At 44.5% G+C, this 144,179-nt stretch overlaps 3 protein-coding genes across 15 annotated transcripts in view; all 3 read left to right on the top strand.

Moving 5' to 3' along the window:
* LOC137421178 (centrosomal protein of 152 kDa) overlaps positions 1 to 27,613 on the top strand; it is a 163,728-nt gene extending 136,115 nt beyond the window's left edge. For 6 of the 8 annotated variants that reach the window (XM_078771816.1, XM_078771815.1, XM_078771814.1 and 3 more), the window contains 3 exons: positions 17,437 to 17,581; positions 25,312 to 25,391; positions 25,510 to 26,804. In XM_078771816.1, coding sequence (XP_078627942.1) covers positions 17,437 to 17,581; positions 25,312 to 25,391; positions 25,510 to 25,820 — 536 coding nt within the window. In that variant the 3' untranslated portion in view covers positions 25,821 to 26,804. Of the gene's footprint in view, positions 1 to 17,436; positions 17,582 to 25,311; positions 25,392 to 25,509; positions 26,805 to 27,533 lie in introns of those variants that run through there. The other 2 variants (XM_078771817.1, XM_078771819.1) reach the window with 1 other exon arrangement.
* Positions 27,614 to 47,135: 19,522 nt separating this feature from the next.
* On the top strand, positions 47,136 to 133,801 carry LOC137421177 (myotubularin-related protein 10). Of its 5 annotated transcripts, none has more exons than XM_068106964.2 (16): positions 47,136 to 47,497; positions 52,525 to 52,564; positions 75,355 to 75,494; positions 75,968 to 76,040; positions 79,313 to 79,449; positions 81,160 to 81,340; positions 86,104 to 86,251; positions 97,973 to 98,060; positions 101,752 to 101,840; positions 107,635 to 107,759; positions 108,064 to 108,142; positions 109,444 to 109,511; positions 121,841 to 122,013; positions 124,086 to 124,256; positions 126,512 to 126,694; positions 132,396 to 133,801. In XM_068106964.2, exons 1-16 carry the CDS (start codon positions 47,354 to 47,356, stop codon positions 132,978 to 132,980), a joined length of 2,424 nt encoding a protein of 807 aa, XP_067963065.2. In that variant the 5' UTR covers positions 47,136 to 47,353; the 3' UTR covers positions 132,981 to 133,801. The 5 variants fall into 5 exon arrangements, 3 of the variants coding, with proteins under 3 accessions (XP_067963065.2, XP_078627936.1, XP_067963066.2); XR_013622399.1 differs by having other exon boundaries at positions 47,252 to 47,497; positions 126,496 to 126,694; XR_013622400.1 differs by lacking the exon at positions 132,396 to 133,801 and adding an exon at positions 130,577 to 130,686 and having other exon boundaries at positions 47,252 to 47,497; positions 126,496 to 126,694.
* Positions 133,802 to 140,887: 7,086 nt separating this feature from the next.
* Positions 140,888 to 144,179, top strand: part of LOC137421180 (aldehyde dehydrogenase X, mitochondrial) — a 15,959-nt gene continuing 12,667 nt past the window's right edge. The window contains exon 1 of one of the 2 annotated variants that reach the window (XM_068106974.2): positions 140,888 to 141,305. The gene's annotated coding sequence lies outside the window, so the exon portion shown is untranslated. Of the gene's footprint in view, positions 141,954 to 144,179 lie in introns of both variants that reach the window. The other variant, XM_078771811.1, reaches the window with a different exon arrangement.

Genomic DNA, 144,179 nt, shown 5'->3' with positions numbered 1-144,179 from the left:
CCCAGCCATTTCCACAACACTAATGCACCCATCCAAAGGCCATTCTTTCACCCGCACCACAGATGCCAATATCCAACCACAATTTACCTGTACCCTCTACCTAACACTTACACTACCCGCCCCGGGTATCCGTGATGGGGGTCCACTCTTCCCCCATTCACACCTTCGCACCATCCACTCCACTCCACAATTTCCACCATACTCACTCCACGACCATCCATTCCAATACTCCATACCATTTATTCCATACAGCCACATACACCTGTTTGTTGCACACCTGTGCAATCACCTGGTGCCACCTGCACCCTCCTCCTCTTCCTGGACCAGTTGGTCAACACAACACACATCACCACTACTCACTCATACACTGCTCCACACACCTGTTCAGTTGCACACCTGTGCAATCTCACCTGTTCAATCACACCTGTTCAATCCTCACACACACGGCATCATCTCAGCTAACTACTCCCTTCTGAAACTTGCGCTTCCCAGTCGTCCCTTTAAACTATTGCGCTCCCACGTCATTATCATCCACACTAAACTACCTGCGTCCCCACTACAGGTATCAGTCACTAATTAACCTTAACGTCACCTAATGTCCTCTTCGCTAGATCCCTAACAATATAACCTAACCCACCCGGGCTAGTTTTCACTGCCATACACCCCATAAACTATAGCGCATTTGCCCCCCGTCTGTGAGGGATGGTGGATTTGCCATCCCACCACATCGGGGGTCTCTCACTATCAATTTTGTTCGTCCAGATTCCAACCAATTCAAAAATTTTCCATTTACTGCCAATTCTACCCACTATTATAATTTTCGTATCAAATCACTACCATCATCATCCGTCTACTTATTACATCCTCTCGGTGCGCCAATTCACGTCTAAAGCTCGGCTTCGTACAGCCGAGCCATGAACGCGGGTCGTTTTGTGCCAGCGGCTGGATACGTCCCGCATTCGGGGCAGGGACGGGGGCTTACCCGTGCCGAGATCCCACGCACCACCTCGGCGCGTAGCCATCCAATTGCCCGATCTCGACCTGCCGGCACGTGTCAATAGAAAGTGGTCGCCATGACGACCCTTCCTATCGGCCTGCCCGCTCCGCCTAGTGGAGCCCGGACGCGGCCGTTCCAAGCGAGGCACAGCGTGGATCGCGTACGGCGGTTCTTTCGAAACCGTCGTGGTTCGGATCCCCGCTGGTTCTCGCGGCACGCGAAGCTGCCCGACGCGCACCGAGGGCCCGATTCGGCTATACGTCGTTCTAACCTCTAAACCGGTTACCGTCGATGCTTCACCTGGACGCTTACATGCATACGCTACCCCTTTCTTGCTCATACATGCAGCCGTTTCCATGCTCCTCGTCGTACCTCTTCTTACACACCTCGGTACACTCATTCCGCTCACCGACTTGGTCACACACCTGACCACCGAACACCTTGGCACACATTCGTCGCTCGCACACCTCACCAACACACCTCTTCGCGCCCCTTTCTCGGTCACCTCCTTTGTGACAATCACAGGTGTGCTCTCACCCGCACACCCAACCACGTGCCTCACTACCAATTCCAGCGTGCATTCCCACTCACGCTCTACCATTCCAGGTGTGCATCCTTCCATTCCAGGTGTACATCCTCGCTCACCTGCCACAACCAACTCACGCTCCGTGTCACTCCCACTACTCTCACCTCCACTCTCGGTCGCGCACTCACCCTTACTCTCGACAGCGCACTCTTTCCTCATGCACCTGTCCGTTACACACCTTTCTCGCGCACTCTCTCACGCACACTCTTTCGTTACATCCTCTGTAACACTCACCACAGGTGTACACTCTCTCGTTACTTCCTCCGTAACACTCACCACACCGCGCTTCCATGTACCCCCTCGCACACGCGCTACGACCGACTCACTCCTGACGGCACACTCACTCCTCGGCGTGCACTTTTTCCTCACACACCCCATGGTCGGACATTCTCGCACACCTCTTTTTTCGCACACCAGACCTGTCGCACACTTCACCAACGGCCTCTCACGAACACCCGGATCCAAACCAATCCCCAAGCCGACTGAAGCTTTCCTCACATCATATACACTAGGACGTAACCGTACCCGGAACCGTACCCGGAACCGTACCCGGAACCGTACCCGTACCGTACCCGTACCGTACCCGTACCCGTGACGTGCCCGTAATGAATATGTACAAAATATAAATATGTATGTACTACAATCGATCGTACCTTACAACAATCAACACAGATTGCAACGTCAAATAAATGAATACGCTCTCAAATGTGCCGTCCGAGGCAGCGTCTGCTCGCCACGTTCAGCGTCACTATGACTATCCGTAAGTCCGGAAGTGACGTCCTCATTTGACTGTCCGGAAGGTCGCATATCGCAGTTACGATGAATCGCAAATTAGTTTTAATTAGTTTTAAAACATAGTTTAACGCCAACATAGTTTGCCAACGTGAAATAAATGAATACGCTCTCAAATGTGCCGTCCGAGGCAGAGTCTGTTCGCCACGTTCGGCACACGTGATAGCTCGCTGCTCTCTGATTGGTTGAATCGTTTTTTGGACATAGCTCGGTAACTACTTGTCCGATTAATATGAAACCTTGAAAAGGCACATCCTCAGGTCCCCAGCAATATACCTGGCAAGTTTCAAGTATATCGGACCCGTGGTCGTCGAGAAACAGCGGTCACAGACAAACACACAGACATACACACATACACACACACACACACACACACACACACACACACACACACACACACACACACAGAGATTACTGGAATTATAGATAGATTGCCACTCACCTCCGTACCTCGTCTCCGCACCTCTTTTGCCACCTGCAAACTCTTTATTTGGTTAGTGAGCATCACATCATGAGTTGAGCACCGACCTTGCACATATTCCATCACCTCCTCCTGGATTTCTCTTTTAGTTTCTGTCCGTCCCTTCTTAATTTCACTCACCTCTTCTTCCACTTCCTCTAATTTTTGTTTAACCTCTTTTATTTCTCGGTGCGTCTCTTCAAGTTCGTCCTCTAAGGCTACCGTGACCGTCTCTATGTGCATCCTCACCTGCCGGTCCTTTGTCTCCATTATCCCCGTCACCTCGTCCACCCTCATTGTCAGTTCCTCCCGTACCATCTGACATTGCCTCTGCGTCGCTATTAATTCGTTTTTAATTTCTTTTTGTGTCGCCTTTAACCCTCCGAGTACTGCAGTGTTCCTTTGAACCTGCTCCACTAACTTCGTTTGTCCCTCTGTCAGCTGTTCCACCTCCTCCGTCAGATCTTCTATTCCCCCTTGTAACTTTGCCGTATTATTTCTCACTTCTTTCTCCATACGCTTCTCACCTCGCTTTACCTCCTCGCGTAGCCCTGAAACCTCCTCACCCACACCTCGTCGTATCTCCTCCTTCATCTCCTCCCTTTCTTTTGTAGATGCCGCCCTCATCTGTCCCAATTCATCCCTCTGAGCATCCAGTTTGGTTTCTACCCCGATTTTTACCTCCTCTATCTGCTCTCCCATTTGTTTAATTTCTCTGGCGGATTGCTCCCCTATCTCCCGCAATTTGTCTTCCATCCTATTTTCTAGCCCCTTTTTTTTTTTTTTTTTTTTTTTTTTTTTTTTTTTGGATACAAGATCGAGGCTCGTGAAAGAGCGAACATTAATCACACAGAAAGACAAACCGACACATAAAACATATAACATAGGGAGCGGTAGACAAGATGGGGAGAGAGGGGGAAGGACACAAACACAACATTTGAGAGCAGGGACCGAGAGACATGGAGACATCGAGAGATCTGAGAGAGGGCGAGGGCTTTGGGGGGGGGGGGGGGCGTGGGAAGGGGGCGGTGGGAGAGGTATAAAACATATGGACACTGCCAGGACTTCCAGGAAAGAAGTTGGAATTTCAAACAAGGTGGATCTGGGGTGAATTAGCGGGGGTAGAAAAGATCAAGGTTTTGGATGGGGGAAGATAAGAGATGGTGGTGAACAGCTGTTTTAAAGACCTGGAGGGAGGAGTGGGATTGAAGGGAGTGAGGGAGTTTGTTCCAGAGGCGGGAGAAAAGAGGAATGAAAGAGTGAAGGTGAGCAGAGAGCCGAGATTTCGGCAGTTTAACCATCAGAGGGTTGCTGGCAGATCTTGTGCGACCTGTAGGAATATTTGGGGGACAGAGCACAGAGAGAGCTGGGGGTGCAAGGCCGGAGAGGAGTCGGTAGAAGACAGAAAGACCACCTACCTGCCTGCGGTGAGTGAGTGAAAGGCCCTCAGAGATAGCTTCATCGCGGGAGATTCCAATAATTCTGAAAGCTTTGGTTTCAACAGCGTGAAGCCGAGCTAGGTGTGAGGCAGGAGTACCGGCCCATAGGGGAGAACAGTATTCCATTGAGCTGCGGATGAAAGCCTTGTATGTGGTGAGGAGCTCAGGTGTGCCGAGGAAGGACTTCGCACGACGGAGGATGCCCAGTCGGCGACTGGCTTTGGAGGCCAGCTTGGAAATGTGGTTTTCCCAAGAAAGATCATGGCAGATAGTGAGACCCAAAATCTTGAGCGACAGAACTTCTTGGAGAGGATTGTTGAGAAAGTAGATGGGAGGGTTGTCCAGTCGATCTTTTCGGAGAGACATAGTAAGAGTGTGAGATTTGTCAGGATTGAAAGACATGTTCCACTTGTTTGACCAGTCTGTGATTTTGTCCAGGTCTTCAGAGAGTGAGGAGGCAGCAGACTGCCGATCTGAGGGAAGAGGAATGGAGCGGCAGAGAGTGGAGTCATCAGCAAAGAGATAGAGAGGATTTTCGAGAGAGTCAGAGAGATCATTGATGAAGACCAGAAAAAGCACGGGGCCCAGAACACTGCCTTGGGGAACTCCAGCCTGAACAGGAAGAGGAGATGAGAGAAACCCATTCAGGGCCACACGTTGACGACGACTAGAGAGGAAGTCCGCCAGCCATGCGTGGAGATTTCCATGGATACCAAAGGAGGAGAGTTTGGTGAGCAGAGCGGGGTGCCAGACCGTGTCGAAGGCACGTGATATGTCGAGGGAGACAGCTCTAATTTCCTGTTTGGCATTGAGGACCTCCATCCATTGTTGAGACAGCAGAAGCAGCATGTCCAGAGTAGAGTGACCTGGTCTGAAACCAAATTGATGATCAGAGATCAAGCCATTGGAGAAGAGGAAAGATTTCATATCCGAAGCAATGATGGATTCCATGACTTTGCTGATAATTGGGAGAAGGCTGATTGGTCTGTAGTTGCTAGGATCTGTTTTTGCACCTTTTTTGTGCAAAGCGGTGATGTTGGCTGATTTCCAAGCAGATGGCAGTTGACCTTGAGCAAAAGAGAGGGTGAAGAGAACAGAGAGAGGGTGAGATAGAGCAGCAGAGCAGGATTTTAAGACCCGTGGGCTGATGCCGTCGGGTCCAGTTGCAGAATCAGAGTCGAGGGTTGACAGAAACTTTTCCACCTTGTCAGGAGGAAAGGACACGGAGTCCAGGAGCAGCAGGGTACGACTGGGTATGGTGGGTACAGAGAGGGATGGGTTTGGGACACAAGATTTAGAGGCAAACACAGAGTTGAGGCATTCAGCTTTTTCACGTGCGGAGTCAGCTGTGTAGCCGTTTGAGGTAAGGGAGGGGATGGAGGGGGAACAAACACCAGAAACGGATTTGACCAGACGCCACCAGGATTTGGAAGAGGGAGACAGATAAGAGAGTTCGGTCTTGAGAATGGAGAGATATTGTTTCCTGGCTCTCCTGAGGGTGGACACACACTTGTTTCGGGCTTTGTGAAAGGAAATGAGATTTCCTTCCGTTGGATTTGCTTTCCAGGAGACGAAGGCAAGTTGTTTCTGGGCAACAGCCTCACCACAAGATTCCGTGTACCATGGACGGGAGGAAGGGTATGACAACTGAAGACGAGATGGGATAAATCTGTGCATGAGAGAGAGCAATTTACTTTGGAAGAATTCCCAGGATGAGTTGATGTCAGAGGTGGTAGAGATGGGAGACCAGTCCAGATGATTGATGGCTGCTTGAAGACCGTGCCAGTTGGCCTGAGTGAAATGCCAGACTCGTCGACGCTGAGCAGGCTCCCTGAGGATGGTCAGAGAGATGTCCACTTTAACAAGGACATGATCAGATGATCCGATCGGAGCAGAAGAAGAGCAGCAGACATTTTCAGGGAAGTTAGTCATAACCAAGTCCAGAAGAGAAGATGTTCCGTTGACTGAGATCCGGGTCGGGAAATTGACAGATTGTGTCAGTCCCAGTGAGTCGCAGAAGTCCTTTGCTGAGGAGCCATGGCTGGTGAGAGAGGTACCCACACCCAGCCAACTGGCATGATGACAGTTGAAATCACCACATATGAGGAAGAGAGAGTTGGGATGAGTAGATAGAAGTTGGTCCATATCATCAGACAGCGAGATGTAGATGGAGTCATCACTGTTTGGTGGACGGTACAACACACATATGAACAAGAGGTGGGAGCGAAGGGGAAGCCGTAGCCAGAGGTATTCCTGGGGGTGAGGTGGAGAGAGTGCAGTGCAGGGCGAGTGAGGAAGAGAGTTTTTGATAAAGATAGCAACCCCGCCTCCAGGACGAGGCTCAGGTCTATCATACCGGAGGAGGGAGTAGCCCGGGAGAGATACTATGGAATCAGAGACATCATAAAGGAGGAAAGTTTCTGTTAAGCAGATCACGTCTGGTTTGACAGAAGCAACCTGTATGGAGAGATCAGTTAAGTTTGAACGAAGGCCCCGGATGTTTGAGGTCCATACCGTTAATGAAGAGGAAGGGGGAGCATCAGATACAGAACAGGGGGGAGGAGGGGTAGGGTAAGATGTGGAAGAGGTGGAAGAGGTAGGGAGAGCTGTTGAAGGTGTGTCAGAGATTTCAGAATAGCTCGGAGAAAGGGAAGGATGGGGCGGACAAAAGGTTTGATGGTGATTGGGTGAGCCACAATGAGGTGTTATTTGAGGAGGGGGAAGAGCGAGGCAGAAGTTTGGGGGAGATGGAGGTGAGAGTTTGAAGGGGGAAGAAGCGGGGAGGACGCTTTGAGGAGGGGGAGTGAGAGGGGGGAAATTGAGAAGCAATGAGGATGGGGAGATTTGAAGGGGAGGGGTGAGCGGGGAGTTTGGGAGGGAAGGGACAAGGGGAGGGATTTGAAAGGGATGGGATATGGGGGAGATTTGGAGGGGAGGGGTGAGGCAGGAGTCTAGGAGGGGAGGGGCGAGGGGGCGTCTTGGCGGGGAGGGGTGAGGGGGTAGTTTAGGAGGGAGGGGGCAAGGGGGGAGATTTGAAAGGGATGGGTGATGGGGAAGATTTGGAGGGGAGGGGTGATGGGGAAGATTTGGAGGGGAGGGGTTATGGGGAAGATTTGGAGGGGAGGGGTGAGATTGGATTTTTGAAAGTGTACGATTTATGGGAAACGAACATTTATTGCAAAATGAGTTTCTTGTGACCTTCGAGTTAAAAATACGTTTAAGGACGCTGGATGGAGGATGGAGTGCAGGAGAGTTTAGGGAATGTAGAAAAAAGGCACTATAGGAGATGGATATTTTTTTGGGGATGAATTGATTTGGTGAGCAAGTCGAAAGCAGCCTTTTAAAGAAGAAGAAGAAAAAGGTGTTATAAAATATGACGGAATACATAACTTGAGGGGAAAGTGTAAACATTGAAGGTTAATGAGTGAAAACTATCTGGGGAAATGGGGGAGAAACACGTGGTCGAAGAACGAACGAACGAATAAGAATGAATAAACGAATGAGAACAGAGAAGGAAATGTTTTTTTTTTTTTTTTTTTTTTTTTTTTTTGAGTTGAGATTTACACAAGGAAGTAGGCTATGGGTGAAAAGACTGGGAATACAGAGAACGAAAGTTATTGGATCACAAACGACGGACCACTGAGAGAAAAACAAAGCCTCAAGGTTGTACAGTGCACACTGTACAAGGCCTCAAGACACGACACGAATTAACACGATTTTCAATACAGGTATGAAAGATTTGCACCGAAAAATCTTCGTCGGGACACAATATACGTACAACACCATAAATAAATAGTTTTAACGAAAATACAAATGGGAACAATCACTTAACTTCGATTTCAAATCGTTCGCGACGCGGCAAAGGCCTTGCTCGCGACACGGCAAACAGACGATCAATTTATGAAAGATAAACACCGAGAAACAACCAAAGTTGCACACAATAACTTCACACACCGAAAGATAAATACAGTTTCGACAAAATACAATTGTGAACAGACTTAACTTCGAAAAACGTGGAGACCGTGTGGAGCTTCGAAAATCCCTGCCGCCGTCTCCAAGATCTCGCGAGATCTCAACCATTTGAGATTCATTAACCCATTTTTCACCCCCTCTAACTGATTCTCCTGGGCAGCCATTCTATTTTCCACCCCCGTTAACCCATGTTTTAATCCCTCACCGGTACCCCTCGCTTCGTCCCTCATTACTCCCAATTGCTCACTCTGAGCATCCATCCGGTTCCCCATTACCCCCATTTGGTTTCCCAAGTCATTCCTCAGGTCTTCACTTGTCTGGACCATGAGCGCCTTTATTTGTTCCATAAATAGGCCCCAATCCATCGGCGGCGCTGCTACGGTCACGGGCGCGGCTAAATTTGGCGCCACAATAATCATGTGCGCGAGGCCGCCATTTTGTGCGTCTGATACTCCCTCAACCGCCTCCTCATTGCTCCCCTCCATTTGATCCTGGGTTACTCCTAACCCCTCTATCTCTCCCACCGGCATCCCGTCGCCTTGACCAGCCATGGCGCAATTTCAAAATTCGGGTTTTTCTTCAGAAAAAAAACAAATTTCGGCAGCTCGTAATTTTGACCAAATTTTTTTTTTTCCTCTATTCGTTTTTTAAAAAAATTTGGTTCGGGCCTCGAATCCCACTCCCAGACACCAATTGTTACAGATCGCGGATTAAGATGTTAGTTACCGAGCGGTTTGGTATTGCCGCGACCGTTACAGGATCCCTGACTCACCCGATTCACCCAGAACTTTGGCCGTATCGCACCACAGCTGCTCAATGAGGGAAAAGACAAAAACGACGCAATGCAAGAGGAAAAGGAGTAAAACGAGAAGACGTACAGACGAGTAATGGGGTTTATTATTTACACACACAAGCAAAAAGAAAGCAGTCACGTTTATTTACAAGCACATAAGACGCAGGTGACACAGGGAAAATACTAGCTTACCTACAGACTTAATTAAATACCCAGGGACAGAACAAACAAAACAAACTCACGTATACAAGAAGGATGGAATGGAATGAATGTTGGAAGGAGGAATGGGAAGGTTCAGCTGGGGCAGATGGTTCGGGCTTGATCCTGCACGGGACGTCGGCTGGACCTCGACGGCCACCGATGCCACCGCTATTTGGTCCCCGCGGGGTAACGGGTTGAAGCTGCCTGGTGGAGTCAACGCTGCCTCTCTGGCTCAGCTCAGGGCGCGTCTGCCGTCTCTGGCGCAACTGCTGGTAATGGCCCTTGGCACCTTCTCTCTCTTGGCCCTGGTGTCTCCTCACCATTGACAACTCAACGCAACCAACGCAACCACTGACCCCTCGACGCCACCACTTCTCACCACCGACTTCTTACCACCGCAACCAACGCAACCACTGACCCTCCTCTGGCAACCGACTCAGACCAACTCACTACTCACTTCCGTTTGCGCCTTTTATAGCGCCTCCAGCGATTACGCCGCCGGCGTTTTGGACACGCCCATCGGGGTGCTCACCTCGGCCCTGGTTGGTCACGCGACCCTCGGGCTCCGCCCTGGATGACGACGGGCGGGCACGCCCCTCCTCCCCGCTATGACGAGGTGGAGACCCGCCTTCCTTCCCCCAACCCTGCCTCGTGGTCAATGGCGGATGAAGGGAAAACCGCCCAACATGCAGTTGGCAATGCGAATTGCAATTGACGGAAAGGGGGGGAATGGAAGTGTTGGGAGTGGGAATGAAGGGAATCTATCTCTTTCACTGGTGCAATGGAGTATTTCAATTAATGGAAGACACAGCCTTACACTAATACACATAATAAGGATATAACTGTCAAAAAAGATATATCGTGTCCTGCATGTATGTTTTATGGACTAACTACGGGAACGCCCTTTGACCTTTATACAACCACAAACGGAGGGAGGAGGGGTGATATTTTACAACAACCTTTTACAACAACATTTTACCACAACAATAAAATAAAAAAACATTCTCATATCCACAACAATATATATATATATATATATATTGTGTGTGTGTGTGTGTGTGTGTGTGTGTGTGTGTGTGTGTGTGTGTGTGTGTGTGTGTGTGTGTGTGTGTGTGTGTGTGTGTGTGTGTGTGTGTGTGTGTGTGTGTGTGTGTGTGTGTTGTTAATGTCTGGGTTCCTTCTTGTGACTACATACAGTGCAGTAATTGGTCTTTACTTTGATTGCACGCTTGCAACAAGATCACTTGTCGGGCGGGTACTCTTCTTATCTATCTATAATGGAGCAGATGTGTATACATTGTGATAGCAACAGAGTTCACGGTTTCGACGATGGGGTTCCTCGGACATGCGCCCTGGCCTCTGATCGTGAGAGCACCAGGCCACGGATAACTCTGTGACCCGATGCGTTGTTAGCAACTGCGGATTTCGGTTGGGATAATTCGGTCTAACAGGGTCTTCTCGCCAAAATATGTTGTTACCTGTTGGTGACCCAATGACCTCAGCTATGGACCGCATCCTCGGCGTTCACCAATTTTCCAAGTCGTATTACCACCATTGCCGAATGACCCATGAAGTGAATGCTGAATATCCACTACCGAAGCAAAACAGTTGTGCAGAACTCCCGGCTATCCACAACATACACACTGTGTTGGATCAATGAAAGAAAGGATGAGAATGATGCAGATGGAAAATGCACAACGATCATTTATTTGCAAAGAAATGGTGAAAATCACTTTATCTACAACAAAAACGAGCAAAGTTAAAAGATACAAAAGGGCAGACTTATCCAAAGTGAGTATTCTTATACATCTTAACACGTATGAGACAAGGTATCTGCATTCATTCCCGAATAAGTGTAAAAAGGAAAGGAAGAGTAAGAGAACGAAACAGGCAGTTTGGAGAATGGGAACGACTCCAGTCTCACCTCGTTCCACCAGGGGGCTGGATCAGACCAAATAATATACGAGGGAGTTATAATGAGGAGGGAGCGATGTTGTGTTAATGTAGAAGTGGCATCACTCCATTCACCTCGCACAGCTCATCCTGCTCCTAGCGTGGTTCGTTCCGTTCGGCGAACCTTCGAGCACGCACGACCGTATGTGTACTGAGGCTTCCACATGAGCAGCTCCTACTGAGACGTCTCACAACAGCAGCTCACCACCACTGCATCTCACCACCACTGCATCTCACCACCATTGCATCTCACCACCACTGCATCTCACCACCACTGCATCTCACCACCACTGCATCTCACCACCACCGCATCTCACCACCACCGCATCTCACCACCACCGCATCTCACCACCACTGCATCTCACCACCACCGCAGCCACTCCTCCAATGCTACAACCACAACAGCTCCTCCAATTCCACAACCACAACAGCTCCTCCAATGCCACAACCACAACAGCTCCTCCAATGCCACAACTACAACAGCTCCTTCAATGCTACAACCGCAATCACCCCTGCAATGCTATTACTGCAACCTCCAATGCTACAACTGCAACCTCCAATGCCACAACTGCAACCTCCAATGCTACAACTGCAACCTCCAATGCTACAACTGCAACCTCCAATGCTACAACTGCAACCTCCAATGCTACAACTGCAACCTCCAATGCTACAACTGCAACCTCCAATGCTACAACTGCAACCTCCAATGCTACAACTGCAACCTCCAATGCTACAACTGCAACCGCCCCTCCAATGCTACAACTGCAACCTCCGCTCCAATGCTACAACTGCAACCTCCGCTCCAATGCTACAACTGCAACCTCCAATGCTACAACTGCAACATCCAATGCTACAACTGCAACCTCCAATGCTACAACTGCAACCTCCAATGCTACAACTGCAACCGCCCCTCCAATGCTACAACTGCAACCTCCCCTCCAATGCTACAACTGCAACCTCCCCTCCAATGCTACAACTGCAAGCTTCCCTCCAATGCTGCAATTGCAACCGCCCCTCCAATGCTACAACTGCAACCGCCCCTCCAATGCTACAACTGCAACCGCCCCTCCAATTCTACAACTGCAACCGCCCCTCCAATGCTACAACTGCACTCGCCCCTCCAATGCTACAACTGCACCTGCCCCTCCAATGCTACAACTGCACCTGCCCCTCCAATGCTACAACTGCAACCGTCCCTCCAATGCTACAACTGCAACCGCCCCTCCAATGCTACAACTGCAACCGCCCCTCCAATGCTACAACTCCAACCGCCCCTCCAATGCTAGAACTGCAACCGCTCCTCCAATGCTACAACTGCAACCGCCCCCCAATGCTACAACTGCAACCACCCCCCCCCCCTCCAATGCTACAACTGCAACCACCCCTTCAATTCTAAGCTACAACTGCAACCGCCCCTCCACTGCTACAACTGCAACCGCTTCTCCAATGCTACAATTGCAACCTTTCCTCTAATGCTATAACTGCAACCACGCCTCCAATGCTACAACTGCAACCTCCCCTCCAATGCTACAACTGCAACTGCCCCTCAAATGCTACAACTGCCACCGCCCTTCCAATGCTACAACTGCCACCGCCCCGCCAATGCTACAACTGCAAACTCCCCTCCAATGCTACAACTGCAACCGCCCCGCCAATGCTGCAACTGCAACTTCCCCTCTAATGCTGCAATTGCAACCTCCCCTCCAATGCTACAACTGCAACCTTCCCTCCAATGCTACAACTGTAACCTCCCATCCAATGCTGCAACTGCAATCGCCCTTTCAAATCCGTGCTGTATTATTGCCACGCAGGGCATGGCTTCCATCCAGTTTGTCCAGCCTTTCTCCGTTGGTGGGCACTTGACGAAGGCGGTTCCCACATTGCAGCTCTGGAAATTCTCTGTCACTGAGGAGAACTTCATGGCCGCCCCGGCTTCTCTGCTTCCACGCAAATCGGCAAAGGTGAGGTTTCTCTGTACTGTACGTATATCGAGCGACTCAGCTTTCTGGACAGTACATGTGCCAAATGATTTGGCATTCAGGCTTCTGGTGCAGCACTTGGCATGCCTGAAAGATCCAGCCATCATGCTTCCAGCATGCAACCCAGCATCCACGTGCTGCATTCTAACCTGTCTCTGTCTAACCCCAACCTAATCCCCCCTAGAGTCCCTGTATATAGAGAGTTGTGTCAACTCAAATTTGGACGCCATTTTGTGTCTAAGTGTGTCGGATTAGATATACATGTACATTCGCGATATGGGGTGATATATTCTAAACCTGCTAAAAAAAAATTTACTACACATATTTAGTCTTATTATTACATACAGGTGATATTTGTTTTGTCAAAAACTCAGCTATTGCCGTGAAAAAGAGCTGTGTGGTGATATTAAAAGTGGTATGGCAATGCATATTACAAGCCAACACTGCATATAAGAGCTAACATTATAAGTAAGACAAACCAATGCTGTCGTTCTCTGAATTTTAATAACCTTTAGAAAGGAGTGTGGGCATATCCAATATTTTTTAAAGGGTGCCGAGAGCAATTCCGGTGTAGGACTTCCAGCCGACATATAGTCTAACACACTTAAAACAAATTCTGTATGTGGTATTGCCATATTTCTATAGTGTACAACTTTAGTTTTATCGACATTTATATTCAATTTCCTTGAAGCTCCTTGAAGATTATAAACAAACACAAATCACTTCCCTTTAAAAGGGTTTTCAACGGACAGACAACCAAAAAAAAACCGAGCAGATAGAATTGCTTTTGAACATCGATCATCAAGCGGCGTAGGCCTACCTGGCAGAGTCTCGAGGAGTCGATCACTTTCCAGCTCTTTCGTCTGACTTTCGCTTCCCAAATTTGTCTTCTGACTTTATCACTTGGAAATCTATACATCTTATATTTCCCAGATTGGTTTGAACAACCAAAAGCAGAACAACCAGTCATTTTGTTTGGCAATAAACAACATTCCCGTACCAAGCTGACGTTCACGCACGGTGAAGTTAGACACAAAATGGCGCCACTAAATCACGTGACCAGAAATCTCGGGTCAGCGCATGGCGCAACTCTCTTTATACAGGGACTCTAATCCCCCCATTATTACTACTCCCCCTATCCTAATGTTACTCTCCCTATCCTAATGTTACTCTCCCTATCCTAATGTTACTCTCCCTATCCTAATGTTACTCTCCCTATCCTAATGTTACTCTCCCTGTCCTAATGTTACTCTCCCTATCCTAATGTTACTCTCCTTATACTAATGTTACTCTCCTTATCCTAATGTTACTCTCCTTATCCTAATGTTACTCTCCTTATCCTAATGTTACTCTCCTTATCCTAATGTTACTCACCCTATCCTAATGTTACTCTCCTTATGCTAATGTTACTCTACTTATCCTAATGTTACTCTCCTTATCCTAATGTTACTCTCCCTATCCTAATGTTACTCACCCTATCCTAATGTTACTCTCCTTATCCTAATGTTACTCTCCTTATCCTAATGTTACTCTCCTTATCCTAATGTTACTCACCCTATCCTAATGTTACTCTCCTTATGCTAATGTTACTCTACTTATCCTAATGTTACTCTCCTTATCCTAATGTTACTCACCCTATCCTAATGTTACTCTCCTTATCATAATGTTACTCACCCTATCCTAATGTTACTCACCCTATCCTAATGTTACTCTCCTTATCCTAATGTTACTCTCCTTATCTTAATGTTACTCTCCTTATCCGAATGTTACTCACCCTATCCTAATGTTACTCTCCTTATCCTAATATTACTCTCCCTATCCTAATGTTACTCTCCTTATCCTAATGTTACTCACCCTATCCTAATGTGACTCACCCTATCCTAATGTTACTTTCCTTATCCTAATGTTACTCTCCTTATCCTAATGTTACTCACCCTATCCTAATGTTACTCTCCTTATCCTAATGTTACTTTCCTTATCCTAATGTTACTCTCCTTATCCTAATGTTACTCTCCTTATCCTAATGTTACTCTCCTTATCCTAATGTTACTCTCCTTATCCTAATGTTACTCTCCCTATCCTAATGTTACTCAGCCTATCCTAATGTTACTCACCCTATCCTAATGTTACTCGCCTTATCCTAATGTTACTCTCCTTATCCTAATGTTACTCACCCTATCCTAATGTTACTCACCCTATCCTAATGTTACTCTCCCTATCCTAATGTTACTCACCCTATCCTAATGTTACTCACCCTATCCTAATGTTACTCACCCTATCCTAATGTTACTCACCCTATCCTAATGTTACTCACCCTATCCTAATGTTACTCACCCTATCCTAATGTTACTCACCTTATCCTAATGTTACTCACCCTATCCTAATGTTACTCACCCTATCCTAATGTTACTCACCCTATCCTAATGTTACTCACCCTATCCTAATGTTACTCTCCCTATCCTAATGTTACTCACCCTATCCTAATATTACTCACCCTATCCTAATATTACTCACCCTATCCTAATGTTACTCACCCTATCCTAATATTACTCTCCCTATCCTAATATTACTCACACTATCCCAATGCTACTCTCCCTATCCTAATATTACTCACACAATCCTAATGTTACTCTCCCGATCCTAATATTACTCTCCTTATCCTAATGTTACTCACCCGATCCTAATGTTACTCACTCTATCCTAATGTTACTCACCCTATCCTAATGTTACTCACACTATCCTAATGTTACTCTCCCTATCCTAATGTTACTCACCCTATCCTAATGTTACTCACCCTATCCTAATGTTACTCTCCCTATCCTAATATTACTCACACTGTCCTAATGGTACTCTCCCTATCCTAATATTACTCACACTATCCTAATGTTACTCACCCAATCCTAATATTGCTCACACTATCCTAATGTTACTCACCCTATCCTAATATTACTCACATTATCCTAATGTTACTCTCCCTATCCTAATGTTACTCTCCCTATCCTAATGTTACTCTCCCTATCCTAATGTTACTCACCCTATCCTAATGTTACTCTCCCTATCCTAATGTAACTCACCCTATCCTAATGTTACTCACCCTATCCTAATGTTACTCTCCCTATCCTAATGTTACTCTCCCTATCCTAATGTTACTCTCCCTATCCTAATGTTACTCTCCCTATCCTAATGTAACACCCTATCCTAATGTTACTCTCCCTATCCTAATGTTACTCTCCCTATCCTAATGTTACTCACCCTATCCTAATGTTACTCACCCTATCCTAATGTTACTCTCCCTATCCTAATGTTACTCTCCCTATCCTAATGTTACTCTCCCTATCCTAATGTTACTCTCCCTATCCTAATGTTACTCTCCCTATCCTAATGTTACTCTCCCGATCCTAATGTTACTCTCCCTATCCTAATGTTACTCTCCCTATCCTAATGTTACTCTCCCTATCCTAATGTTACTCTCCCTATCCTAATGTTACTCTCCCTATCCTAATGTTACTCTCCCTATCCTAATGTTACTCTCCTTATCCTAATGTTACTCTCCCTATCCTAATGTTACTCACCTTATCCTAATGTTACTCACCCTATCCTAATGTTACTCACCTTATCCTAATGTTACTCTCCTGATCCTAATGTTACTCACCTTATCCTAATGTTACTCACCTTATCCTAATGTTACTCACCTTATCCTAATGTTACTCCCCCTATCCTCATGCTACTCCCCCTATCCAAATTCTCCTGTGCCCCCATGTGGGGGCAGCCTTGCCCATGTGCTCCCACATGGGTTCCAACATTCTCCGAATCAATTTTGCTCTAATGAGCACCCCGCATCCACGAAGGTACTCTGCCTAGCCTCTGCCTCGAAGGTTGGAGTGATCCATGTGGGCGTCTCGTCGCCTCTGCAAGGTTGTCGTCAGTCAAATCATGACAAATGATGAAAGCATTGCTGCTTTTTCACTAGATCTTTCCCCTTGTTTTCTTTCCTCAGTTTAAAGTTGGTGGAAATGCATTTGCAGCAAATTAACATTTTATTTTGAGAGCAGTTAAACAATATATTTGTTAATTTTATTTGGGTCACAAGAATCAAAAACGCTATTTGTGTGAATAATAATGTGGCTTCTCTTCTGTCATCTTCTGAAGCAGCTGTTCAACTTTCCACCACATCAAAGATTGGGGAGGCACTTATGTAAATATAAAATACCTGTTTTTGTTGTTTTGTTTGACCAATCAACTGTCATCGGCTTTGTTCCTCCAGATGAGGTGATGAAACACATTCGGGAAAGCCGAGGACGGGTCGTTCGGGCGATGCGACAGGATATGCAGGAAATCGTGCTCAGCGTTATTGCACATTATCGATCTCTGCTGGATGGATATTATGTTGTCGCTTTTCAGTCACACAGGTATGTAGTACTTACATCGTATATGCAGAGTTGCAAATTGGAATTTTAAGAAAGAAAAAAATACTCTTCAAAGCTGATTTAGACTTTTTATATGAATCTGTTAAGAAAATTACGTGGCAGTTCAAATCAAAAAGTATAGCAAGTTATTGAAACTTCACCTTTTTTTTAAAGGCGCTACCCAGTTACATGTACACACTCATCCCATCAATATTGTTACAGCCAGCAGACCCATCCCAGTGACCTGGTTTAAATCCGGTGTCGCATCAAAGGGATCACGGTCGACAGTTTTGAGACATCCCTGTCGGATCTGCATCTGAGGGCCGCGTTACCGTACATGTACGGATTGGGAGTCCCAAAGCAGCCCAGTGTTGCGTCGATAGGTGTCACGTGACTATCTACTTTAGGCCGAGCAACCTAACTTACGTGACGTGGTCTTATGAGCAGTGTGGACACCACCGCCAATTATTTCCCTTGATGGGGAAAGGGGAAAGGTGACCCTCTGGACTGTGGCTCGTTTCGAGCGATAAAGTTATTGGAGCATGGAATGAAGGTATTGGAAAGGGTGTTGGAGAGGAGGATAAGGAAGAAAGTGAAGATCGACGAAATGCAGTTTGGATTTATGCCAGGAAGAGGAACGACAGACGTGCTCTTTATTGTGAGGCAGTTGCAGGAGAAGTACATGGAGAAGAGGAAGAAGTTATTTCTTGGGTTTGTTGATCTGGAGAAAGCATTCGATAGGGTTCCACGCGAAGTAGTGACATGGGCATTGAGGAAGTTAGGAGTGGAGGAATGGTTGATCAGAGTAGTGATGGCAATGTACAAAAGAGCGCGCACAGCTGTAAGGACGAAGGACGGGAACAGTGGTGAGTTTGAGGTGAAGGTGGGAGTGCATCAGGGGTCGGTACTAAGTCCACTACTACTTGTAGCTGTGATGGAGGTGCTGGCTCAGAACGTAAAGGAGGGTTTACCGTGGGAGTTGTTGTATGCAGATGATCTGGTGTTGATTGCAGAAAGTATGGATGGACTGAAGGAGAAGATGAACAAGTGGAAGGAATGTATGGAGACAAAAGGTCTGAAGGTGAATATCGGAAAAACGAAGGTGATGGCAAGTGGTAAAGCATGTGGTGATGTGGAAAGAACTGGGAAGTGGCCGTGTGCTGTGTACAGGAAGGGTGTCGGAGTGAACTCCATTCAATGTACAATGTGCGCTGATTGGGTTTATCAAAAATGTAGTGGTCTGAGAGGGTCATTAACCAGTGTGGCAGCTACATTCAAATGTAAGGTGTGCACAGAGGGAGCTGCAGATGGAGGAAATGTTGAGTTGGATCTTGGAGACGGCGTGAAGCTGGAAGGTGTGAAAACATTTTGCTACCTCGGAGACATGCTGAATGGAGAAGGTGGATCAGACTCGTCAACGGTTGCTAGAGTGAGATGTGCATGGAAGAAGTTTCGGGAACTGAGTGGCGTGCTGACGCGGAGGGGAGTGTCATTGAGGCTGAAGGGAAAGGTGTATGCTGCATGTGTGAGAAGTGAGACATGGGTAATGAACGTAGAGCAGCAACGAAGGCTGGAAAGGGTGGAAATGCGAATGGTTCGGTGGATGTGTGGGGTATCGTTGAGAGAGAGGAAGACAAATGATGAATTGCGAAAGATGATGGGAATAGAGCCTGTGATTGATGCTGTGAAGAGAAACAGGTTGAGATGGTTTGGTCATGTGTTGAGAAAGGATGAAAGTGACTGGTTGAGAAGAATGATGGAAATGAATGTAGAAGGAAGTAGAGGACGTGGAAGACCGAGAAAGACTTGGCTAAAGGTGGTGGAAGAAGAAATGCGGGCGAGGGGGTTAACAAGGGGAGATGCAGAAAATAGGGCAAAATGGAGAAGATTGTCATGGGGACCGCAAGGCTAACCCCCGCTCTAGCAGGGAAAATGGCCTTAAAATGCCTGTTGTTGTTGTTGTTTATGGGTCTGTAAAACCGCCAAATTTAGCTGCCACTACAGCGGGAATTCACCCGAGACTACGTCATGTTTATTTAATAGGCAAGGAAGATCGCATAGGTGAAGGAAACAAAAGAAGCAAACTAGAGTAATGTGTGTATGTAATAAAATCAACAAAATCCTTACCTACTAACTGATCATACGTGCCCATGTTACCAACGAATGGACAGAATGCCTTAATTATCTAATGTCCTTAACTGGGCCCATATTTGTACCATGATAGAGAAGACAGAGGGGTTTTGACAAGACAGAAAAAGGTTGGTGGACAAACCTGGTGAGTTCTGAAGTGCGAAGTCCTTGCCACTCCTGAGCCACTGCAGGCATAACTCTGGCTGGGTGAAGGGTGGCTTTCCCCTCAAACCTCGGTCTGGCACAGTCTTTGGCTTGGTGTCTCCCCGTTTATCCTCCCAGATCTTTCTTGCCCTCACCTTTTATAAGCTTGGCCACACACATCAGTGACGCCCCTCCCCTCTCACTCACCATTGGCTGCTGTTCAGCCCTGGTGGGTGGAGCGACCCCTCCTTAGCATCATGGCCCGGTTACCTACGATCGGTCTTGCTGCCACAACTTGGTGTCATCCTCACCTAGCAGAATGCTAAAAGCACATATATGACAGAATACAGAGGGCAGAATGGTAAAAATGGCACCAAAGAGGTTGATAATTTTAGATATACACAATAGGGAAGGTGGATGTCATCTAACTATTACGTGAACAACGCATCTATATAATAATACCGTAATGACTCGACTTTGTTATCCCTTTTATGCTGCACACAGTGACCCGATGCCCACGGCACTAATGCATTTACGATCTACGAACCGCGCTCTTTGTTTATCATGTACAGCCACACTCGAAAAATCTGAATTAGTCGACTTTGGGGCCAAAAAGCATACGATTAACGGCCGATACGACGCCATCTTACGACGCCATCGTATTGGCGTCTGCTGGGCGAAGGCGATGCGAGCCGTCCGCTGATTGGACAGTCAAGTGGTGTGAACATGGCTGGTGTGAACCAAATGGTCTTTTTTATTCCCTTGAACATTTTAAATTAGGATATATAAGGAAACGTCTTTATCGTCATTTTAATAAAGTTAAATGGAGTGACGTTGCGATACTCGGGGTGCGTTGCATAAATCCTCGTAACTCAGAGAGGTGTAGCAGGTGGCGAGACGTAACACTCCCAGAATGGCGCTATGCCGATTCCTATTACGAATCCATTCATTTTTCAAAAGTATATCGTAGCGTTGTCATTTAAGTAGATTGCAATAAATACGTTGTTCATATACGCACTCTTCATTCTCATCTTTCTTCCTAACTCTTACTCGGACAAGGAAAGCCCCTATGCCATCCATAATGGTACACTCTATCCATACACCACATCCTCCCTTCCGTGGATGTTCCACGGGCATGGCCATGAACAGGCTAACAGTGAGTGCTGCAGTGTGCGTGCCGGAGTGCCAGGTAACGGCTGTGCCAAGGGATGGAGTGTCGGAGATTATAAAAAGGATCTTTCATTTTAGGGCGTGTATTTTAGGGTAAACTGTGACGGAGGATCAAAGGGGTGAGAAGGAAACAGAGTAGGGTAAGGGTGGGGGTTCGGAGCGGATCGATCATTAGAGAGCCACAAAAAGGAGTTCTATAAAAGGTTTACCATTTGGCGTGCTTTCTTTCCCTCCACCACCAAAGGTGGATGGAGGTTGTGTTTTCACCCCGGCCTGTCTGTTTGTCTATGAACAGGATATCTCAAAAAGTTGTGGATGGATTCGGACGAAACTTGGTGACCAGGTTAGGTATATGACGAGGATGAATTGATTCAATTTTGGTGAAGATTCGAATCCGGATCCGGATACGGGAATTTTTAATTTATTAAGCGATTCATGACCATTGAGAGATGGGGCCCTAAAACGATATATAGCATATTTCAAAAAGTTGTGTACGAGTTGGTTAAATGAGTTGTTTAGATGACAAGAACAAGCTGATTCGATTTTGGTTCATGTCGGATCCAGATCCAGCCTATCAGTGGATACGAATCATAAAATGTCCACCTGGCGGAGGTATGCGCTCTACTGAGTGCCACCACTGAGTGGACAATCCAGAGCATGCATTTGTGCCGGTGTCGGCGATCGTTGTTCATATACGCACTCTTCATTCTCATCTTTCTTCCTAACTCTTACTCGGACAAGCAAATCCCCTATGCCATCCATAATGGTACACTCTATCCATACACCACATCCTCCCTTCCGTGGATGTTCCACGGGTTTCGGCTAGTATATAATATTACAATTACTTTGCACTTCTGCTAAACATTCACTTTTGAGGAAATATCTTTGCTATAGTAAGCATCTTTAACCCACTAGGAGTCAATTCCACAACAATTTGATAGGCATCTGTGTGGAAGTCTTGGGGATGGCATATGCAGTACTTTCAGGAAGTCTTCATCATGCTATATCTTCATCATTCGTAAACGTGACATCATTCAGATATTTTTGAGGGGTCAAAGAGGTTCTAATCATCATGCCATCACCATTTCGTATGCAGCACGTGGATGCGGGGTTGCATCATTTTCTGGGGATGTGATGCAGTGCCCCTTGTAGGTTAGGGGAGGAATTTGGTATTTGTTTAGGGTGCTGGAGATGAAGAAGGACATGGTGGGATTTTTGACATCCATCAACAAATTATAGCAGATAAGACACCCACTTTAATGTTCATCGTGCGTGCGAAACACCAGGAGAACAGTTTATAGCTGGGATGAGATTCAAACCCAGGCTAGACAGCTTAGAGTATGCATACCCCCAGGCCCACAGTCAGGATATGGCCCATTACATGTGTGGAATTATGCAGACTTGCTTCCTAGTTGTCGAGCCTGGGTTCAAATCTCGACCCAGCTATAAACTGCCATCCTGTTATTTTGCATCCAGATCGATTCATCAATGCATGCTCGGTCTTTTGGATGAACATTAAACTGGGTGTCTCGTTTGCTAGCATTAGTTGATGGACGTTAAAAACCCCCATGGTGTGCTTCGCGCAGACTAGGGGAGCTATCGGCGGCACCGTAAACAAATTACAAAGGCCTGCTCTTGCAGTCGAGTATCCTACGTCAGAGTGGTGACCCGTCCAGGTTGTAACCCCTGCCTCGGCAATGAAACTGCCTCGGCAGCCCTGTGCTCATAATGTGCAAGGAGGAAAAGAAGATGATGAAAAATGATGTAGGAATATTAAATCACACAAAATTTATTTCCCAAGAAATGTTAGAATTTATTTAAACCGCCTTTAGAGGCCATTTTTCTCGTAGAGCAGGGGTTGGTCTTTTTCGAGCACCGTGGTCCCCTTTTTGAAGCAATGTTTTATGGCCGGATGCCCTTCCTGCCACCAACCCTGTTAGTCGCCTCTTGCGACACACAGGGAATTACCAGTGAACTGGTACTCAATTTGCCGACCTCGGAAGGATGACAGGCTGAGTCAACCCCCCTGGCGTTAATTCAGCGATTGACCGGGATTCGAACCCAGGATCCTTGGGTCCCAAGCCGGCACCCTAACCACTTAGCCAACACCAGGCCTTGAATGTTAGAATTTATTTAATCCTCATAATTTGTATACAGTGTAACCATGTATTCACAGCTACAAGCAATAGCATCAGTCTTGGCAGCAAGTGTACAGGAAGAACTAGCTTCACAACCACACATGTGCTCTGTATCTTTGTACATATTGTTGCCAGTGGACAACGTTATGGTTTGAGGTAAAAGCAAATACGAATACCAATTATTTTGCATTACCATGGCCTTTAAAAATATGAAAGTCTAAACTGTTTGAGACACAGTGGTAAAACAAGTGGATTTTCTGATATGGTATATATTCTACCGACTTCTCTCTGGCCTTGCTCCCCCAGCTCTCTCTGGGCTCTGTCCCCCAAGTACTCCTGCAGGTCACACAAGACCCGCCAGCAACCCTCTTATGGTTAAACTGCCAGAATCAAGACTCTCTGCTCACCTTCACTCTTCCATTCCTCTTTTCTCCCGCCTCTGGAACAAACTCCCTCACTCTATTCAATCCCACTCCTCCCTCCAGGTCTTTAAAACAGCTGTTCACCACCATCTCTTATTGTCCCCCATCCAAAACCTTGACCTTTTCGACCCCCGTTAATTCACTCCAGATCCACTTTTTTGAAATTCCGACTTCTTTCCTGGAAGTCCGAGCAGTGTCCATGCGTTTTATACCTCTCCCACCCCCACCCCCTTCCCGTGTGCTCCTCCTCCCCAAGCCCTCTCCCTCCCACAGATCTCCCGATGTCCCTGCCCTCAAATGTTGTTTCAAAAATGTTGCTCTCAAAAAGTGTGCTTCCCTCTCTCTCCCCATCTTGTCTCCCGCTCCCTTTATCTTGTGTTTTATGTGTCAGCATGTCTTTTGTGATTAATGTTAGCTCTTACACGAGCCTCGATCTTGTATAGAAAAAAAAAGAAAAAAAGAAGTATTATTGGCTGTGATTGATAGATTGGTGAATGTTAAGAAGCAGAAAGTTGACTTAGTGCTGTGCTTTTCAGTCAGAAGTCAGAATTAGTTGAACGATTTACTTGCATATGTACAGTACCGTAAAATTATGAACAAATCACGAAGCATTTAACCGGCCACACCAATTTTAACAATAGCTGTTATGGCCCTCGGACTAAGAAAGGTTCCCCACCTCTGCTCAAATCCCTCCTGCAAGCCCACACAATCACCAGATGACGAGTCTGAACAGTATTGGGGAATATTTAAAACAACCCAACCCATCTTTGCCAGGGCAGTCATGGTCACATTTGCTGTGTGAGTGCAAAACATCATGTTGCAGTAAAGTAACACCTTGGAAACTACATGCCCGGAAACAAAAAAGGGGGCAATTGTATTCTGGCCTTTAACCACCATCTTTAACCACCATACAATTTGCTGCTGTTTTGAGTTGCTGCATGTTTGCTTCTTGCACACAACCAGGTTGGCTTCTCACAGGGGGTTGCAGCATATGAAACATGTTTATGAGCAGCGTACCTGGGGTCATGTATTGGCTGTTTGAACACACGGTAAACGTGAAATTATTGCCCTGCGGAACCAAATCACATCAGTTGAAGAATCAAACCAGCACCAGTAAGCAAAATCACCTGGATCAGAATATGCAACAAAACATGCTGAAATTGTGAAAACACTATTGCTTAAGAGACTTCCTTTACTCAAATAATTCCATTGCGATCAATGGGATGATTAAACACCTGGAACATGTCATCAACATCAATTGTTTGAGTGCTGAATTTTTCCAGTATGTAATACGAAAATGTGATTTTATTTTTTATTTTTCAGAAAAACAATAAAACGTCTGTACTGTTTATCACGTAACCATAGGAACAAACACTTAAATAGGAACAACCAATGCGGATTGTTGAAAAATGACGTGGGCCACAATCGTGGCCAACAGCACGTTCCAGCGAGGCGACAATCATGGCCAACAGTACTGAAATAGTTAAGGGCCGAGATTTACGCACAAACCATTTGTTTTCGCAAGTTCGGGGCCCATTTGAGTACGCTGTCTCAACAGGGATGATAAAATGCCGGGTCACCAGGTAGACTTTGCTGCTGGGGAGGGGGGGGGGGGGGGGTGGGGGAGGGAGCTAATCCAAGTGTGCATCTGGAATTTTAAAAATAATTGTCATCTATTTTTTAAGCCTCAATAAATGTGAGCATGGGCTAACTGGTGTTGTCTTTCTAGGGTCACAGACTGTCAGCAGATACCATCTCACAGCGATTCCTCCACTGTATCGACAAATTGTGGAACGAATAACTGTTCTCGTAAGTAACCTCTGAAAGAGCGAAATATGTTTAGGTTGCATCGTAGTAAAGTAATACTGCTTACCCACCTTCACTTCAATTTCTGTCCTCTTTCTGGTTTCCTTTCCCGTGCACTTAGGTGCTGCGGAGCTGAGGACGGAGTGGGTGCCTATTTTCAGCCGAGAGCAGGTGGCCGTTTTGGCGAAGCATAACAATCTTGCAGAGGAGCAGCATGGGGATGGGCCAGGAAGGAAAGTTGCAGAGAGGGGTAAGGGTGTGCTAAGCCAAATGGAAGGAGCATTGCCGACCTGTCCAGGAGAAAAGCAATCGGTCAGGAGCTTGAGTTTCCAGTTTGAACACCCAGCCGATAGTAAGTGGAGGCAGCCTGTGGTTTCAGAAACGCAAACTCCATTGTTTGGCAGCCCAATTGTCGAACCAGCGGTGGAATAAATGAATAAACAAACGTGTATACACGTGGTGCACCCAAATATAAAACTATTCAGGTGCACAGAAATCATTTTACAAACACCGAGTGGGCCATGAACCATTTGATGTATCAGGCCGTGTGCACTTTTTCTTGTGTATCCAGTTTTACTCACCAGATTCCAAACATTAATCACTGAACATGGCAAATGTTAGTTATTAAATGTCAATCTCCAGTTACGTTATCGAATCAGCTCGATGGAAAAGTGTGTCCATGTTCTATTCAGAATCCAAAGAGTGTGATGAAAAATCACCAAATGACTGTCCCTGCAACTTTCTGAGGATGCAACAGGGCTTGGACCACACAGTTTAGTGCGTGGATTTCTTCTTCACTCACCCTGCAACCCACCATAGTTTGATGGCCTTGTCAGGATTGTTAGCTGAAACTCATGCTCATGAACATCGGAGAGTTGAGGCTGCACCAGATTTGATGATCTTGGTGATCTTCATCATGGAGAAGCCCCTTTCACACTCGGCAGAGTTTGTTGGCAATAGTAATCAACAGAATGATATTTGGCAATCGATGGCTTCTGCATTTGATGATCTCTGTTCAGAAATCTGAATTGAAGACTTCTCGGGGACACTTTTTTGATCAGGGTTTTCAATTCCTCCAACTCAATATGCACATCTGATAGATCAGCAGCAGACTTGGCGTCCATGGAGGTGGAGCAGTAACTGCCTCATTTCCGTATTCCTCGATGTCCTTTACTACGCCAGGCAAAAGAGCAGGGTCGAATACACCAAGCGTCCATTATCTTGCCACTGGCACCATCCAATGAAGAGCTTAATCCTTCCATGTGTTTACCAATGTGGTGTTTTCATGTTGGTGGTTAACTATGCCGCACATCTCGATGTTAAACACATTTTAAACTCGTATTAAATACATATGCATTTTGTAATGAGCGATTTTCAACTTGCAATCTTGTTAATAAACTGAAAGCGTACAACCTGGCACGCCTCGTGCTATATTATAATTTATTTCCGCAAGGTACGAGTCCGATTGGCCTTGGTGAAATGGCCAATGAAATTAGCCATTTTCTTCAGTGCTACTCGATAGCTGAGCGAAAAATCCGACCGGCTCCATGGCATGACTCCGAATTGCGAGTGGGGGACACGAAGTGTGTCCGTTGGATTATTGGTGATTATGGACATTCGCGCATCAATCAGAGTGGTAAATAAGGAAGTCATTGGGTTACATATCAACAAAATCGGAGTATCGTTTCACGTGCACACGGTTATGAAGTTACTAGCAGAAGTACCCGGCGTTGCCGAGCAGGGGAGGGGGTGAGGGGGAGGGGGGGGAAGGGTACGGGAGGGGAGGAGAGGAAGGGGCGGGAGGGGGGAGGGGATGGTGGGAAGGGGAAGGCAGGAGGGGAAGGGGAGTGGCTCACGTTTCTGAGTGAATGTGGCTCACGTTTCTGAGTCGAGTGTGATGCCGATCAGGAAGAAGAAGAAGCCGTACTACCAAATTCATACAGTTCCGGAATTGTTTGATTTATTTGTATTCCAATGTCTGGTAATTGTTATGTATTTATTTATTCGAATGTGTACTTGTGTATAACTGTCATTAATTTAAAATGGCTTCGGCACTATCGAGCGGTTTTTTTTTTGTTGTTTTTTTTTAACCAAAAAAACCGAACTTTTTTTTTTCAATTTTTTTCTTTTTTTTGGTTTGCCTAGAACACTCCCATGCACTCACTGATGAACCTCTGAAAGTTTGATGAAGATCCGTTCAGCCATCTCTGAATAAAACGTGGACACACCCAGACAACTCGCGTTTATCTATACTAGGGCATGCCCGTACTATATATATATCTAAAAGTATATCCCCCCCCCCTCTATTTACATGCAATGGTTTGGTCCAAAGCTAACGGCTTGCGAGTACGGTGACAATCCCCCCCCTCTATTTACATGAAATGGTTTGGTCCAAAGCTAACGGCTAGCGGAGTTTGGTAAAGAAATCGCCATAGCGTGCACAAATGCGCAGGAAAGCGAAAGAATCGCAAATTAGTTTTAATTAGTTGTAAAACATAGTTTAACGCCAACATAGCGGCAACATAGTTTGCCAACGTGAAATAAATGAATACGCTCTCAAATGTGCCAAAAAAAAAAAAAAACGCTACCCGTACGCTCTACCCCGCCCGTACGCCCGTAAACAAAAAAAAACAACGCTCTTCGCTTCCGCCCTTCGCTCTGACTGAATTGGGAGAAATAATGCGCATAAGAAATCGAGAAATTATTATTTTCTCCGGAAGAAATCGAATTACGTACCGTAATGGCGCACGCGCTGGGCTCAGCATCAGCTCGCTCTCACATCGGCCACGCCTACGCAATAACGCGTTCTGTGATTGGATGCCGGAAGTGCAGTCCTCACTGTCCGGAAGGTCGTATATCGCAGTTACGATGAATCGCAAATTAGTTTTTATTAGTTTTAAAACATAGTTTAACGGCAACATAGTTTGCAAACGTGAAATAAATGAATACGCTCTCAAATGTGCCATCCGAGGCAGAGTGTGTCCGCCACGTTCGGCACACGCGATAGCTCGCTGCTCTCTGATTGGTTGAATCGTTTTTTGGACATAGCTCGGTAAGTAATTGTCCGATTAATATGAAACCTTGAAAAGGCACATCCTCGGGTCCCCAGCAATATACCTGGCAAGTTTCAAGTATATCGGACCGGTAGTTGTCGAGAAACAGCGGTCACAGACATACAAACAAACAAACAAACGTACAAACAAACATACACACAGAGATTACTGGAATTATAGATAGATATATATAAATCGGGATTTAAATTTAATTCAAAAATTGATCCAGACGTCTATTCTCTTTCAAACATTCAAACCGACAGAGGTAGTTATTTATCACAGCATCTGTAGAATTTTCACCCTTTTACTCGACTCCTTTTCGCTGTTATTTGGTGGAGCAAAAGGTCAACTGAGCTTTATAGATATTTAGATTTCCGCAAGGTACGAGTCCGATTGGCCTTGGTGAAATGGCCAATGAAATTAGCCATTTTCTTCAGTGCTACTAGATAGCTGAGCGAAAAATCCGACCGGCTCCATGGCATGACTCCGAATTGTGAGTGGTGGACACGAAGTGTGTCCGTTGGATTATTGGTGACATTCGCGCATCAATCAGAGTGGTAAATAAGGAAGTCATTGCGTTACATATCAACAAAATCGGAGTATCGTTTCACGTGCACACGGTTATGAAGTTATATGTGCACCATCAAAAATCCAGGTGCATTTGCGTATGTATGCACCTGTAATTTCGAACCCTGAGAGGACAGACGAAGCACCTAAAGTTGCAAACAAGAATTTGTGGTTTCCACCAGCAATGGATGCCGACGAGGTGGAAAGTTTAACTGATTGGAGTTTCACGAAGAAATACAGCCTGAAAGACATTGTGTTGTCCCACTTGATTTTCAGAAAAGGACTGGACAAGATGAGGCCGAAGACGTTTCCCGTTATGATCACCCACATAGCTGAGCGATATTCCAGGTATTGTATAGCTTCGTTGTTTGGATTGGTATTGATGGGAGTGCTCTCCTAAACCGACCTAACACGAAAAAGAATGAATTCTGCAATGTACTGTATCGTATCAAGCTTTCATCATGTGACATATTCTTGTACGTTTGGAAAAATAATTTTTGCTTAAGGAATTCCATGTATGTTTTTCTTAAGGAATTCCATGTATGTTTTTCTTAAGGAATTCCATGTATGTTTTGCTTAAGGAATTCCATGTATGTTTTTCTTAAGGAATTCCATGTATGTTTTGCTTAAGGAATTCCATGTATGTTTTGCTTAAGGAATTCCATGTATGTTTTGCTTAAGGAATTCCATGGATGTTGTGCTTAAGGAATTCCATGTATGTTTTTCTTAAGGAATTTCATGTATGTTTTGCTTAATGCCTCGTGTTGGATTAATGGTTCGGGTGCTGGCTTCAGTTAAAATCCCGGTCGGTCGTTTAATCAACACCAGGTGGGGTTGACTCAGCCTGCCATCCTTCCGAGGTCAGCGAAATGAGTACCAGCTTACTGGGATGAATGAGCCATTCATTGGAGTGTCCTGAGTGGCGTCCCGACCAGGATTGTGCCCGAAAGTCAAGAACTGCTTTTGCAGCCATATGTATCCGAAGATGCAGAGTAGACATCATAATCATAATAGCATTGCTTATGCTTATTATCCAATCATGCCTCCTGGCATATGGACGGTCTATGGAGCTTCTTGTGAACTTTCGCCATTTTCGTAGGTTCTTTTTTCTTTTTTTCTTTTTTTGTATACAAGATCGAGGCTCGTGAAAGAGCCAACATTAATCACACAGAAAGACAAACCGACACATAAAACATATAACATGGGGAGCGGTAGACAAGATGGGGCGAGAGGGGGAGGAACACAAACACAACATCTGAGAGCAGGGACATCGAGAGATCTGTGGGAGGGAGAGGGCTTTGGGAGGGAGGCATGGGAAGGGCGGGGGGGTGGGGGGGTGGGAGAGGTATAAAACGTATGGACACTGCCGGGACTTCCAGGAAAGAAGTTGGAATTTCAAACAAGGTGGATCTGGGGTGAATTAGTGGGGGTAGAAAAGATCAAGGTTTTTGGTGGGGAAAGATAAGAGATGGTGGTGAACAGCTGTTTTAAAGACCTGGAGGGAGGAGTGGGATTGAAGGGAGTGTGGGAGTTTGTTCCAGAGGCGGGAGAAAAGAGGAATGAAAGAGTGAAGGTGAGCAGAGCCGAGATTTCGGCAGTTTAACCATCAGAGGGTTGCTGGCACATCTTTTGCGACCTGTAGGAATATTTGGGGGACAAAGCACAGAGAGAGCTGGGGGAGCAAGGCCGGAGAGGAGTCTGTAGAAGCCAGAAAGACCACCTACCTGTCTGCGGTGAGTGAGTGAAAGGCCCTCGGAGATAGCTTCATCACGGGAGATTCCAATGATTCTGAAAGCTTTGGTTTCAACAGCGTGAAGCCGAGATAGGTGTGAGGCAGGAGCACCGGCCCATAGGGGAGAACAGTATTCCATTGAGCTGCGGATGAAAGCCTTGTATGTGGTGAGGAGCTCAGGTGTGCCGAGGAAGGACTTCGCACGATGGAGGATGCCCAGTCGGCGACTGGCTTTGGAGGCCAGCTTGGAAATGTGGTTTTCCCAAGAAAGATCATGGCAGATAGTGAGACCCAAAAGCTTGAGCGACAGAACTTCTTGGAGAGGATTGTTGAGAAAGTAGATGGGAGGGTTGTCCAGGCGATCTTTTCGGAGAGACATAGTAAGAGTGTGAGATTTGTCAGGATTGAAAGACATGTTCCACTTGTTTGACCAGTCTGTGATTTTGTCCAGGTCTTCAGAGAATGGGGAGGCTGCAGACTGCCGATCTGAGGGAAGAGGAATGGAGCGGCAGAGAGTGGAGTCATCAGCAAAGAGATAGGATTTTCCAGAGAGTCGGAGAGATCATTGATAAAGACCAGAAAAAGCACAGGGCCCAGAACACTGCCTTGGGGAACTCCAGCCTGAGCAGGAAGGGGAGATGAGAGAAATCCATGCAGGGCCACACGTTGTCTACGACCAGAGAGGAAGTCCGCAAGCCATGCATGGAGATTTCCATGGATACCATCGGAGGAGAGTTTGGTGAGCAGAGCTGGGTGCCAGACCGTATCGAAGGCACGTGATATGTCAAGGGAGACGGCTCTGATTTCCTGTTTGGCATTGAGGACCTCCATCCATTGTTGAGACAGCAGAAGCAGCATGTCCAGAGTAGAATGACCTGGTCTGAATCCAAATTGATGATCGGAGATCAAGCCATTGGAGAAGAGGAAGGATTTGATATCCGAAGCAATGATGGATTCCATGACTTTGCTGATAATTGGGAGCAGGCTGATTGGTCTGTAGTTGCAAGGATCTGTTTTTGCACCTTTTTGTGTAAAGCGGTAATGCTTGCTGATTTCCAGGACGCTGGTAGATGACCTTGAGCAAAAGAGAGGGTGAAAAGAACAGAGAGAGGGTGAGATAGAGCGGCAGAGCAGGATTTTCGGACCCGTGGGCTGATGCCGTCTGGTCCAGTTGCAGAATCAGAGTCGAGGTTTGATAAAAACTTCTCCACCTTGTCAGGAGAGAAGGACACAGAGTCCAGGAGCAGTTGGGTTCGACTGGGTAAGGTGGGAACAGAGAGAGATGGGTTTGGGACACAAGATTTTGAGGCAAACACAGAGTTGGGGCATTCGGCTTTGTCACGAGCGGTGTCAACTGTGTGGCCATTTGAGGTAAGGGAGGGGATGGAGGGGTCCTGGACCCACGTTCCCATTTTATCGAGGATTTCATCTGGACAAGCAGACTTTTTCAGCCCTTTAACTTCAGGAGTTTTTTATTCACGTCATCCTCTGTGATTACAATGTCCTTCAGCTTTTTTTTAACCTCCGCCACTGAAGGTGGTCGGAGGTTGTTTTCTCCCCAGTTTGTCTGTCTGTGAGCAGGATATCTCAAAGTCATGGATGGATTCCGACAAAACTTGGTGTACATGTTGGGTATGTGAGAAGGACCAATTAATTTGATTTTGGTGAAGATGCGGATATGAGAATTGTAAAAGTGATTGTTCACCATTGAGAGATAGGGCCAAAACGATGTACATAGCATGATATCTCAAAACGTTGTGGATGTATTCAGACAAAACTTGGTGGATAAGTTGGTGAGGCACCAACAACAAGCCGATTAGATTTTGGTTCAGGCCTGGATGCAGTTCCGGTCTATCAGTGGGATACAAAATGGATGCTGTTCAGCCTGGCAGAGGTATGCACGCTACCTCGTGCTGTTCTGGTCTTGCTCTGATTCCATCACCTTTCCAGGGGTGTCAACAATGTTGCTCACTCCATTTTTTGTCTTCAATTTACTGTTGGCATACTTCCAAATTCCTCATTGGATTTGTATCACTCCTTGAACGGACTCTCTACAAATTCCTTACAATCGTGTTGAGTCATGCGACATGGTTTGTTACGTAATTGGGCATACCTGGCATAATTTAACTTGCTATCCTTTTAAATATATCTTTTCCATGGTCTGCATTTCCTGCGTGATTGGGCTGTTTACTTCCGTCCTGGTGGTACTTATTTATACATCGTCAAAAGTATTCTCGCCAGTGCAGGGCTTGAGAATTGTGTGTGTGTGTGTGTGTGTGTGTGTGTGTGTGTGTGTGTGTGTGTGTGTGTGTGTGTGTGTGTGTGTGTGTGTGTGCGTGCAGACACACTACATGACAAACAATATGTGGATGCCCGAACATCAAACATCTGGGAAGGCTTTCCACTCGATGTTGAAACATTGCTGTGGGGATTTGCTTCCATTCAGCCACAAGAGCATTAGGGAGGTCGGGCGATTAGGCCTGGCTTGCAGTCGGCGTTCCAATTCATCCCAAAGGTGTTCGATTGGGTTGAGGTCAGGGCTTTGTGCAGGCCAGTCAAGTTCTTCCACACCGATCTCGACAAACCATTTCTGTATGGACTTCGCTTTGTGCACGGGGGCATTGTCATGCTGAACCAGGAAAGGGCCTTCCCCAAACTGTTGCCACAAAGTTGGAAGCACACAATCATCTAGAATGTCATTGTATGCTGTAGCATTAAGATTTCCCTTCACTGGAACTAAGGGGCTGAGCCCAAACCATGAAAAACAGCCCTAGACCATTATTCCTCCTCCACCAAACTTTACAGTTGGCACGATGCATTAGGGCAGATAGCGTTCTCCTGGCATCCGCCAAACCCAGATTCATGCGAGATTTTGAGGCGTGATTCAACACTCCAGAGAATGTGTTTCCACTGTTCCAGAGTCCAATGGCGGCGAGCTTTACACCACTCCAGCTGACGCTTGGCATTGCACATGGTGATCTAAGGCTTGCGTGCGGCTGATCGGCCATGGAAACCCATTTCATGAATCTCCCGACGAGCAGTTGTTGTGCTGACGTTTCTTCCAGAGGCAGTTTGGAACTCGGTAGTGAGTGTTGCAACCGAGGACAGACGATTTTTACGTGCTTCAGCACTTGGCGGACCTGTTCTGTGAGCTTGTGTGGTCTACCACTTCACGGCTGAGCTGTTGTTGCTCCTAGACGTTTGCACTTCACAATAACAGCACTTACAGTTGACCGGGGCAGCTCTAGCAGGGCAGAAATTTGACGGACTGACTTGTTGGAAAGGTGGCATCCTATGACGGTGCCACGTTGAAAGTCACTGAGCTCTTCAGTACGACCCATTCTACTGCCAATGTTTTGTCTATGGAGATTGCATGGCTGCGTGCTTGATTTATATATACCTGTCAGCAATGGGTGTGGATGAAACAGCCAAATCCACTAATTAGAAGGGGTGTTCGCATACTGTTGGTCATGTTGTGTGTGTGTGTGTGTGTGTGTGTGTGTGTGTGTGTGTGTGTGTGTGTGTGTGTGTGTGTGTGTGTGTGTGTGTATGTATATATGTGTATGTATATATATATATATGTGTATGTATATATATGTATGTATGTATATATATGTATGTATGTATATATATGTATATATATATATATATATATATATATATATATATATATATTGTTATGAATTTGGTAGAGTAACATCTAGAGCTAGGTAGATCTGAATAGGTAGGTATTCGGCTGTCGTGACAGGGACTCTACATGTAATAAGTTATTGATGTTTAGGCGTTTGTCGGGGTAAGATGTATGATTGTGGATCTACCTGGAGGTCCGAGTGTTAAATAGTGAGGGATTAAAGGTAACGCCCCTGTGAGTCTCACCTGGTAGTCAAACCTTTGTCCATTATGGCACTGCAAACCACATAAACATTAGTTAGGTCCTTAGCGCAACATTAAATAATTCCCTTTCCCTGACATTGACTTCGTAATAAATGGGCAGGAAACCAGGCCAAAAACACCGCCACGGTTGGCCGCCGCCGTTCGCACCTCCAAGGCCTACAAACCTCGCCTGGCACGTGTTACACAAGGACCGCGGGGGTCGCGGACGGGAGATGTCAGGAGTAGCATGCCGCAGAGGGCGTGACCTGGGCGAGCCGGCGAGTTAGGAGGCTATGATTGGCTGAGGAGTGCGCCAATGTGACGTCATCGGCCACCAATATATGCGACGGTCGGACGCCATTTCGTGGCAGAGCTTCAGGAGACACACACGTCGATGAGCGATCAAAAGCGGCAGTTGGTGGAGAGTTCGTTCGCACACCGACACACCGAGCACACAGAGCACGCGGCAGTTCGCAGCAGTTCGTTGCAAGTCGAGGTTCGTTCGTCGCAGTTCGTTGAACAGTTGGCACTGAACAGTTGGCACTTGGCTGCCAGCACTCCCGCAGAGAGTCGAGTCGAGTGGCTATCAAAGGAGTCCTTCCTGTCCCTGGTCAAGTGGAGTTTGTGCCCGCGTTGGAGGTCGTCGACGCATGGTGCTTTTTGGTGCGTGGTGCTCAGCCTTGTGGGACTCGGAGCGAGGGACCTCGTGGTGTGCGATCGGGCCGAAAGGAGCGGTGTTGGACGGCCGCCACCAAGACGACGAAAGACAGATAAGCCGCATCCGCGTACATTTTGAACGACGTGACGTGTTATTTTCGTATTCATAATCTCCCTCGTATCGTGTTTGCTGTCAGTCGTGTGGGGACGTCCCGAGTTAGGATATTAGATTTACCGGCGGGCTTTTTCACTGGCTTTACTTTTCCATAATAAATCCTTGTATTATTTTCTGTATATATTTGAACGCAGTTTCCTGGGTGGTTGATTTTAGTAGATAAGGCGGCGGCGGGGGAGCTTCGCTGTGTCCCGCCATTCCGCGCGTTTGTGTTGAACTTGAATCCGCCATTGAGTTTTCGCCTCGGGAGTTAAAGTCTCGCAAATCGGTCATCCGTAACTGTGGTGTTAATCACAGTTGCGTAACAAGTGGTGTCAGGAGTGGGATTCGAACCCACGCCTCCAAGGGAGACTGCGAGTCCCCACAGATTTGTTGATGGGACCGTCACCAGGGGAACCGGGTGAGCCAACTGTGGAGAGCTATGCAACCAATTTGAAAGCGAGCATGGAAAAGGCTCATGAGTTTGCGAGGAAGCAAATTGGGGTGGCTTCTTCGCAGATGAAAACGCGGTATGACGCTCGGGCTCACACACCTCGGTTCCTTCCCGGAGACCTTGTTTGGCTCTACTGGCCCCGGAGAAGGAAGGGGGTGTGCCCAAAACTCACTTCACCTTGGAAGGGCCCTGGGGTGGTGCTTCGGCAGGTGACTGATGTGGTGTTCAAAATTCAGATGGGCCCGCATACCCTTCCACAGATAGTTCACGGGGATAGATTGAGCTCCTACATGGGTCGGGAGGCTCCGGAGTGGATTGGAAGGGTGAGGGGGAAATTAGGTGTGGTGGATGACACTCTTGAACCTGACCAACCTGCAACTACCTGCACTTGAGGTGAGTGTTTTGAGGAGTACTGTCCCAGGCTTCAGGACTTGCTTTGGAAATTGGGGACATGTAAATTGGAGTTGGGAGGCGGGTGAGAGTGATGACATGGCCGGTGAGGGGATGGAATGGGAGCCACACAGTGTCTTGTGGGTGGCGTATGTTTTTGTATTGTGGTTAGGTGTTTTGATGTGGTCGTGAGAGTGGAACCTGGAGAGTGAGTGATGATTATTGGAGATAATGAGGGGCGATACTTGTGCTTTTGGAAATGTGCTTTTGGAAATGTGTGATGGTTTAAATGTGAACTGGGGGATTCCACATGTGGCAGGCCATGGCAAGCCTTGTAACACCTTTTACACCATCTATGGAATTGTACTGAATTGTGCTGAGTTGTGTGGAGAATTGAATGGCAGCGGGGGAGGAAGTGTGTTCTGGGGTCTTGTGGGTGGGGAAGGTGTGTGTGTCCGCAGGTACAGAGCAAGCTCTGAGGAGCGATGCCTGCGGGCCCCCCTCTGCGGCAATTACCCCTGGCAGCCGGTGGTAACTGGAAATTGGAGCTCGTCGGTGGAGGGTCTGGTTGGGCGCCGCGGGGTGAGGAAGTCCCCCGGTGACCCGTGTGCTGCGCGAAAGCAGGAGGCAAAGGAGTCTGGTGTGTGTGGAGACCCTCACCGGCGAGGTAACGGCGGAAAGGGGCTGTTGGGCTGTCACGGGGCCAAGAGGTAAAGGGGGGGGGGGGGGGGCAATGAACTTGTAAGTCGGTTGACTTGTTTTTGGGACTGCGGGCACCACAGCCTGATGCGCCCCCACCATCTTTTTGTGCGGTACCTCCCCGCTGCCTAGTTGAGGAGTGCACACACACGTGAATGACATCAATGCCATGGTCCTGCAGGGGGGTGTATTGAAATAAGTGCTTTGTTGATTTTTGAAATGCCTTGATGACACCAATGGAATGAGAATGAGTGGTTAAGGGGTCTGTGTTGCATGAATGTGGGCGAAATCCACCGAGCCGTGTCACTCACCTGTAACATCTGGACAGGGCCCGTGGAAATTTAGGGGGATGCATTGGGGATGGCCCCGCAGGTAAGGTTGTGTCTTGTGGCATCCACCGGGGTCGCGGTCTGTAGACCGGGGTATGTACAAAGGTTAGAGTTTTGAGTTTGGAAAGATGGTTAAGTTTTGTGGTTAAGTTAGTGTTGTGTGTTGGTTGTTTCCTCCCTCCACAGGAACAACGAAGAAAATGTACATACTTGCATGATGGTTAAGGGGTTCAGCATGTTAAGGAAGTGTAGGTAGGTAGTCCGACTCACTTCCCACAGCCCTTCCTGATTTATTTCATAGGTTAATTAAGTGTGTGACAGTAAGTGTTAAGGCTGGAATGGTAGCGCCTGCGGTGAACCTTGCAGGAGCTACGGTTCCAGGGGGGGGGGGGGGGGCTGTGTTATGAATTTGGTAGAGTAACATCTAGAGCTAGGTAGATCTGAATAGGTAGGTATTCGGCTGTCGTGACAGGGACTCTACATGTAATAAGTTATTGATGTTTAGGCGTTTGTCGGGGTAAGATGTATGATTGTGGATCTACCTGGAGGTCCGAGTGTTAAATAGTGAGGGATTAAAGGTAACGCCCCTGTGAGTCTCACCTGGTAGTCAAACCTTTGTCCATTATGGCACTGCAAACCACATAAACATTAGTTAGGTCCTTAGCGCAACATTAAATAATTCCCTTTCCCTGACATTGACTTCGTAATAAATGGGCAGGAAACCAGGCCAAAAACACCGCCACGGTTGGCCGCCGCCGTTCGCACCTCCAAGGCCTACAAACCTCGCCTGGCACGTGTTACACAAGGACCGCGGGGGTCGCGGACGGGAGATGTCAGGAGTAGCATGCCGCAGAGGGCGTGACCTGGGCGAGCCGGCGAGTTGGGAGGCTATGATTGGCTGAGGAGTGCGCCAATGTGACGTCATCGGCCACCAATATATGCGACGGTCGGACGCCATTTCGTGGCAGAGCTTCAGGAGACACACACGTCGATGAGCGATCAAAAGCGGCAGTTGGTGGAGAGTTCGTTCGCACACCGACACACCGAGCACACAGAGCACGCGGCAGTTCGCAGCAGTTCGTTGCAAGTCGAGGTTCGTTCGTCGCAGTTCGTTGAACAGTTGGCACTGAACAGTTGGCACTTGGCTGCCAGCACTCCCGCAGAGAGTCGAGTCGAGTGGCTATCAAAGGAGTCCTTCCTGTCCCTGGTCAAGTGGAGTTTGTGCCCGCGTTGGAGGTCGTCGACGCATGGTGCTTTTTGGTGCGTGGTGCTCAGCCTTGTGGGACTCGGAGCGAGGGACCTCGTGGTGTGCGATCGGGCCGAAAGGAGCGGTGTTGGACGGCCGCCACCAAGACGACGAAAGACAGATAAGCCGCATCCGCGTACATTTTGAACGACGTGACGTGTTATTTTCGTATTCATAATCTCCCTCGTATCGTGTTTGCTGTCAGTCGTGTGGGGACGTCCCGAGTTAGGATATTAGATTTACCGGCGGGCTTTTTCACTGGCTTTACTTTTCCATAATAAATCCTGGTATTATTTTCTGTATATATTTGAACGCAGTTTCCTGGGTGGTTGATTTTAGTAGATAAGGCTGCGGCGGGGGAGCTTCGCTGTGTCCCGCCATTCCGCGCGTTTGTGTTGAACTTGAATCCGCCATTGAGTTTTCGCCTCGGGAGTTAAAGTCTCGCAAATCGGTCATCCGTAACTGTGGTGTTAATCACAGTTGCGTAACAATATATATATATATATATATATATATATATATATATATATATACAGTATATATATATATATATATATATACATATATATATATATATGTGTATATATATATATATATTCCATTGTACAATATAGGGCTTTGAGCAGTGTGATATCATCATACTATAATGGGCTATGGCATATGTGTGTACATAGCCCAAACTCCAGGATTTGCATTTTTACAGTGTAGCCCATAGCACAATGCCGTTTAGAACAGAGCTTTACTATTACTACTACATCTAGGACTCACGTCTCGCACTACTGAGCTCCTCACCACATACCAAGCTTTCATCCGCAGCTTGATAGAGTACTTCTCTCCCCTCTGGGCTGGTGCTCCTGCCTCACACCTAGCTCGGCTTCACGCTGTAGAAACCAAAGCTTTCAGAATCATTGGTATCTCCCGCGATGAAGCTGATTCAAAGGGCCTTTCACTCTCTCACCGCAGGCAGGTTGGTGGTCTTTCTGTCTTCTACCGACTCCTCTCCGGCCGAGCTCCCCCAGCTCTGTCTGTGGTCTGTCCCCCAAATATTCCTACAGGAAGCACAAGATCTGCCAGCAACCCTCTTCTGGTGAAACTGCCAAAATCAGCACTCTCTATTCACCTTCACTCTTTCATTCCTCTTTTCTCCCGCCTCTGGAACAATCTCCCTCACTCCCTTCAATCCCACTCCTCCCTCCAGGTCTTTAAAACACCTGTTCACCACCATCTCTTATCTTCCCCCATCCAAAATCTTGATCTTTTCTGCCCCATTAATCCAACCCAAATCCACATCTTTCAAATTCCGTCTTCTTTCCTGAAAGTCCTAGTAGTATCCATCTTGTTTATTGCGTGTACCCCACCCCAGCCCTCTCCCTTCGACAGATCTCCCAATATCCCTGTTCACTACTGTTGTTGTACTTCCATCTCTCCCCCTCTTGTCTCCCACTCCCTTTGTTATATGTTCTTTGTTTGAGCTCTTACATGAGCTTCGGCATAGTATACAAGAAAATAATAAACAGCGTTTGTCTGTCCGTATGTCCTCACATAAGTACTCCAATCAGAGCTGAGCATCTGGTCACATGACAGGGGGGTGCGTTTGGTAACCGTTACAGTTGCATATTTTACTAAAAGGATATATAATCGTCTCTGCGACGTTTTGGTGTCCAATGGGTATCGAAAGGTAGGTAGGAGGTTTCAGAAATTCCTCAATACAGTCATGATATTGAAATGAGATCGACACAGACCTTGCTCCCGAATTCGGAGGTAAACAGATAACAGTTCGCTGGTTCGATAATATATCGATAAAATTGTGATTTAACATTACATTTTGAGATATTAATAATATTATAGTATTAATTTGTGATTGGAATGATGAATGATGCTGTTGGGAATGAAAATATAGAGAACGTGCTGTCAATGCCTGACGTTCGACTGAAGGTGGCACAGAAATGTAGAATTTATTGGTTCATCGTTTGCCATTCATGGTTTTTTTTGGCCGTGTCATTCACGAACCGGCTGTCCATGCCTGAACTTAAAATAATTTAATACATACATTATTTGCTAACAGGTATCTCCACCCAGGCATACTATCCTCTTCAACGAATGTATCAATCAAGCCCAACTACGCCGTTGTTAGACTATCAGTCTTGCTCATAAGTAAAAACGAGTCCGTGACTTTTTTTGGGGAAACATAAGCTCGAATTGAATTGTAAAGATAATTGTGCACACTAAATAATTTAATTTGAAACTAATCAAACAAAACACTCGCACTCGGGAACGAAAGAAGAACTAGAGGATGTCATGTTGACACTTGACAGTATGTTCCCAAATGGAAATCATGAGGACCGGATATACATTGCTGTCACTGTTTATCTTGGAGAAAGGAATGATTATTCCAAACATGACTTTCCATGGATAAACCAAACTTGAGAATAACAGTACTTAAGTGTTTCAGCTAGTCTAAATTATAAATGTTAGAGGTTGTTGTTTTTTTTTTTTGAGTGTTCACCAAATGTTGCACAACCGCTTTTGTGAAAGATTCTGGACCCAATTAACCATCTACTTCGAGTTTGGATCGTTGAATTGAAAATTTGTCAAAGTACATTTATTTGGAAAAGAGTTTGTATAATGACGTGGGACAGTCATCATAATAATCTATCCCTTATCATGCTATCCCTGACTTCACAGGAACTGCAATTGAAACAGCTCCTACAGGTCATGGCCCATCATGTTCACCTGGCTAACTCACAATCCCATGAGATATGTGGAAACCCCATGGAATTGCAACTCTCAAGTGAACATGAGACCCAAAATTTATGAACTGCTTCCCTCATGCATATGTTACGGATTCGTCACTTCCGGTGTTGTGGTTTTCATCCACTTGAAACATTTCTGGTTCTATGTATTATTATTATTATTGCTTGAGGGAAATAGCCATTATTATTGTCAAAAGGTAAAAAGGTTAATGTTAAATGAAACAGGAAACCGGATCGGGAACCGGAAGACGAAAAAGAAGGCGGAGCGAGAGAGGTCGGACAAGAAAGCCGAGTTGCTCCGGGTTCTGAAGCGAACGTTGGCGAGCAAGAGTCCCTAGCGAACTTTTGGGTTTCCGGGAAAGGAATTCCTGCGACCGAGTTGTCATCGCTGTGACCGATTGTCCTGCGTGTCAGGTTTTGCTATCGATTCAGGAGAGAATCATCGCCATGCTGGTGCGCCACGAAACCGGGCCGTCGGCCATTTTGACTCGCGCAGGACTTGTGCTTCGCTCGCGGTTTCGTTTCTTTTCGAACATTTTCACCGCATTCAGACGTCGATCTGGGGGGGGGGGGGGGGGGGGGGTGTGACATGGCTCTTTGAAGGCTAATTCGTCCATACCCGAGGGTGTGATCTCTCAGTTGCCTGTAGGTCGCCTTTGGATTTCCCAGTCGCCTTGAGGGCGCCTTTGTACAGCTTCGGCTGTGTGACTGTTTTTGCCATCCGCACGGGATTCTGGTTTCGATTGGACCTCGTTCTAGCGATCGCTGGAGCGAATCAACTGTGGCTTGAAGCCAGGAATAAGAGACATTGGGGATGTTCTGGTTTCACTCACTTGGAGCACAGTGAGTTATATATTATAACACTGATGGTACCATCATAGAATATTGATTGTATTTTAACTTTTGATTCATATTATTGTTGTATGGTTATTCTTGTGTGATCTTAATACAATATTGGTTTGTGAGTAACAATTGGTGTGGCTTCACCATTGATCTTTGACATACAGAATAACACATTTTTCTGCCGTGACTCCTCTCGGGGCTCGGAGGTACACCGTGACCAGGGGGTCGGGGAGGAGCACGTAACACATATTATAACATATAAAGCAAATGATGGACGTTTTCTTTCACAATGTCATGAGGTTTGTAAAAGTCTTTGGCAAAGACCTTTATAATGACATTAAGTTTATAGTCTCTGCTCAAGTTGTTGAAGTGAAAATAGTTGGAAATAATAGTAAGGAGCTGCGTAACCTCTGCGGTAAAAGCCCTGTTTAAGAAAATGCCACGTAGTTATTTGGGCTGTGTAACAGACAGCAGACCTCTGGCTGTCTGGATCGTTGAGGCCTATCTTCACGAGGCCCGTGCGTGTCACCGGTCGGCTCAAAATCCTTCGACATGTCGATTTGGTTACTGAAGGGAAAACTTATAGGGAAGGCATGGCGATTGTGAATACGACAGCTCCGAAGATGTCTTTGGTTTCGCGTAGCAGTAAGCACCAACATGGTGGCCGTAGGATATTTCATGTTGAAATTGTGGGTGGAGTCAGGCGAACTATCCAACCAATGGGTGGAACTGAATGTTACACGCAGACAGATTACTGGACGAACAAGCGTATCACCAGAGCTGTTGTAATTGTTCGTGTCCGCTCTGAGTCTGAGAGATCAGCAGTTTGAACCTGACCCCAGCCGAATCATACCAAAGACGTTAAAATAGTATATGTGCATGGCTACAATACTGGGTACACTTTTACACAGATGAAATAAAATGCCCTCAATTAAAAAAAATGAACTGAATGAAAAGACACCGATGGCTTTATGTTGTAGCAAATAGTCTTGAGGACGTGTAAAAACCAGATTTTCACATATCATGCACTGACATTTGCGATGGTTCAGTAAACAAGACAAAAATGGCATATTTTCGAAATAAAATGATACAGTACTTCTTTTTTTTTTGTATACAAGATCGAGGCTCATGTAAGAGCTAACATCAATCACAAAAAGACAAACTGACACATAAAACATAAGATAAAGGGAGCGGGAGACAAGATGGGGAGAGAGAGGGAAGCACACAAGTGCAACATTTGAGAGCAGGGACATCGGGAGATCTGTGGGAGGGAGAGGGCTTGGGGGGAGGAGGCATGGGAAGGGAGAGGGGGCGTGGGAGAGGTATAAAACACATGGACATTGCTAGGACTTCCAGGAAAGAAGTCGGAATTTCAAAAAAGTGGATCTGGGGTGAATTAACGGGGTTAGAAAAGGTCAAGGTTTTGGATGGGGGAAGATAAGAGATGGTGGTGAACAGCTGTTTTAAAGACCTGGAGGGAGGAGTGGGATTGAAGAGAGTGAGGGAGTTTGTTCCAGAGGCGGGAGAAAAGGGGAATGAAAGAGTGAAGGTGAGCAGAGAGCCTAGATTTTGGCAGTTTCACCAGAACAGGGTTGCTGGCAGATCTTGTGCAACCTGTAGGAATATTTGGGGGACAGAGCACAGAGAGAGCTGGGGGAGCAAGGCCTTAGAAGAGTCGGTAGAAGACAGAAAGACCACCTACCTGTCTGCGGTGAGTAAGTGAAAGGCCCACGGAGTTTGCTTCATCACGGGAGATTCCAAAAAACATTCTCACTGTCAATTTTTATTCCATTGTCTTTAAATAAAAATATTCATTGATTAAAATTGAAGTTAAATGGAATGTTTGATGTATAGTATGTCTCCTGGTGTTGTTTTTTTATATTTCTAAAATTCCTTGAAATGTACAATGCGTGGAAAAATAAGTGATTCGTGCAAAACGCTTGGTGTTTCGCTTGGTTTCATGTCCGCCCCGTTATGCACGAATCACATCCCAGAAAAAGTGAAAAGAAACCCGCATCGCTCGAAACTTGATTATGTGTAACGAGGGTCCTGTTTGTTGTGATCACAAAGCAGCCACTCGCTGGCAGACGACCACCCGTTTACGGATGATGCCAACTTGTTTTCATGTCCATGTCCTCCAGTGCTGCGTTATGCACGAATCCAGCATGCGAAGTGCACTCTCGTTTTCATTTTGGTGAAAACGAAGCATCTAGCAGGTCTGATGCTTCAAACTCAGATACTCCAATATACACAGAACAACATAGTACAGCATACTTAGTTTCCTGAAACTTTATTTTTCCATTCAGATGTAACACTTAGTGTACCCAGTATTGTAGCAATGCACATGTGCTTCTCCCTTGCTTGAGCTTGATGTTCAGCATTTAAAAATGCTACAGCAATCGACCATGCGTTGGCAGCCATTGCCATTGGACATGGTTGATGGGTGTAATGGCCTCCAGCGTTGATGTTCCGTGAAAGGGAACTCGTATTTTAATTTGAAGCAATGTTCACATTAATGTGAAATGATTGTTGGGCAAGAAGCGTTTCTACAAAAATAATCATTTGGTTCACATCCACTGGTCAAAGACCTGAGATGTTCACGCCTCGGCTGCAGAAGTTTGAAGATGAACAGTTCATCGAAAAAGTTTTAAATTTTCACAAGGTTAACCACTTCATGACCTGTCCTCCAAAAATACCTATTTCATTTAGGTTCAAATCCCGTATTTTGGGAATTGATCTGCTTGGGGTAGTTGGTCCGCTTTGTATCAACCCTGAGACGTTAAATATCCCACGGTATCTTTCACGAAGAGTAGGCGAGCTATCGCCGGCACCATGAAAACATTGCAAATTCTTGCCCAAACTCGTAACCAATGATACTACCCCGCAGGCCAATGATGCTACACTGTAGGCCAATGATGCTACCCCGCAGCACAATGATGCCACCCTGCAGGCCAATGATGCCACCCCGCAGGCCAATGATGCCACACCGCAGGCCAATGGTGCTCCCCCTGCAGGCCAATGATGCTACCCCGCAGACCAATGATGCCACCCCGCAGACCAATGATGCCACCCCACAGGCCAATGATGCCATCCAGCAGGCCAATAATGCCACCCCACAGGCCAATGATGCCACCCCGCAGGCCAATGATGCCACCCCGCAGGCCAATGATGCCATCCAGCAGGCCAATGATGCCACCCCGCAGGCCAATGATGCCACCCCACAGGCCAATGATGCCACCCCACAGGCCAATGCTGCCACCCCGCAGGCCAATGATGCCACCCCGCAGGCCAATGATGCCACCCCGCAGGCCAATGATGCCACCCCACAGGCCAATGATGCTATCCCGCAGGCCAATAATGCCACCCCGCAGGCCAATGATGCTACCCCACAGGCCAATGATGGTACCGCGCCGGCCAATGATGCTACCCCGCAGGCCAATGATGGTACTCCGCAGGCCAATGATGCTACCCCGCAGGCCAATGATGGTACTCCGCAGGCCAATGATGCTACCCCGCAGGCCAATGATGCCAGCCCGCAGGCCAATGATGCTACCCCGCAGGCCAATGATGCTACCTCGCAGGCCAATGATGCCACCCCGCCGGCCAATGATGCCACCCCACAGGCCAATGATGGTACCGCGCCGGCCAATGATGCTACCCCGCAGGCCAATGATGCTACTCCGCAGGCCAATGATGCTACCCCGCAGGCCAATGATGCCAGCCCGCAGGCCAATGATGCTACCCCGCAGGCCAATGATGCTACCTCGCAGGCCAATGATGCCACCCCGCCGGCCAATGATGCCACCCCACAGGCCAATGATGGTACCCCGCCGGCCAATGATGCTACCCTGTAGGCCAATGATGCTACCCCGCAGCCTTGTACTGCATACGAACGAAAACTCGGGAAAACGTTCAAGACCGGTCACGTGACCAGAGCTGCAAAATGTCATGACGTGGTGTAGGCGTGGCATTGCAGCACGTGCTAACATTTTATTACCACGGCCCCCAAAGGTGGATGGAGGTTATGTTTTCACCCCTGTCTTGTGAACATGTTTGTGAGGTTATGATTGTGAACAAAATATCTCAAAAAGTTGTTGACGGATTCGGACGAAATTTGGCAGAGATGTAGTGTATGTGACGAGGACGAAATGATTAGGTTTTGGTGAAGATCCGGATTCGGATAGTAGATTTTTTTAAAGTGATTCTTCACCATTGGGAGATCGGGCCAAAAACGATACATAGCAGGATATCTCAAAAAGTTATGGATGGATTTGGACGAAACTTGTTGGACAGGTTGGGTGTGTGACGAGGACTAATCGATTCGATTTTGGTGAAGATCTGGATCCAGATCAGCTGGTATAATTTTCCAAGTGATTCTTCACCAATGAGTGTTATGGTCAACGTGGCGGAGGTTTTCTCTCCACTGAGTGACGTTCTAGTTATCATTGAATTTGGAACATACAGGATGCAACTCACTAACTCACCAATCTACTCACTAAACTCACTAATCTACTCACTAATCGCACTAATCTGGGAGGAAGGGAACTTCAATATCGCGTCTATTGCCTCGAAGCAGTTTCCATGACGATGAATACACTGGGGGGTTTGGTTTTGCCTCCCAGAGGACACTTCCGAGTGAAGGGTTGGCAAGGGCACCGGCACACAATGGCCTGTCATACGCGAAGAACTGTGACCGTGGGATCATCAACGTTCACCAGCACCTGCCGTTGGCCGACAGGAGATCAAGGTGAGAAACGCCGCCTTTGGCACCCACCTGAGCCTGAGAATCACCAGGTCGATGATTTATGGTGGACTCGGGAATCGAACCCAGAATGGAGAGCTCAAAGGTGATTTTGTTGCTCCTCGGAGACCGGGTCGACCCTGCCGATCTCGGCGCAAATACACCGAGCACCACGAACAACGTTGTTTTCAGTTCGACGTGATTTCCCTCGAGGATCGAAGCCCAACAGAAGCGACATTGTCCCTCAAAGCTCAGTACAATTACAGGAAGTAGGAGAAGCAAACGAACGTCCGAGCGCGCGCTGTTCATCGCCGCAGCCAATCAGGCGCGGCGGTGACGTCACGGGCGCGGATCGTTCATCGGCACCGCCAATAAGGCGCCTCGGTGACGTCACGGATGTCGAAACGTTGACGGAAGAGATGTTGGTCGGTGATAAATTATTGTTCACAAGATGCGGCTCCTCGGTCCAGGTCGATGGGTTCGTGTGGACTCGATTCTAAGTTACTGAGTTCCGAGTCGAGTCTTGCGGCGGGAAGGCGTGTTCGGATCAAGATGCTCGGCGGCGCGAAAAGCGTCCGCCCGTCCTTCATCTCTTACGTGCAGTCGATTCCATCTGAGGTACGTCCGTGCGTGTCCGTCCGGGCGTCTCCGTCCGTGGTGGGTGAATGTCGTTCGGTTTGTTATTCGGAAATAAAATCCAATCTTCGAGGCAGGAATGAGGCTGGAGTGATGGATATTGTCAGGAACATTTAGTACTAGTAGCTGAGGTGATTGTAAATGTTCGCCATATTCAATCTGATAAGCTGTTCGATCGGATATGGTGTGGATGTAGTGCAGGCATGACGGGCCGAATGTCCTCTTCGTCATGCGTCCGTTTCTTTCTCGATTTTGCACCAATGATTTTTTAAAATAAATAATAATTCGCGGCTTTTCTGAAGCTGATTCGTCATTCTCATCAAAGCGACCATTGTTGAGGTATTTTGAGGGGCGGACATGACATTTGGCAGAGTGCTCCCGAACCACGTAACACTGTCCGTCTTCTGTCTAACAGAACGACTCTGTCTGTATGAATCATTAAAAAAAAAAAAATTCCCTTCCATTTTTCCATTTTTTTTTTCCCCCAATTTTCCCTTTTTCTCTTATTTATATTTCCTGACGTCACTAATTTTTTTCTGACTATTCAGAGAACAAGGAATTGCAAAGAAACTTCGATGTGACACAAAGCTGATCGGCCCAGCCGGAACCACAGAACGAACCGAAATACAGTACCTGAGTACTACAAAAGCACTTTGACGGTGTAACTAGATGGTCAGATACCTGGGAGCCGCCCTTCAGCCAAGGTAAATACATGTAAGGTGGTACTCGTGGCAGAAACGACCTCGGACAGGAGTACAATATGGATCCAGTTACAGTGTGGAAAGCCAATCAGGAGTTAGACTTGGGAGTTCGAGTGGACAGGGAATTGGATTTCCATGAATATGGAGCAGCAGATGTCCACAAAGGATACCTGCAGCTACCTGGCATCCTAAGGAAGACGTCCAGGCACCTGAAGAAGCTTCCTTGCCACCTTTGTGTCCCAACGTTGGTTCCGCGACACCATGGAAATATCATCTGGCACGTCCGATTCAAGACAGACGCAGAGAAAGTCGAGAGGGTTCGGAGGAGGATCAGGAAAACGGTTCCAGAAATCGAGGAGCTTCCCGACCAAGGTGGGCGGAGGATCTTGAATCTGTCCCTCTATTACAGGACGACAGGTGATACGATTAGTGTACAGCAGATTCCTCGTGCACATATCGAGTTCGATCCCAGTCATGTCTTAGAGCCTGCTAGACGTACTTCAGCTGGAGATCACTGAAGGAAGTTATTTTATGAGAAGAGTAGATTAGACGTCAGGAAGTGCTTTTTTAGCAGTAGAGTTGTAGATGACTGCAACAGTCTTCCGCAGGAAGTAGTTGAATCCAAGACGACAACATTATTTTAGACGAGCACAGGTGGAATGAGCGCTTCCACCTTCCATAAGTGTGCTCTTCTCAAGCGTGTGCACACTGCTGCATATTGAACACAGACATACAGGCCGCTATGTCACCTGTAGCACCCGCTATGTCACCTGTAGCACCCGCTATGTCACCTGTAGCACTGATTATTCGACTAACCCCACACTGAGAATTTAGCTCGACTTCCAACACGCCATGATCTACGATTTGTGAAAGATGTACCATCGGATCTTTAATTGAATCAAAACGCTAGCAGGACAGCCGGCTTAAATGCCATACTAACGTGGCATGCTTTGAGACACGGTTAGTAATGTTTGACCACCCTTGGCGTCCGCTGATTGTCTCCCTGGTGATTGTTCTGCCAATCCGGCCACCCCTCGTGGTGGAACGTCACCATTATTACTTTGCATGCGGCCTGTGGCTGCTGGTTGCATCATTGCTGATGCAGTGCCCCGTTTCCAGTAATCTGGTACTCATTTTGCCGACTTTGGATGACTGGCTGAGTCAACTCACCTGGGGTTGCTTAACAGCACGACAGGGCCTCAAACTCAAGACCCGAATATCTCAAGCCAGCCTCCTTAACCGTTAAGCCAACGCCAGGCTTATTGTGGACTAAGAAGATCCAAGATGGCTACGCAGTGAGGGGTTTGGGTTTGAAGATGCTCAGCAATTGAGGTCGGGCTGCAATGGCCTCTCCTCCGGTCTAGCGCTCCTTGCTCTCTCAGACCTCCGGCTCCAACCCTCCCTCCGACATGATTACCTAAAACACACTGACCGCCGTTGACCTATGGTTGTCTTCGATTTAGGATCGCTTACCCGCTCTACTCCATGGCCATGTGATGCCAAAGCAACCTCTCAAACCAAAGCAACCAAAGCAAAGCAACCTCCCAAAGCAACCTCCCAAAGCAACCTCTCAAACCAAAGCAACCAAAGCAAAGCAACCTCCCAAACCAAAGCAACCAAAGCAAAGCAACCTCCCAAAGCAACCTCTCAAACCAAAGCAACCAAAGCAAAGCAACCTCCCAAACCAAAGCAACCAAAGCAAAGCAACCTCCCAAAGCAACCTCCCAAAGCAACCAAAGCAAAGCAACCTCCCAAACCAAAGCAACATCCCAAAGCAACCTCCCAAAGCAACCTCTCAAACCAAAGCAACCTCCCAAAGCAACCTCTCAAACCAAAGCAACCAAAGCAAAGCAACCTCCCAAAGCAACCTCTCAAACCAAAGCAACCTCCCAAAGCAACCTCTCAAACCAAAGCAACCAAAGCAAAGCAACCTCCCAAAGCAACCTCTCAAACCAAAGCAACCTCCCAAAGCAACCTCTCAAACCAAAGCAACCAAAGCAAAGCAACCTCCCAAACCAAAGCAACCAAAGCAAAGCAACCTCCCAAAGCAACCTCCCAAAGCAACCTCTCAAAGCAACCTCTCAAACCAAAGCAACCAAAGCAAAGCAACCTCCCAAACCAAAGCAACCAAAGCAAAGCAACCTCCCAAAGCAACCTCTCAAACCAAAGCAACCAAAGCAAAGCAACCTCCCAAACCAAAGCAACCAAAGCAAAGCAACCTCCCAAAGCAACCTCCCAAAGCAACCTCCTAAAGCAACCTCCCAAAGCAACCAAAGCAAAGCAACCTCCCAAACCAAAGCAACCTCCCAAAGCAACCTCCCAAAGCAACCTCTCAAACCAAAGCAACCTCCCAAAGCAACCTCTCAAACCAAAGCAACCTCTCAAACCAAAGCAACCTCCCAAAGCAACCTCCCAAAGCAACCTCTCAAACCAAAGCAACCAAAGCAAAGCAACCTCCCAAACCAAAGCAACCTCTCAAACCAAAGCAACCTCCCAAAGCAACCTCCCAAAGCAACCTCCCAAAGCAACCAAAGCAAAGCAACCTCCCAAACCAAAGCAACCTCCCAAAGCAACCTCCCAAAGCAACCTCTCAAACCAAAGCAACCTCCCAAAGCAACCTCTCAAACCAAAGCAACCTCTCAAACCAAAGCAACCTCTCAAACCAAAGCAACCTCCCAAAGCAACCTCCCAAAGCAACCTCTCAAACCAAAGCAACCAAAGCAAAGCAACCTCCCAAACCAAAGCAACCTCTCAAACCAAAGCAACCAAAGCAACCAAAGCAAAGCAACCTCTCAAACCAAAGCAACCAAAGCAACCAAAGCAACCAAAGCAAACTCCCAAAGCAACCTCTCAAACCAAAGCAACCAAAGCAAAGCAACCTCTCGTTGAGCTATCATGAACGTATTCCTCCCGAAATCCTTGAACGTCTATGATTGAGGAGGTTCACCCTTCCACCACAAACACTCCACCACCTGGCTTGTGGTTGGCTGGATCCTCAAAGTCGATGGTGAATAGGTGGTCGATGTGCTCTTGCGTGACGTCATTGTCGATCGGACGTGCCAGCAGGACCTGTATGCATGAAGCAAAACTTCACTAACCACACTTTTCCAACGCCACACTGTTCGTAAGGAATTTTATTCAAACACGCAATAATTTTCGAAGGGATATTAAAAAACGGGCAACAACGTGATAACGGAACAGGATATAACGAGAAGGGCACTCGGTGGAGCGCATACCTCCACCAGGCTGAACAGGTTATGTTTTGTATCCCACGATAGGCCGGATCTGGATCCGGACCTTAACCAAAATCGAATTGCTTTGTTCTTGTCACCTAACCAACTCGTCCACCTAGTTTTGTGTGAATCCATCAATTACTTTTTGAGATGTCCTGCTCATAGACAGACAGACAGACAAACGCGTAGACAAACAGGGGTGAAAATGTAACCTCCTTCCACCTTCGGTGACGGAAGTAATAACGTTTGAGTCGCGTTTCAAGTTTTTCAAGGAAGGTGTTAATAATCCCTGAATAAACACAAATGATGGAAAAGAAAGTGAATGTCACTTTTGATCGGTCTTCAATACGACTGTTCACCACCATCTCAGATCATCCCCCATGTCATCCCCATGACATTTTTCTTCCCCCGTTAACCCTCCCCACCCCCATCTATTTCCAAGTTTCCAGTTTTTCCTTCCCGAGTGTGATTCTGCATCCTCCTCCTCCCGTCGTTCTTCCGCACATCCCTCATTTCTCCAAGTCTCTCTATTTTGTCCGCCAACCCCGCTGGTTGTGTTCTTCCCCCTCTTTATACTGTTCCTCATGCTCAGTTATGTCCTGATCCGTTGTATGTTCTAGCTCCTGCATGAGCCTCGACTTTGCATCAACAAAACAACGATATAAACTTTCACCCCAATGCCTCCTTTTCAAGCAGAGGTGTTTCATCAATTACAGGGTCCTCCTTTGGAGGAATGTTAAGCTGGGTGTCCCATCTGCTAGCATTTACATTTAAATATCCCGCAGTGTCTTCACATGTTCTAGGCATACATTACTACGAAGACTCGCGCAACCAAGACAGTGCAGCGAAGGGACTTGAGAGTCGAGGTGCAACACTCAGTTCTCAAGAGCCGAGCGCTAACGTTGATGCTCCACATCACTCCTTATCTAACGCTCTACAGCTACGGTTAAAGATGAACTCGATGAAGATTACTTGTGTGTTTTTCCTCATACCAAACCCAACTTCCTCCGCCATCGAAAAAGGCAACCGCTCTACTTCACTTTGCCCACTCGCTGTTTCTTTCTTTCTTTTGCAGACCGAGTCGTTGAAGCAAGTAGAGCCGATCCTGCTGCCAGGTAAAACAAAATGATCATCTCAAGGTGTTTTTTTCCCCCATCGTATGTTAGTAGCTCTTTGAAAAAAATTAATAAAAGAAAAAAAACAATAACTTTATATTAGGAATAAATACTTGTTTTGGAAAAGTAGTGGAAGATGAGCAGGTTGGCTAAAACTGACCACCACCACCACCACAAACAAATGTTTTCCGACAATTTTCCCCTTTTTTAGGGTGTGTCAAATCACATTCCTCCTCCTGCATCGATCCATTGCCTCCGTTTCGTACAAACCCAAACAATCCAGAACTTTCTTGACATTTTCAATCTATTTCATTTTAGACCGTCCTCTCCACTTTCTTTCTTCTACCACGAGATTTATTGATTTCTTCACAGCTTCATCTGCTGATCTTCATGCACATGACAACATCAACCAACTCCTCTCTTCCTGTTAATCTTGATTTGTTTTGATTCTTAATCTCTTCCTGATTTATGACCTCGGCATTCTTTCTTTCAGAGACGATCCATCCATCCATTTCTGTTGTTGTTTCTGTTTCCATTTATCATTCTCATTTCTGTTGTTGTTTCTGTTTCCATTGTATCATTCTCATTTCTGTTGTTTCTGTTTCCATTTATCATTCTCATTTCTGTTGTTGTTTCTGTTTCCATTGCATCATTCTCATTTCTGTTGTTTTCTGTTTCCATTTATCATTCTCATTTCTGTTGTTTCTGTTTCCATTTATCATTCTCATTTCTGTTGTTGTTTCTGTTTCCATTGCATCATTCTCATTTCTGTTGTTTTCTGTTTCCATTTATCATTCTCATTTCTGTTGTTTCTGTTTCCATTGCATCATTCTCATTTCTGTTGTTGTTTCTGTTTCCATTTATCATTCTCATTTCTGTTGTTTCTGTTTCCATTGCATCATTCTCATTTCTGTTGTTGTTTCTGTTTCCATTTATCATTCTCATTTCTGTTGTTTCTGTTTCCATTGCATCATTCTCATTTCTGTTGTTGTTTCTGTTTCCATTGCATCATTCTCATTTCTGTTGTTGTTTCTGTTTCCATTTATCATTCTCATTTCTGTTGTTTCTGTTTCCATTTATCATTCTCATTTCTGTTGTTTCTGTTTCCATTTATCATTCTCATTTCTGTTGTTTCTGTTTCCATTGCATCATTCTCATTTCTGTTGTTGTTTCTGTTTCCATTTATCATTCTCATTTCTGTTGTTGTTTCTGTTTCCATTTATCATTCTCATTTCTGTTGTTTCTGTTTCCATTGCATCATTCTCATTTCTGTTGTTGTTTCTGTTTCCATTTATCATTCTCATTTCTGTTGTTTCTGTTTCCATTGCATCATTCTCATTTCTGTTGTTTCTGTTTCCATTGCATCATTCTCATTTCTGTTGTTTCTGTTTCCATTGCATCATTCTCATTTCTGTTGTTGTTTCTGTTTCCATTTATCATTCTCATTTCTGTTGTTTCTGTTTCCATTGCATCATTCTCATTTCTGTTGTTGTTTCTGTTTCCATTGCATCATTCTCATTTCTGTTGTTTCTGTTTCCATTGCATCATTCTCATTTCTGTTGTTGTTTCTGTTTCCATTGCATCATTCTCATTTCTGTTGTTGTTTCTGTTTCCATTTATCATTCTCATTTCTGTTGTTTCTGTTTCCATTTATCATTCTCATTTCTGTTGTTTCTGTTTCCATTGCATCATTCTCATTTCTGTTGTTGTTTCTGTTTCCATTGCATCATTCTCATTTCTGTTGTTGTTTCTGTTTCCATTTATCATTCTCATTTCTGTTGTTTCTGTTTCCATTTATCATTCTCATTTCTGTTGTTTCTGTTTCCATTGCATCATTCTCATTTCTGTTGTTGTTTCTGTTTCCATTGCATCATTCTCATTTCTGTTGTTGTTTCTGTTTCCATTTATCATTCTCATTTCTGTTGTTTCTGTTTCCATTGCATCATTCTCATTTCTGTTGTTGTTTCTGTTTCCATTTATCATTCTCATTTCTGTTGTTTCTGTTTCCATTGCATCATTCTCATTTCTGTTGTTGTTTCTGTTTCCATTGCATCATTCTCATTTCTGTTGTTGTTTCTGTTTCCATTGCATCATTCTCATTTCTGTTGTTGTTTCTGTTTCCATTGCATCATTCTCATTTCTGTTGTTGTTTCTGTTTCCATTTATCATTCTCATTTCTGTTGTTTCTGTTTCCATTGCATCATTCTCATTTCTGTTGTTGTTTCTGTTTCCATTTATCATTCTCATTTCTGTTGTTGTTTCTGTTTCCATTGCATCATTCTCATTTCTGTTGTTGTTTCTGTTTCCATTGCATCATTCTCATTTCTGTTGTTGTTTCTGTTTCCATTTATCATTCTCATTTCTGTTGTTGTTTCTGTTTCCATTTATCATTCTCATTTCTGTTGTTGTTTCTGTTTCCATTTATCATTCTCATTTCTGTTGTTGTTTCTGTTTCCATTTATCATTCTCATTTCTGTTGTTTCTGTTTCCATTGCATCATTCTCATTTCTGTTGTTGTTTCTGTTTCCATTTATCATTCTCATTTCTGTTGTTGTTTCTGTTTCCATTTATCATTCTCATTTCTGTTGTTTCTGTTTCCATTGCATCATTCTCATTTCTGTTGTTGTTTCTGTTTCCATTTATCATTCTCATTTCTGTTGTTTCTGTTTCCATTGCATCATTCTCATTTCTGTTGTTGTTTCTGTTTCCATTGCATCATTCTCATTTCTGTTGTTTTCTGTTTCCATTTATCATTCTCATTTCTGTTGTTTCTGTTTCCATTTATCATTCTCATTTCTGTTGTTGTTTCTGTTTCCATTTATCATTCTCATTTCTGTTGTTTCTGTTTCCATTGCATCATTCTCATTTCTGTTGTTTCTGTTTCCATTGCATCATTCTCATTTCTGTTGTTGTTTCTGTTTCCATTTATCATTCTCATTTCTGTTGTTGTTTCTGTTTCCATTTATCATTCTCATTTCTGTTGTTGTTTCTGTTTCCATTTATCATTCTCATTTCTGTTGTTTCTGTTTCCATTTATCATTCTCATTTCTGTTGTTGTTTCTGTTTCCATTGCATCATTCTCATTTCTGTTGTTGTTTCTGTTTCCATTGCATCATTCTCATTTCTGTTGTTGTTTCTGTTTCCATTTATCATTCTCATTTCTGTTGTTGTTTCTGTTTCCATTTATCATTCTCATTTCTGTTGTTTCTGTTTCCATTGCATCATTCTCATTTCTGTTGTTGTTTCTGTTTCCATTGCATCATTCTCATTTCTGTTGTTGTTTCTGTTTCCATTTATCATTCTCATTTCTGTTGTTGTTTCTGTTTCCATTTATCATTCTCATTTCTGTTGTTTCTGTTTCCATTGCATCATTCTCATTTCTGTTGTTGTTTCTGTTTCCATTTATCATTCTCATTTCTGTTGTTGTTTCTGTTTCCATTGCATCATTCTCATTTCTGTTGTTGTTTCTGTTTCCATTTATCATTCTCATTTCTGTTGTTGTTTCTGTTTCCATTGCATCATTCTCATTTCTGTTGTTGTTTCTGTTTCCATTTATCATTCTCATTTCTGTTGTTGTTTCTGTTTCCATTTATCATTCTCATTTCTGTTGTTGTTTCTGTTTCCATTTATCATTCTCATTTCTGTTGTTGTTTCTGTTTCCATTTATCATTCTCATTTCTGTTGTTGTTTCTGTTTCCATTTATCATTCTCATTTCTGTTGTTGTTTCTGTTTCCATTTATCATTCTCATTTCTGTTGTTGTTTCTGTTTCCATTTATCATTCTCATTTCTGTTGTTGTTTCTGTTTCCATTTATCATTCTCATTTCTGTTGTTGTTTCTGTTTCCATTTATCATTCTCATTTCTGTTGTTGTTTCTGTTTCCATTGCATCATTCTCATTTCTGTTGTTGTTTCTGTTTCCATTTATCATTCTCATTTCTGTTGTTTCTGTTTCCATTTATCATTCTCATTTCTGTTGTTTCTGTTTCCATTGCATCATTCTCATTTCTGTTGTTGTTTCTGTTTCCATTGCATCATTCTCATTTCTGTTGTTGTTTCTGTTTCCATTTATCATTCTCATTTCTGTTGTTTCTGTTTCCATTTATCATTCTCATTTCTGTTGTTTCTGTTTCCATTGCATCATTCTCATTTCTGTTGTTGTTTCTGTTTCCATTGCATCATTCTCATTTCTGTTGTTGTTTCTGTTTCCATTTATCATTCTCATTTCTGTTGTTTCTGTTTCCATTGCATCATTCTCATTTCTGTTGTTGTTTCTGTTTCCATTGCATCATTCTCATTTCTGTTGTTTCTGTTTCCATTGCATCATTCTCATTTCTGTTGTTGTTTCTGTTTCCATTTATCATTCTCATTTCTGTTGTTGTTTCTGTTTCCATTTATCATTCTCATTTCTGTTGTTTCTGTTTCCATTGCATCATTCTCATTTCTGTTGTTGTTTCTGTTTCCATTGCATCATTCTCATTTCTGTTGTTGTTTCTGTTTCCATTGCATCATTCTCATTTCTGTTGTTGTTTCTGTTTCCATTTATCATTCTCATTTCTGTTGTTGTTTCTGTTTCCATTTATCATTCTCATTTCTGTTGTTTCTGTTTCCATTGCATCATTCTCATTTCTGTTGTTGTTTCTGTTTCCATTGCATCATTCTCATTTCTGTTGTTGTTTCTGTTTCCATTTATCATTCTCATTTCTGTTGTTGTTTCTGTTTCCATTTATCATTCTCATTTCTGTTGTTGTTTCTGTTTCCATTGCATCATTCTCATTTCTGTTGTTGTTTCTGTTTCCATTGCATCATTCTCATTTCTGTTGTTGTTTCTGTTTCCATTTATCATTCTCATTTCTGTTGTTGTTTCTGTTTCCATTTATCATTCTCATTTCTGTTGTTTCTGTTTCCATTGCATCATTCTCATTTCTGTTGTTGTTTCTGTTTCCATTTATCATTCTCATTTCTGTTGTTGTTTCTGTTTCCATTGCATCATTCTCATTTCTGTTGTTTCTGTTTCCATTTATCATTCTCATTTCTGTTGTTGTTTCTGTTTCCATTTATCATTCTCATTTCTGTTGTTGTTTCTGTTTCCATTTATCATTCTCATTTCTGTTGTTGTTTCTGTTTCCATTGCATCATTCTCATTTCTGTTGTTGTTTCTGTTTCCATTGCATCATTCTCATTTCTGTTGTTGTTTCTGTTTCCATTTATCATTCTCATTTCTGTTGTTGTTTCTGTTTCCATTTATCATTCTCATTTCTGTTGTTTCTGTTTCCATTGCATCATTCTCATTTCTGTTGTTGTTTCTGTTTCCATTGCATCATTCTCATTTCTGTTGTTGTTTCTGTTTCCATTTATCATTCTCATTTCTGTTGTTGTTTCTGTTTCCATTTATCATTCTCATTTCTGTTGTTTCTGTTTCCATTTATCATTCTCATTTCTGTTGTTGTTTCTGTTTCCATTTATCATTCTCATTTCTGTTGTTGTTTCTGTTTCCATTGCATCATTCTCATTTCTGTTGTTGTTTCTGTTTCCATTGCATCATTCTCATTTCTGTTGTTGTTTCTGTTTCCATTTATCATTCTCATTTCTGTTGTTGTTTCTGTTTCCATTGCATCATTCTCATTTCTGTTGTTGTTTCTGTTTCCATTTATCATTCTCATTTCTTTTGTTTTTAGAACTTAGATCTGTACATTACAGATAATGGAATGTTTCTGTTCTCTGTGATACCACCAAGTTGTCTCCACCTATGACAGGCTGACCTTATTCTTGATGTAACGGCTCATTCTGCTCCTCCTGGTGCCTCTGTCATGTCTCCATGGTAACAAAGTTTTGACCTTTTCTAAATTGAATTTCAAGCTCTGGAGCATTTCTTTTTGTTCTCATATTTTTCGTGAATGATTGATCCACATGTTTTACATATGAAAATACCAGCTTTTGTTCACAAAATTGAATTCCTGCTAACTCCGTTTCTGCACATTGAACAAGGCCATTGTCTTCGCTTCTGCTTTCCTTCCTTTATTCTTCGCCTCGTTACACAACAACCTTCATTTTATTAATGTTTCTTCTATATTGCACGTTTCCATTTTTGAGAAGTCTCCTTTGTTTCTTTTTCACTTTCAGCATTCAATATTAATCCGGCAGCATACAATAACTCCAATGGGAATCTCAACCTTTCGTTATTCATCCATTATTCCATAACTATTACAAGCAGTAGATGACTTCAAACAGATCCCTGGTGTAATCCGCCCTTGACTTCAAATATTTCATCAGAGCTTCCCAAGTTGATCTTTACCATAGTTCTTGATGTTATTTAATGCATTCCCATGACTACTTTTATCATGTGTTCAGGCACGAGCTGCCTACCCAAAGCTGACCAACACATTCTGAACTAGAACAACACTCGGTAGACAGCACACCTCCGCCGGGCTAAACAGTTTATGTTTTGTATCCCACTGATAGGCCGGATCTGGATTCGGACCTGAACCAAAATCTAATCGGCTTGTTCTTGTCACCGAACAAACTCGTCCCCCCCCCCCCCCCCCCTAGTTTTGTGTAGTTTTTCACCCTATCTCTCAATGGTGAAGATTCACTTTAAAAAATTCCAGCCAGATCCGGATCTGGATCTTCACCAAAATCTAATCATTTAGTCCTTGTCACATACACTATGTCACATACACTACCTTCTCTGCCAAATTTCGTCCGAATCCGTCCACAACTTTTTGAGATATCTTACTCACAGACAGACAGAAGATACAGGGGTGAAAACTTAACCTCCATCCAGGTGGAGCATGCAGGTAAAAATCCTGAAATGCATTTCTCGATACTGTACAGTTTCTCAAATCTCCCACCCCCTCCACCCCACCTCCCCATCCCCCCCCCCCCCCATGCGTTCTTAAAAAAAAAGAAAAAAAAGAAATATATATATATATATATATATATATATATATACGTATATATTTCATTGGTCATTATCACGAATTTTTAAATCTTGGTTTTACAGTTTTTATAAATAGGACTGCTGTCACATGAACAATACTTTCATTCATGACATTTACAAGCAAATGTTTAAGTTTACTGTTGCATGGTATGTGTTACCTGCAAGATGGAATTTGAGCTCAGTTTTGCAATCGATGAATGAATGAAAGGAATGTGTGTGCTACATGTTACAATGGAGGAAACAAAAAAGTTTAAAATGGGACTCGTTGGTATTTTTTTTTTGTTTTGGCCTGAAGGAATCCTTTGTCGAATCTCACTTGGCCACTTCCTTCCCAGCCTGCTCTAACTGTTCAGGTGTTCAGGTCACCCTCGTGCTATAGTCTACTTGCCAGCAAAATGTGAACCCGGAAATGTTGAGTACCCCAAAGTTTTAAGTTAGAAATGTACAGTATGGGTCCCCAGCACTTAGAAACTGCCGGATGCTAACTTGCATATTTGGGCAATTAGCATTAATAGCATTAACCCTATCAAACATAGGCCTGGGACACTGAAATTTCTGTTTCGCTCCATTGCTCCACTTTTATTCACAGGTATTAGAGGTAACAAAGGCAAGTACCATACCAAACTAGAATAATATGACTATGGGTAAATAATATCCTAAAATTAAAACACAAGTATACCCAAAATTATCAGAGCTGAAAAATATGTGCACTAGTTACACAACATAAAACTTCCATCAAGAAAGAGCGTCTTGCACTTCTACTACTCTGCACTGTTATAAAGCATATCCTCATCATAAAACTCATCCTCATCGTCTTCATCTTCTTCTCCTGACTCTACATTCTTGTCATATTGCTCTTCTTGCTGTGAGTGTGTGAGTGTGTTGCAACATGTACTATCAGAGCCTTGCCAGGCCTGCAGTTACGCAGCTGCACTTTGCTGTTAAACAGGGCTTTAACCCAGCTTTGCAGCTACAGCTGATCATTTCAAACACGGCAGGAGGAGCAACGGGGCTTGCATCCAGGATGGGCATGATGACTTCCTCTCCCTTCTCGCCTTCCTTCTTATTCCATCCAAACTCTGTTATGTCCACAGCTGGTGGGTCAGGGCAGTCTGCTGCTTTCCAAAGCAGCACCTGTAGATGGGCACGCCGTCCATGGAGGAGAGCATTGCGCTCTGTAGGAGGCAGTGTCTTCAGTGCTGGGGGGGTTTTGCGCTTTCGGTAGATGTCATATCTGGCGACGTTCAGAGATGCCGACTCCCTCTCGTTGTACAGAGCCAGGAAAAAACCACTCACTGCCTCTGTAATCTGTAAATCAGTAGCTCCCTCCTCTCCGATGAAGTGAAGCAGGTCACCAGGTACTACTCTCATGGCCTTGAGTGCGGACACCTTCCCTCTCCCCGCGGGATAGGAGGTGGTGTCACATCCGGAGAGAGCATGCATAGCCAGGATGGAGCGACACTGCTCACCGAGATTCTCTACTGTCGAATTGATGTTGAGAATAGTGCCATCCCATCTCTCCATCTGCAGGTTACATGTGATACCCACCTTCCAGCACCAATAGACCATGAGTACGAAAACATCAGTCGTCGCTGAGAATGTGGACAGTTTCAGCTCCGCGACTGGCTGCATCCAACATGTATGAGATGAGGGAGACGTCAGCCTCGTCATGAGTGACAATACTGTCTGCTTTGCTGACCATCTTGATGTGATCTCCTATGCTGTGTGTGCACAGGAGCTCACCCAGTCTCCGTTTGTTTGTCTTGTTCTTCATCACTTTGTCGCGGCTAGGTAGAGGGGTTGTCAGTGAGAGTCGGTACTCTGTTGAGCTCTCCCCAGCTCTTCTCTGCCTCTCGTGGTCTTTGGCAGAGACTTGCTCATACCGGTCAAATATGACAAATGTTTTGGTGATGTAGCGATTAAGCCGGCGCCCCATGCTGGCTGCGAGGTCAGCCACAGTGCCTGACGATGGCCACACCACGTGGTAGATGAGCTGCGATGCATCAACGAGTACAACATGTGGTGGGTGGGGATTGGGGGCAAGGATTCCAAGACGCTGGACGATCACAGACTTGTTACCCTTCCTGAGGCATCCATACTCATCGAGGATGGATGCAGGGACCGGGCCGAGCTCGTAGTCAAAGAGGGCAAAGAGCTCCATTCTTCTCTTGCTTCCCACCACCAGCAGCCGAGCAAACAACGCCTCAAGGTCACATATGATCTTCGCATTGACCTTCACTCTTTTTTTGGTGAATGTCATTGTCACCACCTTATTTGAGATGGGCGCATGAAATCTCTCGGGAAGTGATGAAGAGAACAGTGTGCTCATGTCCTGTCCGATCTTCAATGCATCTTGCACATTCACCTTTTCATCTGCCACCTGGCCATTTATGATATGGTGGAGGGTCACGGTCTCTATGGTGAGTGGATGGGAGTTTTCCTGTAGCACTCTCAGGATTTTAGCCCGGTCCTCCGCGTCCAATTCCCGCCGTCCTTTACCCTCTTCTTTGTGTCTGTTGGGCTTCATTGTCTTATCCGGTGCTTCAGCATCGTCGTAAATCTCATCCAATGACTTGGAGAGATAGGAGCAGATGCCGAAAGATTGGATCCACACGGCGACCTGCTCAGGGTTGGTGGAGATGCCCTTCATGCCTCCTACTCCCTTCCCTTGCTTGATGCATGTCTGCTCCCCAAACATGTCTCCACTCACTGCAGCTGCACCATCAGAGTGGCGGCACACATGGCTTCCAGCGTAAAGGTCATCCTTGGCAGTAGCAGGAAGGTACTGCATGTCGTGCAGATGCCATGTGGTCCATCTTGCGTAGTGGTGATGACCGGCAGCAAAGAAATAGGGCAGCATATCTTCAAGGCAGTGTTGTTGCAGCATCCAATCACCCTCTCTTTCTGCTCGCCAGAACCTGTGAGCTATTAGGGTAAGGGTGATGAAACAATCCACCCATAGCTGGACTAAAAATTAATCTAAATACTCAATATCTCAAAAACTATAGCAGCTAGCGAGATGGGGCTTAGTGCGTTGAATGTGCCAGGTTACGATCTGTTCAAATAAACACTAACATTGAAACTGTAGCTCAACATGAGAGTAGGGGCACTAACCGCACAAAAAAATGTTGGGTGAAAAAAAATCCACGGCTTTTACATCCCTTTTTTCACATGAAATTTTGATCGCAGGAAATTTTTATAAGAACACTCACGGAAAGCATATCTGTCTCAGTGTATTATGTCCAAATTTCATACAGATCCTTCAAATAGTTTGCTCACACGAAGCATTCAAACGGAGCAATAGAGCAAAACAGAAATTTCAGTGTCCCAGGCCTATGTTTGATAGGGTTAATGCTATTAATGCTAATTTTGCTAATTGCCCAACATATGCAAGTTAGCATCCGGCAGTTTCTAAGTGCTGGGGACCCATACTGTACATTTCTAACTTAAAACGTTGGGGTACTCAACATTTCCGGGTTCACAAGAGGGCTCTATAGGATTGGCAAGTAGACTACTACGTCCATATATATGGCAAAAAAGAGCAGGAAGGTTGTCACGGGAATGTCAGTCTGACCAGTTCACTCTCTTCTTCACTCTCTTCTTCACTCTCTTCTTATGAGAATATTTTTGTGCAGTCGCACCTCGGTGATCTGATCTTGAAATATCCAGTTCCACCGTGATCCGGTGCCATTTTATCCTGAAGTGGATTTGCACCGTTTGCTTTGTACGAGATCCGTTCCATCCATGTCTGCATACAACACGCACAATCCATATGCGAACACACTAGTGACGAGCATTTTCCCTCGATTATCCACTCACGTCTTTGCTCATTCTTGCATACCACCTGTTTTGTTGTGTGTTTCTTAAGATGCAAGTATAACGTGTAGCTGCGGAGGAAGGTGTATTAAAAAAAAAACTAGCAATGAACTCGTAGGATGAAGATGTGCTTGAATCGGTTTGAGGTTCTCATTTTTCAAAGGGAGTTAGCCTCTAAACCTCTGCGTCTCCAGACCACAAATTTGGTGTATTTTAGTCCAACTTGGAATTTTACCTCTTTTTTTTTAGTGCTGAAAACCTTTCCGGTGCGAACCACCACTTTTCAACTCATTCCGTCCAGTGATTCAGGAGTGCAAAAAGTCAAACACACACTTCTCAAATTATATACAGTACAGTATGATAGGCAGAACCTTATTGTTAATTTCAGATTATTCGGGGGAGCTGGGGTTTGTATGAAGGCCTTGAAATCCCCCACCCAACTCTCCCTGACCCCCTCCCCCTACCCTTCCCCCCACACCCGCTGCTGATGGAAACCGGTCATTGCAACATCATTAACTGGTTGATGAAGTTAAATTCACAGTAAAAAAGATTTGCAAACAAACTGTACTGCCGTGGGATGATTGTGGCCATGTGGAAGCAGACGTTTCGAAATGATTATCATAAACCGCTTCTCTTTTTTCATCTTGTGAAATATGTTGTATTGCTTTAGTTTTGTCACATGTTGCACTTTGTGTTTCAGGCCTTGTGGTAGAGGAAACGGGGAACTAATATTCCTCAATTTAATTTAAAAAAAATTAAAGCACTCTTTTTGTAACAAAATTTAATCTTATCGAGAGTAATTTATCAAGTTGAATGTTGAAAAAAAAGAAAAGAATCGACTATCAGAATGTATTTTTATAGTCTTTATTTATGATCTGTTGTTGTTGTTCTCCTCCTCTCCTCTTTATAAGGGATGAGGTCTGATGGCACCAAGCTCCTGCCCTGCCTTGAGCACGATACTCCTCCCCTCTGTCCTCAGCAAACTCTCTCCACTCTCCAAACACCTCTTCCTTACTGAAATCCCTCTTCACACAATCCTCCCATCTCAGCTGTGGTCTACCTCTTTTCCTTCTACCTTGTACCTTCAACCTATCCACTGTCTTTTCCAATCTCTCTTCCCTTATCCACACCAAATGTCCAGCCCGTCTCGACCAGCATTTCACCAATCTCCTGGTCAAGCTCATCTTACCACCAATCTCCTCCCCTCAGTTCATATATTCTCCTATCCACCCTCTCCGCTCCCACAATCCTCCTGACTCGGTTGGTCTCACACACCTCCAGCATCTGTTGTCTTTCTGTCAGTGCCACCGTCTCCAGACCATAAAGGTTGGCTGGCGTTACACAAGACATATGAACCTTTCCTTTCACTCTCATTGAAATATTTATGTCTGCCATTACTCCCTCCACCCTCCTTCACTCACACATTCACACCCACCTGAATCATCCTCCACACCTCTACCTCTAATTTACCATCCACTTACCATTCCACCCAGATATTCAAACCTATTTCCTTGTCTGATCTTCCCCTCTAACCTGATATTCATTTATTTTCTCTGCTGCCTGACCCACGTCACCTGCATCTTCTCCATGCTCATTTTCAGCCCATGTTTCTCAAATGCCACCTTCCACTCCCCCAATACTTCCTGCATCTCCCACTCACTCTCCACCACAACAGCTAGATTGTCCGCATACAATATCTTCCCCAGAATATCTTTCATGTTCACCTTCCTGCTTACCAGCTCCATTACTATGATAAACAGGAGTGCACTGAGAGTGCTTCCCTGCCTCAAACCGATGTTCATATTGAACTCCGACATCCCAGGACCAACCAAAACTCTTCCCGTGGTTCTCTTATACATCCTTTCCACCACCCTAACTTCTGCTTCTGGCATTCCCATCCATCTCAGTGTCACAATCATCATCTCTCTTGGGACAGTGTCATCGGCTTTCTCCAGATCCACAAATCCCAATCCCATTTCACTTTGCACCTCCAACCTATTCTCCACCATCTGTCTCAGTGTGAACATCCCATCAAACATTCCCCTACCCTTTCTAAACCTCTGCTGCTCTTCTCTGATCTCCTTCTCCACACTCTTCTTTGTCCTATCCAGAACCCTCTCCAGCACCTTCATGACATGACTAAGGAGTGTAATGCCCCTGTACTTCCCCGGAGCTTGAACATCCCCCTTTCCCTTCCATATCAGCACAATTAACCCTGTCCCCACTCCTCTGGAATCGAACCCTCTCTCATACAAATATTCAACAGTCTCTTCATACAACTGACTCTGACTTCTCCCGTTGCAATTATCATCTCTGTACACACCTCAATGCCTGGCGCCCTTCCCTTCTTCATGCTCTTAAATGTTGTTTGCACTTCTGCTTCCATGATCTCCACCATCTCCACTTTCTCCCTCCGCATAACTCAGTAGCTCCAGCTCGCCGTTGCTTCCTTACCAGTTCAACAGCTGTCCTCCCCACACCTTCAAAACTGCGCTTCTCTCTGTCACTAGCCTCCTGCCTCCATCCGTAATCACCACCTCCCGCCCCCCTTTCATGTCGTTGCTATCCTCATCCCTGTCCTGTCACAAGCCAATTTATTGATCATATTGTCGTGTCGCCGGCGATTGAGACCACCGGTAGAGATACAACAACAAGAGATCATGGAAGCAGAACAGATACAACAACCAACAACAGGCATTTTAAGGCCATTTTCCCTACAAGAATGGGGGTTAGCCTTGTGGTCCCCATGACAATCTTCTCCATTTTGCCCTATTTTCTGCATCTCCCCTTGTTAACCCCTTTGCCCGCATTTCTTCTTCGACCATCTTTAGCCAAGTCTTTCTCGGTCTTCCCCGTCCTCTACTTCCTTCTACATTCATTTCCATCACTCTTCTCAACCAGTCACTTTCATCCTTCCTCAACACATGACCAAACAATCTCAAACTGTTGCTCTTCACAGCATCCATCACAGGCTCTATTCCCATCATCTTTCGCAATTCATCATTTGTCGTCCTCTCTCTCAATGATACTCCACACATCCACCGAACCATTCGCATTTCCACCCTTTCCAGCCATCCTTGCTGCTCTACGTTCATTACCCATGTCTCGCTCCCATAAATCATAACACTTCTCACACATGCAGCATACACCTTTCCCTTCAGCTTCAACGACACCCCCCTCCTCGTCAGCACGCCACTCAGTTCCCAAAACTTCTTCCATGCACATCTCACTCCAGCAACCGTTGCCGAGTCTGATCCACCTTCTCCATTCAGCATGTCTCCTGGGTAACAAAATGTTTTCACACCTTCCAGTTTCACGCCGTCTCCAAGATCCAACTCAGCATTTCCTCCATCTGCAGCTCCCTCTGTGCACACCTTACACTTGAATGTAGCTGCCACATTGGTTGATGACTCTCTCAAACCACTACATTTTTGATGAACCCACTCGGCGCACATTGTACATTGAATGGAATTCATTCCAACACCCTTCCTGCACACAGCACACGGCCACTTCCCAGTTCTTTCCACCTCACCACATGCTTTACCACTTGCCATCACCTTCGTCTTTCCGATATTCACCTTCAGACCTTTTGTCTCCATACATTCCTTCCACTTGTTCATCTTTTCCTTCAGTCCATCCATACTTTCCGCAATAAACACCAGATCATCTGCATACAACAACTCCCATGGTAAACCCTCCTTTACGTTCTGAGCCAGCACCTCCATCACAGCTACAAATAGTAGTGGACTTAGTACCGACCCCTGATGCACTCCCACCGTCACCTCAAACTCACCACTGTTCCCGTCCTTCGTCCTTACAGCTGTACACGCTCTTTTGTACATTGCCATCACTACTCTGATCAACCATTCCTCCACTCCTAACTTCCTCAATGCCCATGTCACTACTTCACGTGGAACCTGATCGAATGCTTTCTCCAGATCAACAAACCCAAGAAAAAACTTCTTCCTCTTCTCCATGTACTTCTCCTGCAACTGCCTCACAATAAAAAGCGTGTCTGTCGTTCCTCTTCCTGGCATAAATCCAAACTGCATTTCGTCAATCTTCACTTTCTTCCTTATCCTCCTCTCCAACACCCTTTCCAATACCTTCATTCCATGCTCCAATAACTTTATCGCTCGATACGAGCCACAGTCCAGAGGGTCACCTTTCCATTTGTATGGAGGGATGAGGGTACTCGGTTCCAAATCCACTGGAATGCAGCCTTCTTTCACCACCAGATTGGAGATCTCTGTCATTCTCTTCACACCCCAATTTCCCGCTGCCTTCAACATATCTCCCACAACTCCCGTCGGCCCTCCCGCTTTTCTACTCCTCATTGCTTTTATCGCTTCCTCAACTTCCTTCTCGGTTATCTTCTCTGCCGGTCCTAAAACTGGGTTACTCTCTATGTTGCCATCCCATTCATTCTCTGCATTCAACAGTATTTCCATATATCTCTTCCATCTTCCTTTAATTCCATCTGGGTCCAGAACGATTTGTCCCACTTCATCCTTCAAGCATCTCACCCCCATCACATCACACCTCTCTTTCGCTATCTGCTTTGCAATCCTGAATACCGCTCTCTGACCCTCTTCCAAATCCAAGCGTTCTCCGAACATTTTCCTACATGCCTCCTGCGCCTTTGCTACCTCTTTCTTTGCAGCCTTCTTGGCTGCCTTATAACTTTCATGCTCTGCCTTTTCTGCCCCCACACCCTTCTCCCTCTGCCACTCCTTGAACTTCTTCCTCTTCTCGTCAATCTTCTTTCCAACTTCATCATCCCACCACCATGTTTCCGAGTGCCTCTGTGGTCCTTTTGTCCATCCACATACCTCACCAACGGCTCCCAACAGACTATCTTTCATTGACATCCAACCACTTTCACCGGTGATAGATAGCCGAACAGTTTTTACTCCCGAGGCGTCCAACCGAGTTAATGGCGGTTCCTTTTATGGCATGCGTGGGATCGAAGACGGTGAGGTCCTTACCTAAACGAAGCCACATGGGGGTTAATCCGCACCCCACAACTAGTTAGGGAATTTTAGCAAATTGTATTGACAATCTGTGAAAAATTTGTTTACCAAAACATTTCTTCACTAACGTATTCATCTAGGTGTCTACTAACACCTATCAATTAGTGCAAACCCAAATCCTTGTGGAAAATTCTGGGGAGCCAATCAAAGTTCGGGTGCTCAGAGGGCCTGCGCGAAAAAATCGGAAAATTAACTTTTGCCAATATTGACTTGTGGGATGTCGAACTAGGGGTTTTTTGGGGTGCTGAATTGATTCCAACCATTATTTTTGAGAAAAAAACACTCCATGATCATATAAAATGTTTTATTGACATTTTTAACAGAACTGTGCTCAATGGAAATGTTGCTTCGTCAGCTTTTACAACCTTATTCATCAAACTCCCCAGTATCTTCCTCACTCCTCTTGTCATCCAGCTGGTTTATGTTCAGGCAAGAGTTACCATGACAGATGCCGCAAGCAGAAATACACTTGACTCCTTGCTTTTTACAGCAGCACCTGAGTGAGCTGCAGTCCCCCGCACAGTTGCAGCTGGCAAACGTCAGGAGGTAGTCTGGTGCAATGGGGACTGTAGAAGGGACTGGTGCATATCCTTGCTCAGTGAGTTGCCATCCATAGTCCCGGGCATCCAACGATGGACTTTGCAGCATCAGCCAGTCTCTAGTCTGGAGGTAAGCTCGGAGAGAGTGCTGTGCTGCAGCTCCTGTTGTCGGGGGGAGTTTCTCAGGTTTTATGCTCCCAGTAGCAGCTCGCTTGCTGAAGATGTCGAATCTCAAGTCTTCCAAGTCTTTGGAGGATTTCCCATGGAACATGAGTTTGAAAAGATGGAACAAGAGCATGAGCACTGAAGACACCTCTCAGCACGAACTTGGCAATTCCTGCAGATGCAAGAAGGTGAAACCGAATGGCCTTGGCATAAGCCCCGCCTGAGAGGATGTGTTCTGCTGTGGTGCTGCCTGGATAAACTAGCTGTATGACCTCTTGCAACCCAGAGTCAGCCATGACCATCCCGATGAACCCTAGGAAGCTTTTCAGGAGGTGAAACCCACCTAGTCTTGTGATGATGGGCAATTCAGACTGGAGGACTATCTGCGTTGCTTTCAACCATATAGGCAGGTCGAATGTTATGAGGGCAGGAGACGGACAGCGCCGTAGGCATTCCATTAGCGTGGTGTAGATAGTGCTGTACTCGTTAGGGTCACCCTCGATGATTGGAAGAAACTCAATGAGGGACTTCTCCTTGCATTCAGGTCTGTATAATGACTTCATGAAACCATTCCAGTTGGCATGTTCGAATGTGGGGTTGAGATTCTTGATAGCCCATCCTGCCATCCAAGCGATGTCCCCTGGCTGCAAGGCTGGAGGGTCTACATGAAGATCTGCAACAGGAACAAACTTAACGTCTGCCAATCCTACTTTCTTTTTTGGAACAAAGGATAGAATCTTCACCTCTGCTGCTTTGAGGGTTGCTGCCTTCTCCTCAACAGTTATCTGCCTTCTTGGAATAGTTGCAAGAAGCTCTTCTTGTCTCTTTGCAGGGGCCGGAGATGTCACTAACATGACGCCCATAGCATGGAATGCTGTGTTCCTGTTTAGTGACACAATGTTCAGATCTATATTATCACCAACACATTGCTGAACTGTGCTTTCTTCTGGAACGAAGACGGCAAAACCCTCATCCATCTCATCACTATTCTCCTCTTGCTCTTCTGCCTGTTCTGGAGATAGGACAGCATCGACTTCTGCTTCCTCAATCTCTACGGCTGCTGCTTCATCTTTTTCTGTGACCATGATATCCTGATCAATGCTCCCAAGTCCGTTTTTCACGTTCAAGTAACAATACTTGTAGCGATGGAGCTCAGCATATGACTCAGAGTATCCTAAGTGATGACCGGTCAATCAACCACTTGGATCCAAACATGTGGTCAAGTTGTATCGTGAGTCCGAGTTGAGAGGGCATCACTCCTGATCGAGGGCGGTAGGCTTTCAGTAGGTTCTGGCCCCAGACTGCTACCTTTTCATCTGATTTCACGATTGGTTTCAGTAGCTTCTGTAGGCTGTTGGGAATCAGAGCAAGCTGGTTCTGTGTATTGGTCATGCTCTCCACTGAAGGGTACTGCTTCTGGTCAAGTGGGACTCTTGCCAAGTCTCCGCAGATCAGGTTGATGGCAGTTGAAATGGCCAGGGATTCATTTTTCCTCAAAAATAATGGTTGGAATCAATTCAGCACCCCAAAAAACCCCTAGTTACATCCCACAAGTCAATATTGGCAAAAGTTAATTTTCCGATTTTTTCGCACAGGCCCTCTGAGCACCCGAACTTTGATTGGCTCCCCAGAATTTTCCACAAGGATTTGGGTTTGCACTAATTGATAGGTGTTAGTAGACACCTAGATGAATACGTTAGTGAAAAAATTTTTTGGTAAGCAATTTTTTCACAGATGGTCAATACAATTTGCTAAAATTCCCTAACTAAACCAACAAAACTACATGACACTGAAATGCAACAAATAATGGTTTAATGAAAATAATGCAAGGTGATAAAATGAATGTTGAGGTAAAACGAATTGCAACTCCTACATTGAGGATCCTCCATCAGACACAAATACAAACACACAGGGAAAAGTAAAATGAAATAAAATGCTTTGTCTAGTCGGTCGGCACTCAGCTCTGGTCTCAACAAGTTCTTTTGTAACGGTGATGGCGATGGTGAAGCTTGGTGGTGCCCGCACAGAAAACGCACAAGATGGCGACTGCTGATGCAAGGCCCGCGTGTCGAAGGTGCCCAGGGCCGTGGGGCGAGTAGCCAAGACGGCCTCCTTTAGGTTGGTTCCTCGACTGTCTGGGGAAGCCCACCGCGGCCTCCAGCTCCTTGGTGAGTTGAACAGTCACCCGCCTCTTGGTGTTTGCCACACAAAACGTCCTCCTACCAGAGAACACAAAATGGCCAGCTTCTTGTGTGACCAGCCAGACCAGACGACAACCTCCTCTCCTCCTCCACGACCTCCATCTTGTGGCTTTCCTGCTTTTGAAAGAATGAGCCAGCTATGGTCATCCCATTCCTCGCCACCAGCTCTTGACCCTCTATTCCTCATCCCCCAACCAAATTTACCAACACATTCCTCTTCACCGAACTCTGCTACTCCGACATGCATGTTAAAGTCCCCCGCAGTGTTGCAAAAAAGTAAAATATAAACATAATAGGCTATATAAAATAGGCATGCATGTTCATCCTCCCTTTTAATTTGAAATTGGTCCCTGGCTTTAACACCAACACAAATATTTATTATGCACCCTCGGCATCAAAAAGCTACATATATCGAACAAACAGTTTCAAATGGTGCACCTCGTCGCCATTAGAGCATTTAAATTGCATCATATGTGGCAATAAATGTGAATTGTTGCTCCCAGCTTGCCGGCTCGGTGACATAATAAGACGCCATTTGCATTTTGCCATCTCGATCCATACCTCGTTTGGAATTCTGTGCGGACATTGGCAACTTGCTAGTTAAGAAAATGTTAGGGTTAGTTAAGAAAGTTATGTCCCAAAGAGCATGCTGAAATGAAGATTGTGAATTTCTCTACAGTTATTTATATTTCACAGTACTCAATTTAAAAAATAACAATAAAAAGAGAATCAAATTGTTATTACAAATACTCATAGATAGTGTTTCACTTTGACAGACATTGAGAAAAGTAAGTAAGGCTGTGAAGAAAAATAAACCATTAAAAACAACTAGATGGTATTCATAGAATACTTACCCTGTGCAGTCAACTTGGTGCGAGTAAACTCTTCTGTTTTTGAAGTTTTTTTTTTTTTAATTTGATCCCATATTGCTGCCAGACCACGTGAGCGATTACATCATAAATTTATATTCTCTAATATAATTGTTGGGCAGATCACGCTCAAGAAATTTCAAACTAAACGTTGTCCCTGTATAATTACGACGCCATAATTAAGGCACCAATGACATCATCGTTAGCAACACTTATTTCCCATGCGGAGTTCTTTACAATGAGCCATGTTTCAATTTTGACCATGGAGCGGTTTCGGAGATATAGAGGTGCAACGTTTTTCGGTTTTTCTAAGATGGTGCCTGTACCACATGACCTATGATGTCATAATTATCAGTAAAAATTCCACAGGAGGAGGCATTCCTATGGTGAAAGTTTTGTGTCAATCGGACCAACAATTGCAGAGAAAAAAATTCGTACTGACCTGATCGAGCATTCTACTTGTTGAATTATGACGTCGTAATGAAGGGACCGATGACATCATCGTTAAAATATTTTATTCCCCTTGGAGAGTACTTGACAATGAGCCATGTTTCAATTTTTTCCATTGAGCGGTTTTGGAGATATACAGGTGTAACGTTTTTCCAATATGGCGTCCATAACACGTGACCTATGACTTCATGATTATGAATATAAAATTCTACAGGCGGAAGGTTCGAAAGTTCGACAGTTCACCTGGAGGTGCTCATATGGTAAAATTTTGTGTCGATCGGACCAACGGTTGCCGAGAAAATGAATTTTAAAAATGCAAATATGTACGCCACATGTACATACGCAACCGAATGCCTAACACTGCTTTTCGCTTCGCGAGTGCAGGGTAATGATCCTCTTGTTTATGTATCATAACTGTTTGAAGTTTGTTTTATTTTATTTTGCACGAGCCGAAAGCACCCGGCGTTGCCCGGGCTCTTTTTGAATGAATTTACTACTATAATTCAGCTTTTACTTGCGGCCGTAGAAGATTGACTACTAGAATTCAGCTCAGCTTTTAATTGCGAAATGGGCCCAGCCTGGCCTAGGCAGCCTCGACTGGCCTCGCCACCTAGCCTATAACCTTCCCGGGGCCCGTCCCGACATTTTTGGTTCTTTTTGAATGAATTTTCTACTATTCAGTTTTTACTCGCGGCCGAAGAAGATTGACTACTATAATTCAGCTCAGCTTTTAATTGCGAAATGGGCCCAGCCCGGCCGAAGCGGCCTCAACCGGCCTCGCCACCTAGCCTCTAACCTTCCTGGGGCCTGTCCCGACATTTTTAGTTCTGTTTGAATGAATTTACTACTATAATTCAGCTTTTACTCGTGGCCGTAGAAGATTGACTACTATAATTCAGCTCGGCTTTTAATTGTGAAATGGGCCCAGCCCGGCCGAAGCGGCTCAACCGGCCTCACCACCTAGCCTATAACCTTCCTGGGGCCCATCCCGACATTTTTTGTTTCAGAGGTTTCCTACCATCTTTCACCATTCAGGAGATTAGCGCGTGCAGACAAAAACAAACAAAAACTTTCTTTTATATATATAGATAGAAGATAGATGATCTAAGGCTCGTAGAGAAGCTGCCATACACACATGGACATACAGACAAATGTGGGAGTCTGTCAACCTGTATCAAAATATGACAGACAACACTTGAAAGACAAATGATTATTTATTACGTATGTACGGAGAGAAAAGTTTGTCCTCGGTCAAGCAGATCTCTGAATCGTACTCAAAATGCATCAAATATATATACAAATTGTTTTACTACAAAAGTAATGCAAAAGTGGAAATTGGATCATAAAATAAGAACAAAAGCTGATGTAATGGACCCTTGGCTTCACATTTTTGGACAAGGTCAAACCACAGATAAAACGTGTTTTTGACAGCTCAGCACAGAGAAGCAGTTCTGCCCAGCCCCTGTACTTCCCCGGAGCTTGAACATCCCCCTTTCCCTTCCATATCAGCACAATTAACCCTGTCCTCCACTCCTCCGGAATCGAACCCTCTCTCATTCAAACATTCGACAACAGTGTGTGCAACTGTGAAATGGCTCTCAGCCAACTCTACACAAACAAGCATATCTCCCATGGCCTAATTCAGCTAGGTCACATGATGCTTTTACCCAGCAAGCTTTTAGCCACAGCCGTCTCTGATTGGTCCAGAGTTGACGAGTATCCATTTTTACTCGACACAAACATATGAGACGAACACAACGGCTGAGCTTGGGGGAAGGACCGTGACTTTCTGGAATATTGTGGGGACCAGTGATGTCACAAAAATCGTGCTACTTTTCTCACTGCACTTGGTGGAACATTTCCTGAGGAGGAGTTTCCTCCTCTCCATCGATGCCAACCTATGGGAATTGTCTGTGCTCTTCTATACTATAAAAGGAGCTGTGCGTCCGTGCATACATGCGAGTTCTACCCATTGGTTTGACAGTTCACCTGGCTGCATCCACAATTTCTAAACTATGGCTGCCAATTTAGGAACCCTTTAGAATCACCCTTTAGAATTAGCCTTGAGAATTACCCTTTAGAACCCGTCCTCTCCAACAGCATTTTTACTGTGGAGGTTATGCAGGTTTGCTATTATTTTCGACTATTTTATCTTAAAATCATGATGGGTTTTGTGAAGTCGGTGATAGCATGACAAGGGAGCAGAAAGAGGTACATATTCCACAGTTTTGATGTGGGAATGCCCATTTGCTTTTATGAGTGGGAGTAAAGATGGGACAGCTTTGGAAGTGGGGAGTGGAGGGGAGTTGAGGACCTTCGGTGGGGGCGGGGTATTGAAGGCTTGAGTTCGTGGAGGAGATGGATGCTTTCAAGTTGGGAGGGGGAGAGGGAGGCTGAGGCTTTTTTTGTTGAATTGCTGTCAGAATTGTGTGCGCGTGCGCGTGTCACTGTCAGGAGGGGTAAGTGGGGGTGATGCAATCACCCTACCGGTAATGTCCTGGTAACCTTTTAAATGCTGCACTCAAGCAAGGCATCAGCACATACCGTTTTTAGTCTTTGTGATAACTTGTCAAGGGCCTGAGCCGCCGACCTTCATGTGTTTAATGAAATGTAAATAGCTTTTGGATACCAAGATGTTTGAAGTCGAGATTACACTTTGGAAATGCTGTGATTACTTCGCCTTGGGTTTTGATTACGATAGGCCTTGCAGTGTTTGATTCCGTACAGCATCAGTTTATAATGCAATCTTGCTCTCCTGTTTCCTGTGGTTGCACACAGGTGAGGTCGTTATTGCAGAAGCATGTGATGTGTTCAAGTGCAACAGTTCGGAGGAAAACGGGCAGAGGCTACGAGGCATCCTGATCTGCACAACGTTAAAAATATCATTCCTTCCCAACTTGTCACTCGATGAGCAACAAGTATGTCTTTATAGAGTGTTAAATCCTTGGTTATTCTGATTGTTGCTTTCGAGTCGATAATAATGGACAACTGTGGTTCGGGATGAAAATAGGTAGGGGGGGGGGGGGGGGTCTGAGCTACACGTGTTATGTATAAGAAGAGCATCTATCAGCTTTTCATTATTTGGGGGAAAGCGGGCACACTATTGATGCATCCATCGGACCAAATTTAAAATTGATATCGAAGATATCCACCCATCGCATGGGTGTGACCCCTTGATTGTGAAATGTCAGGATGACAGTTTATAGTCGGGTCGTGAATTAAACCTAGACGAGACACCTCTAAGGTGAGTGAGTACAATACCTCTGAACTATCCATTTGGCCCCAATATGATACACATTACACTAAAGAAAATAAATAAAGCTACAGTTTGTGTCAAAGTGGAGAATATTGTCTTGTTGTTTCCCCTCACATTTTTCTGTTGTTTGTACAGGAGTCTCTATACAAGAACCGTTTATTGGGAGAGCACGATGTTTCCCTGACATGTGTGGACCAAGTACACACAGGTAGATTGAACTGTGTTCACATTTTCTTCTTCCTCATATAAGGCAACATTGGTTGAAATGATAGCTGCATGCTATGCTTCAGGAAAGGTGTTTGCATATTTATTTAACGAATTTGTAAGGAGTTGGCATCTCGGGAGGACTCCTTTTCACCAAGAATATGAACAAGGATGCAGAAAAATGTGATAAAATTTATAATCCCATGGAGGTGGGCGATTTAAATAAATGAGTTCCCTACCGAGAAATTTCAATGCAGGAGGCCATTACGCCCATCAGGCCTATACAATGGTTTCTCTTACTCTTTAATTTTTAAATGCTGAATGTCCAACAAGAAGCAGCACGTCCCATTTTTAGCTCAACTGGACTTTAGTCCGATGATCTTATGTGACCGAGCAGTGTCCGTGGGTCAGCGAGTGAGTCCGTAAACACTTCAGTCGTTATTGCTTGAACCAAACACTATTTCGATGAAACTTGGACACAAGCTTCATATCTGATGCCTAACGAATTTGTATTGACCGCATCAAAATCTGCGCTCATTAATGGGGTCTACGGGGAGAGGAGAGGCGGGGGGAGGGGGGGCATTTGCCCTCCAAAATAGGTATTTGCTCTCTTCTCTGAAACTACACACTATTTTGACGAAACCTGGCCACAGGCTTCATATCTGATGGCTAGCGAAGGTATATTTGCCACATCAAAAGCTGCACTCATTAAAGGGGTCTACGGTGGGGTGGGGAAAGGGGGGGGGGGGGGGGGGAAGGAAGGAGAGACGGATTTGACCTCCCAAATAGGTGTTTGCTCTCTTCTCTGAAGCTACACATGCAATTTCAATGAAACTTGACTGCAACCTTCATCACCTGTGATGTACCAAAGTTTGTTCACGGCATAAAAAAATCAGGTGCAAGTTGGTCTGTGGGGGGTTTGAGTGACTGTTGCTCCTGATCCAGAATCCAAGTGAGCTTCAGGACCTGCGGTCCTATTTTTAAAGTCTTCGGTATGACTTAGCCAGGGTTCGAGCCAGCGACCACCCACACTCAGAGCGGAAGCACGAACCATTACACCACTGTTTTGCTGCTATAATTTTCCCATCGCTTAACAAAACAGAGGCCTCTATAAAATAAAATAATCAACTCACTTTTTGATGGTTTGGTATTTGAGTCGTTGATCACAGTGGGGCTTTTTGTAAGAATGATTATCAAAAATAACTTGATTTGCATATACAGTCACGTGAAAAAGTAAGTACACCCCATGTAAAGTTTTGACTTTTTCAACATATTTCAACATACAGCTATTTCATCTTCATTTCAACAATATTGATAGATAAAGGTTATAAAATATAACAAATATCATGAAACATTTACATTTTGTCGTCCATTGTATAATTTAAATAAACATAAATGCAAATTTCGCATGTGGAAAAAGTAAGTACACCCCTACATTTATCACTACTTCAAATACCTAAAATTAGAATCAGGTGCACCAGCTCAGGTGCAAATGATTAGAACATCGTTAGAGAGGATCTTGGAGGAACCTGTCTTATTTAAACCTCAGACATTTCGTTTGGTTTGCTCTTTGTTGTTGAAGTGTGTGGCGTCACCATGCCGAGATCAAAAGAGCTCTCCGAGGCCTTTAGAAAGAAGGTGATAGATGCCTACGAGACTGGGAAGGGATTTAAGAAGATCTCCAAACAATTTGAAATCAGTCATTTGACTGTCTGGAAGATCATCTACCAGTGGAGAAGATTCCAAACAACTGCCAACTTGTTCAGGCCAGGCCGCCCCAGCAAGTTCAGCCCGAGAGCAGACCGTAAGATGCTGAAAGAAGTCTCGAAGAACCCCAGAATGTCATCATGGGACCTACAGGTAGCTCTTGCCACTGTTGATGTCAAAGTGCATGAGTCTACCATCAGAAAGAGGCTGCACAAATTTGATCTACATGGGAGGTGTGCCAGGAGGAAACCTTTGCTGTCCAGAAAGAACATCAGGGCAAGACTAAAGTTTGCCAATGAACACCAAGGCAAAGACCAGCTCTTCTGGAACAATGTGCTCTGGACAGATGAGTCAAAGGTGGAGCTATTTGGCCACAGTACCAGAAGACATGTTTGGCGGAAACCAAAGAAAGCATTTGACCACAAGAACCTGACACCAACTGTAAAGCATGGTGGTGGAAATATTATGGTTTGGGGCAGCTTTGCTGCATCAGGGCCTGGGCAGCTCACCATCATAGAATCCACTATTAATTCTTCATTGTACCAGAGGGTGCTTGAGGATAATGTGAGGCCATCTGTCGGAAAGTTGAAGCTCAACTGAAGGTGGACCTTGCAACATGACAATGACCCTAAACATACCAGTAAATCCACCAAGGAATGGCTGAAAAGAAAGAAATGGAGGGTTCTGGAATGGCCAAGTCAAAGCCCGGATCTCAATCCCATCGAGATGTTGTGGGGGGATTTGAAACGAGCTGTGCATGCCAGAAACCCCTCAAACATCGCACAGCTGAAAGAAATCTGCATGGAGGAATGGGCAAAAATTTCTCCCAGTCGATGTCAGAGACTGGTAGACAGTTATAAGAAACGCCTACTCAAGGTTGTTTCTGCCAAAGGGGGCAATACCACCTATTAGAGCCAAGGGTGTACTTACTTTTTCCACATGCGAAATTTGCATTTATGTTTATTTAAATTATACAATGGACTACAAAATGTAAATGTTTCATGATATTTGTTATGTTATATCACCTTTATCTATCAATATTGTTAAAATATTGCTGTAAAATGAAGATCAAATAGCTGTATGTTGAAATATGTTGAAAAAGTCAAAACTTTACATGGGGTGTACTTACTTTTTCACGTGACTGTAACTTGGGTCACTTTCACAAAGTGAACCATCCAACATGAATATTTATGTACAAGTTTCTAACCGGTTTAAATGTGTTTCTCAAAGGACTGAATTCAGTGACGTGATGCAGTTGTATCCTACAAGGTCAATTTACAGCGGAGTCTCGTTGAGATAAATTTTTCTCAAATATTTTTATAAACCGTTTTTGTACTTATTTCCGGGAAGTTCATCTCCAACACTGAGATGCTACAGTACATTTTTTACAGTTTATAGTTAGGTCGTGATACTCCAATCCACAATGGCAGCACATATGCACCAATCCAGATACTCCTAGATTTTCATATACTGTATTTGGATTTTCATGGATCCCATTTTGGGACATTTTTTGCTTGATTTTGAATGCATGCTGAACTCATAAGCTGAGTTTTTGTAATCCTTTTGCAGTACATGATGGGAAAAAGAAGCAGTTGCTCCCAAGCAGCGGAATTAAGTTTTCACCGGAAGTGTTAATTATCCATTCTAAAAACTTCCGGATCATCAAGTTCTACTTGGAAAATACAGACCAAAATGAATCGCGCAAGGTATTGCAAGGCCTTATTTTCTCAGTGAATATGCATTTTCTTATTTTGAATTCTTGCATGAGTAAACCATATTGTTTTGTTTACATTTTCTTTCAAAATTATGCTTTTAATTATCCCGTCCGCCTGCACCGATATTTGGGGTTTTGCAATCACTTCTGTGTGTGTGGGGTGTATGCGTCAGCGTGTCTTTCCAGGCCATGACTTTTTTTTTTTTTTACCATTCGTGCTTTTGTCAGACGTCATATTTTCAACAAACCTTTATTGTGAGACTAGAATATGGAGAACACTAATTAATAAATAAATCGATGCAGGATGTTGTGATTCATCCAGTCAAATTAAATTGGTAAAAGTTCATAAATGCAAAAGCTGGACTTGCAAGTCGGTCGAGCCGACATTTTGACTAATTAATAAATTTTACATTTTAAATATATATTTTACCTCCGCCACTGAAGGTGGATGATAGTTATGTTTTCACCCCTGTCTGTCTGTCTGTTTGTTTGTCTGTACAGGATATCTCAAAAAGTTGTGGATGGATTTGGGTAAAATTTGGTGAAAAGGTTCGATGTGTGACAAGGACGAAATTATTAGATTTTGGTGAAGATCCGGATCCGAGAGTTAAAACATTTATTTTAAGTGATTGGTCACCATTGAAAAATTAGGCCAAAAACAATATAGAACGATGTCTCAAAAAGTTGTGGACGGATTATGACAAAACTAAATGTTTGTGTTGGTTAGGTGATGAGAAAGAACAAGCCATTTTGGTTTAGGTCCGAATCCAGATAAGGACCTATCAGTGGGATACAAAATGTAAACTGTTCAGCCTGGCGGAGGTTTGCGCTCTACCCAGTGCCGTTCTGGTTTATCTGGTTTTTTTTTTTTCAAGTGTAGTTTGAGTATAAAGCAGATGCGGACGGGCTTTGCATTTTTGGAATGTTTTCTCATCTCCATTGTTCGCCCACCCGCCCACGCAGAGGAAGACGGGTGTGTGTGTGTGTGTGTGTGTGTGTGTGTGTGTGTGTGTGTGTGTGTGTGTGTGTGTGTGTGTGTGTGTGTGTGTGTGTGTGTGTGTGTGTGTGTGTGTGTGCGTGCGTGCGTGCGTTTTATGCTTTGTTTTTTTTTTAGCATTTTTTGTTTTTATCTTCAAATTTTTAACAAACCCTTATGAGAATATGAAGAAGAGCAATTAATAATTGGGGTTAATATCAAAGGGCATGGTCACAGTGAGTAGAAATAGGCCTTATCAGCCCATCCGCTGCCACACTACACCCGACAGCCTGGGTTTTTATTAATTGCTTCCGTGTTTCTTCATTTATTTTGCACCATTGCTTCAGTTTATCTGTCCATATCATAGCTTTTTAATCATTTGAGCTTTTGCTATCGTTTTCAACAAACCTTTATGAAGAAGATTAATTAAAAATTAATACAATTGCAAAACTCTGTCTCCTGCTGCGTAGGGGACGGGTAAAGATGTATTTTTTTTCGCTATTATTTTCATCAAATATAGTTCGAGTAAAATGCGGGTGCAGATGGGCGTTGCATTTTGAAATGCTTTTATACTTTAATCCTGTCTTTAATTTTATCAGAATACAAATTGTCAGAATTGTTTAATGTGGTGCTATTGTGAGATACATGCTGTATTGTAGATATGCACTCAATTTGTTTTTGAGATGTAGTTTGTCTTTGTGTGATGATAAGCATTGCTTGTTTCAGCTCATCAATGCCATTGTCTATCACTGCCACCCGTCATCCCTGCGACTGCTTTTTGCTTTTGAGTTCCTTCAAGCAAGTTCTACTGAAGTCTATCGTGTAAAGGGGAGGACGAGAGAAAGTGGAGTGAAGCGTGGTGAAAGTTCCATGTCCACAGTTCAACATAGTGACCAAAATATATCAGGTTTGTGTCCGAGCTACAGCTTGCTACCCCCTTTTTATTTCATTTATTTATTCATTTATTAGATTGAGGCTTATAGAAGAGTGAAACAACGTCGGGGGAAAAAGACAACAATCTGACAGTGGGGCCACAGTAAGAGAAAATAAGCAAGGAAAGGCGAGAGAGTGTTTAAGAGAGTGAGTGAGAGGAGAAGAGAAAACACGAATACCTGCAAATAAGATAGTTGGGTTTGGTTAGGTAGGGTTCAAAGGTTTAGAAAAGATTGCAGGTAGGGAGATGGGACAATGTCAGGTGGTGCTACTGCCTCATCATACAACATGCCAATAATGTTGAGAGCTTAGAATTCTGCAGAATCTTATTGAAACAGATGTGAAGCTGGGGTACCAGCCCATAATGGAGAGCAATAATGCATTGAGATATGCACAAAGGCCTTGTAGGCTGAATAGTTGTGATTTTTCAAGGAATTTACTTTACTTGGAACGACAGGAGGATGCCCAGTCTGTGTCTGGCTATGGAGTCTAGCTTTATTATGTGGTCAGCCCAGGTCATGGCTTAGGGTGAGACCAGGGAGTTAGAGACTGAACCTTTTCCAATGGCTGACCATGGAAATAGATACTTGGATAGGTAGGTTAGTCTTACAAGCCTTCCAGAGTTACTGTGAGATTTGCCAGGATTGAAGGACGTGTTCCATTTGTCAGATCAGCAGAGGGTGACATAGCTGCCGTCTGTATGCCATTGTGATGAGGGTACGGTCCAATACGATGTTGATTAATTTGCAAAAATGAAGAGCAGTTGTTCCAGGGCATTGGAGAGGTCGTTCATGTAGATGAGAACCAAGACTGGGTCCAACACACTACCATTGGGCACTCCAGCCTACAAGGGTGGGAGAGGGAGGTCATTTGACATGCATTGATGTCTTCAGTGGTCACAGGTGCCAGAGGTGTTATGTTCTTGTGTTGTCCGTCCGTGCGTTCGTCCGTGATCAGTTTTTGTAACCGCGATAACTTGTTTATTGAAGGGTTTTTAACCATACTGGGCATAACTATGCACTATAATACAAAGATGAACTGATAGGATTTTGGGTCAAAGGTCATGTGACCTTTAGCTAAAAGTGGAAGATTTTCGTTACCTCGATAACTTGTAAACCACTGAAGGGTTTTTAACCATATTGGGCATAACTAGACTATAATACAAAGATGAACTGATTACATTTTTGGTTGTTTTGGTTATTCAAAGTTTTGGTTTGATTAAATCAAAGATGAACAGAAGGTTGAAAGCCCAATGTCAAGTTCTCTTCAATTGAAAATCTGTGTTACTGCAATAACTTATGAACCACTGAAGAGCTTTCAACCATAATAATTGACACACTTATGGACTATAATACAAAGATGAACTGGCTGAATTTGAGATTGAACAGGTCAAAGGTCATGTGCCGTTAGTCACTTGTACAGAGCACAAGTCGAGTTTGAAGCTTGTGATGTTGTCTTTCTTCTAGTTATCTCCATCCCTATTTTTTTTTCTCCATTTTTTTTTTCTTTTCTTTGTATACAGGATCGAGGCTCGTGAAAGAACTGACATTTATCACACAAAAAATCAGACACATAAAACGTATAATAAGGGGAGCGGTAGACATGATGGGGAGAGAAAGGGAAGCGCACAAACACAGCATTTGAGAGCAGGGACATCGGGAGATCTGTGGGAGGGAGAGGGCTTGGGGGGAGGAGGTGTGGAAAGGGGTTGAAGTATAAAACACAAGCACACTGCAAGGACTTCCAGGAAAGAAGTTGGTATTCCTAAAAAGTGGATCTGGGATGGAATTAGCAGGGGTAGAAAAGATCTAGGTTTTGGATGGGGGAAGATAAGAGATGGTGGTGAACAGCTGTTTTAAAGACCTGGAGGGAGGAGTGGGATTGAAGAGAGTGAGGGAGTTTGTTCCAGAGGTGGGAGAAAAGAGGAATGAAAGAGTGAAGGTGAGCAGAGAGTCTTGATTTTGGCAGTTTAACCATAAGAGGGTTACTGGCAGACCTTGTGCGACCTGTAGGAATATTTGGGGGACAGAGCCCAGAGAGAGCTGGGGGAGCAAGGCCGGAGAGGAGTCGGTAGAAGACAGAAAGACCACCAACCTGCCTGCGGTGAGTAAGTGAAAGGCCCTCAGAGTTAGCTTCATCGCGGGAGATTCCAATGATTCTGAAAGCTTTGGTTTCAACATCGTGAAGCCGAGCTAGGTGTGAGGCAGGAGCACCAGCCCACAGGGGAGAACAGTATTCCATTGAGCTGCGGATGAAAGCCTTGTATGTGGCGAGGAGCTCAGGTGTGCCAAGGAAGGACTTAGCGCCATGGAGGATGCCCAGTCGGCGACTGGCTTTGGAGGCCAGATTGGAAATGTGGTTTTCCCAGGAAAGATCATGGCAGATAGTGAGACCCAAAAGCTTCAGTGACAGAACTTCTTGGAGAGGATTGTTCAGAAAGTAGATGGGAGGGTTGTCCAGTCGGTCTTTTCGGAGAGACATTGTAAGAGTGTGAGATTTGTCAGGATTGAAAGACATGTTCCACTTGTTTGACCAGTCTGTGATTTTGTCCAGGTCTGTAGGGAGTGAGGAGTCTGCAGACTGCCGATCTGAGGGATGAGGAGTGTCGAGTCATCAGAAAAGAGATATAGAGGATTTTCAAGAGTCAGAGAGTTCATTGATTTAGACCAGAAAAAGCACAGGGCCCAGAACACTGCCTTGGGGAACTCCAGCCTGAACAGGAAGGGGAGATGAGAGAAACCCATTCACGGCCACACGTTGACTACGACTAGAGAGGAATTCATGCGTGTCTACATGCGTGTAGACAAGCCATGTGTGTAGATTTCCATGGATATTATAGGAGGAGAGTGTGGTGAGCATTGCTGGGTGCCAGACCGTATCGAAGGCACGTGATATGTCAAGGGAGACAGCTTTAATTTCCTGTTTGGCATTGAGAAACCTCCATCCATTGTTGAGACAGCAGAAGCAGCATGTCCAGAGTAGAGTGACCTGGTCTGAAGCCAAATTGATGATCAGAGATCAAGCCATTGGAGAAGAGGAAAGATTTGATGGATTCCATGACTTTGCTGATGATTGGGAGAAGGCTGATTGGTCTGTAGTTGCAAGGATCTGTTTTTGCACCTTTTTTGTGTAAAGCGGTGATGTTGGCTGATTTCCAAGCTGATGGCAGATGACCTTGAGCAAAAGAGAGCGTGAAGAGAACAGAGAGAGGGAGTGAAAGAGTGGAAAAGCAGGATTTTAGGACCCGTGGGCTGATGCTGTCTGGTCCAGTTGCAGAATCGGAGTCGAGGATTGACAGAAACTTATCCACCTTGTCAGGAGGAAAGGACACAGAGTCCAGGAGCAGCAGGGTACGACTGGGTACGGAGGGTACAGAGCGGGATGGGTTTGGGACACAAGATTTAGCGGCAAACACAGAGTTGAGGCATTCAGCTTTTTCACGTGCCGAGTCAGCTGTGTAGCCGTTTGAAGTAAGGGAGGGGATGGAGGGGGAACAAACACCAGAAACAGATTTGAGCAGACGCCACCAGGATTTGGAAGAGGGAGACAGATAAGAGAGTTCGGTCTTGAGAGTGGAGAGATATTGTTTCCTGGCTCTCCTGAGGGTGTACACATACTTGTTTCGGGCTTTGTGAAAGGGAATGAGATTTCCTTCCATTGGATTTGCTTTCCAGGAGGCAAAGGCAAGTTGTTTCTGGGCAACTGCCTCACCACAAGATTCCGTGTACCATGGACGGGAGGAAGGGTATGACAACTGAAAACGAGATGGGATAAATCTGTGCATGAGAGAGAGCAATTTACTTTGGAAGAATTCCCAGGATGAGTTGATGTCAGAGGCGGTAGAGATGGGAGACCAGTCCAGATGATTGATAGCTGCTTGAAGACTGTGCCAGTTGGCCTGAGTGAAATGCAAGACTCGTCGACGCTGAGGAGGCTCTCTGTGAATGGTCAGAGTGATGTCCACTTTAACAAGCACATGATCGGATGAGCTAATTGGAGCAGAAGAAGAGCAGCAGACATTTGCAGGGAAGTTAGTCATAACCAAGTCTAGAAGAGAAGATGCCCCGTTGACTTAGATCTGGGTTGGGAAATTGACAGATTGTGTCAGTCCCAATGATTCGCAGAAGTCCTTTGCTGAGGAGCCATGGCTGGTGAGAGAGGTACCCACACCCAGCCAACTGGCATGGTGACAATTGAAATCACCACATATGAGGAAGAGAGAGTTGGGATGAGTCAATAGAAGTTGGTCCATATTATCAGACAGCGAGATGTAGATGGAGGCATCACTGTTTGGTGGACGGTACAATGCACATATGAACAAATGGTGGGAGCGAAGGGGAAGCCATAGCCAGAGGTACTTCTGGGAGTGAGGTGGAGAGAGAGGGCAGTGCAGGGAGAGTGAGGGAGAGAGTTTTTGATAAAGATAATCCCTTCACACTCCTGGGGGTGATGTGTGAAGGGAAGATCCCTTCACAGACAATGTTGTGCCCGTGGCATTGTTCAACCACAGGGCTGGGCTGTGGCTCATGACATCTTGGAAAACCATTTTAAAATACTGTGCAATAACTTTGTTTAAATTATGCACAACACTGACCACTGATTTTTCTCTTATGGTACTTGAAAAGTCTCAATTAAATACATAATCTGAAGTTAAGATGTGTGCTGTATTTTAAAAAGGATTGACATCAACAAATTTATACTAACATCTCTTATTTGCATTTGTTTCTCTTAATGCAGAATCACCTAGGAGACTTGGACCTTTTTCCAACAATTCTGCAACGACTTTATTTGAGTCGCCAGAAGACTGGGAGTTTGAGATGACACGAGCAAAATCCATAGGCTGGAGAGTGACACGGGTCAATGAAGCTTTCAAAATCTCCAAGAGGTAAAAAAAATTAAAATAATTGCGACCTCTTTTTTGAAGCACAATCGATTTTTCCTATCTATTCCAATCATCTTTCCATATATTAGTTAATCCATCCTGACATCAATAGGTGCATTTACACCCAATGGGCAATGGGACCGCGCAAGCAGACAAAGGTGGAATTACTGTACGAGGCCCGATCTGTCCTTGCACCATAGATGGCTGTTCAGAAATATAACAGAGGGTGGTTGTTTTATTAACAAGGGATGAAGGCATGAGGTTTTCGGGTCGTCCTGTCCTTGATGTGAGGAGGCAATTCATTTGTGATACAAGATACGTGTCTTCATATGTACAGAAGGCTGCTGTCTTCCCTCCCCCATGTGTGTCTAAAATCGCCATCCCTTCATGCCATTTTTACGCCTCCGCCGACGAAGTCGCCGGAGGCATTATGTTTCCAGGTTGTCCGTCTGTCCGTCCGTGATAGGTTTTCGTTACCACGATAACTTGAGAATGGCTGAAGGGATCGTCGTAATAGTTGGTGCAGGTATCAGAGAGTATGCTAGTACTCTCTATGTAGGGATGGTGCGGAAAAAAATGTCGCTCCCATCTGCTACATACAAAACGAAAGTTGGAGTATCTTCTTTGAAAACTTGCTTAGGCTACATATGAGAGCCTACCTGGTCTGTTCAGCTGATTGTTGAGATAGTGATCACTTTTCAGTTCTCCAGATCAAGGCAAAAGCAAAATAAAGCAAAAAAAACGAGATCGGTCAAACCGGGGAATTCATCTTCTTGTTAATAATAAAAAATAAAATAAAATAATAATAATAATAATAATATGAATCTTCTTCAGACGGCATATTTCCGAGCTGCCTCTATCAATGGCAATGATTCTGCTGCCATTCGACAGAGTTTTACTTCCTGCAACATCCTTTGGTATGATAATTCTCATAGCTTGAAAGGATTCCACGAAAATTACAGAAAATTACATTCATATGTTAAAGAATGGGACTGGGCTAGGCGTGGCTATGACTGTCAATCAGCTTGATGGGGGCAGAGCCGCTAGACACATTTGCCTCGGTGTCGGCGTGATGCGTGATAATGTTATGTGGCATCAAATAATATCAGCAGAAATATCATGTCTCGGGAAATGCCTTGTTTTTCATTGTTACATTTATGAAAATAAAATAATAGTGAGGTACCAGTAATACACGCACACGGGACACATGATCACGAACCCTCCAGTCACGGGTTCTCGGCGGCAGATTCGCTATGTCATTGCATTACTGAGGCCTTCGTAGAGAACAGTTTCATCTTTGTTTTGGCATACTGCATCGACTGCAGTGGTCAATGAATTGATATTTAAATATAAAGATCCGAGTTTCCCCACTCGCTCAACCCTGAACCTTGCTATGCGCATGCGCAGATAAGAAAGCGTGTCACGTGTACAGTGTGTTTGACTAACGCCTTTCTGATGATTTATAGTGACTGTATTTGTCTGGCGAGAATCTACTCGACTATTACCGAGGTCTTCTGATTTCTCAGAACCAGGTTTTGGATGCTACAGACAAGTACTTTTATCTTATTTTGATAAAGTTCTTCATTGAAGTTAATTTTATAAAACTATTGTTACAGACGTGGCTTAGATGTTATTTACCGAGCGGTTTTGGTATGACCACGTCTGCACAAGTTACCCGATTATACCCGAACGTTGACTAATCGCGCTACGCTAGATCAATGAAGGAAAAGACACACGGCTGGGATTAAAATGACGCGACACCAGGGATACGGTTCTCAAGACCTCCGGAGGAGGTTATATTGTTACGGAAGGTTAGATTACAACTACAAGAGGGACAGCATAGTAAGATAAGCACTTAGACACACTCTTATATTATTCCCAACAGACGACAGATAAACGGGACAAAAGGCTGACTCACACGGGGTTTGATGGCTAGGAAAGGCAGGATCGATGGCTCCAGGTGCACCTGGGCTCAAAGGTCAGAATCGACTCGGTCCGGTCCAGAGATGCGTGGAGGTATTCAGCGCTCGTACGTGGCAACTTCTCTCTCCAGGCTGGGGGCGCATCTGACCTCACATCCGGTGAGTCGCTTCGTATCTCCGGCGGGGAGTGACACGCCCTCGGCTCGTTAGCTCCGCCCCAGATGGAATCGGCACGTCGCCTCTCATTGGGTGCGTGCGGGGGGGGTTACCGGCTCCGCCCTCGACGGGGGACTGACAAGGAGCCCCTTCGTGGTAACCCCGTGGAGCGCATGGTCCGGCGCGCATTGTCAATGGCGGCTAACCGAGCCGGTGTGATGACGCACACTCCCCCCGCGCAGCGTCGTTGTTGTTGTAATTGTTGTTGTAGTTGTAGTTGTAGTTGTTGTTTGGGGAAGAAGATGGAAGGAGGTATGGGAAAGGTCCTAAACTCACTACTGGTGCCATATAATCACATTCTGGTGCAACGAAGAGTCCGAATTAATGGAAAGGAGTCCTTAACTGACATAGACTAAGAATAACTAGCAAGATGTCCGAAAGTTGTCTACGTGAGATGCGGTGGACCTGGGCACGACATTTAATGGGGGAAAAAGGGGAAGGTCGGCTCTACTGATTGTTGTTTACAGACAATGGGACTAGGGAATGGGGGATTGGGGATAGTTGGGGAGTATTGGGGAAATAGGGGAATATTTACAAGCGGATATGGAGGCCAAATTCCATATTCGCAACACTATTATCAGAGGGTGCGCTGGCACTCTTGACTGTACGTACTAACGTCGGGATGACGCGGATATAAAATGTCGGCCCCACCCATTGATACAAAACGAAAGAAGTTGGAGTATCTTTTCGTACTCTCATGGTAGTTTATCAAGGACACTTGCAGTTCGAGTGTGTAATTTGTTTTATTGACACTTCAAGTAAGCAAAACAGTAAAAACCACGAGTGTCTTTCACGTCCGGCCGTGTATAAATTCCTCCCGAGAGGCTCCGCCCCTCCCCTCTGTCCCCACCCTATTGGTTGGAGGGAAACCTTCAAACCACACCAGTTACATTTGAGGAGCGACCGGATGTTATCCGGTTTCTCAAAGTGAAAGAACCGCTACAGTAGCTACCTCCAATATGCATTCTGCTCAGCAAAAGAAAATAACTCAAAATAGAAAATATTATGCAAATAACAAGCAGATGATTTTATCACGGGCACGTGACAAGTACCTCTGAAGGTGAGGAGAAAAAGGCTGCCTCTAAAGCTAGCTATGCAGTGGGCTCTGTAAAATGGGCTCGGTCAAATCAGTCAATGAGTGGGCTCAGTGCAAAGCCTCTGCTTTCATTAAATACAATAGTGCTCAGAGACGAGCTCAAAGCGGCTTGTGGTGAGTACAATAGTGCTTACAGAGACGAGCTCAAAGCTGCTTGTAGTGAGTACAATAGTGCTTACAGAAACGAGCTCAAAGCTGCTTGTAGTGAGTACAATAGTGCTTACAGAGACGAGCTCAAAGCTGCTTGTTGTGAGTACAATAGTGCTTACAGAGACAAGCTCAAAGCTGCTTTAAAAAGACTCTACATTGCTCACAGCAATATAATAAAAGCTGTTCGTCATCTGTATTGCAGTACTCACAGACATAAAGAACTAGCTGCTCGTCGTGCACACTATCTAAAGAAGGCCAAGTCTATTCTAAAGTGTGCTCGGATATGTCACACGAAGATCAGAGCCCAGCGTTGTGCAGACATGAGGCGGAGGTATGAACTAGCTGAACCTAAGCCTTATGCAAAGCATCAGGATGTTCTTGAGGTGAGCAAGAAACTACTTTGCAATGCTGAAGCTTTAGTCAAAGCTTTCAAAAAGAAGCACCCAAATATATCCAAAACAATGACTAGTTACTCTTGTAAGAAAGCTGTGTCATCTCTAGCAGCTAAGAGATTGGTAAACAAGGTACTTCAGATGCGTAAGCAGAATGCTGGGGTCTTGCTTCAGGCTATCAGGTCAATATGTAGCCTTGAGATAAAAGAAAGGGGAGACTTTGGTGAGGGTTTGCACTGTGCTCATAATGAGCCATTATTTTATGAAGCAGCCTACCTGTTTAATGTGGAAGGTAATACTGTTGATAACAATATTGATCAGAATGGCTCTTGTGTAGGCCAGCATATGAGTCTGCCGATGGCACAAAGGAAGAAGGCGATCGTATTTGGAAGTGCTCTAGCAAGTGCAAACCGCTTACCAAGTCAGAAGTTTCCACAATATTAGAGTTCAAGTCTGACTTTGAAAACCCCATGTGTGAGGTACGAAAAAATGTACACACTTGTGATGATAACTGCCCTAATAATCATTACACTAAAGTTGTCCTCAAGTCAGACAAGAACTTTCAAATGGTGCATCAGAGGACCACCACCAAATGGACCACCTGAGCAGTCCTTGCGACATTGAGAAAGTGAAGGGAAAATTCATAGTGATGAAAAACTACTATGTGTATCGCACCCAGTTCCCGCTTATTGTGGCTTATGCCGTGACTATACACAAATGTCATGGGCTGTCTTTGGATTGTGCAATTGTAAACCTTTCCGATAAGGTATTTGCTGACGGAATGGCCTATGTTGCACTGCCTAGAGTGAAAACGCTGGTGGGGTTGTACCTCGTTTCATTTGACCCAGCATCTATTCGGATCAATACAAAATGTGTCAAGGAGATAAACCGATTGAGGGGACTCTACAGAAAAGACCTTCCCTTGTATGACATTCCTGCTGCATCTGCTACCAAAAAGCGCAAGCTTATTGGTGTGTGCCAAAATGTGGAGCCAGCTGCAAAAAAGCAATGTACTTCTGTTGCAGAGCGAAAGACTTCTAACTCTGCTAAGACTGGAATTGACAAATGTAAATCTAAGTTGCGGAATGAGAAACCACAAGGAAACACTGAGCCTGAGAAGAGTGTTTGGCCATTTCAATTCCACTCGGTCGATGCAGAGTGGCAGTACGATGCTTGTGCAGCTTTATGTCTTCCGTTTGAGAAACCAAATGGAGTGAGTGCTGGTGGTCATGACTTTCCTCTCACTCGTCCAGATATGCGTAAGATCAAAGGTATAATGCCAGATGGGAATTGCATGTTCCGCTCACTGTCATATGTCGTGACAGGTTCTGAAGACCACCACGAGGCAGTCCGTGCTAAAATAGTCCAGCGCATGAGGGATATTGCCCCCTGTATGCTGGGACATATCAAAAGCTATTCGGGACTGAGCACTTGTTCAAGCATGGATGAGTACATCCAGCAAAGAAAGATGGACAGGTATGCCTGGGGCACGGATCTCGAGCTGCTTACCTTTGCACATTAGACCAAATCGTGTTTGTTTTCCTACTCAGTGGTACCACAGAACTGGAACCGATATGGACCCCACAATGTAGACAGAAGGTTGGCTGTCGACGTTGCAGCTAAGTCCATCTACCTGAGACACACGGGTAGTCATTATGATGTGGTCATCTCAACTAAAGAGGTTCGCAGTTCAAGTGCTAACCCACCTGGGAAAAACAAACGCACCAATTCACAGCAGAATGTCAATGATGGAAAGTCAGACAAGAAAACGAAACCTGTTAATAACAGTAACCCCCAGACAGCCGACATATAGGAATGGCCTGATCATAGGTACTATTCCATCACTGAGGAATGGCAGTGCTCAGCATGCAATATGCTCGCTCGTTTTCATCAGGTCCAACGGTATGAGTTGTGGTGGTCCAGATGTGATTCTTACATGTCCAAACCATTACAGATTTCAAAAAATCAAAGGCGACGGTAACTGTTTATTTTGCACTTTGCACATATCATCACTGGCTCGCAACAACAACACGGAGCTGTGCGTTCTGCAATTGTTACACACATGTCTGATATTGAGCCATTCATACTTTCCACTGGTGTGTCCAGTGTTGAAGCCTACATAAGAGCATCTCGTATGGACAGTGCAGGTACTTGGGGTACAGAAAACGAAATTCTTACTCTCGCACATTTGCTGAATACCCCAGTGTATGTGTACAACAGCGAGAGTATAGATTTGGTAAAGTACTCCCCAATGCATGTTGACGAAAATTTGTATGAAAATGTCACGGAGATGGCTATGTACATCAGGCTGCAGCATGATCACTTTTAAGTTCTCTCGAAAGCAAATCCACAGTAACTATTTTGGCCGTTTCTAAGTGCAGGCCATCACAAAGCAATCCCTACATCGCTGCCTCATTTACACTTCATAAGTTATTGCCTCAAGCTTCTACAAACTCCACTGGTTACAACAGTACTTGATTACTCCTATAGTGTAGCCACATACTGAGAATCTACAAATTAGCAACCGGTACAATGTAATATCAGTACATGATCATCAACTTCTAACAAACTGCATGAACATCTCTAATAACAGCATTCTATAATTATCTCAATTTGTGATTTGTTACTCTAAGTTGATAAAAAAGAAAAGTAGGTAAGACAACTGAAGCTGCAAGAAGTCCCTGAAATTATATAGGAGCTTCTTATACTTGTATGCAGAAATGAAATATAGGAGCTTTTAATACTTTTAGCTCGGCCTAGCCCTCGACAATAGTCTGGAGGCAGTGATGTAGGGATTGTTATGTGATGGCAATACTGTTAGCTACTCTCTAAACCAACATCATCCCTATCTTGTTTAGGACCTTTTTTAGACTGTAGTTTGTCATCCCGACATTGCCCTTTTAATTTAGCATAAATTTTTATATTCACTTGTGTATATTGAGGTAAAGATGAACTGATTAGATTTTGGTGTCATGAGGTCAAAGGTCAAAGTCTGTAATATGTCTATAACTTGAGAACAGCTGAAGTGATTTAATTCAAACTTTGTACTGATATGTATAATGATGTAAAGATTAACCGATTAAATTTTGGGGTCCCGAGGTCAATGGCCAAAGGTGAGAGGTCATGTCAGGTAAAAAGGTGATAACTTGTGAACAGCTGAATGGATTTAAATTAAAACTTGTTACAGGTATGTATAATGATGTAAACATTAACTGATTAAATTTTGGGGTCAATAAGTCAAAGGTGAGAGGTCATGTCAGGTAAACATGTGATAACTTGAGAACAGCTGAATGGATTTAAATCAAACTTGGTACAAGTATGTATAATTATGTAGTAATGTGGGCGGAGGCATATCGGTCGACGTCGTGACGTCGAAGAGCGTCGTCTAGTTATGTTTTATTCTATTTTAATCTGTGTTGGATGTGTTTTTTGGTGGAACGCCATGCTGTGAGTGCAGGTTTTGGCATGAAAGTGCGGGTCTCATTTTGGACTGCTATCGATCACTGATTGGAAATAGCCGATTTGGTTTTGAATCCTTTTGGAGGATATTCTGGCTTTGAGCGTTGAACACCCATTATAAAATTCACCTCATTACTGGTTAAGGACCTCCGCTTGACTTCCATCTTGAATTAGGACCCCGACGAGGGGATTTAACCGGCGTGCCACCTGATCGGCCACCACGCGTTCCAGTTGAGCTCGGTACAAGCACAAATAGGCCATTAATCTGGCTCGGAGCGTTTCGGCACGTTCAGCTGTAACGTTGATAGTCAGGAGTGAGATCTGAACCCTGGCCCACATCTCGATTGTCGTAACATTGGTGTCAGCTGATTATGAATCAGACCTGAGGAACAGGAAACTGTTTCCTTAAAGCGATTATATTTATTTTCTTTCCAAAATTCGGTGCACAGTTTAATTAAATTTAATTAAGCATTGCAAGCAGTTGTGGTGCTTGAGCCAGGAGGTGGAACATTGGACAGACGCCACTGTGACCTCAGTGGAAATGGAAGTGAAAGGTCCACTAGAGGGAACGGTGGAGTCACCTCTCCTAACTGGTAGCTTAGAACCCCCCCAGAAGCGAAAGCAGGCCACAGTTAGACTTTTCCCAACAATTTGTGGCCGTGAGGCCATATTACAAAGCATGGCGTCTGATAGAAAGACTGACTGGACAGATCAGGCTGACCTGGCGGGACAATGTTGGCTGACCAGGTTGAGCTAATGGGAAAAATTGAGGCAAGCCACGTTGAGCAACAAGGGATGGGGGCAAATTTAACGGAGGTGCGCGATACTCGGCAGTAAATTACGGCCGGTCAAGCTATGATATGAAAGTGGATTAGTGCCACAGTAAGATAAGTAAGGGCTGCCCAGGGAGTAACAACAACAACAACAACATGCATTTTCAGGCCATTTCCCCTGCTAGAGTGGGGGTTAGCCTTGCAGTCCCCATGACAATCTTCTCCATTTTGCCCTATTTTCTGCATCTCTCCTTGTTAACCCCCTTGCCCGCATTTCTTCTTCCACCATCTTTAGCCAAGACTTTCTCGGTCTTGCCCGTCCTCTACTTCCTTCTACATTCATTTCCATCACTTCTCAACCAGTCACTTTCATCCTTCCTCAACACATGACCAAACCATCTCAACCTGTTCCTCTTCACAGCATCAATCACAGGCTCTATTCCCATCATCTTTCGCAATTCATCATTTGTCTTCCTCTCTCTCAACGATACTCCACACATCCACCGAACCATTCGCATTTCCACCCTTTCCAGCCTTGGTTGCTGCTCTACGTTCATTACCCATGTCTCGCTCCCATGAATCATAACACTTCTCACACATGCAGCATACACCTTTCCCTTCAGCTTCAACGACGCTCCCCTCCTCATCAGCACGCCACTCAGTTCCCGAAACTTCTTCCATGCACATCTCACTCCTGCAACCGTTGCCGAGTCTGATCCACCTTCTCCATTCAGCATGTCTCCGAGGTAGCAAAATGTTTTCACACCTTCCAGCTTCACGCCGTCTCCAAGATCCAACTCAACATTTCCTCCATCTGCAGCTCCCTCTGTGCACACCTTACATTTGAATGTAGCTGCCACACTGGTTAATGACCCTCTCAGACCACTACATTTTTGATGAACCCACTCAGCGCACATTGTACATTGAATGGAGTTCACTCCGACACCCTTCCTGCACACAGCACATGGCCACTTCCCAGTTCTTTCCACTTCACCACATGCTTTACCACTTGCCATCACCTTCATCTTTCCTATATTCACCTTCAGACCTTTTGTCTCCATACATTCCTTCCACTTGTTCATCTTTTCCTTCAGTCCATCCATACTTTCCGCAATCAACACCAGATCATCTGCATACAACAACTCCCACGGTAAACCCTCCTTTACGTTCTGAGCCAGCACCTCCATCACAGCTACAAATAGTAGTGGACTTAGTACCGACCCCTGATGCACTCCCACCTTCACCTCAAACTCACCACTGTTCCCGTCCTTCGTTCTTACAGCTGTGCGCGCTCTTTTGTACATTGCCATCACTACTCTGATCAACCATTCCTCCACTCCTAACTTCCTCAATGCCCATGTCAATACTTCATGTGGAACCCTATCGAATGCTTTCTCCAGATCAACAAACCCAAGAAACAACTTCTTCCTCGTCTCCATGTACTTCTCCTGCAACTGCCTCACAATAAAGAGCGCGTCTGTCGTTCCTCTTCCTGGCATAAATCCAAACTGCATGTCGTCGATCTTCACCTTCTTCCTTATCCTCCTCTCCAACACCCTTTCCAATACCTTCATTCCATGCTCCAATAACTTTATCGCTCGGTACGAGCCACACTCCAGAGGGTCACCTTTCCCCTTGTATAACTTAAGACCAAGGAGTAACATAAGAGGAAAAATATTAAGAGTAAGGGCCCATGGATAAATTGAAAGAGTGACAGAGAAAAGCGGAATCAAGGGGAGAGGAAGTTAAGACAAAATAAATGAAAATGGAAACGGAGGTAGTGCAAGAGGGAGAGACGGAGGAAGATAAAACAGAATTCGCGCCGGGACAGATACAGTATTTAGAAGAGCAGGCGCGAGGATTTGTTGGAGCAGCAAGGTGTGAGGTGCACGCGGCCCCACAGGTGCAACAATCACTGTTGTATGTCATAGTGCCACACATCCTTTATTGTATTTACATGGTTTAAATTTGTACACAACAAACGTATTACTATGAGTTTAGTTATACATAAATAAACGAGCAGACTAACCAACTTCTGGGTGGGTACGGTTTGCGCATAACTGCCGAAAAATACAGTGTGTTCCATAAGGACCCGGACAACTTTGGTTGTTAATATGTTTAGTACAACAAACGATACCCTTTCGTTCATAAAACACAGAACCTCATTACAATTCAATGTGAGCTCAGTTTGTCGTGCACAGGACATCAACATACGTGAGTTCTTGCCATGTTCAGTTAGCATGTTTGCGTCCACCAGCGCACGTGCAGCTGTGATCCGAGAATGGAGATCCTGCAGGTTTTCCACCTTGGCATTGTAGACAACACCTTTGACAAACCACCAACGACAAAAATCAAGTGGGGTTATGTCTAGTGACCGTGGGGGCCAGGTGGTTTGTCAGTCTCGGCCAATCCAGCGATTTGGAAATTTTTCATTGTGGTCCGGGTGCCAAATGCCAACAAAAACTCTGTTAGGCCACCATAACCTGGTCTCGGGTGGCCCGTGTGGCCAATTGTGTCGAATTATATGATACATCTTCTTCATCGATATATTCGGTCGTGCTTACCCTTATGCAACCTTAACCAACTAAACTTGCTAAGGGGAGTACTGGTTATACAGCAAAGGTTGGAGCGACTTGATTTGCTCCCCTCACCTGGAGCTCCGAAGGTGGAGCGATGCAAATGAACTTCGTAAATGTGTACTGTGTAGTGCCGCTCCCGATGTGGTGAGAGAGGGTATTATGAGTGACGCTTCAGAACCCTCAATTGTATCACGAGTAAGAGGACACTCGCTTCGCTTACGTTGCTTTAGACTCGACTGCAAAAAATCCGGAGGCATTCTCGTGTTTTATTACTCATGTTACTCATGTTACTCATGTTACTCATGTTACTCATGTCACTCATGTTAGCCTGGTGTTGGCTTAGCGGTTAGGGTGCCGGCTTGGGATCCTAGGATCCTGGGTTCGAATCCCGGTCGATCGCTGAATTAACGCCAGGGGGGTTGACTCAGCCTGTCATCCTTCCGAGGTCGGCTAATTGAGTACCAGCTTGCTGGGATGAATGATCACGGTGTGTACCCCGGTTTAGAATAGGTACACCGTATCCCTGTGCATCGAAGAGCGTGACCAAGGGTTGGCGTCAGGTAGGGCATCCAGCCATAAAAACATTGCCTCAAACAGGGAACCATGATTGTCATGGGGCCCACAAGGCTAACCCCCGCTCTAGCGGGGAAAAATGGCCTTAAAACGATCATTCATTCATTCATGCATTCATTCTCATGTTTTATTACGTCGCTGCTTGAGCAGCTTGGTGGTATCAGCTTGAGCGTCGTTCCACGTTATCGTGGCATTTTGTCTGAGGCCACTTCAAATGGCAAAAGTAATAGCAAGAATAATGATAACAGCATAATAATAATAATAATATTAACATTACAGTACCGTATTGCAAAATAATAATACAAATAAAAATATTAACAATAATAAAGGTAAAAAGACGCTTGGTGCTACAAAACTTGAATACAGACATAAAAGAGACGTATTAAGGACATTTCCATAAAAGAGAATAAAAAGAACCACACAGGTGATTTTTGTACACTCAGGTAATATTCGCACAAGGTGTGTATATATATATATATACATACACACACACACACACACCCTCTTGTTTTTTGGATTGTCTCAATATTAATGGTTGTTCCTGTTTGTTTTCCGCCTTCCCAGTTTGCCAGAGTTTTTTGTTGTGTCATCATTGCTTCGTGATAGCGATGTGAAGGAGGCTGCTGTTCACTTCCAGGATGAACGTGGCCCTGTAAGTAAATCTCATTCTGTCACCTTTCTATTTTAGATATTCATGCTGTTATGATTTTAGGTCAAGATATTGTACAATTTGAAAAATTATGATTGTTTAAAATTAATAATAGTCGGGTATTTTGGTGATTGTATAATGCCAGGTACTCTGTGCATTTATACCACACCATGCACTTATTCTTACTTTTGCAGTTTGCACCTGAGGAAACTTTTTCTAGAGCTGGAGTGAGGAAAAGGGAAAGGCGAAGGGGGTATCAAAGCATTGTAAACTAATTTATAATGCTGAGGTATGTGGTTTAGATGTCCACCTTTGTGGGCTTTCCCATCTGAGCATGTAACCTCATGATGCTGGGATCCCAGCTGCAAATACAATATGCTTTGTTGATTTGTCTTTAATGGCTTTATCCTAAATGGAATATACGAGACATGGTCAAAACAATTTTCTGTTTTCAAAAAACTTCCATTCCATTGATATCAGGAAACTCATCCACAACTGGGAAGAACATGTAACGACAGTGCATTCACAAAGTATTCAGACCCCTTCACTTTTTCTCACATTTTGTTATGTTGCAGCCTTATGCTGAAATCGTTTAAATTCATTTTTTCCCTCATCAATCTACACTCAATACCCCATAATGACAAAGAGAAAACAGGATTTTAGAAAGTTTTGCAAATTTATTAAAAAGAAAAAACTGAAATATCACATTGACATAAGTATTCATACCCTTCATTATGACACTTGAAATTTAGCTCAGGTGCCTCCCATTTCTCTTGATCATCTTTGAGATGTTTCTACACCTTGATTGGAGTCCACCTGTGGTAAATTCAATTGATTGGACATGATTTGGAAAGACACACACCTGTCTATATAAGGTCTCACAGCTGACAATGCATATCAGAACAAAAACCAAGCCATGAGGTCGAAGGAACTGCCTGCAGAGCTCAGAGACAGGATTCCGTCGAGGCACAAATCTGGGGAAGCCTAAAAAAAAAAAATCTCTGCTGCATTGAAGGTTCACAAGAGCACAGTGGCCTCCATAATTCTTAAATGGAAGAAGTTTGGAACAACCAGGACTCTTCCAAGAGCTGGCCGCCCGGCCAAACTGAGCAATCGGGGGAGAAGGACCTTGGTAAGAGAGGTGACCAATAACCCGATGGTCACTCTGGCTGAGCTCCAGAGATCCTGTGTGGAGATGGGAGAAACTTCCAGAAGGACAACCATCACTGCTACACTCCACCGATCTGGGCTTTATGGCAGAGTGGCCAGACGGAAGCCAAACAGTTCAATCTTGGTTTCATCAGACCACAGAATCTTGTTTCTCACAGACGGAGTCCTTTCGGTGCTTTTTTGCAAACTCCAAGCGGGCTTTCATGTGTCTTTCACTGAGGAGAGGCTTCTGTCTGGCCACTCTGCCATAAAGCCCAGATCGGTAGAGTCTTGCAGTGATGGTTGTCCTTAGGGAAGTTTCTCCCATCTCCACACAGGATCTCTGGAGCTCAGCAGGAGTGACCATCGGGTTCTTGGTCACCTCTCTTACCAAGGCCCTTCTCCCCCGATTGCTCAGTTTGGCCGGGCGTCCAGCTCTAGGAAGAGTCCTGGTTGTTCCAAACTTTTTCCATTTAAGAATTATGGAGGCCACTGTGCTCCTGGGAACGTTCAATGCAGCAGAGATTTTTTTTGTAGGCTTCCCCAGATCTTGCCTCGACACAATCTTGTCTCTGAGCTCTGCAGGCATTCCTTCGACCTCATGGCTTGGTTTTTGTTCTGATATGCATTGTCAGCTGTGAGACCTTATATAGACAGGTGTGTGCCTTTCCAAATCATGTCCAATCAATTGAATTTACCACAGGTGGACTCCAATCAAGGTGTGGAAACATCTCAAAGATGATCAAGAGAAATGGGAGGCACCTGAGCTAAATTTCAAGTGTCATAATGAAGGGTATGAATACTTATGTCAATGTGATATTTCAGTTTTTTCTTTTTAATAAATTTGCAAAACTTTCTAAAATCCTGTTTTCTCTTTGTCATTATGGGGTATTGAGTGTAGATTGATGAGGGAAAAAATGAATTTAAACGATTTCAGCATAAGGCTGCAACATAACAAAATGTGAAAAAAGTGAAGGGGTCTGAATACTTTCTGAATGCACTGTACATAGAAATGCCTGGGATGCTTGTGAACTGCATAGAAAACAAGAAAAAGAGCAATCAGAGATTGCAAACCCTCGCCAGGATGTATTTTCAGTGGTTTTTAAGGCTTTTCTGTTAAAACAAAGATGGCGGCCGAACCACGTGACCGATGACGTCATCATTGCTCATTTTTGCTGTAATTTGCCATCCAAGGTCCTTATGTTGTGGGTGCTAAAACATGCTGTCTCCACTGTAATATAAAATGTAATGCGATTGACAGATTTCTGTGGTGGGGAATTTTTGCAAAAATTAATATTCTGCCAAAAATAATTATTGTAAAAGGTCATAAAAAAATCCTTTAAACTGTCCTGTGTATGAGGAGGCATGCAAGATGGTCGCTCTTTCACCTCCCCGTACACACAGGTCTCCACCCAAAATTGACCCACTGATCTGCTTGGCCGAATTAAAAGCTGTTGTCACAAAGATGGTGTTCGCATCCAAAATCCAACGGCTTGGCTAAGTTGACACAAACTATAACAGAACGGATGACAATCTCACGCAACTTTAAGCAATTTAATAGTGGGAACGATTAATTTACATTCATTATTAGTTGTAGTTTTGTAAATGACAAGTCAGGAGACGACAATAGTTCACGAGCGAGTGGTATTCAATGACAAAGGACGGACTATAACCGAAACAGGCCCGGACAGGCCAGGCCAGGAAATGTGAAAACGAAGGTTACTGACCTTGAAATGAGATAGAAAAGAATGTGTAATCAGTTATGAGGTTAGTTATCTACACAATACCGAAAATTCGGTGAAAAATGAAAAACAAAAAACAAAAAAAACAAACAATCAAGCTCCGTCGGGCGAGACACATGATATTGGCCTAACCAAATATCGAAACCCCTGTCAGATTCCACCAAACCCCTCGGAGAAGATGTAGCTTGAACTCGATTACCCCCTAAAAAGACATCTTTTTCGGGCGTGGCTCTGCCCACAATGGGCGCAATATGCCCACTCTGGGCATGACACAACGAGATCATGATATCAACCTGCCACTCAAGTTTCATTAAAGATCAGATGATATCATCGGGTAGTTATGCTGCAGACACACACACACACACACACACACACACACACACACACACACACACACACACACACACACACACACACAGACGCACACACATGATGAATATAGTGGTCACTTGATAACTCGTGAACCAATAATACTCGTAGTTTTAGAAATACTAAATATGATCAACACAAATGAAACACACACAACACGTACATATTGGTTTACAGGAGACGTATCTCCATCTGAGGCCACAGATCAGGACGCCACAAAGGGTCGGGATGCAAATGCAAATGAAAAGGAAATCGACCTGCAAGCTACAAATGATAGTTTGGGGGGAAGGGAAAACGTAATTGAAGATGGCATGCCCTGCTTTTCAATGTCGATACGGCATGCACGGTGTTGGTAAACCAGTAAATGCCGAGTGGGCTCTTCCCATCGCACTGGAGCACATTCTGTGACGTCTGTGCTGTGTCCTTTGTGATAGATATGGATCTGGAGCCATACCAGTGGTGCTTCACTCATCAAAATGGCAAAATTGCGAAGTGATACGGAGCAGATTGGGCAGGAACAAAGGTTTGTATTTTAAATTTTTTTTAGAAACGTTATTTTGCCAAACACAAAACCTTGAAGGAACAGAGCAATGAAAAAGTTTTTTTTTTAATGATTATTATTGATTGTTGCTGGAAATTTACCTTTGATAGAACTAATGGGTTCTATAACGTGTGTGTGTGTGTGTGTGTGTGTGTGTGTGTGTGTGTGTGTGTGTGTGTGTGTGTGTGTGTGTGTGTGTGTGTGTGTGTGTGTGTGTGTGTGTGTATATATATATATACACATATACACACCTGTTCCATATTACATATACTATATACATATATTCCATATGTATTCCATATACATATACACACATTTTAAAAAAATTCCATATTAAATGCCAAGTCTGTATATATATATATATATATATATATATATATATATATATATATATATATATATATATATATATATATATATATACACACACAGACTTGGCATTTAATATGGAATATTTTTTTGTGGGGGTGAACTTACTTTTCAAGATGACTTAGAACCAAAAGTTCATTGGAATTATGTTGAAATTATTCTAGATTTTGTTAATGTGACCTTTAAAAGAAACAAAAACCACATTTGACATTTCGAAGCAAATAAATTGATCCTTGAAAGTGATGTAAACTGATATCGAACTCAATTCACGGACAGTACTGTGTTAAACTTCTGTACATTTTCCAGAAGTATCTCTTTATTGTGCACATTAGCCAATTTTTTTTTCAACAAAAGTTAAATTACGACTGGGATTACGGACAGTAAAATTACAGTTCAGTACTTCGTGTAGCCCCCACGAGCATTCAGGAGAGCACGCACACGTTGAGGCATGCTGTTCACGAGATTTGCCAAGGTTTGGACAGGAATCTCTTGCCATGCAGTTACAATAGCCTGCTGCAATTCACGCACAGAGGTCAGCTGCTGGTCCAAGTGGTCGATTTGACACGTTAATTCTGCCCACAAGTTCTCTATCGGATTCATATCCGGGGACATGGCAGGCCACTCCACATGCTCTCAGCAAGAAAGTGTTGGATCATGCGAGCACGATGAGGCCGTGCATTGTCATCTTGGAAGACAAAGTTTCCTCGAAAGGCTGCACGAGCAAATGGAAGCAATGTTTCTTCCAGAATGACCCTGTTCTTGACCTCGTTCAGGTTTCCATTCAGAACAACCAGGTCAGTTTTGCCCCCTGCATGAAAAGCAGCCCAAACGGTCACCCCACCACCTCCAGCTTGGACTCTTGGCACTATACAATCTTCGTTGTGGGCTTCATGCACTTGTCTGCGCACTCGGACACGGCCATCTTGACGATAGACCAGAAATCTAGACTCGTCACTGAAGGTCACGTGATTCCAGTGTCCTGGCTGCCATTGACGGTGTTCTCTGGCCCACTGCAATCGGCGCTGGCTGTGTTGTCTGGTCAGGCGTGGCTTTCTCAGGGGACGCCTGGCATGATAGCCTGCTTGAACAAGTCGTTGGTTGACTAGCCTTCTGGATCCAGGCACATTTGTCAGTTGCTGCCACTCAGCCCTAAGCCGATTAGCTGACTTGGTACGGCCATTGCAGACTAACCGGTGCAGCTGGTGATCATCTCTCCTTGTGGTTCTGCGTGGACGTCCTGGCCTCGGTATTGGAGTAGGGACACCCCTCTGAGCATTTCGTTTCAGGATCTTTGACACCTTACCTTGAGTGATGCCATATTGCTGAGCAATAGCACGCTGTTTCATGCTAGAATTTCGTAAAGCCACCACTCCATGACAAACAGCATTGTCAAGTTGACGGACCACCTCCAGAGGAAGCGGCAATAACTTTTGTAGACGTGCAGCAGTTGTTTTCCAGTAATACAGAACGCAACAACCCTTATATACCCAATTGTGAAGCCAATCGTCAAATGTACCTGTCCTTTCATTTTGTCATGCCACCTGTGATATAATCCTGTTATTGACTTCTTGCTGCGAAAGACAATCAGTGACATGGTTCTTTCAAGAAAGTCATCACCGAAGGGTAAAAGAAACTCACCAGATTGATATACTGAGTTCAGAAAGTAAACCCGTCAAGAAAAAAAAAATATTCCATATTAAATGCCAAGTCTGTGTATGTATATATATATATGTATATATATATATATATATATATATATATATATATATATATATATATATATATATATATATATTTATATATATTGTTACGGTCCGGGGTTAAGGATGTTATGTTTGCCGAGCGGAGGCGCCGCGACCTAACAGTTTCCCCGATTCACTCGAACGTTGGCCGTATCACGCCACAGCTATTCAATGAGGGAAAAGACAAAGACGACGGATGTGAAGAAAAGGAATAAGAAGACGAAGCAAAGGTTGAAAATACTACTAAATTTATTTACTATGTACAGGCTCAAAATAACCAAGGAGAAGGGAAGATAATAAAATAATATACAGAAGCTTTTAGAGACACAGTGAAAATACTAGCTTATACAGACTTAATTAACTACCCAGGACAGAACAAACAGAAACGGACTCACACGGGGAATGATAGGGATGGCAGGTGGATGGCTGGCGGGATAGGGAGGTCCAACTGGTCCTGCAGCACGATCGGCTCGTTGGGCAGCCGCCGTTCCTTCGCGGCCCTGCTCCAAACTGCCGTCCAGGCCCCAAGCGGCTGTCGAGTGTTGTTGCTGCTGTGGACGCTGCTGCTGGCGAGCAAGGCGACGAATAGCAGGCTTTGTGCTTCCCTGGATGATCTCCTTTGAACAAGAATCGCTGCTGGATGATATTTTCTCTTTGGACAAGAATCGCTGCTGGATGATCTCCCTTCTCTCTCTTGGACCTCACAACCCAGCTCTCTCTTGGACCCTTTTACTCAGCTCTCCTCTGACGACCCAGCTCTTTTCTTTGCACCTCACCACGCAGCTCAGCCCTGGTCACTCTTGCGCGCGCGCTTTTATAGCGCCTCCGGCGATTAAGCCGCCGGCCTTCAGGACACGCCCATCGGTGTGCTTACCTCGGCCCTGGTTGGTCGCGTGACCCTCTGGCTCCGCCCTTGATGACGACGGGCGGGCACGCCTTTCTTCCCCAACCCAAGCACATGTTCAATGGCGGCAATTGTAGTTGGCAATGCGAATGGCAATTGACGAAAGGGGAAATGGAGGTTTTGGGAATGGGAATGAACGATGAAGGGAATCTATCTTTTTCACTTGGTGCAATGGAGTGTCATTCTAATGGAAGACAAGGCCTTACCCTAAAACACATAATAAGGATATAAACTACTGAACAAGGGTTTTATCGTGTCCTTCAATGTGTGCTTTTATGGAATTAACTACCGGGACGCCCTTTGACCTTTACACAACACTGGAGGCAGGAGGGGCCAGAATCAAACAGTTACACAGCAATTTACCACAATACAACACAATAAAAAAAATACAATCCTCATATCCGCAACAATATATATATATATATATATATATATATATATATATATATATATATATATATATATATATACACATATATATACACATATATATATATATATATATACATATATACATACATACATACATACATACATACATACACACACACACACTGATTGTGTTTGATTGTTTTGAAATACTGATTGTTTTGAAAATAAATAGTATGCATGGGAGAGGGAGGGGGAGAGACAGACATAGAGACGCAGAGAGGGAGAGGGAGAGAGACAGAGAGACAGAGAGACAGAGACAGATCAAATTTAGAAACAGGAGAAAATTTGATTCAGCAGTTGGTAAAATTGGCAATAAGGGGGTAAAGAAAAGAAAATAAATGGGTTCAGGACGGACATGCATCAACGCAAAGGCGATTTATGTAACGTATTGGGTGCTGGTGGTTCAAATATTCCATTGGTTTTTTGCACACATAAAATGACGATTGCTCTAAAGTAAGTAAACTAATGGGTGAATCAACAGGGCATTGAGGTATGCTTACCACCGTGTGGAGAAAGGACAGGTTGTCCTTTCTGGTGTTAACCCTTTGTTGGAGAAAAGGAGGATTCCCCTCATATACAGCAGAATAGCAAAAGAGGATGTTGGAGCAAAGGTCAAGTCCAATGGACATCGAGGCAATGGCCAAGTGTTGTGTTCACTGCCAAATCCAGGTTTCTCCTTGAAGGGCATGATGGCCGTGCACAGATCTACAGAAGACGCAATGTGTAATATGCCCCAGTCTGTGTCCAAGAAGCCACAGATTTTGGATGTGGAAGTGTCGTGATGTGAGGTGGTATTGCTGAAACCGTTCACACCAACTTCATCTGATCCGTATCTATAACATTCCGACAGCAGATCAATACATTACTGAGATCTTCCAGCAACATGTGTTGCCCACCCTTCAACAACATGGTCCAGTATTCATATTTATGCACGATAACGCTCCGCTCACAGGACCAACATTCAAACAAGGAACGTTCTTCTCAATGTCAACGTTGATGTCACAACTCCCTGGCCTGCCTTCTCACCAAATTTAAATCCAATTGAACATCTCTGGGATGTCATTGATCGTGGTGTCCGGACCTTGCTAAGACAGCCACTGACAGTCGACGGGCTGTAACAGAAACTGATTTAGGCGTGGAATGCCATCCCCAAGGCTCAGATTTGAGTGCTCGTAATGTCAATGCGACGGCGGTGCAATTGCTGCCAGAGTTGGACTTAACCAGGATTGATATTGTTATGGTTTTTAGAACCTTCACTAATAAATTTTAGTAAATGTTTCCCTTATAAATGTTCCCCTGTAAATATCCCCATCAATTGGTTTGTTAAAAATCGCACCCTAGTTAGTCCATGTACAACACGTGGCGAACCATAGGACCTCTCCGTAGTTATTTCATTATTATGTGTTTCAGTTAAGGACCTGTTCCCAATAGTTGAATCTGCGTTGCATTAATCAAATAAGATAGGCCCCTTTCAATTTCCCCAATCGCCTCACCCACGTCTCCGCAAAGTAACAGTCGGGCAGCGTTCGCTGCCCCTTGTCTTGGTTCGTTTGATTGCCCCAAGCCGCCATTAGCCATGCGGTCAAGCCGAGGAAGAAGGGGGCGGAGCCGCCAGATCACGAGCGTGGCACGCCGACGCACCACCCGAGGAAGGGCCAGCGAGCCCCCACCAGCCAACCAGGGCTGACGAAAGACCATCGCGGGCATGGCTCTGGGAAGCGCGGATTGATTCCAACACAGGTAATATAAGCATGAGCGCGAAGCCTTTTGAAGAAGAAGGCAGAGAGAGACGTGATCCGGCAGTCGGATGAGAAGGTACGAGTTGAGTGAGAGGGTTCAAGAGTTGCAAGAGAGAGACGCGTGAGAAGACGGAGCATCCCAGTCCCATCGCCATATGCCATCTTGTCTGTGGTTCGAGCGGTACTTGTCTCCCTGTTTTGCGGAGGGATTGGTAAAGGTATTCGGGAGAACACCTTGACCAATAACCCTGAACAATTTCACCCCGCAGAAGAGCGTTATAAGTACCAGGACCAGAGACGGCCAGCTTAACAGGCCAAGGGGATTAACCCCCCCCCCCCCTTGCTAAGGGGAGTGCCGTCTCTGAGATCCGTAACAATATTGTTACTTTCACGTTGAATCCCTTTGTGAAAACATTCGCCACAATGCAGCATTGTGTGATTAGGTCACAATGAAACGGACATGTACTTATTGAACATTTGTTTCTGTCAGAGCTTTGCACCGAATGTGTGTTTGGTTTTTTTTGGCAGAATGTAGTTTGTTTCTTTTCTTCCTTTGTGCTAGAAAATCCTTGCGTGTACTTGCTCTGCAGAATGCTATCAAGCCTGCCTATGCCACATCTTGGGCCACCATACGTTGCTGACCTTTCAAAAGAACTTCCAGAACCTCCAGAGATCCAGGCAGCATTTCTCAAGCTGAAGCATATCTGCATGCAGGGTGATTTGAGACTTTACAAACTCCGTACCACGTATTGAACACTTCCACACGTGTTCAAAATTCTTTACTCTCTGCTTTAGCGCACGCACTTGAATTGTAAACAAAACGCAGTTCCTCATTTCCAACCACTTTATGATGACGATGTATTGTTAATAACATGATGAATGAGTTTCTTTGAAAATGCATCTTCTATTTAGGAATATTAACAAGAAACATTTTGAGCTTTTCAATTGCCTTGTGTTTTGCCCAATGAGTGCAAGTTTTCAATGAACTCTACCTTCTCTCGCTGGGCTATATCCCCCAGATACAACAGAAGTTTTTTGGCTCAGTGATAACAAGTGGCTTTCGTCGTTGGAGAACACAGGTTGGCTGGAGTGCGTCTGGTGGGTGATCCTACATGCAAATGCACTGAGTGGTGACTCCCTTTACTCCTTCTACATCTTGTGAATGCACCAGCTGATATCTCAATCTCTCTCACTCTATCTCATATCTCACATCACCCCTCACCCTTTCTAGCTGTCTTCTTCCTCTCCACCCCACCTCCCCCTTTCCTCTCCAGTATTCACTTTCTTCTCCCTCTCCCATCCTGTGATACAGGGAAATAATACAACATTTAGGCCCATTATTTGTAAGAGTGAGATGAGATGTGGGCAAAAAGGCAATGTACTGATATTGGGGCGGAGGGGCCACAGTTAGACACAATAAGCAAGGAAATTGTTAAACAGGAAATATAAAGAGGAAAGGGAGGAGGGGAGGAAAGAAAGAAGACGGTGGGTTGGGAGGGAGAAATGCAGTAATCAGCCAGTAAGAGGATTTGGTTAGGTCGAGTTAATTGGGGGAGAAAATATTTTGGGTCGGAAGAGGGGATAACATGGGATGAGAGTGTGCACTACCTGCTTGAAGTCTTTGAGAGAAGAGTTCCTCTGGAAAGCAGTTCCACAATTGGGGAGAAAAAAATGGAACAAAAGAGTGGGGTGGTTACGCCTGGATTTTATCCAAAGTTATTTGATTGGGATGTAATCCAAAGTGTTGGTCAGAGATCGGCAAAAGGAAAAGCTGACATCAGTCTGCCATTTCAATCATGTCTGCCATCCACGTTCAGAAAGCAAGCTGCTTGACCTTAACTGCGTCACCACAAGATCCAGTGTACCAGGGCCTAGATGATGGATAGGATAGCCGCATATAGCATGGGATAAACCAGTTCATGAGAGAGAGTATATATTTTTTGGATGTATTCCCAGGTGGAATCTATATCAGATGTTGTGGAGATGGTAGCCCAGTTCATTGCAGTCCCTGCCAGTGGGCCTGTGTGAAAGATCACATTTTGTGACATTGAGGTTGCTCCCTCATAATAGCCAGAGATATGAGGTTTGACAAGCACATGATCAAAGGAGGAACAGTTGACTTGAGCCTATATAAATCATTACCTATCAAGACACGAAAGAGCCCTGTGTTTGTTTCGGAACTCAAAAGGGAGGTGGGGGATATTTTTTTCCTGTATCCATCGTGGGGTGCGTAAAATCCTGCATCTGTAGCAATAATAAACATAGGTATATATCACCAAGTGCATGTTATTGTTGATAACACTGTAAAGACCTTGGTTGTTGGATACGATGCACATTCAACAAGCTGTGCCAAAGTGCATGACTGTAGCATTGACTGGCCCTGTGTGCTGTCTCTCTAGGAAGTGTTTGAGAATATCTGCTGAACTAGCCGAAGAGATGACGAACAACGGCCATGTTGTGATTCGAGGTGAGCCAAATCGAGCATTTCTCATTGCTTTCACAAACTAATAAGCAAAGATAAATAAACACATTGTTCTGCCAAAAACATTTAAAAGTTTGTGTGTTGTCGATGCAGTGAGCAGTCATTGAGAGAGGGCTTTGTTTAAAGAAGGACATGGAGCATGTTGTAATCAAAATTGGGTCAGAACTCACAATGATAGAAGGTTGTTTATTTGTTTTGAATTGAACAAAAATGCCCAGCATCGGAGGAATGACAACAGTCATAATGGGAAAGAAAGCAGCTTTTGGATGGAAATCGAATAAACAAAGCAAAACATGATGACTGCAGCCTGTGATGTGCACAGACCTTCCTTCTGCCACAACAAAATAAGGCCAAAGCTCTTTTCCAGAATGTTCAGAATGCTTTTTCTAGTTTAGCAGAATGTAACTAATTAATTGACTTGTGCGAAAATTACACGCCCAGACCAAGGAATCTAACCCAGGGCCTCTGGAAAACCGAACCAGTGCTCTGCTGTCTGGGCGACCCGTACCAAGCATGCAATTTTCCCACACATATAATTGCCACTCTCTTTCCATCACTGCTTCCGTGGCACTCGCTGCCAACCATAGCAGCAACAACGGCCTGCTGACGAGAGGGTCTTCCTCCAACGGATGGACAAATCCATGTCAATAACCTGGTGAACCGTACCAGTGCTCTGCCATACGTCTCTAAGCTGTCTAGCCTGGGTTTGAATCCCGACCATCTATATAATTTCATCCCGGTATTTCACAGGCAGAGTGATTCATCAGTGTGTGTGTGTGCCATCCATGAAATGGACGTTAAGCCAGGTGTCTGCCATCATTAATTGGTGGATGTTAAAGATCCCATGGTGTCCTTCGCCAAGAGAATCTTATCAACGGCATCCTGCTCAAATTATGAATTCCTGCATGACTAACTACTGTGGGAAGGCAACACAAATCACCAAGTATCACCCTTGCCAAGCAGCCGACAGTTTGATTAGAAAACGGACACCTTACGCTTCACACATAATGGGTGCCGGTGTTAGGGATTCACCTCTCAGCGTGAATTGCATGAATTTTGGTATTTGCAAACCTGGGTTTTGCAAACCAAACCAAGAGGTCTTAAATGATGTATCATTCAGCATTGTACGTGCTGTAGTTACAACGTTCACCTTCATCAGACGCAATCTGCCAACTTTCATTTGTGTATGGATATTATCATTTGTTTATAAAAGCCCGGTGTTGGCTTTGTGGTTGAGGTGGCTGGCTTAAGATATTAGGGTCTTGAGTTTGAGCCCCTATCGTGCCGTTAGATAACACCAGGTGGGTTGACTCAGCCCTGTCATCCTTCCGAGGTCAGCAAAATGATTACCAGCTTACTGGAAGCAGGGGTCACTGCATCAGCGGCACAACTGCACTTCCAGCTATGATGCAACTAACAGCCATAGGCTGCATACAAAAAGATTATTTATTCATAATATCCATTTATCACAAATAAAATATGCAGGAAACATTTTGTGGATTTTTGTACAGTAAATAATAATAAATTGTTGAAGTAATCAATACCAGTTATATAAATGTGAAGAAACCACGATAAAAGTTGCAAATTAGTCAATATGTGAAATAAGTTTTAATTAGCTTGTTCCCTTTCTTCAAAGTTTCCTGCTCTAGCGGGGAAAAATGGCCTTAAAACGATCATTCATTCATTCTTTTCTTAAAAGTCTGAGTGGGTTCAGAATGGCACCACGGAAGCAACTTTCAACAGAACAGCATGTGAAGATCCAAACTATGCGAGAAGGGCACACACACACACACACAACAGGCATTTTTAGGCCATTTTCCCTGCTAGAGCGGGGTTAGCCAAATGCGAGAAGGGCATACTATGCAGAAAACAGCAGTACCTTTCCCTTCCTTCGATTTTCCGTTCCGATACTATTGCTGTCTCTCCATCTGATAAAGCCACTCTTTTTCCTTTACTTTTCTCCTTTAATTCCACACTGGATGACTCTAACATTCCATCTCCCTCTGATGCACCCCTTATCAATCCTATGCCCCTCCCTATAATCTCTTTTCATGCAGACAAAAAAAGTACCGTACTCCTTTCTCTGGACACAAGCAAGGCGTACGGACAAGATGGCATTCCTACTCGTGTCTTGAAGGAGTGCCTCAGAATTTGCTCCCGTGCTTGCTCGTTTGTTTCGTTTTTGGTAAAAAAAAAAAAAACCCAAACTTTTCCTCGAAACATGCCTTAGTACAGCCTATTTTATTGAAGGGTGATCGTTTAAACCCTTCCAACTACCATCTTATTTCTCTGACTTCTACTATTTCCAAAGTCTCTGAATGTATTCAAAATAACCATTTCCTCAAGCATCTTGAATCTCAGTGTCTTCTATCTGACCATCAATATGGCTTTGGCAAGGCAAGATCTACCGGTGATATCCTCTCTTACATTACCACTGCTAACCACTGCTCTTACATTACGAATGTCTGGGCCTCTTCTCTGAGACGATTTGGGCAATCCTTTGTTGTAGGCCTTGATATCCCAAAAGCCTTCGACAGAGTCTGATACCCAAGCTTCCCTCTTTTGGCTTTCCACCTTCACTCTGCTCTCTCATGTGGAGCTTTCTCTCCGACCGCTCTATCTCCGTAATTGCTGATGGTTCAACATCTCCCTCCTTCCCTATCAACAGCAGTGTCCCTCAGCGTTCTGTCCTGTCTCCAACACTTCTCCTTCTTTTCAACAATGACCTTCTTTCTTCTACAAATAACCAAATGCACTCGTATGCTGATGACTCTACATTACATTCCTCCAGGTTTTTCCCATCTGCCCCATCTTCCCTCAATCGATCTACATCTCATTTGATCACAGCCACCTCTTTAATTTTGGATTTGGACAAGATTTCCTAGTGGGGCAAATGTAATCAGGTTAAGTTTAATGCTTCTAAAACTCAATGTCTTCCCATCTCTCTCTAAAAGTCCTCTCAACTCTCCAATCTCCTTTTAAAGCTCCACAATTGCACCATGTGATACACTAAACCTACTTGGTATTACCCTAACATCAAATTTATCCTAGAATCCACACATTACACAAATAGTTAAGTCTGCCTCGAAGAAACTAGGAGTCCTGTTCAGATGTCGAAGATTCTTCTCCTTTGAACCGTTGCTTCAACTATATGAAGGATTGATTCATCCTTGTATTGAGTACTGCTCTCACATCTCGGGAGGTTCTAGCTCCACATACTTGCTGGACAGAATTGAATCCAAAGTATTCTGACTCATCAACTCTCCCAATCTGACCTCAAAACTCGACCCGCTCGAACAACGCCGCAAAGTTGGCTCTTTCTCTTTTCTACAGATGTTACTTCGGTTTCTGCCGAAGACCGAATAACTTGCTGCTTGTGTACCTCAGCCATTAGTGAGACCACAGAATACTCGACAAACCGCTACATCACATGATTATAGTGTGGCCATTGGCAACTCAAGGGTGCACTGTTGTATGTATTTCTTCCACTCCACTGCCAAACTCTGAAACTCTTTACCTTCCCATTAATTCCAAACACTTACGACCTTCCCCTTTTCAAAAAGCAGATTTTTTACTTCCTCAAAAAGTCTTGGACTATTCTCTCTTTCTTCACTTTTCTATCAATGCAGCTCTTTTAATTAAGGCCTGGCCACGATGAAGACTATATCGTCTGTGACTGGAGCCCTCAACATTAGAAACAAAAGTTGAAAATCTCCGACAATTGTGTGAGATACACTTTGCAGCCCATGGAAGAAACTGGCTGAAAAATAACCGAAATCCCACAATAACCTCCCCAAGGCAGGAAAAGCAATTGAAGTTGCGTAGAAGGCTGATTGCAGCAGGTCGTCTTTGCAGAGTTGGAGCAAATAAACCACTGCTGAGACCACAGAATAAGATAAAAGGCTGAAAATTTCAAGGCAACACCAATATTGGGCGACTGAACAATAGAATCAGGTACTTTTTTTTTTTCTTTTTTTTTTTTTTTTGTATACTGAATCGAGGCTCGTGAAAGAGCTAACATTTATTTCACAAACAAATCAACCAGACAAACAAAATATACAAAAAGAGGGAGTGGAAGACAAGATGGGGAGAGAAGGGGAAGCACACAACCACAACATTTGAGAGCAGGGAGAAGTGTGGGAGGGAGAGGGCTTGGGGGCAGGAGGCGTGGGAAGGGGAGGGGGGGGGGGGGGTCTAGTCTGATTAATCGAAGTTTCAACTTTTTGGATGTAAGTGTTACTGATTCGTCACTTCCGCTGTTGTGGTTTTCATCCACTGGAAACACTTCTGGTTTTATGTATTATTATTATCATTGTTTAAGTGAAATGGCCATTAGTATTATCAAAATGTAAAGGGGTTAACTTTAAATGAAACAGGAAACCGGATCGGGAACCGGAAGACGAAGAGGAAGAAGAAAGCGAGGGCATGGCGAGTGAAGTCGGATAAGAAGCGAGTAGCTTCCAGCTCCGTAGCGAGCGTTGTCGAACGAAAGTCGCGAGTGAACTTTGAGTTTCCTTGAAAGGAGTTCCTGCGATAGGTGTTATCGCTGGGGGATTGATAAACCTGCGTGGTCAGGTTTGGGCGTTGCGATTCTGAAGAATCATCGCCGGGTCGTGTCGACTCAAGTAAGAGCCGTCGGCCATTTTGACACTCGCGCTTTGTTCAATAAAAGGTCTTGGCTACGCGTCAGCTTTTTCACTATACTGTCGTCTGTCGGGGATGTGTGTGTGCGCAACGCTGAGTTTGAAGTTTAAGTGGCAGTTCGCCGACTGAACCGGGAACGTTCCTATCTGGAGGGCGCCTTTGGGATTTCCCATTCCACCGCGAGTTTGCTTTTGGTTTTGGACCATGTGACTTTTTGCGTCGCTTCGACCGCCTATGCCTGAGAGCTGCTTCGGCGGTGCGACTGCCCTTGCCATCCGCACGGGATTCTGGTCTCGATTGGACATTGTTCTAGCGATCGCTGGAGCGAGTCAACCTCGTCTTGAGGAGGGGAATATAGAGACATTGGGGAAGGTTTTTCCCCTCACTTGGAACACCGTGAGTTATCCTATGCTAGTTGATGGTACCATCATAAGATGTATTGAGTGTACTTTTGATTGCTATTTGTTGTACCGTTATTCTTGTGTGATTTTTTCATTCAATATTTGTTTGTTGATAATCATTGGTGTGGTTTCACTATTGATTTCTGACACAGAATAACATATTTTTCTGCCGTGGCTCCTCTCGGGGCTCGGAGGTACACCGTGACCAGGGGGTCGGGGAGGAGCACGTAACAGTAAGCTATGCCAGTTTGTAAGCCAAATATCTGGAGAATGTTAGGATACACAGTTTGCATCCGACTGTTAAACACAGGAGAGGTTCTGTGACTGTCTGGCGTCAGGAAGGCAAAGGGCTGACACAAAGTATTGACTGATGCTATAAAATGATGATGTTCTAAAGCAGTTTCTTACCTGTGCATTTTTAAAGGCTATTACATTACAATAATAAACACATTTGACCATTATCACTGATAATTTGTTGAATTCACCCAAAAGTATATTTATCATTGGAATAACCCAAATTTATCATTGGAAAAAACAAACCAAACAAGGTTTGTTGAAAATTTGATGACAAAAGCTCAAATGGTAAACTATTGCAAAACCTCACCTTGTGCTGTGTGGCGGTCCGGCTAATAAGGGCTATTTGTACTTAAGTGACTTTTCCCTTTGACATTTGACCCAATTATTAACTAGTAATTCTAATAATAAAGGTTTGTTGAAAATTTGATGATAAAAGCTCAAAAGGTAAAAAGGTTATGGCCTAGATAGACACAGCAGGTTGTCCATGTTCTCTTGTGGCAATTATTTACAAGCCGGAGTTGAAAGCCTTGCATTTAAAACCGAATTTGTTTGCTGATGAGGCTTAAAGGCAGAAACGCCGCTTCCAGCCTTTCACTCCCATAATGGTTGATCATCTACCTACTCCTCAAATGGCAGAAAGTACTTTTGGTTGGGACATAATTAAAATTTGTTTGCAGAGACGGTTCCATTCACTAGCATAGTTTAAAGTGAGTAAGTATACTGTACTTACCACTCACGGAGAAAATTAATCAGCAACTTTTAATCTATCCAATAAAGTATGGATTTACAGTTGGAACAAAAATTAGTCATGTACATATCAACATGTTTTGAGAATATAATCATAATCAGGAATAAGTGAAACATTTGAAGTTACCTTTCACTTACGAGTTTAGATTCTCTTAAACTTCAATGGTAGACATGTTAAAATCTCCAGACGAAGTGAGAAGCAAGCATGATCGTTTATATGCAGGCAGCCTGATGGTATGGGCTGGCATTCATGCCAGCTATCATGCCAGATGGAAGAATAACGCTATCCAACAAGGACAGCTGGACAGTCTGACTCGTTCAACAAAATACTTGTGTTGTTGTCAATGGTAGTCATGCATTATTAAAGCCATTTTAACAGACATTGGTACACAATGGCTAAAATGCGCATGATATATGGGATTTGAACCTGAGTTCTGCACATTGTGAGCTTGGGATGCATATGGGAATGCGAAGCAAGATAACTGCTTTAGACTTGCAATGGTGTGCACAAAGTTCACTTCTGCTGTGGAATGTCCAAAGGGTTAGAAACTGGAACGTTGTTATCTTCCTGAGTGCAAACCGCAAAGTAACAGCTGATGTAGTGTGTGTTGAAGGTTCCAAATGGAAGGCTGTGGCAGAATTCTGAAGAGATTTTATAACAATATTCTTATCTTGACAATTGAAGCACACAAGCAAACCGAGGTTGATGGTTTTCTACGTGTTTGCCATTTCCCCATTGTAGCGAATGTTTCCCCCTTTTTGTGAAGAGTAATTGTTTGCAGGCCCGCTAGTCCGTATATTTGCAGTGGACCAAGCAAACATTCTCTAGATCTTGCTCTTTGTTTCTCATCATACAATTCTAACTTGTTTTTCAAGCATTTTTTTCTTCTCATTGAAGAAGCAGTTCAGTCAATCATCAGTAACAGCATCTTTACCAGATCTGGTTCTATATTCTATGGTCGTTTCCTTTCATTTCTCTATTCAGTTAAAACCAAAATAATCAATTGCATCATCTACTGTTCTCTCTGAATTTAAATAAGCCAGAAATTCCCATCTTTAAGAACCTTCACTAGACAAAAAAGAAACAAACAATTTGAAACTTGTCACATGACTGGGCACTTTATTAAGTGGGTTGCCCAAGGATGCTATATTAAAGTTGCTCTGGGTGCAGACACACTCCACACAGACTGATTACAATAGCCTTTACCTCTCAGGTGAGGCTAATACTTGCAAACAACTCATGGAAGAGTCTCAACTATTTAAAAAGAGAGAAGAAGAAGAAGCAATAACTCCACATAGTGTCAGGAAGGGCATCCGGCCATAAAAACATTGCCTCAAACGGGGAACCATGATTGTCATGGGGCCTGCAAGGCTAACCCCCGCTCTAGCGGGGAAAATGGCCTTAAAACGATCATTCGTTTGTCACAAAGTACAAAACAGAAAAAGCAGACCAAGTTGATGAGAAGAAACGAGCAATGGAAGAATAAAATTCTAGTCTGGATTAGAAAAATGTTGAGGTATAAAGTCAGCCTTTGTCCTGAGCCTTAATATACCTCTTTGTAGAGATGTAGGAAATGGCAGGATATGTGAGAAATAGGGAAGATTAAACTAAGACTACACAGGCCTGCAAAGTCCAAGAGAACCAGTATAAATTGTTATCGTTCAGAATTTTTAGCTTATCTGGAATTTGAATTCATTGTGCACCGTCCATCTCCTATTTCGACTTTTCTGGCCAAACCGCTGGGCTGATCCGGCTGAAATGTGGCAGCAAGGTTCCACTCCTGACTGGTTCCAGGGATTGTAAAGCTCGTTCTGGTCACATGACTGGAAGTGTGTCAAAATGGCAGACTTGGTAAATGCCTTCAAAAAGCTTTTTCTCCAGAACCAGTAAGAATGCTACCAAATTTGGGTCAAACATTAGACCAGGGTAGGGATGTTAAATTACGGAAGTCATGCCACCCCATGACCGGAGGTGTGTTTAAATGGCCGCCTTAGTCAACTTTTTGGGAAAATTATGTCAATTCCTTCAAAGATCTTTCTCCAGACCCACCAGTCAGAATGCTATCAAATTTGGATTAAAACATTAGGCCAGAACCCAGATGAGCTACAGGTCTGAGGAAGTGGCATGAAAAACTTTGGCCATCCATCCATCCTTGATAGGTTTTCATTTCCACAATAACTTAAGAATGGCTGAAGGGATCTCAGTCAAGCTTAGTAAAAGTATGTATAATGATGCAAAGATGAACTAATTAGATTATGGGTCCAGAGGTCCCATTGTGTTAAAAGTTATATTACTGAGCTAACATCTGAGCCAGTGATTGGATTTTGACCAAACATGGTATCAAGTATATTGTGATGCGAAGATGGACTGATTAGATTTTGGCATCAAAGGACAAAGGTCGTGTCAGGTAAAAATGTGATACTTGAGAACAGCTGAAGGGATTCAAAAGTATGTTTTATGATGTAATGATGTGGGTGGAGGCAAATCGGTCGACGTCGCGACGTAGAAGAGTGGCATTCTATTTTTTTTATGGCGTAGCCCATCGGGCAGAGCCGTCTAGAACAGTGTTTGTCCATCCGTATATATATATATATATATATATATATATATATATATATATATATATATGGCCCCTCAAACGTATACCAATCAGAGCTGAGAATCTTCACATGACAGGGTGATGTGATTACGTCTGATGTCATTACAGCGTACAACGGCTGATTCCACACTCCACAATTTTGATCTATATGCTGTTCATGCCGAACATATCGTCGAACCTGTCATATATCACAATCGCCATGCTCTTTCTTCACGTTTTTCATTCAGTGTGAAACAAACAAACCGATTGTTAAAATGATCATCAAATATCGAAAGCATCGGCGTTATGGCTATACGTATAGGCCTTAGGCGTTATGACTGACCTTACAATTCGGACAAATAAAGCCCAGGTTTCTTAATACAGTGATATCGTTTCAGTAGTATCGTTTTCGTATTAATAATAATAATATTATAGTAAATATAACCATAACGCTTTAATCCCAATGTCGTGAATGGAAAGTTGATGGATTGAAGCGGTGTAACTGCGGAAGTAAGGAATTCACCTCGGTTTAAAAAAAAAAAAATTTTTTTTAGTAATAATAATGTAACATTATTATAGTAAATCTAATCGTAACACTAATCCCTTTGTAGTGACCAACGTTACTGGAGGTTAATATACATATATATATATATATATATATATATATATATATATATATATATATATATATATATATATATATATATATATATATATATATATATATATATATATATATATATGTGAGAAATAGTAGAAACTCCACAGTACGAGCAGGGTGTCTCATTTGCATTAAATAAATAATCGTCGATCTTTAATTGTCGACAAGCTTTCGACCAACAAAGGTCTTCTTCTTAGTCGTACTGTCGTACTGCTCGTACTGTGGAGTTTCTACTATTTCTCACAGATATATATATATATATATATATATATATATATATATATATATATATATATATATACACACACACACGACAGTATATATATATATATATATATATATATATATATATATATATATATATATATATATATATATATATATATATATATATACACACACACACGACAGTATATATATATATATATCTTCCATTATTATTATTATTATTATCTTCTATATATATAAAAGAAAGTTTTTGTTTGTTTGTCTGCACGCACTAATCTCCTGAACGGTGAAAGATAGGAGGAATCCTCTGAAACCAAAAATGTCGAGACAGGCCCCGGGAAGGTTATAGGCTAGGTGGCGAGGCCGGTCGAGGCCGCCTCGGTCGGGCTGGGCCCATTTCGCAATTAAAAGCTGAGCTGAATTATAGTCGTCAATCTTCTACGGCCGCGAGTATAAGCTGAATTATAGTAGTAAATGAACGAAATTCGGCCGCAGCCAGATAGTCAAACTCCGCTGCTTCATACGGCTGCGTTTTATTCCTTTTTCAGTACAGAAGATTAAATTCATTCAAAAAGAACCCAGGCAACGCCGGGTGCATTCAGCTAGTCTTATATATATTGTTGCGGATATGAGATTGGCCTCCATCCATATCCGCTTGTAAATATTCCCCTATTTCCCCAATACTTCCCAACTATCCCCAATCCCCCATTCCCTAGTCCCATTTTCTGTAAACAACACTCTGTAGACCCGACCTCCCCCTATTTCCCCCATTAAATGTCGCATCCAGGTCCACCGCATCTCACGTAGACAACTATAGGACATCTTGCTAGTTATTCTTAGTCTATGTCAGTTAAGGACTCGTTTCCATTAATTCTGACTCTTCGTTGCACCAGAATGTGATTGTATGGCACCGTTAGGAAGTTTAGGACCTCCCAATACCCCCCCGCAGCTCTTCCTCATGGTACAACAACAATAACAGCGGCGGCGGCGCGGGGAGTGTGCGTCCTCACTCCGGCTTGGTTGGTAGGGGGGTGTTGAAAAGGCACCAAGCCTTTCCAACGAGCCGCCATCGAGCATGTGCTCGACGGGGTTACCACGTAGGGGCTCGCTGTCAGCTCCTCGTCAAGGGCGGAGCCCGGTAACCCCCCGCACCCAATAGAAGCGGCGGACCGATTCCATCTGGGGCGGAGCCAACGAGCCGAGGGCGTGTCACTCCCCGCTGAGCATGCGCAGGAAGAGGGAGGTGACGTCAGATGCGCCCTCAGCTTGGACAGAGAAGGACGCCACCTCCGAGCGCTGCAATACCTCCCCGCATCTCTGGACCAGACCGTGTTTGATTCTGCCCCTGAGCCAAGGTGCACCTTGTGCTATCGACTGCCTGTCCTTCCCTGCCATCAATCCCTGTGTAAGTCAGTCTTGTTCCGTTTGTCTGTGGTCTGTCTGGGATAGATAAGATTGTGTCTAAGTGCCTATCTCTTCTGTGCTTTACCTCATACCTTGTAATCTACCCCTTTTCTCCACCACCAATTATATCCTCCTCCGGAGGTCTTGAGAACTGTACCCCTTGTGTCGTTTCATTTATCCCAGTCGTTGTGTCCTTTCCTTCATTGATTTAGCGTAGCGCGACTTGGCCAACGTTCGAGTGGAATCGGGTGAGTTGGGGGTAATCGGGTAAACTGTGCGAACACGGCGGCCATTCCGCTCGGCCCATCATAACATCTTAAGCCGTGTCCGTAACAATATTAAAGTAGCGGCAGTTTTGTGTCCGGCCGTCATGCCACGTCATTACGTATATGATGTTATTATGGCGTAAACACCCGCTCACTTCCAGAGCTGCAGGAAAGGTCATTCCTGTTTAGGGTATATAGATTACAGTCGATAATATATAGTTGGGTCTCAAGAACATTGGGTGTGTGTTCATATCCCAAGTTTATTGTGGCTAGATCGCCAAGTGGTTTAAGCATTCGAGCAAGCACTCCATTCAAAACCCTTAAGGAATGGCTGGCTTGGCAAGCACGAGCTAGCTGCTTGGTAAATGAGCACACCTCCAACCCTTGTGGGGTATATAGATTACAGTAGATCTTCGCTCAGTTCTGGAAGTAAAACCTACCTCACGGATGTCGGGATTCCTCCAAATTTCTTTGTTTAATGTTATAAACATCATTAACGACTGTTTGAAAAGCTAATAATTTGTGTTTGTGGTTTATCATATTTTATAAGCCGGCTACGCAGCTGTTAGACTTTTGTTGGTCTTTTTTTATTTTTTACTTCCCTTATTTTTGATTCCCTAAAAGTTGTATCAGGCTTATTCTCAGGAAAAATTATATACTCGTGCTGTTTTCCCCAAGTTATTTATGCTGCTTAGGTTTTTTGCAATTCGATCTCCACACAACTTTAACGAATAGCAATGTTCATTGTCACAGATGCTACACTGCAGTGTGATTAAACATGCAACATAATGAACATTCTTGAGATTACCATTTGCAATATGACTTTGTGTCTGAGGACCTGTTTTAGATATCCAGTGAAACGTACTGACAAATTATCAAGTACGCCAAAAGAATGTCATTTGGTTTGGCACCCAAGTTGTGATTTTAGCCTTTTTATTCCGATTGTTTGAAGAAACTAGTCCATTTGAATGGGACAGAATTGCAATTAACAACTCTTGCCATACATGAGCAACATTCCCTCACCAAACCACAAAAATTCCTTGCAATTTGCTTTCTAATAATTAGACTGCTGTGCATTCTTTTGCAGAAAGTGATTGCAGAGACATGTGCTGCGTGGTGGCGTCACTGGTACAAGTACTACTGGATGCACAGAGCCGTACAATAGTCGGCTTTCAAAGCCTTATTCAAAAAGAATGGGTATTGGCTGGACATCGCTTTCTTGACAGGCTTAATCATTTGCAGCAGCTGGATGGTGGTGAGGTACGATCTGGGGGTTTTTCTGGGTTTTTCTGATGAAGTCTGCGGAGGCATTACATTTTCGGGTTGTCCATCCATCCATCCATCCGTCCGTCCGTGATAAGTTTTCGTTACTGCAATAACTTGAGAATGGCTGAAGGGAACTTAGTCAAACTTGGTGCAGTTATGTATAATGAGGTAAAGATGAATGGGTTAGATTTTGGGGTCATGAGGTCAAAGGTCAGAGGTCATGTTAGGGAAAAATCCTGTTACCACGATAACCTGTGAACCAGTGTTGGGATTCTGACCAAAGTTGGTACAAGTATGTATGATGATGCAAAGGTGAACTTAGTTGATTTTTGGGGTCAAGAGGTTAAAGGTCAAAGTCTAATAGGTCAACTTGAGAATGGCTGAAGGGATCTAATTCAAACTAGGTGCAGGTATGTATAATGATGTAAAGAATAATTGATTAGATTTTGTGGTCAAGAGGTCAAAGGTCAAATGTCAGACGTCCCGTCAGGTAAAAATTCTGTTGCCGAGCTAATTTCTGAACCAGTCTTGGGATTTTCACCAAACTTAGTAGAATTTATATATGATGATGCAAAGATAAATTGATTCAATTTTGGGGTTGAGGTCAAATATCAGAGGGCATGTTACGTTCCAATTTTTTTTTTTTATCCCTCCACAGCCAAAAATGCCAGAGGAATTATTGTTTTTGGGTTGTCTGTCCAGCTGTGCATCGAGCTGGTCCAAGTTTATACTATGATGCTTAGATGAACTGATTAGATTTTGGATTTAAAAGGTCAAAATTATGTGGTCATTTGACCTTTGAAAATGGTTTTTCCAAGCCCGAGTTAAAAGCGTCTGATGTTTTGTCTCTGCTACTTATGTCTGTTCCTCATACTCTCTCTTGTATGACCTTCATTTTTTCATGTGGCCTTTAATTGAGATCAAACGTAACAGTGGGTTGAACTCTAATGCAAGCGGAGGCATAGCTATTGACACATCTTCACGTGGAATTCTATTTTCTAGTTTATTTTTTATTCGTGGATAATGGTTTCTGAAGGCTAATGTCGGTCTATGTCGGCAGACAACATAAACAATGCATTTGATCAAGTAAAAGTTTATAATTGACTGTTGGAAATGAGGTGAGACTGACGTTTAAAGTGTTGGCCTCATATTTTGCTCTGATGAAGTGCTAATGCTCAAAATTGGCAATAGCAGTTTGTAAACAGCAGTTTACAAATGCTTATCCAACTTTAGTTGCTATAATCGATGAGTTTTTTTTACTTTGAGGGAATGCAAGCACAAACAAAGGATAATGTCATCTGAGAGAATACACACACTGAAGATAACATGTCTTTTATTTATTTATTATTTTTTGTCTACAACATCAAGGCTCATGGAAGAGCTAGTACACTGAATGGGACAGGACATAACAGACAAAACCAGGAAGTGAAACACGCATGCATGGAGAAGGAAACTGTGAAGGAAAAACTGGAAAATTAGGAGGAGGGATTTGGGTTTGGTTGGTGGGGGGGGGGAGGAGGGGGTTAACGAGGGTAGAGAAGATCATGGTTTTGGATTGGGGACAATATGAGATGGTGTGTGTTGAACAGCTGTCTTGAAGACCTGGAAGGGAAACCTGGGGAGGAGGGGGCACGGAATGAGGAGATGGTGCAAGACCAGACAGGAGGTAGTAGAAGACAGAGAGACCACCAACCGGACTGCGATGGTGAAGTGATAGACACATAGAATGAGGGGTATGGGTGGACAAATGAATACAGAAGCAAACTCTAAAGAAGGACAGACTGGAAACTTGCAAATGGGTGTGGTAGGGTGGAACGGGATTTAACAGGGGTAGAGAAGATCATGGTTTTGGATGGAGGATGGCCCGGGATGGTGGTGAATAAATATCTTTAAGACCTGGAGGGAAGAATGAGATTGAAGGGATTGTGGAAGTTAATTTCTCAGGTGGGCAAAAATAGGAACAAATGAGTGGAGGCGAGCAGCAAGTCTAGATTTTGGGAGTTTATTTGATCGTTAAAGGTGTGAGATGTTCTGATGATGGTTTTCTTTACCTGACCCACGTGCAGGCACCTGTGTTCCAACTCTTCCTTGATTGCGTGTGGCAGCTTCTGCAACAGTATCCAGAGACGTTTGAATTTGGCGAAACGTATCTCACAGTGCTGTCTGATAGCACACGCATCCCACTCTTTGGCACATTTCTCTTTAATTCGCAGTTTCAAAGGGACACTGAGAGCTTGGTAAGCCCTGATTCTTACTTCCACCTGCTTTCCCTAAAAAGACTTATTTTCCCCCTTGTAACCTTGCTTTTATGTATCAAAAAATGGCTCATCTCGTGCCTTTTCCATACATGTCACATCCATCTACTCCCAATCTCTTCTAACGCTCACCTCCTCCCTCAACAACTTGCTTCCTTTTGTTTTTCTTCCTTGTTCCTGTTCTGTTTTTTCTTTTTCTCCTCTTATTTTATGCTCCCCACCTGCTTTCAGTGAAAGGTAAGAATTTGAAGAACAGAAATAAACAAATTGTTAATGCAGTCCTGTTATTTGAGAGACTTGTAAGATCCCAAAAATATATTGTTTGGTTGATGTAACAGCTAACTTAGCCATAGTCGGTAGGTTGTGAAACAACAAAAGTTTTTGTTTTTCTCAAAAAATTGTTTTGTTGTTGTTGTTTTCACTTATACTCATTTAATTTGGGAGGCTGAAGGAAATGATGGGGGTTGGGGTAGCAGAGTATGAGAATGAATAAGTCGAAGGAGGCTGAGGTTGACTGAAAAACCACCTTTTTTGGATCATGTTATTAAATAATCTACGCGTGTCTGGAAGCACGTTGGTATGTATAAATTCTGGCATAATCTGAGTTGAAGTGGCCTCGGCCCAGAATGTGATTTTGCGGGTGTGTATTTATTAGCCCCAGTTGGATTTAGTCCAAAACGGGGGCTTATGGATTGGGTCTCGTCCGTCCATCCATCCATCCGCAACCATATCACGGAGCTGTATGGATAAATTTCGTTCATACTTGGCACAAAGACCATACATGGCGGTATACATATGCACATAATTTTGTTTCGCAATGCGATCAAAGTTGGCCGACTGGCGGCCATTTTAGTTGTAAAAAAAAAACCGATGTTGAGCACGTCCTCAACTTTTTCTCGGACATGCATTTACCGATGTTGTTCAAACTTGACACACAGATAATGAATGATGGCTTACATATTCACGTCATTTGGTTTTGAGATCAGATCCAAGATGGCCGACTGGCAGCCATTTTGTTACTTAAGTGTGTCCTCAACCATTTCTTGAACATGCATGGTCTGAGTTTGTTCAGACATGGCACAAGCACAGCACATGACGGCATACACATGCACCTCACTTTATTTTGCGATCTGATCAAAGATGGCCGACTGATATACTGGTGGGCATTTTAGATGTTAAAAAAAACCCGATATTGAACACGTCTTCAACCTTTTCTCGGACATGCATTTACCAATGTTGTTCAAACTTGGCACACCGATTAATGAATGATGCCGTACATGTGCACGTCATTTTCTTTTGAGATGAGATCCAAGATGGCCGACTGGTGGCCATTTTGTTACTTAAACGTGTTCCCAACCATTTCTCGACATGAATGGACCGATTTGGTTCAAACTTGGCAGAAAGACAAAACATGAGAGTATACATAAGCAGAATATTTTGTTTTTGTAATCCGACCAAAGATGGCCGACTGACGACCTTCAACTCCGTACAGCAAAATTACTAGAACCATGGGGGCTATGACATTTTAGGTCTTTTAATTCTTGTTTTATAAGCAAATGTGATGGATTTTGAGCTCAAAGTATGCCCCCCCCCCCCCACCAAAATCCCTACACCTACTTTTGGATTTGGTTATTAAATAATTGCCTTGGGTACTTAACAGATTTGAAGAGGGGTTTTGTAAGAGAGAGAGAGAGAGAGACCACCTTTAGAGGCCATTTTTCCCCGCAAAGCGGGGGTTGGCCTATTTCGGGCACCGTGGTTCCCTTTTTGAAGCAATGTTTTATGGCCGGATGCCCTTCCTGCCACCAACCCTGTTAGTCGCCTCTTGCGACACACAGGGAATTACCAGTGAACTGGTACTCAATTTGCTGACTTCAGAAGGATGACAGGCTGAGTCAACCCCCCTGGTGTTCATTCAGTGATAAACCGGGATTCAAACCCAGGATCCGAGGATCCCAAGCAGCCACCCGAACCGCTAAGCCAACACCAGGCTGGGTTTTGTAAGAGAGAGGTTAAATATCGTCTCAATTTATTTGCTTAGCCAGAGTAAGAGAAAATCACATTTACTCTTTAGAAGATGTTTAATCTACAAATGTTTGTAAAACATTAAATGTGATCTGCCCTGAGCCCAGTCACAATTTATAGCATTAGAGAGTTGAGTATTTATGCGTTGGGCGTTATAGCCGTACACTAGTAATTTTGCTTGACAAAGCCTCTATAGTATGCCGTGTGAGCAGGAGATCGTAGAAGAGAGATACATCCGGACAGACTACAAGAGTGCCAGGCTGCCATCTGTATGGGACTGGTCTATACAGTTTGGGCCTGAAGCTCAATGGCTCCTGAGAAACCCGCAGTTTGTGCAAGAGAAACCAACAGTCACTCAACGGCACTTGCCATTGGAGGCGTTTGGTACCTTGGGGGTATGTATTTTTTTTGTTTTGTTTATTTTTACGAATATGCACGGACAACTAAAATCGGTGCCCACTTGCACCATGAAAACAAAATAACAAAAGTGCAAAAGGGGGGAAAAGAAAAAGAACCAACAATATTATTAAGTTTAACAACAATATGATAAGTGTCTAGTTTTTGCGTACATTTTAGCATAAATGATCTTCAAAGGGGTATGTTAACGTACCCAAACACCCAGGTTTCATTTATGCTCTCCCTTGGTGTTTGATAAGTATACATGCAAAGTTTGGGGCCGCCAAGTTTCATGGTTTTGGAGTTGTGGAGGACACACACACACACACCAACACACACACACACACACACACACACACACACACACACACACACACACACACACACACAATTATTATAGATTAATAGTTATAGGAGCATTACTATAAGTGATTCCTTCGATTATCACGACTTGCTATAAAAACAACCTTCGAGTTTTTGCATATATATATATATATATATATATATATATAATATATATTTGTATACAAAAGATCGAGGCTCGTGTAAGGTGACAAGCTAGCACATTAAACACACATTAGCACCTAAAACACAAAAAACATAAACGGACACATAAAACATGATAAAGGGAGGGGGAGACAAGATGGGGAGAGAGAGGGAAGCACACAAGCACAACATTAGAGAGCAGGGAAATTGGGAGATATGGAGATGGGAGAGGGCTGGGGTGGGGAGGGAAGGGGTACACAGTATAAAACAAATTGACACTACTAGGAATTTCAGAAATGAAGTCGGAGATTGAAAGAGGTGGATTTGGGGTGTATTAATGGGGGGTAGAAAAGATCAAGGTTTTGGATGGGGGAATATAAGAGATGGTGGTGAACAGCTGTTTTAAAGACCTGGAGGGAGGAGAGGTGTGGAGGTAGGGTGAAGTACCAACTGAGAATGAAGATGTGGAGGTTGAAAGAGGTGACAGTAAGGGAGGCATTAAAAGAGAGGCTGAGTAGGGTAGAGGATGATGTGGTTGAGCTTGAACGTGGTTGGATGTCAATGAAGGATAGTCTGTTGGGAGCCGTTGGTGAGGTATGTGGATGGACAAAAGGACCACCGAGGCACTCGGAAACATGGTGGTGGGATGATGAAGTTGGAAAGAGGATTGACGAGAAGAGGAAGAAGTTCAAGGAGTGGCAGAAGGCGAAGGGTACGGGAACAGAAAAAGCAGAGCATGAAAGTTATAAGGCAGCGAAGAAGGCTGAAAAGAAAGAGGTAGCACAGGCGCAGGAGGCATGTAGGAAAATGTTCGGAGAACGCTTGGATTCGGAAGAGGGTCAGAGAGCGATATTCAGGATTGCAAAGCAGATAGCGAAAGAGAGGTGTGATGTGATGGGGGTGAGTTGCTTGAAGGATGAAGTGGGACAAATCGTTGTGGACCCAGATGGAATTAAAGGAAGATGGAAAAGACATGAAAATGGTGTTGAATACAGAGAATGAATGGGATGGCAACATCGAGAGTAACCCAATTTTAGGACCAGCAGAGAAGATAACTGAGAAGGAAGTTGAGGAAGCGATAAAAGCAATGAAGAGTAGAAAAGCGGAAGGGCCGACGGGAGTTGTGGGAGATATGTTGTAGGCAGCAGGAAGTTGGGGTGTGAAGAGAATGGCAGAGATCTGTAATCTGGTGGTGAAAGAAGGTCGCATTCCAGTGGATTGGGAACTGAGTACCCTCGTCCCTCTATACAAGGGGAAAGGTGACCCTCTGGAGTGTGGCTCGCACCGAGCGATAAAGTTATGGGAGCATGGAATGAAGGTATTGGAAAGGGTGTTGGAGAGGAGGATAAGGAAGAAGGTGAAGATCGACGAAATGCAGTTTGGATTTATGCCAGGAAGAGGAACGACAGACGTGCTTTTTATTGTGAGGCAGTTGCAGAATAAGTACATGGAGAAGATGAAGAAGTTCTTTCTTGGGTTTGTTGATCTGGAGAAAGCATTCGATAGGGTTCCACGCGAAGTATTGACATGGGCATTGAGGAAGTTAGAAGTGGAGGAATGGTTGATCAGAGTTGTGATGGCAATGTACAAAAGAGCGCGCACAGCTGTAAGGACGAAGGACGGGAACAGTGGTGAGTTTGAGGTGAAGGTGGGAGTGCATCAGGGGTCGGTACGAAGTCCACTACTATTTGTAGCTGTGATGGAGGTGCTGGCTCAGAACGTAAAGGAGGGTTTACCGTGGGAGTTGTTGTATGCAGATGATCTGGTGTTGATTGCGGAAAGTATGGATGGACTGAAGGAAAAGATGAACAAGTGGAAGGAATGTATGGAGACAAAAGGTCTGAAGGTGAATATAGGAAAGACGAAGGTGATGGCAAGTGGTAAAGCATGTGGTGAGGTGGAAAGAACTGGGAAGTGGCCATGTGCTGTGTGCAGGAAGGGTGTCGGAGTGAACTCCATTCAATGTACAATGTGCACGGAGTGGGTTTATAAAAAATGTAGTGGTCTGAGAGGGTCATTAACCAGTGTGGCAGCTACATTCAAATGTAAGGTGTGCACAGAGGGAGCTGCAGATGGAGGAAATGTTGAGTTGGATCTTGGAGACGGCGTGAAGCTGGAAGGTGTGAAAACATTTTCCTACCTCGAAGACATGCTGAATGGAGAAGGTCGATCAGACTCGGCAACGGTTGCTAGAGTGAGATGTGCATGGAAGAAGTTTCGGGAACTGGGTGGCGTGCTGATGAGGAGGGGAGTGTCGTTGAAGCTGAAGGGAAAGGTGTATGCTGCGTGTGTGAGAAATGTTATGATTGATGGGAGCGAGACATGGGTCATGAATGTAGAGCAGCAACGAAGGCTGGAAAGGGTGGAAATGCGAATGGTTCGGTGGATGTGCGGAGTATCGTTGAGAGAGAGGAAGACAAATGATGAATTGCGAAAGATGATGGGGATAGAGCCTGTGATTGATGCTGTGAAGAGGAACAGGTTGAGATGGTTTGGTCATGTGTTGAGGAAGGATGAAAGTGACTGGTTGAGAAGAGTGATGGAAATGAATGTAGAAGGAAGTAGAGGACGGGGAAGACCGAGAAACACTTGGCTAAAGATGGTGGAAGAAGAAATGCGGGCAAGGGGGTTAACAAGGAGAGATGCAGAAAATAGGGCAAAATGGAGAAGATTGTCATGGGGACCGCAAGGCTAACCCCCGCTTTAGCAGGGAAAATGGCCTTAAAATGCATGTTGTTGTTGTTTGAGGGAGGAGAGGGATTGAAGAGAGTGAGGGAGTTTGTTCCAGAGGTGGGAGAAAAGAGGAATGAAAGAGTAAAGATGAGCAGAGAGTCTTGACTTTGGCAGTTTTACCAGAAGAGGGTTGCTGGCAGTTCTTGTGCGACGTGAATAAATATTTGGGGGACACAGCACAGACAGAATAGGGTGAGCTAGGCCAGAGAGGAGTGGGTAGAAGACAGAAAGACCACCAACCTGCCTGCGGTGAGAGAGAAAGGCCCTCGGAGTTGGCTTCATCGCGGGAGATTCCAATAAGCCTGAAAGCTTTGGTTTCTTCAGCGTGAGGCCGAGTTAGGTGTGAGGCAGGAGCATCAGCCCAGAGGGGAGAACAGTATTCAATTGAGCTGCGGATGAAAGTCTTGTATGTGGTGAGGAGCTTAGAGGTGCCAAGGAAGGACTTTGCACGACGGAGGATGCCCAGTCGGCTACTGGCTTTGGAGGCCAGCTTGGAAATGTGGTTTTTCCAGGATAGATCATGGCAGATAGTGAGACCCAAAAGCTTGAGTGACGAAATTATTTAAGAGGATTGTATGATAAAGAGACATAGTGAGAGTGTGAGGTTTGTCAGGATTGAAAGACATGTTCCACTTGTTTGACCAGTTTGTGATTTTGTCCAGGTCTGTAGAGTGAGGAGGCTGCAGACTGCCGATCTGAGACGTGAGATATGGAGTGGCAGAGAGTGGAGTCATCAGCAAAGAGATAGAGGATTTTCAAAAGAAAAATAATTGTGTGTACACAATGGGAAATTTTATTCCTAAATTGTCAGTACATTTCCCAAAATGTCCATTTTATTTACTGTTTGCCAATTTTCTTCTGCATATTTCCTTCTGCCCATGCATGTGGATTCAATTACATTTGGATGTGCTGGCTGAAAGCTGTGTATGTATTGATGTGAGCAAGTGTGGATGAAAAGGTATGAGGTAAGAGTGGAGGAAGGTCGAGACAACAATTGAGATACTTGGTTTACGTGAGTTTTGGGAGTACCAAAGTACAGAGACATGATGTAACTGGTATTGTAACGAGGTTCAAATGTGGACACCATAAAACCGATCGATCAAGGACGATTTGGTTTTTTTTCGCTTTTGGTTTTCATCCCAACACTTTTATAATGAGGCCAGACCCTTCACCATAATCCATTCAAGTCACCGTAGGATGCGTTTTAGCACCATGTATGGGCTCACCAATGACCAGAAAAACTGGGGTCGCACTGACTAAGAAACAAGAAGACGTCATGCGGAGCAGGATACTTGCAAAATCCACCCCCCCCCCCCCCAATAAAATAAAGTCCATTGATACAGCAAATTGTCCATTTTATCAAGATGAAAATTGACAATCTTGATCAAAGCTCAGGTCAATAGGAAGAAAAGTGACTTTTTTTTAGATGAAAATTTATGATTTTGGAAGGTTGACCTTGAGTTGACCTTTGACCTGTTGACCTCAAAAAGTTAGTTTCCCTATTTAGTGACTCAATGTGCAAATGCTGTTCAATTTTCAAGTCAATTGGATGAAAATTGAGGATTTTTGAAACTTGGCCTATGTTGACCTTTTGGCCTATGTTGACCTCAAAAATACTTGGTGATTGAATTCGGTGACCAGATATGCAAGTCCTCTTCAAATTTCAAGTCAATTGGATGAAAATTGAGGATTTTAGAAATTTGGCCTATGTTGACCTTTTGGCCTATGTTGACCTCAAGAATAATAATTGGTGGTTGAATTCAGTGACCAGATATGCAAATCCTCTTCAAATTTCAAGTTAGTTGGATGAAAATTGAGGATTTTAGAAATTTGGCCTATGTTGACCTTTTGGCCTATTTTGACCTTTTGACCCCAAAAACAATAGACTTCTTGCTTTTGACCAACTCTACCATTTGGTGAAGTTTCGTGATGATCGGTTGAAAATTGTGACCTGCAGGCTGGTGACAAACAAACAAACAGAACTAAACCACAAACGCAACCGACCAATATACTTGAAAAATCTTCGATTTTGCAAGTAACAATTAATTCCACATCCAACCTCTGAACAATTTCTCACAGAACTCTGAACAAGGCCTATGCTGTGATTTTGGCACCCATAAAGATGAGAAATGTCCGCCCACGAAGGCTTGTTATGCTTCGTCAGGCACAATTGTGCCACGGGATATCTTCCTGTAAGCGCTTTGTTGACGGTAAGTTGTAAAACGCAGTAGTCTTGCTGTTAGTCACAAAATGTCCCAGTAGTTATTTTCTTGATGTAAATTGCATCGTCGAGCTATGGTAGGGGAATGTTTGAAGTATTATCAGAGTGGCTGAAAGAAATACTCCTTTGGTTACATACTTTACCTGTACTTTGACCTTTTGATCATCAGCAACAATTGGACAAATCCACTCGTGTAGTTGTAGTAACTTTTGAGAAGTCCTTTTTGAACATTTGTTTTCTCCCATTTAATTTTAATCCAGAGGAAGAACTCGTCATCACCCATGGCACTGTTGCAAAGTCTTCGGAAAGGTGTACTCGGCGAAGACGGAGATCCCTTCCGCAAAGGATCACTCAGGCACGTGCGTACACCGAGACATTCCTACTCTTCAGAAGAGCTACGGACGGCGGTTACTCCTCCAGGCCTCCTGGCACCGTGCCTTGCTTCACCGTTGCTACGCCTGTGGGAGCAGTGCTACTTGCGCTGGCTGCCCCAAATCCCAATCCTCGGTGGTGGGTTGGTTGTGGCCAAACAGCGGCTTTCTTTCTTAAAGCAGGAGATCGAGGTGCTTCGGGCCAGATTGGAGAGTCTGCAGGGTATGGGAACGCCTCCTGAATCTTCCTCTGCCCAACCTCTGAACAACAGGTGCTCATTGGAACTGTCCTTGCAGCCGAGCGGTGAATATAGTCCAGGCACACCTGACGGCTTGTTCTCTACGTTTCCTTTCGTGCCGACGGGAATCCTCGGTCACCGAACGGTGCCCATTACACCACTTTCCCGTTTACTGTTCGGCCGCTCGGCGTCGGGGGAGACATTAGCAGTTGACGACTATAACGGAAGGATTTAAATTGCTGGATGTACATTTTGGTATTTCAAGAGCCTTGGGACAAAGTCTGATTTTTCTGTTCTTTTGTACTGAGTGAGTTTCTGTTCTTTTGTACTTTTCTGTTCTGAGTTTTGCTCTTCTTTAGTTTGATTTCTTGGGATTTGGTGTTTTCTGGATGTACATTTTGGTATTTCAAGAGCCTTGGGACGAAGCCTGATTTTTCTGTTCTTCAATTAATCTCGATGTTTATAATGAAAATATAATTTAATGTTTGTAATTTGTTCGCTTGTTTGGAGAACACAAAATTGTAGCTTGTGGTCTCGGAGCTTGCCACATTTTTCCGGGCATCCTCAGTACGCTGAAAGCTTAGTCTAACACTGCTCACCTGCCTCCGGTGCTCATTCTGATGATTCGTCGTGTGCGTGCTGTCAGAGGAATTATTTACTTTTTGTTTTAAACCGATATTCCAAATGTCCTCGATCCACATTTACTCGTGCACTTCAGGTTTTCCGTCCGCATTGTTTACAAATTGTTTGGGGTGGCCGTTTTGTTGTGCTTTTCCTTTTATTTGCTGATCCTTCACTCTCGAGCACAGAAATCTGGGATGAGGAAGGGGAAGGACGTAGTGAAATGCGATACTCGTCCTGTTGTATCAAAATCGCTTGTTCACATCATAAAATTGCATGTGTTCTCAACAGATTTTTTTTTTTTTTAAGAAACATGATGTGAAATGCTTATGATTCTTCCAAAGTAAGAAGGTTTTCCGAGTGTACACATGTGCTTATTTGTGGAATTTTTGTTGGAAATATTTGCTGCACAACATTAAACAGGATTGCAAATTGCCCGTTTGCACCTTGCTTCAATCACCACAGATATGTTAGGAATTCGTAATCCTCTACAGTTCTTTGCTTCCCCCCCCCCCCCCCCCCCCACTCTGGTTCTTAAAGGCGGTGGGCCGAAGCACGATGCATACAGCCAAACAAACTTATGGGGTTTGTACCCCTCTGCATCCTCCAGAGTTTGGTGTTTGCCCCTAGGGAAAAGTGGGTAAGAAGGGGAACGAAATCCGTGGGGCCTTTGGTATCCTACTCTGTCTGTTAAACTGCACCACAAAGTGCGTTCACATATTACGTATGCAGACGTGGCAGTGTTTACATTTGACACTTACATGGAGGTGGTTACCACTCCTTCCCATCCACGTTTCACTATCCTACCGAATGTCAAGAGCCACGATGAATAATAGACCAATTATTTAATATATTTTATGGCCACCCCATGGTGACTGTCAGGATAGCTTGGAGGAAAATGGTGGTGTACTCCCTTTTAAGCTGTCGTCGGTCTAGGTTCTATTCCTGACAAGAAACTGTCACGCTGCTACAAATTGCAAACGATGCTGCATCAACGAGTGTGCCGTCCTTCAGAGTGACCAAGTCAGATGTCCTGTCTACTCGTATTTTCTTATGCGTGTTGAATATACCACGGTATGGGGTTATTAGACAAGAGATAGACAATCCTCATCTGCTCTGCCCTTTCCCTGGTCCTGGAAGGAATCTATCCCGGGCAAGTTCAAATCGCCAATAAAATCAATACTCTTCCCTTGTCACATGGCCTTCTGAATTATTCACGTACTACTCTTTCTTGCTCTTCCTTCACACCTGGTTTTCCCGCAATGCATCCCACAAGTATCCTAGTTTTTCATACAATCGTTAATGTCTATCCAGTATCCACACAAAATCCTCCACGTTAATTCAGGCCTTTCTCTTTCTCTCGATACAATGCTGTCTTTCACCCAGATTGCCACACCTCCTCCATTTTTCTATGTGTAATATCTCTTTAATCATTTATTCAAAAAAAGTTCTCGTTGAGACCAATATGTATTTAACATCTCCAAGTACAACATCCAAAACATCAGCCAAACTTATAACGTGTTCAATTAGGATTTTGGTATCTTCAACAATCTTCGGTATTCCGGAGTGTATCTTTTGCAGCACAATAATCGCTTTCCTAGAGTATAATAACTTTTATAGCCATTATCATACTAAAATACGCCATTTGTGTCTGTCCGTCTGTCTGATGAATTTTTGATGCCAATACATGCCGTCGTTACTTATCCAATCTCAACCAAACTTGACAGGATGAACAAGGGTTACATAATGAAGGTTGTAGCGCATTCATTTGCCCCCCTACCCAAGGGGGGTTTCTCCCCCGAGCGGCTTTTCCCCAGCATTGCCATGAATGGCGTTGCGTGTTGAGGTGTATATCAATGTTAAATTAGCTTTATCGTGGCGTTTGTCCAAAGAAGAAGATTTATCGTGGCGTTTTTCCAAAGACGCTTTTAATAACAAAATTAATGATAATCACATATTGTTAATGCTATTACAAAACAATATTAATACTAATAATTTACCACCTCCCCAAGGCGTTTTTCCTGCAGTGATTTAACGTGTATAAATAATAGTTTACAGTTATAATGGCGTTTCCGTGGGAGCAATGGGAAGTACAAATATTGTAAACCACAAACACGTATGCTTAGCTTTTTTAACAGTCGCTAATGCTCTTCATAACACTAAATGAAGAAATTTGGAGGAATCCCGACATCCGTGAAGTAAGGTTTACTTACAGAAGTAAGGTTTATGGTCCCCCTGTGCTGTCTTTCCCTCGTGGTCCCCCTGTGCTGTCTTTCCCTCGTGGTCCCCCTGTACTGTCTTTCCCTCGCGGTTGTCAGCTCTTTCACGAGCCTCGATTCAGTATTTTTAAAAAACAAACAAAAAAAAACTGAGCGAAGATCTACTGTACTCTATATAACCCACAAATGTTGAGTTCATAACATGGCCCTTTCTGCCGCTACCGTGGCATTTTTCGTAGCGAACTTTTGAAACTCTGATACGAAACTGAAAGGGAGGAAGACCGGGGTGTGCTCATTTACCAAGCAGCTAGCTAGCGCTTGCCAAGCCAGCCGTTCCTTCATGGTTTTTAATGGAGTGCTTGCTCAGATGCTTAAACCACTTGGCGATCTCTCCACAAGAAACTTGGTAAATGAACACACACCCAATGTTCTTGAGATCCGACCATAGATCGACTGTAATCTACATACCCTAAAGAGGAATGACCCTTCTTGCCGCTCCCGTAGTGATTGGGTGTACTAGTTGTTTAAACTCTTTACATGAACACATTCAACTTCGGTCTTTGTCTTCACTTCTGCATGTAATCCACAAGGTACAAACTTTTCTCCCTGATCTTGCTGACACTGGCTGTTGTCCTGTGGAGGCCCACTGTCAATCTGCGATGTTTTCAAATCTACCGGAGCTGTGGCGACGCATCTATCATCTCAACATCTGCTTTGGTCTGACGAGCCGTTTCAGCTGTTTTTCTAAGGTGTCTTCCGTTTCTCCTCTACCTAGTGCCCTCGGTCACCACTTCATTTGATCGTGATTGTGAAGCTTGACCAGTTACATGGCCTTCTCCCATGTCTGATGTCGATCCGATGTTGGCCCGACCCTCACTTTCTCCAACTCTTAGTGGTTGTAGGTCTTTGGCACCTTTCTTGTAGTGGTGTGCCTGTCTGCTTTTAGGTGTTCTAAGTAAACCTCCCACACATTTGGTTTTCGGAGCTTTTCAGTAGTTGGAAGTAAAGTCCTTGGTGGCTTGTTCATCAGTCTTTGTGCAGGCCTGATCATCATTCCTCTTCCTGGAGTGTTGTGGAAGGAAAGCATGCTCAAGTAGATATCTGAATCTGTTACCTTTACCTTCCCCAGCGGTGACATTGCAACCCGTACAGTGTTCTCTCTGCTTTTCTATTACTCTGAGGAAAATGAGGTGATGATGTATAGTGATCAAACTGCCAGTTAATTGAGAACCTCACAAAACCCCTCTGCTGTGAACTGTGACCCTTGCATATCTCACAAATTGTATCCTTTAGGTTTGTGAATGACGGTTGACGCGTGGATGTAATCTAGGAAGTCTATGTACCAGAAGCTTGAGAAGTATTTCACTGTCACTGGATACATTTCCCCATTTAAGTGGAAAAGGTCTGCACCCACTTTGGTACTCGGTGGAGAGGCTCTATTAGTTTATAGCAATGATCTCCAGCACTATATGTTCAGACCGCACGTTCACCTGTCTCCCAGAAGTATAGAGATGAAACCTGTCCGAACCAAAGACGATTGACAATTACAAGAAGCTCCTCTATCTTGTATGTACCTGGTTTCTGTATCAGACAGAGTCCTGCTGGCGTACACTATGGGATGTCCCTCTTGTATGAGCGGAGCACCAAGTCCGTTGTCAGCTCCTGAGCCGGGTCACAGTGCTCGAGTGCCGGTTCCGCAGTGATCAACCTCTTGATCTCCAGCACAGCTTTCTCATGCACACCTGACCACCATCAGACGACATTGGTCTGCGTAACGGCTTACACCTGTCACTAAGACCAGAAAGGAATTTGCTGAGATACATAGTTGACAAAACCGCTGAAGAATTGCACCTCTTGCACATCATTTGGGTTTGGCATTTGCATAATTACTTTCACCTTTTCTGGTTCTGGTTTCCAACACTCTGAAGTGTTTACATGATCAATGAAGGTCTCTTACATATTGTCGTGTGATTCCCCAGGTGAACACCACAGTGATCATGAATGGCCAATAGCGAGCTTTAACTCCGAAGGCGATGATCAAATGCGGATTTTACTATATATGCGCATGAGGAAGAAAGAGAAGAAAAGGAAGCTGAAGAGCTTACCTGTGGTCCCGCCGCAGTCCTTAAACCTGCGGAAAATAAACTCAAACAAACACGGATTTAGAAATGTACAAAAATAACAAAGGGGTTTATTAAAAGAAATGCAGATAACAAGAAACTCGATGGTAAACTAAAGTTCTATATGGAGCACTCCTCACCAGAACCAAACACGGACAAAAGGGATGAAAGCTGGAAAATAAATTGTGTGTGTGTGTGTGTGTGTGTGTGTGTGTGTGTGTGTGTGTGTGTGTGTGTGTGTTTGTGTGTGTGTGTGCGCGCGCGCGTGCTTACCTCTGATCACGGGTGAGGTCTCGTCAGGGTCTGCAAATGGGTCAGGCCGGCGTTGCACGCGTTGGTGGGAACTAGGCCTCGTTGCGCCGTTCGCGCTGCAGTGCTCGTACTAGGCCTCGTCGCACTGCAGCAGAAAGCCGCGCGTCGTTTCCGCCTGCAAAACTCTGCACGTTTCCCGGTGGCGTCTCTGAATACATCCGGTCCAAGCACAATCGTCCCGAGGTCCAGAACAAGAACAGGCACGAGAGAGAAGAACAAGGGCACCAGAGGTCGTCGAGGGCAACAAAACAAGAGCGAAGGCAAGAGGAGGGCAATAGAGCAGGGCAAGAGCGAAGGCAAGACAGAAAATGTCAGTCCGAGAGTTATTTTAATGTCGGGTCGTGACATCATCAGCGCTTCTCCACCAATCAGCCCGCAGGCCACCACTGCCTGCCCAGCTCTCCACCAGTCAGCGCGCCGCTTCATGCTCGCCCTTCTTTCACCAATCAGAGTGAAAGAAGGGCGAGCCATCTTGCTCCACCCTGGCCAATCAGCGAGTCCTTTCTTACCCTGGCCTTCCTGTTGGTCAACTCCCGCCCAATCACTGTCCTGGGCGTGGCTCTCGGCCTGCCCGAGCGATGTGTGCCTGCCAGGCGGAATTGTCAGCCCCAGTGCCCGATGCCTGGCTCCCGGTTGGTTTTATTGTTATGTGTGGTTTAATTAATGGGCATTTCCTCACTCGTGTCTATGGTGCGGTGCCAAAAGAGATAAAGGATAAATTACTGAGGTTTGACGAACAGGGGAATTAACATAATCCCGACACTAGTTAACATATATCCCTATACTATACCCATTTTCTCGTAATGGAGACGAAGATACACCTTACTCCGACATTCAGCTAAACAAAACTTATTACATGGTGATGGTTCTTACCCGACATCCGGAGCATGATACTTACACAAATCTACCTGACTCTACATATCACTATCCCAGAAACATAACAATATTTCCATTACAATTTTGTCTTTTCCTTGTTCAAGTTTAGTTTTCGCTTTCTATAAGGTGGCCTGAAAGTCGCTCTACCCCTGCTACATTTCTTGCATCTCCCTCCCTCACCCCTTCCTCTCTGCCCTCCCCGGCCGTGGTATGCGGACACAAGTTGTTACTGTTTCGGCTGTTTGAAAATGCACACACACAGGCCAAACGATGTGGAAATCTGAAATCGAAGTTAAATAATGTATTTAAAACCAAAATTGTTGATTTTTCTTAACTTTCTCAAAATTTAGATACTTTGTGGTCATTGTTTATATATGCTATCCAATGATGAATTAATATTTATATAAATAATGTTACATATCTTGATTTTGATGATTCCACGTGGAAAAATGTAATTTTTGTCAATATCGTATTTTTTGCTCAATCACACATGGGATCGATCATCTTTTCCCCAATAACGGAATTTCACAGGAGCTTTGGCTGAGCAGATCTCTTAATTATATTACTAGAGACATCCTGCTATCAAAATAAGGACTGCAAATTATATAGAGTGGTGTGCAGTTTAACTTTTTATTGGTGGTCTGGATCCCCGACTACAACCCTCGAACCACATCCTTCGTTTACATTCCAAAAAATAAATTTCTCCAAAACTGCCGAGAATATTTCCACCACCCTTCTGTTCAGGATTCACACCTACTAACCGCACATTGCCACCTGACCGTGCCGCGTTCTACCTTTAAATGCCACTTGACCACAACATGCACTCACCTATGACCATGCAGAGACACACACACACACACACACACACACACACACACACACACACACACACACACACACACACACACACACACACACACACACACACACACACATTTTATCATCCGTCGCTCCATTCCAGAAATCTCCACTAACCTCTACCATGGGTAGTAATTCTGAAAAATCCCTTCACACCCCAAATCCTTCAAATACTCCCCCAAACACTCACACCTCCTCTTCAACGGTTCCGAACAGACACTCCCACACACCTCCCCCCATCCCCCCTCGCAACCCCCCACACCCTACACCCACCCCCTACACCCACCCCCTACACCCACCCCCACCACACCCACCCCCACCACCACACCCCCACCCACCCCCACCACCACACCCCCCACCCACCCCCACCACCACACCCCCCACCCACCCACCCACCCCCACCACCACACCCCCCACCCACCCACCCACCCCCACACCCCCCACCCACCCCCACACCCCCCACCCACCCCCACCACCACACCCACCCCCACCACCACACCCCCCACCCACCCCCACCACCACACCCCCCACCCACCCCCACCACCACACCCCCCACCCACCCCCACCACCACACCCCCCCACCCACCCCCACCACCACACCCCCCCACCCACCCCCACCACCACACCCCCCCACCCACCCCCACCACCACACCCCCCACCCACCCCCACCACCACACCCCCGCCCCCCCACCCTCCACCACCACACCCCCGCCCCCCCACCCTCCACCACCACACCCCCGCCCCCCCACCCTCCACCACCACACCCCCGCCCCCCCACCCTCCACCACCACCATAAACCTCGTTTATCCAGAGTGACGTTACGATCATGCATGAGGCGCAAAGTCATGGTGATTACGAGTTGCGTCGGATGTGACGAATGTAAACTGGGACACGGTGAAGATCTTCCTTCAGCCGGAATGCGAGCTGAACGTGTGCGAATGAAGAAGACTTTCACCTGCAACGTTTTGAATGAGGAACGTGCAGGCTAACGCGAAGCTTTGTTAGGGCGTAACTCGAATGTGATTGAGGGGCGTGGCGTAACTCAATGCTGAATGAAAGGGCGGGGCGTAACTAGAATGTGAGTGAGGCCGGGGCGTAACTCAATACCGAATGAAAGGGCGGGGCGGTGGTTATTTTGGGGGGCTGATATGATCAACAACCTCCCATCCTCGACCTCAAGCGTTTCGTTCCCATCGACTCCTCGCCCATAGAAGATCGAGGGAATAGGGGTAGTTGGGTTGACTGTAAAAGGGGCGGGGTTTAATGGTGGGAGAAGGTGGAGCTTATCTGTAGCTCGGATTGCTGTGAGTTGTTTTTCTCATCCATCCTTTTCGCTCCCTTCCGAGCACATCACCTCTCATTAGTTTCCCAATCGAGTTGATCGCACCTCCGTGGAGGGTACTGCAGCACATTGCACAATCTCCGTCCATTGGTGTAGCGGTTACTCCCCCACGCCCCCATCTCTGTGTGCACGGCTATTGTCGGGCGTCACGTGGGATCTGTACGGGCGAGTTCGCTCTAATCGGATTTGCCTCCTCACCTAAGAACCCGCAGGTGGGTGGCTCGAGCCTCGAGGTCCGTGCTCCACGGCGCGTCTCTACCTAAGAATTTTGTTCCCGCGGTTTTGAAATCCTGGTTACGTCATTCCGTGCGAGTCGGGAATCTTGAAGCTGAATTGTTATTTTTCCCGGTTTCATGGAATGTTATGTTGTAACCGAAGCCGCGGTTCCCGTCCTGTTGAGCCTCGTGTGAATCTGCGTGGTTCCTCTTCTTCTCCTCGGGTGTATGTAGCACGTGACTGTTAGTTGAATCATTGCTGTGGTCGTTACAGCGGCTGTGCCGATGATGCGGTGCCCCCTGCAGGTTACGGCAGAAATTTCTGATTTGTTTTCTGCCGGCGATGACTCGTCATCAAAACCCACCGTGGGATCTTTATCATCCAGCGGATAATGCTAGCAGACGGGACAGCCGGCTCAAGGAACGGCGTGCCTTGTGATTATTTGATGGAGGAGCAGCACTAGTTTTAAATGTTAAGTTGTACTCAACCATGAGTAGACCGGGATAATTACACGATACCACCTGTCTACCTCCAAACCCGACTACCTGATGTGATGAGGTAGAGTGCCCTGCCTGCGAAACACCAATCCGACGGTTTGTACCTGGGTCAGGACAGGAGTTGAACCCAGGCCTGACGACTGAAAGGTGAGTGTGTTGCCTGTGCACCTTGATGTCAGGTCGATGGACATGGTGGTTGACTCGTATTTATCATTGTGCAGATGCTGCAAATGGATGAACATGTCGATCTCGGCATTTGATGCCGAATAATCAACTACTTGTCCTGGATTGACTGTTTCAGATTGAGTCGCTTTGCTCCTCGATTAAAGGAGAAGGAAGAGGGTTTCATAGCCCCTCAAACTTTTGACCCCTTGTATTGAGGGGCTTAAAATTGCTAAATTAATTTTTTTTTTTTACCCATTGCGTTCATGTGAGCATTGCCATAACAAAGGGAGTAACTACCACAGCATTCGGTAGAGCGCACACCTCCACCAGGCTGAACAGGTTATGCATCCCAGTGATGGGCCGGATCTGGATTCGTACCTGAACCAAAATCGAATCTGCTTGTTCTTGTCACCTAACCAACTCGTCCACCTGGTTACCCCTGCCACCAAAGGTGGATGGACGTTATGTTTTCACCCCTGTCTGTCTGTTTGTGAACAAAATATCTCAAAAAGTTTCAGACAGATTTGGACGGAATTTGGCAGAGATGTAGCGTATGCAACAAGGACGAAATGATTAGATTTTGGTGAAGATACAGATTCGGATCCGGCTACTAGAATTTTAAAGTGATTCTTCACCATTGGGAGATCGGGCTAAAACGATACATAGGATATCTCAAAAAAAAGTTGTGGAGGGATTTGGACAAACCTTGGTGGACAGGTTTGGTGTCTGATGAGAACGATCCGATTAGATTTTGGTGAAGATCTGAATATGGATTCGGATATGAAAATTATTTAATTTTTAAGTAATTCTTCAGCATTGGAAGACGGGGCCAAAAATGATATATGAATATATGAATGATCGTTTTGAGGCCATTTTCCCCTCGAGAGCGGGGGTTAGCCTTGCGGGCCCCATGACAATCATGGTTCCCTGTTTGAGGCAATGTTTTTATGGCCGGATGCCCTTCCTGACGCCAACCCTTGGTCGCCTCTTACGATGTGCAGGGATACGGTGTACCTATTCTAAGCCGGGGTACACACTGGGATCATTCATCCCAGCAAGCTGGTACTCAATTTGCCGACCTCAGAAGGATGACGGGCTGAGTCAACCCTCCTGGTGTTAATTCAGCGATCGACCGGGATTCAAACCCAGGATCCTAGGATCCCAAGCTGGCACCCTAACCGCTTAGCCAATACCAGGCTTACTCGCATTGAAAATCAGTTTACTTTTACACAATATTTCCGCACCGGACTTTGTTCTTTTTTTTCTTTTCTTTTTATAAACAAACGTGTGAGAAACAGAATTTGGCAAATGTGACGATAAACTAACTACAAGTGGTGTTTATTTACGAACATGACAGGATACATGGCAGGATATCTCAAAGTTATGGATGGATTTGGACGGAACTTGTTGGACCGGTTGTGTGTTTGACAAGGAAAAATCAATTCGATTTTGGTGAAGTTCTAGATCCGGATCCAGCTAGTAGAATTTTTTAAAAGTGATTCTTCACCATTGAGTATGGCCAACCAGGTGGATGTATGCTCTCTACTGAGTGCCGTCTAGTTTTGTCAGAATCCGTCCGCAACTTTTTGAAATATGCTATATATTGTTTTGGTCATCTTTCAATGGTGAATAATTGTTCAAAACTTAAAAAAATTGTCCAGATTTGGATCTTTACCACAATCAAATCTTTTCTTCCTTGTCGCACAACCAACGTGTCCACCAAGTTTCGTCCGAATCCGTCCACAACTTTTTGAAATATCCTGCTCACTGACAAACAGACGGGTGAAACATGACCTCAGTCTACCTAAGGTGTCAGGTAATAAAAGAAAGATGCATGACACCTGGGTTCAGACGTTAGACAGAATTTTATGACATTCTCCCTGGCATTAAATCTACACTACCCCTAGGGGTGAAAGCAAGCGGAATAGCAGCAGAGAAACTCAGGTTGCAAAAGAGTACATCGAGCAGCAAGTCATGTCAGTCCCAGCCGTAGCGACCGGGGCGTCAAATTTCTCTTCCGGCGCGTATTTGGTAAGTGTCGGGAGCTTCATCCGCGAGTCCAAATTTCCCCACGTCAGAATAACTGCCTATCTCGGGAGACTGCGGCGGCGGCTCAGGGCCGACCGAATCGGGCGTGTGCGGGAGCAGAGCCGACGGTGAATTCCCCATCAACGGGTCCCCCTGGCTGAGTTCCGGCTAAACAGTATC

Source organism: Myxine glutinosa, chromosome 2 (genome assembly GCF_964187855.1).
Source record: "Myxine glutinosa chromosome 2, kmMyxGlut1.1, whole genome shotgun sequence".
Lineage (NCBI taxonomy): Eukaryota > Metazoa > Chordata > Myxini > Myxiniformes > Myxinidae > Myxine > Myxine glutinosa.
This window is presented reverse-complemented; position numbering and strand designations above follow the sequence as displayed.

Coding starts and splice junctions, on each gene's coding strand:
- LOC137421177 (XM_068106964.2), top strand. CDS start 47,354: ATGGGTTCGTGTGGACTCGATTCTAAGTTACTGAGTTCCGAGTCGAGT. Junction 47,498..52,524: donor TGCAGTCGATTCCATCTGAG/GTACGTCCGTGC, acceptor TTTCTTTTGCAG/ACCGAGTCGTTGAAGCAAGT. Junction 109,512..121,840: donor CGGCCATGTTGTGATTCGAG/GTGAGCCAAATC, acceptor ATTCTTTTGCAG/AAAGTGATTGCAGAGACATG.